Consider the following 143,346-nt stretch of genomic DNA (forward strand, 5'->3'; position numbering starts at 1 on the left):
GCTGAATTACAGGACAATGCTGCAAGAGTTAACATCGCAATGCAGAGTCCAAACCAAAATTGTATTCCTGGGAAATGCTTACTTTGGCTAGCTTATTTTCAAATTTGAACCTTAAGAGACCAATAAATTAAACCAAATTTTATTTTAAACAACATTACCAGGTTTTACTGCTGGTCTTCATCACTGTCCTCCCATCTTTTGCACTCTGTACAACCCCACAGTATTTTTTTTCACATACTTTTCCAAGATTCCTTCCCCTGATTATACAATTAATATTTAAATCAGTGTTCTAGTTTTCTGTAAGATCAACACATACCTCTCTTCAGAAAGATCTTGCAAGCGATTACAGGTACACTGAAGAAAGTACACAACTTTCTCCCATTGCTCAGTCCTGGCTCTTGAAATGCTTTGTGATTGTGCTCATTTTGCTCCTGACCTTATTGTGGATTCTGGTGCATGGGAAATTTTAGTTCATCTGCTTCCATGATCCTTGGCAGGGATTTGGCTCCATCCTGTAATCAGTTTTTGTTTGCAGAATTCCCCATTGAAAACAAGTTATCCCTAAAGTATTTAGTTGCTAAATCCTTATCCAAATTCAGAATTAACAATTTTTTGTTTGTTTTTTTTTTTTTTAATGAAGTCATTATATAATTTGTCTTTCACAACCATTATAAGTATTCCACTGGAGTAGAGCAGCTCAGGTGTGAGATTTTGACGTAAAACTTGTTTGTCTTTACCTATGACTTCAACCATTTCCATAGTTTGCAAGCATTTGTGTTTCCATGATACTTTCCTCCAGACTCTCATACTATTTCTGATTCAAGCAGGGTAAAAACAGAGGGAACTTAGTGTATCTGAAACTGAAGTTTCTTGGTTGCAACTGTTCAGTCACAGCCGTGGCTGCAGCGTTGGGGGAGGCACATGAAAGAGGCACAGCTGCACTTCCCCAGCAGCCAGTGCTGCTCCTCTCAGCTTCCACAGGCTGGGCATTTCCATCTAGGGCAAAACTTTGCAGGAATTAAACTATCTTATGCATTAGATAAATCCCTGAACTTCTTTCTCTTCTTCTGTAATTCTCCCCAGTAATTTCTCCCCTGATTTATAACTTTCTATTCTCCTCTCCAACTTTATGTGGTTTTTTCCCCCAGTGACTCTATACTGGCTTCCTTTGGGATGGAACTGCTTTTACTTCTGTGTAGTCCAAAACCACTTGGGAAGATGAGCCTTTAATTAGAGATGTTACTGAGGTGGCACCTCCTATGATCCCAAAAGCTTATCAGATGGGGAAACCACATACAATGGTCAACAAAAACTATAGGACGGGGTGGGAGAGAGGAGTGAGTGATCATGTCTGAGACAGGGCAGGTGGTAGCTCTAATCAATCTCACTCAGTATTCAACCAGAGTCTTCTTTCGTTTTATACCCGAGAGTAAAGCCCTGGCAGGGATCCAGTTTATAATTCAAATCTTGGTAAACAAAGACCTAAATTTCCCTCATGACAAGGTTCGATAGTAATTGTCTAGCACTTTAAATATCTAATTACAAACATGCTACCACATGGTAAAGTGGTCCGTGTCTGTTCACTCAACTGTGTGTCTTCAGGAAGGGCCATCTGTTTCCAACAAAACAGTGAGACACGAATGTAAGCAGGTTTCTAAATTAAAAAGAAAAAAAAATCGTAGAGGGGAAGAAAACAAGCTAAAGAGAGACAAAGCTGTCTTTGCAAGCTGAAATAGGTGCAATTAGAATGAACCTCAGGAGACTTTTCACATAGGGAACCCGTGGATGGCATGGCTTCTCTAAGATGTCCTTCTGAGCATTATTTTATGCACCTGAACTGCTGCATTAAGAATATTGAAGTCTTCACTACCAGATGAGTTTGGTCCATCTTGACCTCCATGTTCCCTAAAGAAATAGCAGCTCCTCTAACCTCCTGTCTCCACATCCAGGTGATGGATCCAGATATTCAAGGGAATGTTTTCCTCTCCTTAGAGCATGGCAGATAGACATGAGTGATACTCTGGCGTTGCCTCTTGGGCAAAAACAACAGACAGACCTGAACACTACGAGGTGTGTGTCACAACTAAGCCTATCTAGGCAAATTACCACCTAAGATTAGGAAGGGAAGCAGAGGAGACTGTGCAACTCAGTTCTTTTTTTATTATTTTCATACTGTTTGTAGACAAGGAGCCCAGCAGCTATTTGATGTAAGGTCGTGAAGTGCAGAAGTAGTTCAGACACTATGTAACGTGCACAACTGCTCATAAAGGTCAGCTGAGCATTTCCAACACTATTTCAAATTGATTGCAAAGTGTTTTGCTGTGGACACTGATTAGGTCAACATTAGTACCCCAAAACTTAGTGTATTTACTGCATACAGTGTTCTTTTAACAGTGAATTACAGAAACAAGACGAGCAGGTTGGGATTGCAGGTCTCAGTTGGGATAGCAAGTCTCAGGTAAATTTACCCCAAATCATGCTACTTCACTTTTTGTAGCAACCACTGTTGGCCATTCAGCTGCTTCCCCATAAAATACATATAGTGGCAGAGGAGCCTCTGTTTTAAAAGACACATTTATGAAGGCCTGTCAGAAAGAGTCCAGATCCAAAAAAATCCTTCACTGATCCTGTTTCCCTCAGGGTCACTTTGCACTCCCCCTGAGGATCAAGAGGGCAATGTGGATTCCATCTCCCAGCCCAGGGAATCCCCACACAGGGAGTGAAGAAAGACACTGGACTGACTCTGGAGTCTGGCACAGAGCAGGTACAGGAGACACTGCTTGGGGATTGAGTTCACTGTGATGTTCTTCCTGTTTTGAGGGGATGTTTGAGCATGGCTGAGCCCATCCAAGCTGCTTGTCACACTTCTCTCTTCTCTCTGTAGAGTGGTTTCATAGCTTCTGGGCACAAGAGGAAGTTCTGCCACTGATTATATGTATCAGTTGGTGGGTTTAATGTAGACTGCTCAAATAGATGAAGTTATTGTGTAAGGTACTTTTCCTTACTCACATTCACAAGCTTGCTGTAAATGAGATGAAGCAATAAGAATGCTAAATAAATAAGCTCGAATTGAGAAGCAGAGCAGTGTTCAGCATCAAAATCTGAAACAAGCAAAGGGCTGACATCCAGGGATATTAGAGTCAAGGGTCTCTCACATACCACTACGAGCTGGCTAGATATTATGTTCCTTGTTAACTCTTAAAAGGATTTTGAAAATATTGAGTTAATTATGACCAGATCAGTTTTCATTTGATTTCATGGAAGGGTGGCTCCGTCCCGTGCCCCCTGCACACAGCTGACTTCCTACACCTAGCCTTTCACCTCCATTACCTGTTATTCTAGATACACACTTGCCTGTTTCTTCTTACATTGAGCCAACTGGCCAGGATATACTTCCTTTTTCAGAGTATGAATTAACCACTGGATTTCAAAAAGGGCCAGTCAAGCTCCACATGCTGAGCCAATACAGCATTGTTCAGCTTCTCACTGCAGTCCCTGAGCAACAGCCCCACTCCTGAGAACTCTAAACGATTTAGAGTTCAGCCAAAGCATCTTCTGCTTACTCAAGTTTCTAGTCCTTCCCACATACATTTCCAAGTGCCTTGTTCTTTTTGCTGGATGCAGCACTTCCTTCCTAGACTTTCCAACACTTGTCTGCTTTTCCAAATGGCTTGTTCATTTCTTGACTGAGCTTTTCCCCCAGTTTGTTTCTCCTTGAAAAAGCCAGGGGCAGCACAGGTGCATCAGGTATGTGCATCCTGCTGCTGGAGTTCTCAGGTTTGCAGTTTTTCTGCCAGGATAGGGCTTGCAGGGCTCCTGCAAACTCCTCTACTGGTTTCCAATACAAGGCATAGGGAAGGCATATAACTAACAAATAAATTTGATTAATAAGCCCTGTTACTTAAAGCCCACTCTGCACAACACATCACAGTTATTATGGTTCACCATCCTTAATATAGAATTTCTGTATGAGCCATTTCATCAGCTTCTTATTTTTTATGAGTTGAGGTTGGGGCTTTTTTGTTTGGTTTGGGCTGTTTTTGGTTGGTTTTGCTTTGTATTGGGGTTTGGGTTTTTTGGTTGTTGTTTTTTGATTGTTTGTTTGGGGTTTTTTTGTTCTTTTTTGTTTTTTTGGGGGGGATGTGTGGGGTTTTTTTGTTGTGCAGTTTTTTTGTTTGTTTTGTTTAATTTTGGTTTTTGTTTGTTTTGTTTCGTTTTGGTTTTTATTTCAAAGAGATGGTGGTTAGCACTGTTCTGGTACTTTTCTACCAGAGCTTATCCAGGAATCTGAAAGAACAATTAGCAAATTAATTTTCCTGTGGAAACACATTGGATAAATATTTTGTTAGTGTTAGAATTGTTTATACCTGCATAGATATTATTTTCTGTTATTCTGCCTCAAACTTGACTGTGAAGTGGTCAATGTGCAGTGGGCAGTGTCACAGTGTCAGGCCTTAATATCTCTTACCATCTCTTAGGAAACAAAGATCTTTCAAATGTGTAACTTCACTGAAGAACAAAGTGATTGCAAGCCAATAATATCTGTATGTCACTTCATTTCATTCCTAAATTGACTGTGGTTAGATAAAGCAGGGACTATTTTAATCCTCAAATCAAAACAGGAATATAGGGATGAATTTTCCTTGTGTTTCAGCCAAGCAGAGTGACATGTACCCAAGATTTTAACCATGAATTCTTCACATAGATTTGTGCATACTAATTGTGAGGAATATTCAAGTATTGTAGAGTTTTCTCTTACATCTTATATTTCTGGATAATTTTCCATGCAGAAAGCAGTTCAAACACCATGTTTTTTCATGCTCCCAGACCTGCCTGCTCTGCTCCAGCTGAAATCACAGCCTGTCAGAAAACCTGTCCCTGACACATAAGTGAGAGCTCGAGCCCACTGTGACTCAAACAGAACTTTTCTTTTTCTCTCGGTTTTCTCCTCAACAAGCACAATCCCATCCAGACCCCCTCACTGCTGCTGCAGTGGCTGTCTAGCCATGTCCTTTAGCCACACAAGCCTCCTCCTCCTCCTAACTCTGGTGGCTCTGTTTTTTGTGCTCTATTTTAGTTGTATCAGCCACAAAGTCCCCATCTTTTCATTCAAAGCCCTTCACAGCCCCTTGTGCCTCTGTGTACCTTTCACTAAAGCAAAGGCTGTTCTGCCTCTCGAGTCCCCCAGACACTCTGAACTGCACCACTGTGACCTCTGCTTACCTCAGGCCTTTACATTTAACAAAGGTGCTCATATATTAAGCCCAAAGGTTTCAATTAAACTAAAGCATTTTCATTCTCAGGAGAGTAACCTGTTTCACAAGCAGAAAACAAGAGTGATCACCATGGCCTGAGGCTTTTTTATGATGACCTGAATGATTCAGGGGGTCAGCCAGGCCACTGGCTGTAGAGGAAAGGGATAAAAAAAAAAAGACAAATGAATCTTCATGTCCCTTCTTCCCTGACTGGGAGGGAAATGTCTTCCTGACCCCCAATCAACCCTGTCCGAAGGAGCAAGAGCCATCCATCAGTCCTATAGAAAAAGGGGTTTCCTCATCACCTCCAAGCACTCATATAAACTGTTCTGTGTTTTGGGCTATGAGACATCCAGGATGTTTCTGAAGAAGGGAGGAGATAATATTGGAACTAGTAGATTTTAAAATCTGTTTTAATTAAACTTGGTGTCTTTTGAATGTATTTCAAGGCCGACTAAGATTCAAGTCCTGGCTGAAACTTATTCTGCACTTGGGTGGGAGAAAGCCTCACAAATTTGTTTTTTTTCCTGTGTTCTCTGTTTTCTGAGACCACAGGAGCTGATTAAGAGGCCTTGTCTTCAGCAGAAATACTTGTAGGTTGTTTTCTATTCAGTTGGGTACTTCCATGAATTTTGTGCAATCTCCAAAAGGTCTGTAAACCTCGACCAAATTCTGTTGAAGTTGCCCAACTGGTTTTAAATCTGTTACATCGTGTACAGATATGCACAGACAGGCACAGATGACACGCAACAGTGGCTGGGTGTTATCACAGAAGCACAGAATGGCTTGGGTTGGAAAGGACCTTTAAAGGCCATCTAGTTCAACCCCCCTGCAATGATCAGGGGCATCTTCAACTTGGTCAGGTTGCTCAGAGCTCCAACCTACCTGGCCTTTAATGTGTCCAGGGAAGGGGCATCCCTCTCTGGGTAGCCCTTCTTCAGCAGCCTCATAATAAAAAATTTCTTCCTTACATATATAGTATAAATCTATTCTTTTTTCTTCCCTCATCTCTGATACTGTTGGTTAAAGCCAGAAAATGTAATTATAGCTGTTATTTGAATAGCAAACAGGAGTTGTTACAAATCCAGCAAAGGCTGCCCACAAAGACTTACACCCAGAAAGGAGGAACTGAGCAGGAAGAGTGTGAAACAGGTACTGGGCTCAGAAAGCAGCAGTGAAACCCTCCAGCTCCAAACCTGTGACCCACAGGGCAAGGCTCCATGGTTTCCTCTTGAAGCTAATGAAGCATCTCATGGCTTCATTTAAATCAAAGGCAAGTGCAGTGCATTGCTGTGTGAACAGCAATAATTATTTAAAATCACAAGAAAATGTCTGATTTCAAACTGCAATAGATCACCACAATGAGGACCACCAGTATTATAATAAAGATCAGCCATGGTACCGCTGCCTTATTTTTAAACTACAAAAAGACATCTCTTGGTTTCTGTGGACCTCTTGGCAAGGATTATATGCTTATTCTGTGTTGGTGCACTGCCCAGCACAACAGGGACCTGGACCATCACAAGAGTTCCTAGGTACTTTAGGTAGATAAATAATAATGGTAATCTGCAAACAGGAAATTGTTTTGAGGGTTCAGGGCAGTGGAGTGTTTTCTGTGAAGCAAAGAATATAACTTGTCCTACCAGAAAAATCGCTTTAAATACTCTACACACACATCTGTGGATCCCAAATGCAGGGAGGCACTATTAACAGCTAAAATAATTCCTCTCTCCCCACCCCAAGAGCTGTCATCAAATTTGTGTTTTGAGGAAGAAGTGTAATCTTCGAGTGTATTTTTTCTGTTTCAGTTCTTTTTAATGTTCTAAAGACAGCGTGTACTTATTTAAAATAAACATCTCAAACTTTGTCATTAAAATAGCTGTTCTGATTTTTTTACACTTTTAAACTAATTATGTGTATCTGTATGCTGAGGCCTTCTGTGAAAAAAATTAAAGGCAAGGTTCATGAGAGCAATGTATTTTTTTTCCTGGTTACCAACCTTGTACAAATTAAAAGCACATTAGCCACTTTGAAAATAAATCCAACTGCAGTTCAACCTCTTTGGAGTTTTAGTTTGAAGATAGCAGTGGCATTCCACTGACTAAGCCACTTGAGTGAATTTCCTGATTTTGCTTAGTTGCTTAATTTCCTGTTGGGCTCACATTTTGCCTAATTCAAGACAAAAAGACCCCTATAAATGGGATAAATGATTGAAATTGCAGAGCTGGACATAGTAATTTGATTGCAGTTCAGCATGTGCCTCTCTGAACAGAGGTAGAATTTCTGAGACATGCATATAAGTAACTCTAAAAATGTCCTTAATTCAGCATTTTCTCCCCTTATTGAATTACCCATCTATGTATCTGAATATCTGTTATCAAAGGTCTTCTCCTTGTGTCCAAGGTTTAATGTGTGTCCATGACAAGTTTCCCCCTGTTATGACATCACTCTTGAGGCTCTAAAACAGGACAAAATGTAAAACAATAGGAAGTGCTGTGGTCTGTTCTTCATAAAAGCTCTCTAGCAGTAATTAGGAAAACATTTAAAGCAGATCTTCTCTGCCTTATTTTTGCAGTGATAGGCTTTTACTTTTAAATACTCAGGATTGTGAATGGGACTAAATAATGCCTTAGCCATAGCTTATAAATCATGGCTATATAATACATAGAATTTAACTCTCTATCCTGATGGTTCCACACACCTTTCCTTTATGTATTGCCTACCATGCTGTACAAAATTACTGAGTTATAAATACTTCAAGTAAAACTGTTGGCTTTTTTCCTTGCTTCCTTCCTCAGTGAAGAGAACTGCCAGTGTGGGTTTATGCATTGGTTAGGTCAGAGGAAGACTTTATGAATTTAAAAATGCACTTTGCAGCTTTCTTCAATGCCATCAGCCTGGTCTAAACCAGATCTTTTCTGGGAAGGCTTTCCAGGCAGCTCTCCCTGAAAACACAGTTTTTCCACAGCACTAACTGTGGTCCAGGAGCTCCCAGCATGTCACCTGTGTGGGGCTGGAAGCTTCATGGATTTGAACCCTGTGTCAACTGAGGCTAAACTAAAATAATTCCATCACCCCATTACAAGGTCAGTTTCTGTAATAGCTGTTCTTCAAGTATCTTTTTGGTCAAGAACTTGGTGGTGGATTGAGTATCAATTTAATATAGTTGAACTGAACTCTAATATTTGTTCAACTAAAATATTAGGTTGGCTTTGGATGCTTGAGCCTGATGATTCTGAAAGGGATGATTCTGCAATGTGAACCAAATTTCCAGCATCCTGATTTGCTTCAAAGGTGACAGACAGATCCTTCAGGAAATGAAAATGCTGTGTCTTCTCTCCTGACTACTATTATTATTATTATCATCATCATCATCATTACTGTTATTAATTGCTCTTGTATCTGTCTTCTTGGTCAGATGGTCTGTTAGAGGCAGGGATCTTCTCACTGTGTTAAACCTCTGGTTAATGGCCTAGGACTTCATCCCTGTTTACAGATATTTCTAACAGGAACTGAGATCAAAGATGAAGTTAATGGAAGAAATAACAATGAAAGATGAGAACTAGTGCTCTTTTAGGAGGGACCAGATTCTGCCCTTGTAGAGCTTTGTCTGATAGGTATTTTTCCATCTCTGGTGACTGTAAACCAGATCCAATGATCTTTATATTGACCAGCTTTGTGTTTAAAATTATGTCAATAAGACTGCGTTTAATTTGGGCACATTTTTAACACACTGCTCTTTCACTTCTGAAAAGTCCATTTTACCTAGCAAGAGCCATGTAATACTGCCTCTTAAAATACTGTGCCTGGGCATCCTTACTGCCATGAACCAAGGGTACTGGCTTTTTTGTGGTTGTGGAATTAGTCTGAACGTTGCATTACCTTCTGGGTTCTTGCAAATAGAAGAATGTAGGTCGAGACAGGAAAATAATTTCTCAGAAGAACCAACTACACATGGCTCCAAAAGCCTCTTGAAACTTTACAAACTAGGCAGCTCCAAGAGTGGGCTTCAGCTTTCCATTTATACAGGAGCAAATTTAACAATATATATATATAACATAAACATGACCAAGATACTATAACTGATTTGGGTGGTTCTGTTTTTATGTTGTTTTATTTTTAAGCTCAGTGGGAGCTGCCATGGTTTAAATTAAACCAAACACTTCCACATAATTGAAGAGGAATTTACAGAAGATGAAGACACTTTTCATGCCAAATGTTGTGCACGTACAGAATGAGAACCAACAATTACATTTAATTTCTCAGCCCTTGTTCTGTACCTGAGAAGCAGCAATGTGCCTCCTTAGCACAACAAATGCATGGGGGAAGGGGTTTTGTAGGGGGGGAGTTACACTTTTTTTTCAATGCTGTCAGAACCTGAAGGTTGTGAAATGCTCCGGATTTCTTTTACATGCGTTTGTCCAGGCTGGCAGGAAAGTCTGCAGGCTGGGACAGCAAAGGGCCCGGCAGCATCCGAGAGCTTGAAGTGCAAGTTGTGGCAGACAAAAGCAGCGCCTGTTGCATTCCACCTGTTATCTCCGCAGTCAGCAGCGCTGCCTGCCCCCTCCAGCTGCCGGCAAGTCCTGGCAGCGCCGAGATAGCATTTGGTTCAGGATCTGCTCCTGCCAGGTTATCGACAGAGCGAGGAAAACGAATACCTGGAGGGAGCAAGGCTAGGCTTTCTTTAGTTTGCTTATTTTATGGGCCAAGTCTCGCCTGGTACGATGGAAGTCCCGCCGTCAGTGCTTTCAGCAGCTTTTACAGGATGTCATTTTGGGACGCGAAAGGAGGTTTGAGGAACACTTTGCAGTGATGGTGGCTGACCTACTGCATTTCTGGTTACGATTAACAGCACATTCTCACCCACTCTCTCTGATTCTCCTTGTTCACAGGCCCGGGGGCAACCGGAATATCTTTTGTCCCACACTCCTTCATCACCACGGCAACAAATGGGCAAATATTACAGTGTTTTCGGTTTTTTAATTTGCAAGTAGAACGGTGAGTTTTCAAGACCACACACACAGACACACAGCACGTGTAGCTCAAACTCGGGGATTAGCACATTAAAACCATGGGTTTAACCAGTAACTTGGGCTGTGGCCTGGCTCCTGGCCAATGCCCACTGGAAAAGGTCCGCAGAAAGTCACGCCGCAGTGGTGACAACACAGGAACGTGGGCCATGTCCGACGCCGGCCTGTGGTTGTTGTCCCCGGCAATTACAGGGAGGCTGAGGTCCTCCCCAGGACCACCCTGAGCCCATCCTAATTGTGCCACTAGTGGAAACAAAAGTCAGCTCTTGTGCAGGGGTTTAAAAGCTGAACTTGCACCTCAAGGGGACACTGCAGCCCAGAGCCTGCGGGGACACCAGTCACTGATCCCTGTGGCCTGGGAATCAAAACCACCATCCGCTTTAATAATAATTGTCCCCAAATGAAGGGGCAAAAGGAGTAACACCAGGAGTTCATCCCCCACTGGGAATCTAAAGGGGGGGGGGGGGGGTTCACCTCTTCCTCTGTGCCCACTGAAACCCCTGTGTCACCAGAACCCCAGTGGGCAATGCTCATCCAGGCAGCAGCTAATTACAGCACTGGGGCTGAAGGCACACGCGGAGTTCCAGTTTCTGGTTTGGAGTCTGGGAAGAGATTCCTGCCAGCTACAGCTGCTGGAAGGCACCATGTCTTGGCATGGCCATTGGGCTGATGGATCATCTGGCACCCGACCCCAGGGAGCTCCAAGGCTCTCATACGCAGCCTCTGGATCCAGAAGCTTGCCCGAAGCACCGAGTCTTTCCCTAAACCGCGGTTCCTTAAGCACCCTGCAACATCTGTATCACTTGGGTATTTCATGGGAAAGTTTTCTTTTTTTTTTTGGTTACGTGTAGCTGCTTGCACACGGCTTTTTTTTCCCCATGTATCTAGACCATCTATTCTTTTCAAGTGACAGATACTAAAAGTAGTAAGCTGTAAAAACATGTACCACCAGAGCTATAAAGAAAATCTCTTGGGAGATGGTAAAACAAACCCAGTCCCAAACACCCTCCCCTGGCCCACGTTGCCAAACCACCTCCTTTTCTACCGCCCTGCCAACAACTCAATTCTTCCACAATACCTACAGGGAGGGAGGTGGTAGCAGATTAAAAAGCCAGGTTCCTCCCTCGCTGAGGTTTCCCAGCACGTATTGCCGGCCTGGGGAATACGGGGGAAGGGCAGAGGAAAGGCTGGCTCTGCCCTGCGTAGGGCCGAGCAAGTTTCCAGCTGTATAAAATATATTAAGTCCCAATGGCGCTAGAGCCGGTGTTGAAAGATTTCAGCAAGGCCAGCCCTTGACCTTTCGCAGACAATAGCCCCGGCCCTAATTGGCAAGTGCTCATTGTGCGGCTTCAGCTGTGCTGAGCAGGCGGGCTTCATGCTCATTCCCCCGTGCGCCCAGGTCTGCGGCTGGGGCGGGAAGCGGCCAAGGTTTGGGCATTCCTGATTGTTCTATAATGCCACCTGCTGACTCGAGGGCGACGGCAACCAGTGTATCAAAAGTCCTTTCACGGAGCCCTGCTTTTAACTTTAGTGCTATTTATATTAATGGGATCATTCAATGCACTTCACTCATGTCCTGATTTAGAGTCCGAGGACAGCCCCGAGTTGCAAATCCTGAGTGAGCACCGTAAGATATATTGGACACTAACTATACTGGCTTTTTGTGCTTCAGCTGGCTCGCAACTACGAAGTATAATGAGGAGGTGGTTGAAAAGGTCCTGAAACTCAAAATATTAACATGTCTGTTTATACCACACTGTGCTTGTTTGTGACTGAAGCAAGCACAAGCATCTGTGTGCCAGCGCTATAATGTGTCTTCACCAAGTGGCCAAGGTGGTAGGAGGGGGCAGACACAAGGGGCTCTTTTGTCTGGGAAGCACAGACCTTGCTCCAGCTACAGGCACCCACAGCAATTCATGCAAGGATACGTAGATTAAGGAGGCTCCCAACCAGAGAAAGGCTCTGTACCATCTACTTTTGCAAAGCCTGGGAAAGTGCAAACAGACCTGGGAGTGGATGATACACTGCTAATTTAATCCTTTAGCAAATTGAAAAATCATGGCCCTTTTATCTGACAAAATTTGCACTTCCTGAACTCATCCAATTATGCCAATGAGTCCTTGTTCTTCACTTCCCTGTCTAGACCAAAACTGAGTTTTCACCTCCATCTCTGGGTGAACCCTTTTACTGAAAGATCATCTCCATTGTAAGGCATTCCCAGCCCACTTCAGCTACTCGTACTGCTCTGCTTGTGCTCTGCTTGTCCCCTCACATCCATTCTGGTTCTCTTTCCCTAAGGTCTGGCTCTGCTTTTGCTCCTGGCACCAGTAACTGTTCATCCAGGTCTCTACCAGCACCTGCAGCAAATCTTTGTGTCTTTCTTATGAGCTCCCAGCTGATGCTCAGGGTACAATTTTTGGAGGGCTCCTGACATGGGCAGCTTGGTGCTCTCCAGCACAGCAAAACGGGCACTGCAAGGCCTTTGCACCGCTCTCCTTCTTCTGGCACCTTTATGGGGTCTAATTTTTTGTGCTGGCCTCCCACACACTTCATAAGAGACACACATTCAAGCAGGCTTTGTGCCCAGAACGTAATTAAGCATCCAACTGTCCGATCTGTGTGGCCAAATCCTCTGTTCCCGGGGCTTCTCAGGTGCAGGTTCACACTGGTTCATCAGGTTTCCATAGGAGGGAGGAAATGTAATTTAGCTCTTTCAGTCTTAGTCATTGAAAATAAAAGGCGAATAAGTGAAGCTTGTCTCTGGCTATAGGAATGGCAAACAAACCAGCCATGATTCTTTATCTTAAAGTGAAATTTGCAAGTGAACAAGGCATTATAATTGATGCAGATTTAAAGATTTAAAGTGAGGCTATTCTGTGTTTCTTTTGAATGACAAACCTTATCTCACTTTTCCCATCCCCTCCCTTTTTCTTCCCTTGCACAGCAAAATGCTTAACAATAATTTCTTCAGGCCCAGTTCTCAGAACTGCCATTCCCTACAACTTCAGCAGTTTTTTTGAGCAGCTGAAGGTGTTTAACAAGCCTGAAAAAATCCCTCCATCAAACCTCTCTTTCATCACAAGCCGACCACAGAAATGTCACACTACCTGTGATGAGCAGTTTCGATGTGTGCTCTGGGTCAGTCTGTACTACTGGCAAAAACATTACATGTGATGAAAACAACTCAAAATCACAACACAGAAAATTACTATCATCTCTACTGGAGAGAGATCAGGTGTGTTTAATTCCAGAACCAAATCAAACTTAAGCTCTGGACTATTAACTGTGCAGCCTGCTAAACTGGCAGTGCCTTTCATCATAAAGCTATGGCCTATGCCCATCAGTACATTCCCAGAGAATGTCTGGCTTGGCTTGGGGAATAGCAGGCATTCCTAAAAGGCAGTATGGATAGTACAGAGCCAGCTCTGGCTCCCCCCATGCTCCTTCAGCACTATCTGAGCTGGCTTTGCATCCTCAGGAATCTCTGGCCCCTCCTTTTGCTGCACACCAGGGCTCACCAAACACACACACCTGCAGTTTCATACTGTGAAGAGCCATCTGGATGGGATACAGTGCAGCACAGGTAATGATTTTTGGACACCTTTTGTCTTAGGCCTAAAGGTCACACATGAGCCCAGAGGAAACCACAGCTCCATAGACCTTCTGTACATAACTGGCTCTGCCACTTTTCTTTGGGGCTGAAAATAACATCTGCTCTGTTGTATTTGGCAACACAGCTGTCACCACAGAAAGGAACATTTTCACGTCCTAAGGCTTACCAGGGGGCAAAGTCTTAAACTATAAGCTCTGTTATGATTTTGAATCTGAAACACTAAAAAGCAGTGTAGGACTTGTCTCTTCTGTTTGTTGAGACAGAGAGAAGAGGGAGGTTAAAAGATGGATAGGAATGGCTGATGGCACAAAAGTAGTCTTGGATGAACAGAAAAGTAAAAAAAAAAAAATTATAACTGCTACTTTATAGCTGCTGCTAAATGACAGAGCCATTAGCATACTGATGTGTGATTACTGTGTGAGGGATGTTCCTCATGCATCCAGAGATGGATCCATGTAGAAATGGATTGTAACTTTTATCTCTGTCACCCCAGTTCCTTTGCATACATTTGGGCACTGCATTGCCTTTGCCCCTCAGCTGTAACCAAGCAAGGAAAAACAAAGTGTGTAAACAAATAAAACTGCTAAAACACTCGGACTTCAGTCAAAGCAAGAGACCACAGGAACTCTAGGTCTTCCCGTTTTGATTTACATTTTCCAGTAACTGCAGAGGAAAATGAGATCTCATGTGACTGAAAGCAGCACTGGCCACTGGAATGTTTGACTGCACAGAGAGACAGATGAGCCTTTGATTAGCTCAGGTTTGAAGGAGGTGCACAAAGAGGGAAACAACAAATTGGAGAACAAATGGAAGCTAACTACACCTTGGCAAACTGAGCTCTAGAGGGGTTTTCTTGTAACTTGGAATTACTGAAGTTTCTCTGAAAATGCTCTGTTGTGTATAATAAACGGACAATTTCACTAACTGAGAGGGTCAACCTTACTAGGTTATATACCTTAAGAGTAAGAGAAAGGCCCAAATCACAAGATTTAGAACAATCCATCTAGGAAAAGTCTTCGGTTTTGGTCAGTGCATTCAGTGAAAAACAATTCCTATTGCACAAGAGCAGGAGGAGGTGGAAGTGAAAAAGAGTCAAGGAGGAAAGCATGTTTCCCATTTTTAAAAAGGCTGTCAGCCTCTGCAAGGATACCCAGGAGCTGCATCCAGCACCTCACTGTTTGTCCAGCTTGCAGTTTTCCAAATGACTGTCATCTTCCTCTTTGCTCTGCCCTCCATGGCTGTTGGAAGCCCATTCTGTCTCATTTTTTCTGCCCTCTTAAATGTCCATACTGCCCTGCCCTCTCCTTTACCCAGAATTATCACCAACAGGTCTTTTCTCCACTCTACATCCTCAATACTGGCAAGTAAACCAAATAAACCAAGTGCAGCATCCTTACTGTCAGAAGCTCTGAAACACCAGGCCTGGGAGACTGAAGTGTATTGGACAGTTATACAACAGAAACAAAGAAAATAAATACCAGACTGTAAAGATTTTAAGTAATTCCTACATAAAAACTTAATTTTTTAACACTTCTCTACAGACACTTCTGCACAGCTGTTTAGTATTAGTTGTTAAACTGTGTGATACAAAAATGCAAAGATAAATTTGCTTTAGTGAGCAGATCTCTTCTGAGTAAATCAGAAGGTTGTAGGTTTAATAGTCAGTTTTTAATTAAATTTTCTATTTTATTTGTTATATATTTATTATGTTTTCAGTGCTTGAAATGAGAGCGAGAGAGAACATGAAAAAAATCTGGTTTGGGTCTTTATCTGAAGAACCAAAAGTCTGAAAACACACTTTGAACTAACATTTGTAAAAGTTCTGCCCAATCTTTCAGCTGCTAAGATTAGTAATACAGATGAAAGCAATACTGATGTTTTTATTCCAGTTTGAAAATAAAGGCTGGATGAGGACTCCCATTAGAGACCACAACTAGGCATGTATTATTTGCAGCAAACACTAGATGAGACATTTTCCTGATAAAAGGGGAAGAACCAGTACAGGACAGCCTGCTCACTGGTCAGGTTTAGAGCACTCTCAAGCCTTTGCACTCTGGTAATCTTCCCAACTCGACTCCAGATGTTAAGGCTGGCTGGCTGGAGGGCGGAAGGGAAGATATGGAGAAGAAAACGCACAAGATATCCAAGATTAGAAGTTATGCAGTCTCAGGCATTCATAAAAGATGGGAGCTTGCCAGCTCCTCCACATACGGGATGGAGTTTGGAAGTGGGATACAGCTGCTCCTCCTGTGCTGCCTCCCAGGCCATGGAATTTGTGCCAGTGGCCCACCACAGCCAGAGATGGAGAAAGACCCTCAATGCAGAAACCCAGCTAGATGATGGAATTAGAGAACAGATAGAGGATAATGTCATCCAAGAGAATCATCCCTGACCACCAGACTACATCTGACCCCTGACTATGACAGCTGGGCTCCTGTTACACCCACTGGGATGATGTCAACCATCTTCTTGGGGAAGCACTGATGTGTAAAACCCACGTGTGACTGTCACACTGTCACATTCATTGCAGCAAGAGTTTCCTGAATCCCCCTGTGTGACTGGTCGGGTTTTACATTTCCCCAGACACCTCCAGAAGGACCATGGACCTTTGTCCAGCTGCAGTCCTGTATCCCAGCTCATTTCACAGGCAGCTCAGGCTGTTACTGTCTGCAACCCCGGGATGCTGAAATCCTGCACCACACACTGCCCTTTGATGTGGCATTGGCAAAGGGAGGATGTTCCCCTCCAGCAATGTGCCCAGTGAAATCATGCAGTGAAATGCCGAGTCCAGGCAGGGTCAGGACCGATTCCAGGGCTTTTGTGCTGCCTCCTCTTCACTTTTCCCTTCCTGTAGCAATTATTGCTCATCAGCACAGATTAACAATTGCACAAGCAAACCCTCAGAACAAATGAAATCAGGGCTGAGGGCCAATCTTAGTGGAGCTCTGCCACTGACTTTAAATGGGATTGGGATTTAGCCCTGCAGCCTTTCCCCGTGTTTCCTCTTTTTACCCATTCATGTGCTGCACATGTTTAGCTCTCTGGCAGCTCCTCTGGCTTTGTTTGGGATGAGGCACTCACAGGTACAAGCTCCAAAAGTTGCACCCATAACCTTCTGGCATTCTTCTCCACCCACTCCCTGGCCCTGGCTTTTTGCTAAGAGTTGTTCCAGCCATTTTATGATATCTTTTAAAAGGAAGGAGAATAAACGCAAAAATAGCTCTCAATCCATTCATACAGATTTCTGCTGGGCTGTGAATAATTTAAAGGTCTTCTCACCTCATCTCTTGTTTATCTCGTAGCCTCAGGCCTCATCTACATGAAAGAGTTGCACCCATTCAAGTAGATGTTAATTTAAACCAATTCATTAAACTAACACAAACCCCGGAGGAGCAGAGGGAGGGATGCTCCCGTGTTAAACCCAGGCTTCTATCGGTTTGCTTTAATCTGGTGAGAAACGAAACCAAAGTAAGGAGTGCCCATGGACAGGTTTGCTCCGGTTTTACAGAACACATGGAACAGAGCAATGCAAATCATGCCAGGGAGTTCTCACTGGCCAGGCTCTGCTGCTCACTCCCTGCAGGGACAAGCTCAGACATTCAGCAGAGATTGGAACCACCAAAAAAATCGTCATGAGCCTCTAGAATATACCCAGGGCCATGAGCCTTGAGCTGAGCTGTGTTATGGAGTGTCACACCTCTCACCCACCCTATAGGTTCTTTTGCAGGTCTACATATTTTGGCCAGTGTCCATGCAGGTGGTAATAAAACCACACCAGTGTTTTCATTCCATGTTTTACAGGGGCTATATAAGAAGCCAGGTAAAGTGTAGGTCACCTGAAAAAACTGCAATGTCAGTGGGAGCCAAAGAATGAAAGAATTGCAAGGAACACCATCCCAAAATCACACAGAAAATCACTGTTCAATGGAAACAAGCCCAAAAATAAAAGAGGGGAGGGATGGGACTGGAACATTTTTGCTTCACAGTTCTGCCCTCTTTTCAGCGAGTGGAAAGGACTAAATCACCTGTTGTCAGTGTTGAATGAGGACTACAAAGAGCATGAAGCCAGACTCTGTTGTCAGTGTTGAATGAGGACTACAAAGAACACACGAAGCCAGACTCCTCTCACATGTGCCTAGGGGGAGGATGGGAGACAGCAGATCCAATCTCCATTAGCAAAATTTCAATCAATATTAAGTTAATGATGAGAGCAATTAAACCAGAGGAGGCCAGAGAGATGGTGGTATCTCCATCCATGGAGATAATCAAAGCTAAACCATACAGAGACACTGAACAATCTGATCTAACGTAGAAGCTACCTGTCTTCTCAGTAGAGTGAAGGTTTGATCTGGTGGCTTTAAGTCCCTGTCAATTTATTCCAATTTATTCAAGTAAAATACAGCAGAAATTTCTTTTCCAAAGCCTGATGTTCCAAAGTCACACAGCTGGTAAATTCACTTGGCTATTACCCAGTTGTTCACTCTTCCTGAAGAGAGAAGGCAAAAAGAAAATATTAAGAGACCTGTGTGTCTGTAAAATGGTGCCAGTTGGTGCAGTACAGTTCCATGAGGCAACACAGAAGATTTTCCATCAGGAAAATGCAAGTGGAACACTGGAAACCTACAGAAAGCTTCTTAGCATCCACCTCCTTGCTGAGTGGACACTCCTAGGCTTGGGAAGTTACTGGAAGTTGCTGGGGATGCTTATGTCATTTGGCTTTCCCCTGCATTGGTAAGCACTGGGTGTAGGTGGCTGCTGGCTGGTTCTGGCACTTCAAAGCTGCACCTGTAGCACCACACCATGGTACCTACACTTCTAGTAGCAGCCACAGCTCCTAAATCTCCATCACTGCGAGTGCTCAAGGCAGGAAGAGGCAGTCACTGTTAATATGGGCAAAACCCCTTAGACCTTGTAGGGGCAGCACAAATACAACAAAATCCTCATTATTTCAGTGAAAAGAAATGATTTTTGCAAAAGGTATATAGATTTTACCAATACATGAATATTTTTTGATTTGTTTTGGTATATATATACATATTCTAGGAAAAACATTTGTGTTGTGTTACATGAATTTTTCATCATACTGGAGAAATCCTACAAGATCTGTTTTTATATTACTATGGCTCTTTTCATCCAAGGATCTTTTATCAATTATCATGCCTCAGCTTTCATGGGTTCAAAGATATGAAAAATAAATTTCCAGGAGGAAGGCACGCCAAGGGCCACAAAACACAAAAGCATGATGTCTAACTCAGGAAGCCTTTAAGCCGTGGAGAGCCGCAAAGTGGGTTGGTGTACCAGAGAAATCTCAGCACGTAGTGCTGTCCTTGTTTTCTGTTCCAGCACCCAGCACAGACAGGACACTGGCTATGTGCTTCCTTCATGTTCTCAGCCTGATCCTCACATCTCTGGTCCACGTGATGGTGTGTGCTCCCTTGGTCTCACTCATCTGCTTCCCCTAGGAATTGACTCCTGGGCTTTGCCCGTGCTACAGGACCTTGCCCTGGCACAGACTGAGGGTGCAGCTCCCTTTGTCCCCACCCCTCCCTCATACCGACCCTTTGTGTGCTCATTCAGATCCCTTCGACATGCAAACGCCTCTTTTATTCCCTGTGCGCTTTTCTGCCTGCTCAGCCAGGTGATTCCCTGTGTGCCAGAGCTGGCCCGCAGGACAGGGAGGGAGAGCACAGCTGGAAGCAGACAGAAGAGGAGTGAGACTTTCCCTCCCCATGCCCTGCTGTTCTCTCTGCTTCTGCAATAACACAACTGCCTTTGGGCACAGCTCCACCAGTCCCAGAGATCTCTGGTACCTCTCCAGTGCAGTCTCTCAGCCTCCTGCTCCCCCGTTTTTGCTCTGGATCTTTTTGTGACCTTCACTGAGCTGAACCAACTGGCTGATGCACCAGTTATTTGGCCTAAAGAGGAGTCTGACAACTACAAGTGATGGTGCAAAAACAGCAGGCCCATGTGGTTGTCTTGAGGTCTCTCCCAGCCTTAAATGATGTTGGGCATTACTTAGACCTTGTTGCAGCTGTTGAATTTGACTCACCTCTTCCACCCCACTCCCCAAAACAGATGCGGTTGTAAATTATAGCCAGATTAGAAGGAGCAGTGAAGACCATAAGAACGCAAAAGCAAGTAACAGGTTGTAAATTCTTTTGGGTTGACTTATGTACAATTTTCAAGTGGCTCTGGCCTTCAGCACAGCACAGTCCTGGGTGTCTGTGCAGCATGGACAGAGGAGTCTGCTCTGCTGCACTTTGACAATCCAAGATAACTGTGAAGGATGAAGGAGCAAATGCCCATAGATCTTACAGAGTTTCCCAGGAGGTGCATCACAGCCATCCTCACATTGTCCCTGGATGTTCATAGGAGATGCTAAGGTTAATCAAATGTAGATGCAAGAATTCAAATCTCAGCCTCCCCGATGGGCCAGGAGGCTGCCTGGTGAAGCCCTGTGTTCAGAAACCATGCTCAGTAAGTCCACCAGAAAAGCAGCCCAGCACAATTAACACACTGCTATAGCCTAGAATGAGAAGTCAGACAGAGGCAGAAAACCTGGCATAACACCACTTGAATTACTTCTGTGTCACAGGTGGAGTTTGTGGCCTTTCCAAACACCTAATCCATCTGAAGCCAGCAGAAGGTTTCCATTTACTGCAGATCTCATGTCAGAGCCGTCATCTAAAAAACATTGGGATGCAAGTGTCTTTCAGTTCTTGAAGTCTGTAGAACTTGCTGCCTTGGTCAATTTGTATGGATGTTAAGCTGATTTCTAGTCTATGATGTCTAGGCATAGTTAAGGAGAGAGAGTGCTTAGAGAAGGAATCCTAATAAAAATAATTTTTAAAATATAAAAGTTATTCTCCTATTGCCAGGAAAATCATAGTTTTTCGTAGTCCATTGGTCTGAAGAGCAGTTTTTATTTTCTGAGAAAGTACTGCAGGGAGTTGACAGAGGCTTTAAGAAATGATACTGAAACAGGTAGTGTAGTTGTCACTGAGCTTGTCTTTTGTTTGATTAAAGATCAGAACTCAGGCGGTGGTAAGCTTTGCATGGCAAAGAGACATTTCAGATTTTTAGTCACAAGAGACCCCTCTGTAATTCATGTCTGCTCCATTAAATATACCTACCCCAATACAATTTATTAAATCCTTGGACACAGAGGATAAAATATATTTCATTTGTATTTAATATATGGCGCAGCTATTGCATACTCACAGCTGTAAAATAAAGAAAATAAGCGAGAATATAAAAAGTTTCTTCTAGTCACATGCTGACAAAACAAGAACCTGTATCTCATCTTGTTTGGACAGCAGGGGAAAGATGAGAGGGGGGCAGCCAGAGCAGCTGCAAATAACTATGTCTGTTTCAAATTCAGAACCAATCATCTTCTTGGTGTAATTTCTGACAAATAATTTTCTTGTCCAACAATTTTTAGGTTGATCCTGCAGTACTGCTGGGATAGTCAGCCTGACATTGCAGATAACAGAATTGTGATCATAAACCTTAAGATTAAAGTACATTCACCATGGTTGAGTGACCACTAGCATTTTGAGGGAATAAGAATATTTTTCCCTGGAAAAGATGATGGCACAAAGGGCATATATGCAGAAACTGAAGCCTCGAAAATACAGAACAATGCATCATTTTTATTTGAATTCACCATGCACTCCTTATCATTTCACCCACATTCTGCCCACTAATCAAGGGGAAGAGGCTTGGCTGGTGCAACTGGCTCTGGCTAGATCTATTTGTGGCTGCTGCTATTGCAGCAACAGCAAAAGTGTTTTTTTTATAGAAGAATCTTGGCTGTCTCATAGAACCTAAGTGACTTATTCTGTGAAAAATTATTTTTATCTACAGAGTGAAAGAACCTTTACACCAGACTGGTGTTGTGTGGGGCTATTCCAGTCGTGCACATGTAAGTGATGAAGGGAAATACACTTCATTATTTGGCTCTGCTTCGTACAATTCTGCCTTTTCTGCACGGAAGAGGAGAAATCAGGTATTTTAGTAATATTAATATTACAGAACTATGGAGCTGAGATTTTTTGCCATTTAAAGATAATTTGTCTTCTGCAAGCAAAATTCGATAAAAGTACAAAAAACCACGAAGTTGTTTATCAGTATAAAACACTCAGCTGATGAGATACGCTAATCCACAGACAAACCCTGGGAAAAGGCCCAGCCAACTCCTATTTAAGCCACCACCTTACTCCACAGCTTTTATATGTCAAATCCCTGACAATACCTACAATTTGAGCCAATTCCACAGCTAACCACAGCCCTGCATATCCATGGTGATCAAACAAATGCTCACCTTCCAAAATGTGAGGAATTTGACATTAATAAAAGCATGTTGCTCCCTGCTAGGCAATGCATGAGCTGGCCAGATGAACACATTATATCACTTGCAAACTGGAAGCATCACAGGGCGAGTGTGTTAACTGGGATACTGCTGTAAGAAGGGGAAGGGGATGTCTGGATTTACTTTCTTCCCCAAGGACCTTTCCAGCAGCCAGCCTCTTCTCCAATGCACATAATTCTCTTTTACTAGAAACACCTGGTAGCTCTTGTAATTCCTGTCCTCATGTTGCAGAGTGCTCTCCTGTCTCGTATCACTGTCCTCAGGCCACACAAGACATCCTCTTTAAGAGAATACAGAGCTAAGAACCAGAAGAGGTGGAAGCAGATGAGTCCCCAAAAGCCAGAGCAAGGCTATAAGCTGTGCTGAAGCCTCAGCCAACAGGGGTCAAACAAGGAGTCCCGTTTGCTTCCATTTCCCCTGGACTGCAGGCTGCTGGTAAAGCAAACAGACCTCTACAAACAAAGCGCTGCTGCTGCACAGGATGCCCAAGTTTTTCTGGAAAAAGTTGGTTAAGTCAATGAGTTAACAATTCATTCTGATTGCAAGAACAGTGACCTGAAGTATAACAAAAGCTTCTTACCTTCCTCTCTGCAATTGCAAAGCTCATGCACCAGGACCCTCATACCCTTGCTGCGTGGTTTATATATTCTGTGCTCGTGGGAGTGAGTGCTCAGGGATTTGGGAGGGGAGGGGGAAAGGGGGAAGAGTCCAAACAAAACATTTAAATTTAATTCCTTTGATGGTGCAGCTGTGAGAGGGCAACTCAGATGATTTTGCTGTATTTCAGAAGCTGCATAGTTTTCCTGTCCTTTATTAATTCAAAAGCATGTTTCCATGGCCAGGCTTTTCTCAAGTCAGTCTCTCCTGCCTGCATAGCAGACCTTGGTTCTAAATCCCCACACAACAGCTGATGCTTAATTTTCCCCCTTATTATGACCCCACCTCCTACCTTCTCTCCCAAACGTGGCATACCAGAAACATTTCCTAACCCATAGAAACAGAACAGCACAAATGAACCCAATTTGCTTTGTGAGAAAACTGTGGAATAGCGCCCAGACGAGACCGATGAGCTGGGGCATTGGAATCCCTTGCAAGACAAGTGGTTTCCTGGTTCATGCCCAATTCCTTTCCGTGCTTGTACACTCCTTCACATGGTGCCATGAATCCTGGTCTGCAGGGCACAAGGAGCACGGAGCAGAGCCAGCTCAGGGTGATCCAGCAGCATCAGGAGTTGTGGCAGAGCAGATGGGTAATGCAGCCCTGCTCCCGATCCATGTGGCTCCTCCAAGAGCACAGATCCCTGATGGCTTCAACACCTCTACTCCAAGCTTCTGCATGGAGCAGGGACCTCCCCACCTGCTCTGTCAAACACCTGCCCTGTCAGAAAGGGACAATGGCACCACATGCCTTCACAGGGGATGTTTTCAGAACAGAACACACTGCAAGGCAGCTCCTACACTCCAGCATTGCCTTCCTTCAACCCTGCAGTTCCCAGCTGCAAACCATGCAGCCATTTCCCTCTAACCTTGGTTAAATCAGCAGCTAAGGTGACACAGTGCTGCAGCACTGGGCTGATGCCACTGATCAGCAGATAAATGACCACAGACAAGGAAAGGAGTCAGCACCTGCAGCATTCTGTGGTTTTACTGCAGCAGCGGCGGGGCAGGCAGGAGAGGGCTGGAATTCTGTTTTATACTCCATGTTCAAAAACATATATTGAAGGTTTTTCAATCCCTCTTCCAGAATAAATAGCACAGCTGAGCCTTTCCTAGACGTGATGCCAAGATGTTTTTTTTTCTCCTTTTCTTTTATATACCTTTTATATAACTTTTATGTGTCCTCATACATACTTGTATTTCATTAATTCTGATAACTTAGCACAGCCCTAGTCTTTTGTAGGAGGAGACTGAACATCCTAAAGGCCTCACAGTAGGAGGCTGGAAAACCCTATGCTATCTCAGGAAATTAAGGTCCTCTCTAGAACATATCCTGTAAACTAGAGATTTGGCCCATTCAGGGGGGAATTCCTCAAAAGGGGGAATATAATATCTGGGCCTCCCACTGGGGCATCATTGGTAGATATGCTAATTTAAAAGATCTATAAATTGTATACGTGATCTATCGTGTGTGTGCACTGCAGCGCATCCCACCTTGGCGAAGTGGTGCACCAGTAAAGATCCTTATTAAAACACTGAGGTAAAAACCCCTTATCCCTTAACCAGTTCTCAATTTTTCAGACCAGGAAAAGGCATCAGAAGAGCTAAATCATTCAGAAAGAGCAAAGAAAGGAGAAGACACACAAGAATCTCAACTGCAGACAGGCAGTGGCCTGACACGATTACGGAGCGCAAGCTGGATGCCCTCCCTCCCAAACCATTCATCCTCATCTTTCCAGCCCAGCACCTGGCTCCCTGGCTGAGCTCTCCACCACCTCTGTTATTTTCATCGTTACTCTCACGTCTGTGAAAATAAGAAACTTGTGTCACACTCCAAGCTGCATCTCAGAGCCATCCCGAAGCGGGGGGGCGCAGGAACGGACAGTGTTACCTAGGAGCTCTGGGATTTTCTCCGAAAGACTTGGTTCATTTTCTCTGAAGCTTCTGTGTTTTCTTTTTTCCCCTTTCGCCCCACTTCTCTCAATGGTCTGGTGCCCTCGGAGAGTCCAGGAGCAGACACCAGCTGGCCCTAGCAAAGGCCACATCCCCCACTGCCTGTGTTGTTCTCTCCAGCTCGCCTATATGGATCCCTTAATTGCATGCATGTCTTTCAGGCTATTCTCCATGCATGAGCTGTCAGCAAAACCTTGCTGGAAACACTGGAATTTCACATTTTTCATGGAGATTTTCCATATCAAATGGGCAGTTTCACATTTTCCATGAAATTCCTAATGACTACAAAAAAAATACAGCCCCAGTGTTTGGAAGGGCTTGCTCAGCTTGCCTTCGGGCACCATTTGCGTGTTAAATGCATGTGTGTGAATTTACTTAGCATATCATTTCAGGGATGGGATTGGAATATTTTTTTGTTGTTGTTGCAGATGACAGGAGAGAAGCATGCATTCATCCATTCATTCATAAACCCAACTTGTGGCACAGCATGCTGGGGAAGGGATCTTTCGCATCATTTTTAAAACAGAGAGAGTGCAAAGCCCTGTCAACTGACAATATCCATCCAAGCTGTCATTGCCAATCACTTGAATGGACTGCAGCAGAGAGTATTTTCCACAATGAGATACCAATGGGGGTGACCATTAGGTCAGGAATCTTATTTTCTCAGCTCACCAACCCCTGCAAATAAATTCTCACCAAAAGGAGAGAAAAGCCTCATTGATTTGACAAGCGATCAGACACTGCAGTTGTCATTTTCCCAGCAGTTGCTGGCATATTTTTTTTGCCTGGTGTGTGAGATATGTATTTTGTGACTTAACCTATCAAACTCTTAAAGAGATCTTCCTTTTTTCATCTACATCCTTGTGAAAAGCAGAACTCACAGCAGCAAGACTCTGAAAGAAAAATACTGTTCTCAGCTTTAATATATCATTAGTTGGCTTACAACAAAGTTCATGCAGGGGCTCTACTTTGTTGTTAATAGACATACTTATTTGACCGGCAAGAATGTGGGTTTTTTCCCCTCATCAATACCCATTTTAATTTGTAAAACACATTTTTCCAAAGTTGCTGGTATTGTTCCCTTATGAATGCATCACAGCCAAACCAAGAAAGGCTACGAAAGCAAGAAAAAACACATTCTTCAATGAAAGAAGTCACATTTTCTTGGTGTTCTTAGAGACATGAGTTTTCATAACTTTTTAAAATACTGCATTAATATAAAAAAGAGCCCAGCCAAAAACCAAGAAAAAAACCACCCAGCCAAACAACTGAATTATGCTGAATTCCAGCAAACAGCCTGAAGTCTAACTGTGGATCCAGTGAAACAGATGTGTGCTGGCAGAAAAAGTGTATCTTCTTCCACACTACCCAAATCTACTTCACCTCTTTGAATGAGAGCTTGAAAATTCACCTCAGATTTGCTGTAGAGATTTTTTTGAGGCAATCTTAGCAGAAATAATTTGCTAACTGATGTAAAAATAGATTTTGTGATGTTTTTCCAGGCTGGTTCTTTGGGACTATTTTGTGACCATGAGGAGACTGGTGCCCATGTAAGAGCCTGCAGGGAAGTTAATCTCTTGTTTAGCTGCCTTCCCACAACAGGCACATCAAGGATCTGAATCCAACTTCCCCAGTGAGAGTTTTGCTTTTTTCATTAAAAACAAAAGGTTTGTCTATAGATATTTTTTACACCGTGAGAAGGTTGCTCCTGCCCAGTTGTAGATACTTTCTGAAGAGCTCATCATCTGCTTGAACAAAACTACTTCAGCCAAACTGGATTATGATTTGCAAAACCTGCAATTCCATCCATCCAGCCCTTTAGTTCCCAACAGCAAAACCACACTAGGTCTCACCTAGTCTATGGCATTATCATAATTCAGAGAAATAATAGGATCCACTCATACTGTCAACAATTCAGAAGAATTTTTTTTAATATTGTACATACATACGTACATATGAAAACTTTTTAATTCCAATAACTGATATATCTAAATTTACTACTGGGAAGAGAACATGATCAAATCAGAATGTTTCTTTAGAAGCATTCTAAGGAAGTGTCAGAATCCACTAAAAACAGATGATCAGGTAAGGCCCTACATCTGTGCCTTACACATGGGTCTAGCATCAAGATAGCTGCTGCCAGTTTAGTTTCTCCAGCAAGAATGAGAGGAAGGAGTTTTATTCTCAAATGTCAGAAAAATAATTATTTTGGTAAATTGACAGGTCACTAGACTTAGTATCAAATTCTCCTAAGCATTATCAGGCCTTTTTTTGTTAATCAATACTGCACATTTCTTATTAGTCTTATCATTGGAGTACATTGTTCCAGAAATTCTAGCAGCATATTGAGGCATGCCTCTGCTTCCAGATAAGCCTGGCTAGCTTTTTTTTCTTATTTGTTTCAAGATAAGTGCTCTAGTGCAGGGGCCCAACAAAACAACATTTTATTCGTGATATTCCTATCAATTCTAGCTTTCCCATATCCTTGCAATTCAATATTCAGCTGCTCAGGCTATGAGCAGTCTCTAGGTGGGACTGATTCTCTCTATTCCTTTTTCTGATGTTCTTTCCTATGTGCACACATGTGGTAACCTCACCAACACATTCTTTTCAGTTGCTGCTAATTCCCTGCTACGATTTCAGATCCAACATTCCAACTAAAAGATGCAATTTTAACTCAGACAGCAATACATTCAGAGCAGTGAGGGCTTGGTAGGTGTATGAGACACTTTCTAACACATGTCAAAGAATATGGATTCAATGTCCAGGAATACTCTGAAAATAGTCAGCTGTGGATAAAATCCTGAAATTAATTTTCCCTGGGAAATCTGAACTCCTTAGGAAAAAATATTTTCTGTTCTTCACAAAACTGAAGTTCAAACAATTTAATAAGCATTTTCAGATACTTCCAGTGTAGATCACTAAGGATTTTAAATGCAAGCAGGCTCGTACTGTCTGCTAGGAAGACTTTTTCTCCCCCCTGAAGTCCATTTTTCCTCTGTCTACTGTTATTATTATCTTCCATTCTTTGTAATAATGGGCTTAAGATCAAGTGAAACTGGAAATGGAAAGAACAGTGAAAGATGACAGACTTGAAGGGACTTTATTGGGACTATGGGTTGCTCCTGAGGTCAGAATCAGTAAGTATAATTAGATTCCTGGCATTTACAACAAATGTAAAACAACTCAGAGCTCCCTTTTGTGTGCCTGTAATTAAACATGCACTTTTACTGCCCTCTGCAGTGCACCGAAGTATCTTTGATTCCAGCACATGAAAGTGGAATAAAAGAGCAGACCCAAATCTTCATCTCTATATGGCACTCATATTTCTGAAAACAAAGTATTTCTCAGCAGAAATGGAATAGCCCCTTTCTAAAGAAACACAAAAGGGAATATTGTTTTTGCTAACAATTAGAGCCACTCCTGCACCTCCCAGAAACTTTCTCAATAGACACTTGGATAGACAGAAAGGTCCCAACACAGACAGCTGGGCCCCACTTTAACCCACAAAACAAGTTCTAAATTCCCACTCCACGTGAAGTTATTTCTTCAATGTATGAATCAGCATTTTTTTGATAAATTAGTTTTCTCTTGTGCTTCAACACAATCCAAGAGATAAGTGACAAACTCAGAGTGAACAGGACTGGTAATCAAAAGATAAAGTGGTCAGCAGTGGCAGATGCTAAATCTTGGTTCCTTGCATGTTTTGTGTTTAGGTATTATCCAGATACCACAAAACTAAACACTGCACAACTGGAGTAAATTCTGTTCAGCACTACAACTTTCTCTAACTAAAGTGCATATGTTACATTTTAACTACACTGTTTTCTTTGAAAGTAAAATGGATTTTTGACACTTCACAAAGTAATTTCAATTTCTATTTCTATAATATTTTGACAAATTTATCCCTAGCTGTCGGGAACCACTCAAACTTAGTATTCAACCAATAGCTAGCAACCAATCTTCTCACATTATGAGAAACCATATAGAAGAAAACGCAGAAGAGCAAGAACTTCTAGTAAAGTCAAAATTCTTTTAAAAGGGGTCTTTTACTAGCTCAGTTTTGATAAAGAAGTGCCTAATTCCCCCAGGTTTCTAAACAGATCCATCCTCAGGCATATGTAGCTGTTTTCCATATGCTCTTAGTTATATTAGGAACACAATAAAACAGATAAACCTAAAAATAACTTCAGTAAATACTGATATGAACTGAAAGTTTTTTGAATGGTATTTTTGACTTAAAAACGGATTAAAGGAAGAAAGCTGGTTTTAGCTTGGCTTCCTTAGAGCATTAAATTGTACGGGCAAGTATTTTCCAAAATCTCTGTCCTGTCATTTCTAATTTTTGAACTGGCTGTCCAGCTACTGAACAGAAAGGTAAATATGTTCCCTTAGAGTTTATGTGACAACAACTGAGTTGTCACATAAGGAAGACCCCAACTAATGCCCAAGTGAAGGACAAGCTGGGACAGCTCAGCTCTAATGTTCTGCTTGCCACCCTACCCACACACATGCACCAACGGCCCAGCTAAAACAGATGGAGCTTTAAATTAGCCACAGCCATGACTGCTGTCAGCCAGGCATGGCAAGAGGATGCAAAAGGGGACAGGGCTTGGTGTGAAGGGAGTAAGAGAAACACAAAACAGAAGGCACTGGTCTATAAAAAGCAGGGTTGACAGGTTCTGCTGCCTACAGAACAACCTGCTCAGTTTTATTTTTAGAGGAATTTAACCTAATAAGACTAAAATTTGACAGCAGTACTTGCTTGTTCCCCATCTGAAGCAAACTCCACTGCGTGCAACCATGCACAGCTGAGCATAGGATATTGTTTTTCCACAAGATTCCTCTATTACCAGATACTGCCCTTAATGGATGGGGTTACCCCACATTTAACCACTAGAGGGCTTAATTCTATTGCAAAAAACTCCGTCTGTTTTCCAATTTGGTGTTCAGGACCTTTGGAAAAATATCCAAATAGAGTGCTCTCTTTAATACTAAATTACGTTAAGTAACTGAGACAAAGGGGAATTGTAGTGAAGACATTACTGTGAATGGCCAGCTCCTTCAGGAGAAAGTAACAAATCTGAGCCTGTTTCACAAACAGAACACAGACCAGCTACGTTTCTGGTCTGAATCATACCCACCTGGTTCCTGGGTGAGTGTGCTGCACAGAACTGAAAGATGAAAAGTACCTCGGATTGCTTTTAATGATCACACCACAAGAAAACAAGGGATAAACTAACAAAAAAACCCCAAAAACCAACCACCCAAACAAAAACACAACAAAAAACCAAAACCAAAACCCAAACAAACAAACCAACCAAAAACCAACCAAAAAACCCAGGGTGACATAGAACCTTACAGTGTGAAGCAGAAGTGACAGAGCACACTGAACGGTGACAGGATGGAGCAGAGATGGAACAGTGAGTGAGCACAGTGAGAAGCAACACCCATTTCAGCAGGGCTGGATCATGAACAGGAGGGCACAGGCAATGCAAGAGGGTCATATCCTAGGGCCTGTGCTGAGAACCTTGTCTGAGTAGCAGCAGATTAGTTGGATTAATCTCACATCATATACCAGATTATGGACTAACCACTGAGAAATTACTCCGCAGAAATTTAAAAGCATCTTAAGACATTTGCCAAAAGACAATTATTTGTTCCCTTTTAACAGAGAAGTGCATCCCAGTTGTTTTCTTGAACACTGCCCAGGGACTAGTGCTCTTCACAATGTTTTCCCCACATTCCACCCCGGAGCTGGATGCAGCACTCAAGGTGGAGTCTCACAAAAGCAGAACAGAGGGGTAGAGTCCTCTCCCTTGACCTGGTGGCCCCACTGCTCTTGGTGCAGCCCAGGGCATGGTTGGCTTTCTAAGCTGTGGGTGCACATGGCTGAGTCACTTCAAGTTTGTCATCCACCCACCAACATCCTCAAGCCCTTCCCCTCAGGGCTGCTCTCCATCTGTTCATCCCCCCCAGCCTGAATTTGTGCTTGAGAGATTGTCCCAACCCATGTGCTTCCTTATTTCAAAACGAGGTGTAAGTAACCTTACCCCTCAGAAGCCTCTAACAATCTCCTAAATATCCCACTGATCCAACCTGTTTGGGTAGCTACAGTAGGATAGAAAAACTTCTTTTAAAAGAAGAAGACCAATTCTACTGGCAGTTCTGATCCTCAGCTACAGACTAACACACCAAAAATACTTAAGAACAACCAGGAACAGCATGGCTAGAAAATGTGACATAAGAAAAGCAAACTGGGAAGGACAGAAGGTGCTCAGTCCAGGGACAAAGCAACTTCCATTTTGTTGCCTCCTCTGGAAAAAATACATGTTAGGAAGGCTGTCTCCTTAAAATCTGAGCTTAGCACCAACCTTATCCCAATGCCACTGCTTCCTCTTAGAAGTTTCCCAATCAGATCAAGCTACCTGATTTCAAATGTGCCTAACAAATTCGACAGCTGTAAGCAATATTCCTAGCTATGATACTCCCCTGAGTTGATGAGTTTAAGGGGTGTAACATCAAGACTCAGAAATTCCATTTCAAGAGATAAAACCAGGTGAGGTGACTAAAAGATGTCTTGTTAGTAAAGAAGACTGAAGTGTTCACCCAGCTCTCCTAGCCGTTTTTCTAGAGAATAGAACTTGGTAACCAGCTAGTGGACATCTACTGAATTGCCTCAAATTCACTCTGGTGGCCAAGTAAATAGATTTTAAGGTCTCCTCAAAGTCAGAGGATGATGCTAACACAGATATATCCTGGCTTAGTACCAGTATCAGATACGTGGCTTTCAGGATTTCCCTGCATTTCATCATGCACAGACCACTGCTAGCAGGAAATGAAGAGTCATATGTAAGAGTAAACGCAGTTCTGTTTATTTTCCAGCAACATCCCACACAAAAGCAACAGAAACATGAACTGCTTTCAACAGAAAATCTGTACAGTTGTTAACATTTACAACAGTTTTACATTAAAAACCAGAAAACTGAAAGAATCAAGCACTTTCCCTGGATGTTGTTTCCTTCACTGCATTAATAAATGACTGATGACTATTTACAAATTTAGAATTAAGGCTACTGCTTCTAAAAAAACCCCAAATATTATTGCATAGACTTTACCATGCTGACCTCCAGTTTCTTGAGGGTATTAAATCCAATTGTGTCCAAAACATTTTTACAAAAAAAGTGGGTTTTTTTAAGGTAGTTAATCTTAGAGTAACTGGGTTTACTAGTGGTAATCACTCACATGGTTCAGTACCACGTGCATTACTTCAGGTCAGGTATTTTACAAGAGCCAGGCATAAAAGCAAGGTAACATAAAAAATATCTCCCTACTTGGCTCTTGATCAGCAGATGGACAACTGAAATGATGTTCACAGTGGGGGAGGGAATGGGGTAATTGCTACGATCTTGCTGTGCTATTTATAATTACTAGAGGATAGCATTGCCCTTGGCTAGTTTTTCTATTAAAAAAAAATATAAAAAAGTCTGCTATACATAAATTAAAAGTTAACAAGAAGTCACAACTTAATTGCAATTTTACACAAGTCAGGTCTGGAGAGTATCAAGACCAATCACAGCTTTGAGAACAGTCTTCAGCTTTAGCAAAGCATTCTTACTATTAACAGGTTATGGTTCAAGCTAACCTCTCAAATTTATAAGAAACTTTCTCTAAAACAGTTTGCACAAGACTATTTAACTCACAGAATCAAATTCATCCAGTGGTTCACTTGAACACACTTGCAAGTCAAATTCTCCTTCTGCTTGATAGTCAGCATGTCTAACTTTGGTGGGAGTGCCAGAACAGGTACCCTGGAAGGGAAAAGCAATTAATAATTACTAGTTAAATAGAAAGTAATAGCACAGGTAATGCAATTAACTTCTGTAATCCATTTAGACCACTCTGTAACAAAGGTTTACAAATGTTTAAAGGCCATAAAAACTCAATGCTAATCTTAAGATTAAAGAGATTTAGGCTTCTGCCCATCCAACTACATTTGAAGATACCTTGCAAGTATTCTAAGGACCTATATAGGCAAATATTAAAAAAATTATACAGATTTAATATTAGAAAATCATATCCAGTAGGAAAAGTATTCCGAGATCTTTACTGCTCAGCTGTACCAAGTGCTTTCTGGACATAAAAGGAGCCTACTTCTGTGTGACAGGGAAATTCTACCCTATTTTAACATTAGGTATTGCAATCTAAAGTAGCATTTCAACTATACATTACAGTGCAAAACTGATTTGCTTTAACAGATAGATTTTCTTTTATAGGCCATGAAAAAATGGATTATTTTTAATTTGTGATGATCATTAAAGTTCTAATTCTCTAAAACCAAGACTGCAGACAGGTAACAGCTATAGCTGGAAAATACTTGAATTTCAAGATTGCTCAGCTTTATAAACAGACCCTAAAGTAGATTATGGGATCTGTGAGGTATTCAGGATACTCTGGATATAATTCTAAGAAATGAACCAATTGTCAACAAATAATTATGCAAATGACAGATATGCTTACATCATTATCTTGACAACTCGTTTGAGATTCAGTAGAATTGCTTCCAACAGATTCTGTCTCCATCTCACCAAGGTCAACAGGAAAACTGCAAAACCATTTAGAAGAATATAGCATAAAACAAATCGATTTTTTAGTGTTAATATGCACTTAGTTGTGTAGTTCTGGAAAAAAAAACCAACAAAAAAAACCAACAAAAAAACCAACCAAAAAAAAAAAAAAACAACAAAACAAAACAAAACAAAAAAAAAAAAACAGCCAGGAGAGCAAAGAGACCTACAGAGATCACAAGGACAGTGGTGGCAAACTGGGGAGAGCAAACAGAACCACAGGACAGTTCAGTACTGCCAAAATGGCAAAGGACTGAATTACAACTCTTGAGACTGAATACTGCAACTTGTCAGAGACAAAAACCCAGTGCTCAAGCAATGCCTCAATGCAAATGTTACAGGAGAGGAAGGAAGCTTTTTGTTTTCCAGACAAGGTGTTCATCCATCTGTTTTGCAAAGGTTTAATATGCACTATACAGAGACCTAGACCCCAGCATCTGAAGGCAGTATTTCAACACCAGTGCACACAGCAGAGTTCTGGCTGAAGTACCAACTCCTCTCACACTGATGGCAAGGGAAGCTAAAAGGAAGCTTTGCTTTTAGAACCTGTTGCTCTGCACTAGTTTTAAAATCAGCATTCCATTAAGGAAAAACACTTTATTAACACCAAACTGCTTGCTGAGGAATTTACAATTCTCCCTCTCTGGTCAAGAAATATTTTATATCACTGTTCTTGAACCAGTGAGAAGGGTGAGGTTCTTGTGCAATGGATTGGTCCAAGCTCAAGATTCAGGAGACCTGCCATTAGTGAGAACTCTCCAGCACTACCCCTACCAGATAATTTGAAGGCTGCTCTGAAAGAACTAGCTCATGTCAATGGTGTGGTGATTATTTTATAGACCAGTGCAGAACTGGCTCTGCTTTCACCATTAAAACAGTGAGGGACATGTATGTATGCCCTTCCAAGGACACTGGGCAAGGACCAGGAAGCTATGGGATATTTTCACTGGGAAGGAACTGGACAGCACTAAGTGTGGATATATAATTAGTGAAAACATTCAGCACTCACTGACTTGTCTCAAAAAGAACTATGCTGGGGGTGATGGTTATTTCTTAAACATGAAACTTTACATCGTAATTTCTGTGAAAGCATCTTGAATGCTCTGTACATACATTTCCTGCAGATCACATCCTTCTTCAGTCGGAGGATCCCAGGAATGCAGTGCAACTTTCCACAGTTTAATTTGCTGGTCCCATGACCTACGGCTGTACTTCTTAAATTTGTTTGGAGTTCTGGGATGGACTCCAGGTACACGATGGCATCTATTCAGAATATTAGATATGAAAAATCTATCAGTGCTTTATTCAACATAGCTTGAAATGTTTACTGATCTTCTAGTTAACTCATGAGAAAACTGACTGCAAAAAGCAGTTTCATTTCCCCTCGTTGACAAGTACATCCAAAAGAACTTTCATTTTAATTTCAGCACCATGAGGTATTTCTTATATACTGACTCATTAAAATAAAACCCCAAACCACATCTCAGTTGACTGTTACTGTGATCTAACAGTTCAAAAATTCCTCAGAAGTTTCATTTGTAGATGCCTCCTATTTGAATGTGCATTGGATACCAAGTTTAGTAAATTAATGTGCTTATAAAGAACAGGTATGATTTGTAGGTGGACATTTACTTTTCTAGAAAGTCAAGCAGCTTACCTAGGAACTTCTTTAATGTATCTATCATATGCAATCATATTTTTTCCGTAGTTTATCTGTTTCTGTCTTCTCATCAAAACCACCTCATCTGTCTCAAATTCTACTGTCGCCGTGGACTCCTTTGAATCAGAACTGAAGAAAAAAAAGCATTGTAGGCTTGGGACTACTAGAAAACCAGTGATACTCAAACAAACCCACTTGTAAAAGGCTATAAATAAACATGTTAAAACTTTTCAAACAAACACTCAGGGTATTACTAAAACATGGTGTTGGAATAGACTTCAGATGAACTATTTTAAACTGTGTATTTTAAGAAACAACATTGCACAATGAAAATTCTATTTTCAATATTTTCCTCATCTAAGCTAGAAATTTAACCTACCTTCCTGAGGAGGACTTCCTTTCTCTTGAAAATTCATTTATCAGGAGTTTTCTTCTGTGTCTGCAAGGATTCAAATCAGTTTTAAGAAATTATATACACAAAGAGGAACATGAAGACTGCACTGTCACAGCTTACAGTTGAACTAACTTCTCAGAAAAGCAGCAGCACCCCAGACACTGCAAAGACCTTTTTGCTATGAAATGGATGTTTCAGTTTTCACTTAAAAACAATAAAAACACAAGGACATTCTTTTCCTGACTATCTTCCCTAAAGCAACTTCTTCTAGCAATGATACAAAAAAACAGTCATCAGTGACAGGATATTTTAAGTATTTCAATCTAAAGAGATTCAGGAAAAGCTTCTTCCAAAAGGGAGATATTTAGGGATACACATCTAATCTCCAGAGAGCATCCCATGACATTCCTGCAGGACTTAACCCAAAGCTGATCTAAAAGCAGCAGACAAGAGGCTAAGGTTGGCCTGATTTTACTACAGTGGTGAAGTAAAAATACAAGTTGAAACAGATTCTACAAGACAACTTCCATTTTCCTTCCTTTCACCACTTCATATTAAACACCCAGAGGTACCTTGCAATTTCTTTGTTAATGTTGGTCCTCATTTCATCTTCTTCCACTGCAGTTCCCCAGTCCGAACACCGGGAAACGGGTCCAGGACCTTCTGGTGTTGTAAAACTAGAAAGAAAAATAAATTAAGGCTGTGTTAAAAGTCTGGGTTACTGTATTTACCTCCCCTACTCACAGCCTGATCCCTTAAACATAATCATTTACAGTACTCAAAATGGCTGTGAAAACCTCGTATTCTATTAAAATTTAAATAACTGTAAAATTAAGCATCACTTGTGAGTTCCACCTTGAGGTTGTGTGGTTTGTGTTGTGTTTTCTTAAAATTTATGTAGGTGTCTATTGAAACATACCACTGTAGCTTGATAACCCAGCCCATGCTTTCAATAACTTCCAGCTCACATTCTTCAGAAAATGGTACATGAAATACCAACTTTATTAATTTACTCACTTGCTTTCACTCCACTAAATGACTTAGCAGTTATTTATTCTTTGATGACTGCAGACACATTAGCTATATAAGAGATAAAAGCTGGAACACAGAATTAAGTTGCAAAGCTAATTAATTAAAATTACATGATAGCACCAGGAGTTGTTCCATGCAAATATATGCCTAGCAGAGAAGGCAAAGGCACAAAAACTTAATATTTTAGCTAGGAAACTGAGATTTGCTATGACTTTGCAAAGTGGTTTAACAACTTTACTCCAGCCCATTAGCATCACAAGCAGGTTCAGGCTTTTGCAGGGGAACAAGCTCATATCCATTCCCAAACATCTACTGCTGCCTGCATTCAGATTATTCAATGTTTCCTCTGTCTGTCTTCCTGATTACCAATCTTCCCTAAGTAAAACTCAGAACTGTATCCAAGAGAGCAGAGCTTTTTCAGTAGATCTGGAAATGCTCTGGAGACTTTCCAAGATTCTGTGCAAAAATGTTCCTTGGAGTTGGGGAATTAGATCCATCTGCACTAATACTAGCTGCAACTCCCTCCCTGATCCCAAATTGCTTTGCACAACTTTGAACATTTTGTTAAATTCAAACTGAAAGTTCTTTTTAGACAAAACCCAGTTACCAACTTGACAAAACTAAAAATCCATAGCAAACAGTACAAGTCCCTCTGCAAAGATCTGTTCAAGCTCCAAGGATTTTTAACTTTTGCTTATACCAGTTTCTAGCTTTGCAGAGAACACAGGCCACATTCAGTTATTGCTCTCCCATGATAGAAAACAACTGAATCCCAGCTGGTCCCAGCTGAACTTTTTCCTCAACACTGTGATGTACCTTTCCATATGTGTTTAATTCTGCACCTATGCTGTGATTATTGAGATGACCCAACCTCATCCTGATCTTTACTTTTGAGAATTTTGACATGGTCGGATTGGCATAAACAAAAGGTAGTTTTGGCAGAGGAAGAGAACTATTTCAGTCAGAGCTCACTCCAAACTGAAATCAGGAAGTATGCCTGCACAATACTGGAAGACACACAGAAGTGTTTCTTATTTATTGAAACTATCTGTAAAGTCTCACCCTTGTCCTGCTGTTCAACCTTGCTTCCTAGAATTAGTTTAAGCTACTCTGGATGGTGTAACTTGAGCCACTGACCTAAGTGTTCCCTGCTCATCAGCCAAGGAAAATGGGTGGGTTAACCTACCCCATTTTACATTAGAAACCTTGATTCAATCAACTGGGCTGTGGCCATAACTTCAATCCACAGATCAAAGTGACTAAAGAGACTGTGGCATGAATACCTCAGACTGTAAGTGTGATACAAAATAAGGTACTTAAGTCTAGCTGTGCTGGGAAACATGGAAGGCAGCATTATGGGGTTACCACAAACCTGGATCCCCCCAGAAATGTGCTGAAATACAACACAGCTTCGCAAGGTGGTCTGTACTCCCTTCAGAAACATAAAATAGATGATTTCTAAGAATTGGATTTTTGTAATTTCTTTTAATTTTATCACAACTCTTTGTACAGCCTGTATTAACAAACATAATGGGTCTGTACAGTATTAGCTCTTGATGAACGGCAGTAAACCTGCATGAAATAGGACATAAATTATCAAAAATGTATTTCAAGAGGTAAGAACGAAAAACTCTTAAGAACTGACTCCAAGATAAGAGCACGGCACTCGATCCTTTTTCATCCTTCAAGACCAGCTATTTGTGGCTGATGAGACATTGATAAACAGGCAGGGCTTGGAAAACTGAGTAGAAGGATCAGTTCAACAGCTCTTGGGGAACAAAAGAGCAGGAAGTCGCTGCCTCTGACACCACTGCTCACCTGTCCAGCCGGCTGTCCTCAGGCCTGGGCTTGTTTTCCTCAAACACGGAGGATTCGGGCTCGTTCTGCCTCCGCCGCTTCCCCTCGGAGCCGCGTTTCCGTGCCTGGGCCCAGCGCGGGGGGTGCTGCGGGCTGGGGACAAACACAGCGACACACGAGCACCCAGGTGGGCCTCAGCGCTCCAACCTCCTTCAGGGACCGCGGTGATTCACCGATTTCACTCCCACCAACGCAGAGAGGCCACTCGCGGTGGGCCCCTGAGGGAGCTCTCCGAGGGAGCTCTGCGCCCCCCCCACCCCCTCAGAGAACTCCGCCCGCGGGACGGCGGGAGCGAGGCCCGGGGAGCGCGGGGGGAACGAGGCGCGGCGCCGCCACCCCCCGCCTCAGCCCGGCGGCCCTACCTGCTCTTCGTGCTGCCGTGCGGGCTCCTCTGGCGGAAAGACATGGTGCGGGGAATCCTCGGGAGGGAGGGCTGGAGGCAAAGCCGGACGGTGAAGGAGAGCCGGGCGGTGAGAGACTGGCAGGGGAGGGCAGCTGAGGCGGGCGGTGAGGCACAGCCGGGCACTGAGGCAGAGCCGAGGGAGCGCTGCCGCCTTCCCGCTCAGCCCCTTCGCATCTCCCGCCGGCGCTGAGCGACACCGCCCGCTCCGCCTCCCCGCGGGGCTCCTCCACGGGGACAGGTGCGGAGGGGAGGGCGAGCGGGAAAGAGCCGCGGCCGCCTCGCGCCCTTACACGCTCACACACATCCCCCGCCCCCCCCCGCCAGGGAAATGGCTCAGCCCGCTCCGCCCGGCCCCGCCCCCCGGGCGTGTTGGCGGGAGCATCGAGCGCGGCGGCGCGCGCTTTTGGCGCGCTGTGGCGGCGGGACTCACGTGAAACAACGGGGTAAAAAAAAGCCCCAGCCCAAACAAAAATACAAATTCCCGCGATTTAAATATTAAAGATGACGGTCCCCTGCATGGTTCTACAGTCGATGAAGCGCACAGGGTATTTCAAGGGCCAGTTCAAACCGCGTTCCAGACGGTTATCACATAAATTTCACGACATGGCATTAAATTTCGTATCAATAGTAAAGAAGGTTGGGTAATGACACGAGATGGCCGTGCCTTGGTTCCTGGACCTTTCTGAAGTTTTACTTGCACGTGCATACACAGTGAGATCCCACCTGTCCTGCTATTTGGCATACACTCACATTTTAGAACAGTAATTTAGAAATAACCTGAAGTACTCCAGCAGAACACAAACAGCTTTAAACAATAATATATTTGCAGCCTGAAGATTGGTGGGACACTTCAGAGAGATGGTTTTCTTCTGGCCTTACAATCGCAGGATTACTAAGGTTGAAAAAAGCCTTACAATAACAGGTTCATTATGGTTGGAAGAGCCCTCTAACATCATCAGTACAACCATTATTAACGAGGCACTGCTACATCCATTGCTAAACCACATCTGGTAAAACAGATGGCAGAAGTAACAAACAAATTTCTTTTTTTTTTTTTTCCTAATCAGCTTAAAACACAAAAGCAACTATCAAAGTGTAGCAATGGTTTTGGAGAAACTTTCTGAGCACACATTAACAGGCAGTGTTCTGACATTTTTTTTTTTTTAAATAAAATATACACTTCAGCCTTGCTATGCATGAAGGGATTTACTTGGAAAATTCCATTCCTGTTACCTGGCCTTACTGTAATGAATTTTGTACAAACTCACACATCTCCTGTGTGGCATCTGCATGAACATCCACATTCCTGCAGGAAAGTCTGCTCTGGTGGCCTCTCCCACACACTACTATGGAAAACAGAACTGTGTTCTTGAACCAATGTCATACTTGAAGTACAGCAGAGGCTCAAAACATGCACAAACTCCCCTCCCTTCAGCCAGAACAGCATGTTTACCTGAACATACCCAAGCAAGGCAGACAGAGAACAGCTACACCTGGAAGCCACACAGTACTTTTAGCACAACACTATCTACAAATGAAAATTCAGTTTATCCAGCAGAACTATCTGCTGGGACACAGCTCAGGGATTACAGCTGCACTCCATTTCTCTGTCCTAGTGAGCAACAAAAATCATATAGAAAAGCAGTTTCACACCATGGTGGGAATTTAAGGGGAGGAGATATCCTCAGCTGTGACCTCTAAGGAGTTTTACAAACAAAACTAAGTACACACAACCCGTGGCACTTCAGAACTGGCAGTGAAGGATGGCTTCCACAAGCACAGATAATGTATCATCTGTAAGGAGATTCTCCCAGTGGAAGCACACCAACAGAAGATAGTTGTCATTTCTAGGGAGAAATGGAAACCTGTCTGATGAAGTTCAGGTTATATTTTAGCTTAATTACAAACTGGGCACAGATTTATGCAGAGGAGGTTTAATTAAGTTGGGTAAAATTAAAGGAAAAACTGGGGTCTGAGTGCCAGACTTCTGCTTCACTTACCCTAGTTGTAAACTCTGTGTCAGACAGCCTTGGGTAGGTAAACAAGTGCATGGACAGGCTGCATTCCAGTTTTGACTGCTCTGTTTAGACTAATGAAGTGACTAATTAGAACACAGCATGATTCTACTTCCAGTGGCAGCACTGTATGCAAAGACTTTAGCAGACCTCAATCTTCATCTGCTGTTTCATTCCTTCCCTTGTGCTACCATAGCTTGTTGAAGCACACAGAATCTGGATTAGGGAATAAATCTGCCCAAAATATAACTGCCATAGGCAGATTGGTTATGCTATGTCCAGTCTAGTATCTTCAACCAAAAAGATCTTTATACAAAACACACAAAGGTCTTTTAAGGACTGCTGAACTGCAAATCCTATGGATGTGTCTCTAAACCCATTGCAGGCCCTGTCCATTATAGGCAAAAATTTAAGAGCTCTTAATACTTATAAAATACTTAAATGAGTTTAAGTATTTCTTGACAGCCTATTAGTCTCATATAGTTCCATCTTCTCCAGCAGGACACCTTTCCATGGCAGAAGGGCTGCTGGGACTTCAGCTGCTCCCTTACACTAAGTTACAGTGCCCTAAACAAACTGAGGGGCTGGACAAAACCAGAATTGTAAACTCCCTTCAAAAGTCCAATTTTAATCTCTTGCCCCTTTTAGCAAGGGCTAAAAATCCAAAATCACTACTTAAACCAAACAAAACACCCTAAAACAAACAAGGACTACTGAACCCACATATTCATTTTATCATCAAACTGACAACACAACTGTAAAAGCAGACCAACAACTTGTTAAAGTCTTTAATTCTTCTGCATAAAGGCAAATTGCCAAAAATGTAACACATTCCATTATTTACAATCACCATAAATTATAATGAAACATGCACACTGGACAAAGTTCTAAATATTACCTCTTAGAAAAGTGCTGTACAGAAGTGTCCCTTGTACACACACTCCGTGCTCTGTGGTGTGTGACTGATACACTCTTGTGTTGGGAAAAATACATGAGTGTGCCTGGAAATAACATTTTGGGAGTGAGAGCAGTTTCTGGGGAAGCAGCTTACTTCCAAATCAGCAGCCCAATGGGCTCTTGACCCTGGGTATTGCTAGCCCCATAGCATGGGAAAGCAGCCTCCTGCAGAGAGAACTCCCAGCTCTAGCAGACATTGGTATCCCAGCACATGCTACACAAAGACTGTAAAATTCTTTTAACTGGCACCTGAATTTAGTCTAAATCACCATAGCCACAGCTCTCACTTAAAACTTCTGCACATAGTGCTAGCAGAGCAAAAAAAAACAACAAAGGAGAGCCTATCCCAACACCACCACAATCCTTAGCCTGGACAAGAGCAGCTCCACACCTGCAAATACTGCTATTCATCCCCAATAGTTGTAGGAATAACAGGCACTGAATGCATCTTCTCCTACTCTTTAATTGTACACTGGCTCTTTGGGTCAGGCTGCAACACACAAAAGCAAAATCCAAGTAATCAAACTGTGCTGCTGCTCTAACAGTCACTCAGCCCCTTCAAGAAAAGGATCCGATTTTGATAAACTATCTACCTTTCCTTTCTCTTCTCTCACCTGGCTTAGGCAAATGCCAGCTTAATACATCTCAGAGAACAGTAAATAGGCAAAATGGGTGATCACCCAATCCCAAAGTTATGAACAGCCTGTCTTTAAGGACTGGAGGAAAGCTAAAATCATCTACATTCTTTTGAAGCAGTTCTTCAGGCTGAATATCCAATTCTGGTCCAGTGGAGCAGAGGGGGTTCCTTGGTTGGACAGGTTGCATTTTTCAGTCTGACTTGACATTGGACCAATTCAATGGTGCACCATCACACTCTGAGGAACAAGTTCTCCAGAGGGAATGGCAGGATCCATCACCTGAAGCAGCCTTTGAAATATAATGCACATGTCACCTGCCAACACAGGCACACAGGCACAGCAGAAATGTCCTCACAAAAGCTTTAAGGAACATCCACTGCCATTGCAGCGCAGGCTTCACGAAATCTGAAGTTTTTTACTTGAGGCACAGCTTGCAGGAAACAATCTATCCTTACAAAGATCTGGAGAAATCTAAACAAAAAAACAAGTAACAGCATTTTATAAATGCTATATCTAGGCAATAACAACAAAACATTTCCTCTTTTAAGATCTAGTGCTACAGTAGCAGTAAATGGAAGAGAGCACTGCATATGGTGAGCTTATAGCACAGTATAAAGGAGAAACCCATAGTGTCCACACTAAAAAAAGTGTTACAGCTAGTATGAACATTTTGAGAACATAAATTGCTGATACAATACAGTACTAGATACACTACATTCCTAAAGTATTTGTGAGAGGGAAAAGGAAGCAGCTGAGCCTCTTTTCCCCAACCCTTTGCATAATTTTAATCTAAAAGTCATTATTAATTAATAAATTATATTAATTAATATGACAGGCTTTTATCTCAATTCTAATTAACAGGTTTCCACCATACTTTAAGTATCCTATTGACTAAATTTTTTTCCCTAGAAAGCAACCAGATATATTCACATTTATTCTTTCTTAGGAGAGAAATTTTCTTTTATCAAAAAGGAATTCCACCATGTAAACCACTATCTGGTTTTCAAGCAAGATTAAACTTCCACAGATAAAGTTCCTGACCCTTGAGTTACAGCTCATCACATCTAAAGGCCAAGGTTAAAGGCCATGTTGCTCTAAATACTGATCTTTCCATCCCAGAAAACCAATGTGTTGCTCCACAGAGAAGGTATTTAATTCACTTTAAACATTCTGAATCTAACAGAGCTTCTTTTCTTTCCCCCAATTAGAACAAGTGATTATCAACCCACTGAATATACACACTCCTTAATACAGCCTTATTTACAACAAAGACCACTGCAAAAAAAGCTAAATATCAGCTATGTGGAAACCAGAAAGGCTCTTAACTGTGACATAAGGGATGCTTCTTTTACCTGAATAATTTCACCTTATGTTGATTGCACATATGCTGACTGTAAATCTCTTCCTCTTTCAGTGCAGATCTTACATGACAGCACCAGTTTTCCAAGACTTGATCTGCTGATCTCAGACTACATCCCTATTCTTCAAGTCTGTCACAGGAGAAATTCCTTCAATACTTCTATATACAAAGAGAGACTAGATATTTTCAAATATTGAATTAGCACTTGGGAAAAGTCAATGCATGTTAAATCTTATTCATGCTCAAAGAATTTAAATTAAAAATCAAAAAAATCAAAATAAAAATGTCACCAGCGTAATTTTTTAAAAGCTCTAGCTGCCTTTTCCTCACATTGCTATAATCCAAAATCTAAGTGTAAAAATAATTTTGGCCATATTCTTTAAGAGTTTTATAGGGCAAAATATTCAAAGATCACTGTTTAACATTTATATCCTAGTCCATGTTTCAGAGCCTGCATCAAATGTAGTAGATCAAAGACAATCAAATTACACAAAAGACTAACTGCTAATAAAATTTGTTTGACCCAGATTACCACCCATCCTATTAATGCACCACAGGAATCTACAGTCCAAGAGAAAATTTTCACTAAAACCTAGTGCTGCAAATGCCAAGTTGTGACTTCATCACAAAAATATTAAGAGGCAGAAAAAGTGCTACTGAAGTATTTAAAAAAACTGGCAGTTTTCACCTGAGAGATAAAAACACATTTTCTGGCTGACAGGTAACAATTTCAGTTTAGTAAGTCTGAAGCATTAGATCTTTTAATTAAGGTGCTGTATTAAGTCCAAGAGGATGGGATAAAAGACTAATAAAACAAAAGAGAATCTGATCTGCCTGAACTGAACAGTTGGACTCTGTAGAGCAGTCCTGTGGATGGGCTACTGAAACAGAACAGATCAAGTAAATATTCAGCACAAGCTCACCTTGGTACTTAAAATTTTTTCCTAAATATCGTATCTTCAGCATTTGCACTTTCCCATCCTCTGTCAGGGTATTCTGACTGATGTCCTTCCCATAAATTGCTACAAAGTTTAAGCCTACAATTAAAGAAATCAAAAACAAAAACCAAAGACTAAGTGGCTTTATTATGCTAACTTTTAAATACTAAATACAGCTACAATCTATTTACATTAACAGACTATAACATGAAAACATAAGGACAGAATTTTACCACACAATGTATAAATATTGATCAGTAATGTAAAAAAAAAAAGCTAAAAAATGAAAATCAAATGTTTCTAATAAATGCTTGGATTGAATTACAGCAAGAAAGCAACTAAGCTTCTAAAATAATATGCAAAAATACCCCTCAATCCCAAGCAGATGAGCTGCATTTGATACCTCTCCAGCCTGCAGTCTGCATCTCTGCAACTCTTGCTGTCAGGCAAAAAGAAGCTGGATTTCTTCTGTTTTGGACTGTCCCATCCTGAAGAACAGCTGGCTGGAATCATGTCACTGCATAGAAACAAACAACTATAATTGCTGTTATTACAAAACAACTTAATCTCTCGGGAGACAGAGAGGAAGCTTCCAGCTCTTAGGCTGAGGAAGTGATAGGCAAACTTCCAATTTTTTTGTGCAAGGCAGTGTGAAAGGGGCTCATCATTTTCCAGCATACCTGGGTTAGCAGAAAGCAACAGATCGAGAGCTGGACTGGAAAAGCTGAGTAACTCAACGTCTTGGGTTGCAATGCAGGATGTAACCTAAAGTATGTATTCTATCACCACCTGTTGAAACCAGGTGGGAAAGTGTTCTTTATCTCCAGGGAGGTATGTTCTGTTAATGGGCCATTGAGTCCCACTGCATGACTGATAAAATTGCATCATCCCATTGGGAGAGGAGCCAAGCATTTCCAATCTAGATAAAATCTGATATTTGGAACATCAGAACAGCCTTTTCCCACTGGATTCCCAGAGGATAAACTTCTACATCATCACTGGACCTTTGGCAGAAAACTGCCCCCTTCAACAGAACCACATCTGTCACTGAAGGACTACAGCCACCATTTAAACAGACTGCTACCAATACCCTGACTGACAGGGTGTCAGGTTGTATTCTGACACTGTCAGTGTTTTGGTTTTTTGCATTACTGTATTTTTATTTTAATTTTCCTAGTAAAGAACTGTTATTCCTATTCCCATATCTTTGTCTGAGAGCTCCAAAATTTCAAAATTATAATAATTTGGAGGGAGGGGGTTTACATTTTCCACTTCAAGAGAGGCTCCTGCCTCCCTTAGCAGACACCTGTCTTTCAAGCCAAGACACTCAAAGAACAGAAATAACAACTGAACTTACCATGTGCTGGAGGAAATGTAAGAAGGCAAAGGAAAGGAATACAAACAAACAAAAAACCCCAAGAAGTAACCAGTGAAAGGTTAAAAAGAAACACCTTTACAGCATAAGCAATAAACAGAAATAACAACATCATCACTAGAGCATTTACCTTGTTATTCCTATACTTTGTTGTACTGTCATAACTTCATCTCTTTCACCAAAGGCTTCCCACTCTGAGCACTTTGAAAAAGCCTCCTGATGTCCTGAGTCAGTAAGGCTGGGAAGAAAATGAAAATGTCTGAATCCATGCACTGTGGCAACACAATTCCTATTAAATTTTCAGAAGGGGGCTAAGTAGAGAAAAGAAACCCTATCTGTATGAACATTTTTACTAAGGTTAGTGTGAAATGTCTTCTAAACTGCCAAAACACTTAGTGTTGCCTAAATCTACACATGAAATACAACCTGTGCAGTGTCTTCTGACACTTCACAATGGAACACTAAATATTTGCTATCTGACATGATTTCCCTTCTTCATTAAACTGCATGCATTTACGTAAAATTAAAGCTGTTAACAAAGGGAGGGGAAAATACCAGTCATATTCTAAAAGTCAGCTCATATCATCAATGAATTCCCACATGGAGAATCATTTCATACCTTTCCAGTGTGTGGTACATCTGCAGATAATGGTTTTTGCTCTCTGAAACCACAGAGGAGTCAGAATTGTTTCTTTTTCTGCGTTTCCATACTGGAGAAGAATCAGGAGAACGGGAACTACAAAAATCGATTTTACACACGTAACATTTTTTATCTGTGTTTTAACATTTATCAATGTTCTGCTAAATAACAACATATGCTACAGAGAAAGTTTTCTTTTGAGGTATGATTCTTCAGTCACACTGAGAAACACTAAGCAAATCACTCACATTTTGGAAGCAAAACCATTTTGAGCTCCACACACATCACCCCAGGACAAGTATTTCAGTAAACAGGGACGTGCATGTCACAGTCAGTCTCCCTGCTGTTCTGCAGACAGGCACAATACTATTAGGGATGGGGATTCCTGCTTCTGAAAAAGCTCACCTTACTTTCAGAACATTCCAGTGGCAGTTAAAGAAACTTCAGTACTCCGCTATATAAACTGAGAAGCTGAAAAACCACTGCATCTCCTTCTTTTAAATCATGTAATTCTGCAGTACTGGTAATTTTTCCATATTCAGTGCTCTGCACCACTGATGGATTACATTCAAACAGCAAAAGTGTCAAACTCCAAAGCTGAGTATTAACTGCCCTTCCACACTAAACATCTCCTACAAAAACCTGACAACACTGACATGTGCTGATTATTTCCCTAAATTAAGCACAGAAGTTTTCTCTCATACCTGTCAGGTGCGTAGGCAGTCTGTGTGCATTCATCTTCACATTCATTTCTCTTCTGCTTTTCGTCAAACACAAAAGAAACATCCTCATCTTTGCAAAACCATTCCTGGGAACTACCTGAAGGTTCTGTACTACTAAACACAGGAGGGAAAAAAAAAAAAAAAAAGCTTTAAGAAACTACCCATCCAGCTTACTGCTCCAGAGAACAGTTAAGCTGCAGTAATAACTAACAGTTCATCTCATATGACACCCAAATGGTGTAAAAACTGCAACTTTTACTACAGGTCAATTACAACAACAATAAAACTATTTACACAGTACAATAACACAGCTAAGAGAATTCCATTCACTCTTCTCCTCTCAATTTACTACTCCAAATCTTGTAAAGTATGAGGTGGCATTAAGTAGCAGAGCTAGCCTTGTTACAGAAATTCAAAGCTGTGAAAAGATAAAAATATTCCCTTCTTGAACACAGTTGCCACCATCCTGCACAGAACAAAGAAATCTCTCTCCCATCTACTTAAACATCTCAAATCCTCTAACATATTGTCACTATAGGAGAAATGTGGCTCCACTGACATCAGGAAAAGGAAAAATGGAAAGTTATCAAAGTCAAGGAACCATCATCTCTGCTTATGTCTCTCTTACCAGAGAAGTAATGTTACTTTGTGCCCACTAGTGTGAATACAAAGGGGAAGAGAATGTAATACTGCAGGCAGACCAAATGTCATTCTTCCCATAACACCTGATTGCAGATTAACTTCAATTAAATAACTGGAGTATCTTGAAGACTAATAGAATTCAAATGGCAAAAAAAAATACTCACAATTTTAAGTCTGATCTTTTATCCCCCAGTCAAGAATGCTCTAAAGGGAATACAGAGCCCTCCTTTAATTCCTTAAACCCTAACTTAATTCACCCATATAGCATACACAGGCTGCAGATCCCAGTTTTCTTCAGCAGGAGGATCCCAGGCATGCAGTGCTATCTTCCACAGCCTGATCTGCTTGTCCCAGGACCTACGGCTGTACTTCTTAAACTTGTTGGGAGTTCTGGGGTGAACTCCCGGGATTCGCTCTTTCCTGTAAATACACAGTAACATTTATTATTTCTGAACATAAGGAATTTTTTCCTTAAAAAGAATCCTTAGTCCACCAGGTCTCACAAATATTAGCAGTCTAATAAATGAAATGTTCATATTTTTAAATAATTAACTGAAATGTGTCTATTATAATGATATCATCAAAAATAGATCACAAAAGCAACAACTAACCATAATGTGCTGAGTCAGACTGGAGGCTCATCCAGTCCAGCACTCTGACAGCTGCCAAAAACAGATCCCTACTGCCTGCGAACAAGGATGAAAGCGAAGCATAACTCATGCTGCTTCAATATTATCCTAAAAAATCCAGCTCCTTCTACTTTACTTTTCGAGAGTCACGTGCGGCTTCTTTTATTTAGTACTGTACCGAGTCTGTAGAGGATGGAGCTACCTTCCCTCACAGCAGTCCCTGCAGTGCTGTGTGTTGCACTGAGTGCTAAAACAATGCTGATAAACACGCTGATTTTTGGGCATTACTGAAGTGCTTGCACAGATTCAAGGCCTTCTCCTTTGCCCACCCCACAGACCCTAAGGTGAGAGTGAACACTAAGTTGAGAGGGAAAAGTGCTGGAACAGCTGACTCAAATTACCCAGAGATAGCACACATCATATAATGTCACTCAGCAACAAAAAACCCTGGAAGAGTTTGAAAAGAACTAAGACTGTATGCTATTCTATACACACACAGCAGTAACAAATAAGAGTTAATTTGGAAATCTGCAACACAGTGCAACTTACTTTGGAACTTCTTTAATGTATCTGTCATATGCGAGGGTATTCTTTCCAAAATTGATCTGTTTTTGTCTTCTCCTCAGGACCACTTCATCAGTTTCCCACACAGCTGCATTAGCAGAATCGCTTGAAACAGAACTTGAAAATAAAAAAAAGAATTAAGTTGAAAAGAAACTTAATAGCTTTATAAGAAGTTACATAAACATGTATTCTAGAACTGTCCTATACTCTTAATTATAGACAGTGAGCACAACTCTTATGTCACTAGTTCACAGAAGTGAAAGCTGTGCTAATCAAATCTGAATCTCAAATAATCATGCAAGTAGTTTTTGAGATAACACTTGTCAGTGCTACTCCCTCCTGGCTTGATATGAAAGAGTCTGTCTGTGGTTTCAAATCTTCATTAATGCATGTGAAGTACTCGGAGATCATCACATGGTTATTGCTAAAACCAATGCAACAATAAGCAGTAATAGTTCAATACCTACTTTGTCATTTTTTTATTTGATGTCCTCATTGTTTTGCCTTCTTCAATGCTACCTTTCCAGCTGGGGCAACTGGAAAGAGGCCTAGAATGTTCTGATGCTGTAGAGCTACAAAATAATGGGAATTCAACTTGAATGTTTGCTGCTTGTAACACATTTAATCAACAGAAAAATCAATAATAGACAAAACCAGCTCCACAACTGTAAAACCATGGGCATGTTCCCTCTCCATTTCATTTCCAAGTCACCTTCAGCCTGCCCTCTTCTGCCAATTTTAATGCATCAACATTTAAAAAGTCATGTAACTAGTACAGAAGCAGATTTAACTGACAGCCTTGCGTTCACTAAATGGTTTCACATCAAAAGATGAAATTACCATCCAAGCTGTTAATGTCATTTTAACACAGGACAAAGATTCCACACTGAAAAGGAAGATATCCACTCAGCAAAAGAGAAACACAAAACACTGCTGGCACATCTACTCAAGTCTCACACTCATGCCATACTGTTAGTATTTTTTATGATCTCATCAAAGACATAGAAAACACTCCTGAATACAAAGCCTTTCCCAAGCTCTTCAAAAGATTTTCATTAACAAAGCAGGATTAAACATGCCATTAAAAATTAAAATCACCTTCATACAGTGGAATACTCAGGAATGTACGAATTACATTAAAAATATTTTCATGTAGCCTTAGTAAAACATTTTCTTACATTACATTCTGTTCAGTTTTCTGCACTTATCTCAGCACTCACCACTTTTCACCTTTGCTATCAGACTGTAAGATACTAGTCTCAGCGAATTCTTCCAATTTGTCTTTAGTCTAGATTATCCAAAAGCCAAAGAAAACATTCATATAATTACCTAAGTATAAAATTTTATCTCATCTCAAATTGTCCTCAGTAATGGGATGTGTCAAAAAAAAAAAGGTGCTCACTAAAAACTGCAGTACAGCTAAATATACCAAGTGGACTGTGAGATGGTCTGCCCCCATTTACACATAAAGATGCATAGGCAAAGTATGAAAACGACAGCAAACAGCTTCACTGGGAGTTTTATACTAATACTGAAGACATCAGCAATAAAGGGCTTAAACTACTGCTTCAGTACATAGCATTTCTCCCTTTAATTTTGAATACTTGCCAAAATATGGTATGTATTGCAATGAGACAAACTGGATGGTGTTCTTTAGGCATGATGCAGCTATCATCTCCCAACTCTGTGCTACTCTACTGTAAGAAAACACTCAACCTAAACATGTCCAAACTTTTCTTGGAGTCCTAAAAAGAGTGCAGTGAAGTGGAGATTTAAAAAAAAATTTACACTTATTCCTCACCTCTCCAGCCAGCGGTCTGAATGGTCACACTGATATTTCTCAAACACCGGAGAATCTGAATCATTGCAGCTTCTACATTCCTGTTCTTGATGCCAGCAGTGTGGATGTTGCACAGAACTAGAAAACAAGAAATTTCATCTGAAATCAAGTCACTGGTAGCCACTGAACATGGCCTATAAAAATCAAATATGGACAATCTGATTTGGCATACAGACATGTGATTCATACCAACTTATTCAGGCAACACATACCTCACAAATATGTTAGTGCAATTACTGAGAAAATATCTTTGAGTAATGCAGCTAAGATATCAAAATTTTCAAGTGAACAGTTAATATTCAGATGACCAAAAACATACTCTTTCTGCAAGAAAAATGGTGGGGTACAAAAACCTGAGGACAGCCACCGGTGTTCATGGACTTGTGGACACATTGCAACATCCACAGACCATCCTCTGTCAGCAGTACATTATTTGACATTTATTTACTGCCCCATCCAGTAGTAAACTCATAGAAAAGGCAAGTCCAAAAACTACACTTCAGTGCAATGGTTAAGGAGAAGTAGGTCAAATGTTTATGTGGAAACACTTTTACACAGGGAATTCTTGACCAGATGGGGCTGCAGAGCCCTCACAAGGTAGCCTGGGACAAGAGCTGACTGTAGTGCTTACGACACACTGGTGGCTCAGCCAGGGATTGCTTAAGGGTTGAGTTCTCTACATGCTTGTCCTCGGTTCTGGTGGCTCTGACAACTTAAATATCAGGTTACTAAACAAAACACAATTGTAGCATCTACTAACACCAGACCTGGTGTCTGTGCTAAGGACCACACCTGCAGATCCACCGCCACACCTGCCCGACAGAATGATATGGTACTGCAGCCTCTGCAGTGTAAATACACCGTGTTTCTGTACGTGTGAGTAACAGCAAACTCGCTGCCCTATACGTGACAGGTCTCTGCCCTTAACAAGGGAGAAGGAAGGCCTTTTGATATTTTAGTCTGTGTCAACCACCCATGTTTTCTGTTTTCGTTCCCTTCCTCCTCCACCCTGCCCGGCTTTGGGAGTTTCCTGCTCCCAGAGGGCTCCAAGTGACCAACGACACAGCGCACAAACAGCTTCCTCAGAATCACAGACCCAGGCAAAAAGGTCCCTTCCAAACCCGGTCAGTTTTCGCTAAGGCAATAAACCAACAAAACCCTTCTCTAACCACCTTAAACAACTCCTCGGTTTAACGATTTGAAAGAAAAATTAAACCAGCTTAGGTGCACTGTAAGACATGCCGTAACTACGATACTGCCTGAAAATACACGGGAAAATTACAACCTAAAATTACGTCTTTTAGACACATTCCAGTATTTGCTTCGCACCGCCCGCTCCAGCCTCATACCAAGCCCCAGTGCTCCCAGCCGGGCTCGGGCGTCTCGCCGAGCCCGCACGTCCTGCCCGGGGCTGCCGGTCCCTCACTCGCCACCGACAGAGGAGGCCGAAGGAGCCCCTGCACGGGGCCGAGGCCGCAGGAGAAGGGGCCGTTTGCCGGAGGTAGCAGGAGCTGCAGCAGGAGCTGCAGCGCCGAGGTGGGCCCGCCCCGTTCCCCGTCCCCCCGCGGCCGCTCCCACCTGCGCGGCCCGCCCGGCCCCGCTGCGCCCGGGCGGCGCGGCCCGCCGGACATGGCTGAGGCGGGCGACGGCCCGGCCGAACATGGCCCCGGCCCGGCCCCGGCTGCAGCGCAGGCGCGGCCCGTCCTCCCGCGGGGAGCGCAGGCGCGGCCCGGGCGGTGCCGGGGCGGGAGAGCCCCGGGCGGGCCGGGCTGTTCCTGCGGGGCGGCTCGGGCATCTCACTGCGGGAGGGGAAAGCGGTCTGCGCCCCTCTGAGGGCCTGGGCGCAGTTCCCTCACAGCGAGTGCAGCGCTGCCCTCTCACCTCCGGCTGCACCACGGCCCACTCTGCTCGCAAATGCAGGGAAAACCCTTTAAAGTTTTACCTGATAAATCAAAATCAGCTCCCGCATCACGGTGTTGCCTCACACAATAGCCAACATTCGTTTTGAGACAAGTTACTTTTCTCCTAGATGTCGTGCGGGGTTGGTGGCCACCATGTTCAAGCTACAGGAATGTGTCCCACATTTCATACCATTAATGGAATCATAGAACAGTTTGGCTTGAAAAGGACCTGAAAGATATCTTGCTCCAGTATTTATATCTCAACTCCTTAAATAGCTTGAAGTCAATGAACATTAGAACTCAGAACTTAAGTCTCACTGAGGTTATCCTGACTGAAATGGTACTTAGCTGCAGGCTGGCCAGTTTGTTAAACTCACAGAATGATTGGGGTTGGAAGGGACCCTGAAGACCAACTGCTCACAACTCCCGTGTCATGGGCAGGGGTGCCTTCCCCTAGAGCAGGACGCTCAGAGCCCCATCCAGCCTGGCCTTGAACAGCATCCCTTACAGGGATGGAGTGTCCACAGCTTCTCTGGTCAGCCTCTTCCACAGCAAAGAATTTATCCCCTGTATCTAATCTAAACCCCCTCCCTTTCAGTTTAAAGCCGTTCCCCCTTGTCCTGTCATGCCATGAACTTGTCAAAAGTCCCTTTCCAGTTCTTCTGGAGACCCTTTAGGTAGTGGAAGGTGCTCCAAGGTCTCCCTGGAAGCTTCTGTTCTCCAGGCAGGACACCACCATTCTGAGCCTGTCTCCATAGCAGAGGTGCTCCAGCCCTCCAAATATCTTCATGGTTCTCCTCTGGACACACTCCAATAGGTCCTCTACCCCAGGAATGTGATATAGAAATGTGATAGATTCTTTATTGCTGGTGCTCGGTGATAAATCTGAGTGAGGTCATGATTAAATAAATGCTTTATATACAACACACCATTGCTACATGCCAGCGCTTCCTTGAAAAGACAAATTTTTAGTCATTGCCCCTGCTGTCATTTCATGACATCCAATGTCACTCCTTCTCATCTGGTAGTTGTGAAAAGTATTCAGAGGCTTTTTGTCCCCTGAGGTTCTTACAGAGATTTCATACATACCTTCTTCCATTTATGCAACCATCTGCATTCAGGCTGTAGTTGGAGAATACATCCAAGGACTTACCATGTACACCTTCAGGAGAATTTAAATCCTATTTGTATTTATTCCCATGTTCTCAGGTAAGACACTGCATACAGATAAGCCAGACTGATTTCCACCCATATAAAATTTTACATGGTAACTATAACTTTAAAATTAAAACCAGAAGTCTTACAAAGAAAGGACTATATTTTTATTAAGCTCTTCAGAGAGTTTTAAGATTAACTGCATGTGCTCATTTAGCCTTTTCCTTAAGGGCTATCCAATACTGTTCATTTTAAACAGGCAAGCTATCTAGCAAAAAATCCCACCAATCCCAAAAACCACAAATAAGAAATCCTGCAGTATGTCTTTGGAAGAAAATGTCTTGTAATCCATGTAAGAGGTTGAGTACTTATATCTCAACTCCTTTAACAGCTAAAAGTCGACAAACATTTCTTTAAAATGGCACTGAGAACCTCAGTCTTACATCCAGTCCTGACTGGATGGTGCTTAGCTGCAGTCTAGCAAGTTTTACAACATCAGAGAAAGGTTTGAGTTGGAAGGCACCTTCAAGATCATCCAGTTCCAACCCTCTGCCATGGACAGGGACACCTTCCACTAGACCAGGCTGCTCAAAGTCTTGTTCAATCCCTTTAGCACTTCCAAGAATAGGGCAGCCACAACTTCTCTGGGCAACTTGGTCCAGTTTCAACACAATAAAAATACTCATACTGAAGAGATCACATGATAACTTGGTATTTTGATTTCAAGCTATGCCAAAGCTCATGGTAGAAAAACTGTTTTAATCCACATAATGGATTAAAAATATCTCCTGCTTGGAAAAAAAAGTCTTTTTTTGGGTTGACCAATTATGTTAACTTAAAAAAAACAGATAACACATTTTCCCAAAGTGCTCTGGAATACTACAATTACAGAAGTAATACAACTGTGGAAATAAATAATACAGCCATGACCCATGTTTTGAGAAAGACCTGTTAAGCTGCAGCATGCCAGGAAATTTGGGCCACACATGATACACTCATATGGGGTATTTGTACTGACACAGTCCACCAACAGGCTGTCTTTAGTTTAATGACATCACATTTATATAATATACTTCAGATTACTAACACTGCCCACCCACAAATCAGTGATGTGGAAAAGCATATATAGCTGGAAATGCAAAACTAAATCACTATTGGTAATTTACACACAGTAATAAAAAAGAAAATTCTATCAGTAAATATTTTAGCCACTTGCATTACTGAGGGGTTTTAAATTTTTTGTTGGTTTGGGGGTTTTTTTGTTTGTTCTGTTTTTTACAAAATGCTGTAAAAAAACTGATTCTAAATCCTACTCTCCTATTTAAATGTATCAAGATTGTGTGGGGGGCAGTGGTGTGTTCTTTACTTCAGAGAGGATCTTCTCTAGAAATGGCCCTGTATGAACACGGGGCTCTTAGGATGATAACCTGAAGCTATCACAAAGACAAATGCCTATTTTTATACTCTATTATTTTCATGTTCATATGGATTTTTAACAAGTTGTTTCTCTAATACAGCCTTTAGTAAGCTCATAAATGTTGGAGGCTTGTCAGATTACTTTGAGAATTTAAACTTGGGGAAAATAACTTGTTTTAAGGAATATAAGTCAGGTACTATCATTAACATAAATGGTAGTTTTGTTTTGGTAATTATTACTAAGTTTTCTAAGAGGCACTTCTGTGGATAGAGCATTAAAAGATGCAAGGGTATAAAACATTTATGACTGTTATGTTACTCTGTTGTAGTTTTATACTGACAAAAGAGGTAGGATGAACAAAAAGTTCCACTGAAGTGAAAACTTCCCATTAACTCAGATTCTGCTGCAAGAGCAATTAGGAACTTAAAGCTTTTAGTATATTAGATAGTATTGGCAACTGACCTGGTTTTAGTCTGTAAATCATCTGCAACTACATGCATCTAAGACTCTCAAGACCTTTATGAATTTAGCTTCACGTTCTTTACAATCAATATTTTTACTCCAAACAGGCAAAGTGCTGTAGGAAGTGAATGACTGGCACTGGCAGAAACACTGCTCCCAAATTCTATACTCTCTTCTGCAAGTATTTCAAGGGCCACATCCCTTGTATCCATGCCACATTATGTAAACTTTTCAGAAGCAAATGTTAAAGAATGCTTATTTGTAAAGGCTGCTGGGTAGTGATAGGTGCATGCCAGACACCACCACCCCGCCCTGTAAGAACCTTCCAAAGGTTAAAAAATCCTGCAGAGACCATTTTAAATGTGGAAATAACTTTCCCACAGAAGTACTAGAAAATATTTTAAATTCAATTGCTGATCTGCTCCTAGATTTTTTATTAGTTTTCAGACTTGCCAACAAATCTGTTTGAAGCTCCGGAATTCAATTTAATTCTATTCAGATGAAGAGTGACATGACACTGAAGATCTCTTTGGGAAAGGGAGATAAATCCACACAACCTCAGTGTCAAATTTTCTGTACAATCCAGAACAGCAGGTAGTGGAAAACAGAGAAATCACTGTTATTAACAGGCAGTTTACTTAACTGCATAATAGATGTTGTATATAAAGCAACTGAGATATACTGAAGCAATAAATGTTCTTTAACTCAACCACTTTGAACTTTTACAAATTAGTATTATTTTAAAATTCCAAAGTTAAAATCCAACATCAACAGTTAAATGTTAATTTTTAAGCAATGCTGTCAGATCTGTCATCAGTTCCTTACCCCTTTATGAATTCTTGCTTGCAGCCACACTTATAACCATTTCCTGGCTGGCTGCAATTGCAGATGGGTGCATTCACCCACTCACACCCATTCACTGTAGGTTAGCTGAGACTCATTAAATGTTTCATGGTTGTGCTTCCAAAATTGTACCATTTTTACATCCTGCCACCAGTTCCTGTTCAAACCAGTTGCCTGTCATGGTAATCAAGGGGTTGTCATATAATCATTGGCATGCCACCTCTGCCCATAATTTACTGGTAAGATCCTTCTGATTATTTAGGTGCAGGTATTAAAGAGCTTTTATTCTTGTAGACAAAATCTTTAAAGTATCTCTTTCTTTATTTGACCCACCTGTGATTTTGATTTACAAATTAAAGCTCAGATGTTTGCTGCACTCCCTTCAAATGTATGTAAAAAAAAGTCCATCACCTAAAGAACATTGAAACACTAAGCAATGTAGTTCCTAGAAACCAACAGTATTTAACTGTGTAGGTAAATGGGTTCATAAATCCTTCTGTTGGTTGAAATAAAGACATCCATCAAAAAGTATGCTAGAGGCAAATTAATGAAATAGAAGGTCCATACAGGACTTGTAAATCTTCAGGGATTACATTTCTTAGCCTACTGCAACCCTTTGTGAGTAGCTGTAGTGGAAGTAGTTTCTTCCAGCTGAAGGAACACAACTGGTGCACTTGTTTGAAGAACAACCGCAAAGATTAATAGTAACTTTATAACTGGATTAAAGAATAACAGAAGTATCAATGAAGTCTAACCAAAACAATTTTCTCAGTTAGCCCTTTATTAAATAATCAAAAACCAAGTTAAATTTAAAAAGGCAAAGAATTTAACCTACGTTAAAACCTGAAAAAACAACGGTATTTCAAATACAGAAGGATAACCTTATTCCATCCAAAATGTAAGAAAGGAAAACAGGGGTTTAAACAAAATTAAAATCCAGAAGCTGACATCAGGTGAGTAAACTCCAGATACAGGTAGAAGTGGAAAGGAACTGAAAATATTTACACCTGTTTTCAACACTGTAAAAGAAACCTTTAGAGTCTGTACCCAGGTAGAACATGAAGTCTCAGAAACAGCTCTAGCAGGCCTTTAACCAAACCCACTATGAAACACAGTCAAATTAAAAAAGTTAAAACATACCCAAGTTACCACTCATCGTATTAGGCAAACATCTAGAATGCAAAATTTGGCTCGGCAGGTTGGGCAAGGCACTTGGCTCGACAGCCAGGTCTCTGGGTGCTGCTGGTCCTGTCTGCTGGCAAACCACTTGCCCATACAGGTGAGGCACCACATGGGCCGACAGTAGCACTGCTGGCATTCCCCCTCGTTGGGCTCCTGGCAGTTCTTGATGAGCTTGATGTTGGCAATAGTCTGCATACACCCTATGCATGGCTCCAGCTCCTGAGGGAGGAGAAAAAACATCAAAATTGTGAACTTCACAGAATTGTTATTGCTCTTCAAAGGCTTTTAGAAAATCATCCGTGGCAGAATAATCAAGGCAGAACTGCCCCACCAAAGGATTATCAAATGGTTTTATTAGAACACTCTCTAACAAATGACAGCAAAGCTTCTCTTTGAACAGAAAACCCAGAACTTCTGCATGAGACTAATGATTAAACAAAAATGACTGAAAAATAAATGTTCTTTCACTCTTTGAAGAGCTTCCAGCAGCCACAGCAAGGTAAGCAAGCAGCCAGCTTTTTCATTCAAACTGTTTTTCAAAAAACATTCCAGTATAGAGTAAGGAAAATAAACCAAGCAAACAGTTCTTACCACTTAAAATAGCAAATAGCTGTTGTGATGTTCTATCTTTCTAAGTAAGAGGCATAAATGAGGAAACCAGGGCTGTACTGAACACAAGGACACTGATCCTGAAGGTCCAGAAACGTACTTAATTTTTTTTGGATAAAATTAGAATAACTGATTTTGCCCAAAGTTAATTATGTCACATGAACTTGTAGTTGCATATGGGCACATCTCGCTATGAAGTATTTTACAATTAATAAACAATAATGAGCATTTCCCACATGTCCTCCAGCTGTCCAAGAACTTGACAAAGCTCAAAATACAGCACACTGAATAGGTATAGAGACCTGAAACTGTTCAAAATGCACCTGGTGGAAAAAAACCCAGCTCCCTCTGTGGTCTCTAATTCCCTAATTCCCATCTCCAGTGACTCTTCCCTTATCAGCTCAAGTGTCTGCTCAGCTGCACTGTCAGCTGGGCTGCGGAGCAGATCCAGATGACCAAAAGCCACTCAGCTTTAACTTGTGAAATTAGGTCTTATCTCAGCTTTTAAGCAGGAAAAATTCTAGCATAGAAAGATTAACTAACTTTTTCAACATATTAATGGAGCTTCAGAATAGGGGAAAAATTCAGTGTTGTATTTTTATCATCTATGATGTAATTTATCACTCCATGTCAAACCCAAGTTCAGTAGCTCAGTTGCCACTTAAATGTGTCACAAATTAAATGCTCTGCAAGAAAGCAGCTTTAATATTTTCTCTTTATCGTGACCATCTCTTTTCACTAGCAGCACAATCAGAACACAAAATAATGTGCAGATGCACCTGATCCAGTTTCATTTTAGCTCATTCATAAACCATATAAGCTGCACAACACTACCAAAGATACCAATTGCTCACTCCATTAGCTGAACCATTGGACACTGACTCTCTGCAGGGTCACAAGAACTCATTTAATTGGTTCCCTGAGGACAGAGCTCCAGTCACACTTCCAACTGCTGCACAAGTATAATAATGATCAAGTCTTTGTGAGTATTACTGGAGGTAGGACTCTGTGTTGTTATAATTAACACCATACAATAATAGCCATAATCATTATAACTAAAGCAAACCCAATCAAGAATCATTAGTTTATTTTAGCAGGAGATCCAGCAAAACCTGGCTGTCTAGAAAAGCAAGATGTATTGAAATAAACTGCCTAAAGAACAGCAACAGCAGCTGTGGCTCTGGCTCCCCGTAAACTTTCTTCAAGTGCAACATCATCAATTCTGAATGTGTCCATGTAACATTTTAGCAGCAATTATTACAGGGGACTTTATTTCACTATGCTGTTTCTCATGTCTCAGCACAGTAATGCTCTCAATACAGTTTGTTCCCCGTAGCAGGAACAGAAGCAGCAGCCACAGTTGTGTTTATGCCAAGTTTACTGACACAGCAGGTGAGTATTTGTGAGGGAAGCTTCACCCTGACTGAGCTAGGAGAACTTGGGTTTCTGGCATCACTGACCAGGAGGCCTGACTGGAGTCACTCTTGGCTATGCAGACCCTAAGAAATTGTGCTTGGCTGTATCTTCTCAGGAAGTTAAGGAATCTAGGCCATGTCTTATCAGGGGCCAACAAGATGAAACTGTAAGTCCTACAGCTGTACACCCACACCAAGGGGCACTTTAACCACCAGTCACTCTCTAAGTAAGTGACTGCAGCCCCAAAGCCCATGGAACTCTCCTGAAGGGCAGCCTCAGGTAGGTAGGAGATCTCTCAAAGGATCTCTTGAGATCAAGAGATCCCTTATTTGGTATCTGTTATCTACAGCAAGATAAGTAACAGCTTATATTAGATCTAAAACATACTGCATGCAAGCTAGCTGAATTATTAGAAGTGTAGCGAGTAGTAGGGTATTTAACTGCTGTTCAGTTACCATTTAATTACTGACTGAATACTGCTTAATTATTAAATGAGGATTATTAAGCAGTAATCACATGATGGTTATAATTTAATCACGATTTGTCATTAATCCATATTTTTTATAAAACCTTTTTGTTAACCTCACAACAATGAATTCTCTTCATAATTCCCCAGAGATAGCCCTAGGTGAACATTTATCATTTACACAGTAATCACAGTATCATCTACATTGAAAGTATAAATGTTACAATTTCACATTGATAGAAAGTTTCACCTGAGTGCTTGGAACATGGTATGTCTGGTTTATTTCCACCAGAGATGTAAAGGTTTCTAAAAATAAATCACTAAGGCTTTGATGGATCACAACATTAGCTGCATTGCTGATAGGAGCACGGAGTTTCTCCCGCAGCTCCCCATACTCTGTGGAGTTCAACCTGAAAAAAAAAAGATGGAGCAAAATGTTACCATGATTATCCACCCAAACACCTTGATAGCACCTTGCAGAGGTTAACATCAAGGAAGTGAATTCACAAAAAAACTGGTATTTATTAGTTAGAATAAATAAACAGCATTGTGTTTTCTTGTTTTCTTCTGCAGTTTAGTTACCGGTTTTGGCACAACTTAGTCAACAGAACATGCTGCCCTCATTCATATCTGTGTAAGACTGCCAGCAGGGTTATGTCAGAGATCAGCTAAAACATGGTACAAAAATAAAGGCTTTTGAAGTAATCAGCATGAACAAAAGCAATATAGGTATTTAAATCATGCATTATCTGCAAAGTGCTGCTGTCACCTTTTTAATGTGTATTTACCTAGATGATATCTAAATTCTCAATTACAAACTCCTGAGGAGTTTAGTTAGGAGAAATTAGTTATGCAGCAGGCATCACAAGGTGATATAGTACTACAGAAGTAGCAGAAGAATGTCAATCTATCAGGTTCTGTGATTTTATGACACAATTTTAGATTTTATCATAACATAATCCCAGAAATTTCACCAAGGTCACAAATCACTGCTGATTTAAGGCTGCAGCAAGCTGTGTTTCACACCAGCTGCTTCTGTAAATTAAGTGATGCCCACAGCACTCAAGTGGCACCTGAGACTTCACACAGATCCTACAGTGACATATCCCTGTTGTCATCCCTTTTTACTGTAAGAGTTCTGAACTGTAGGGTCAGAACTGTCTAGCTCAATGTTTCCACTCATTAAACAGCTTTCACGGAGAAGTCCTGGGTAGACTGCCCTCGTTTTTCTACGGCTCACTGAGCTCCAAGAGCCCAGCACAATGCAAGGCTGGCTCAGCTCTAGCTCTCGGTGGTCTCCAATGTTTTCACTGCTACAGTATAATGTAACTTAACAGATGCTGTCCATGCAAATCACAGAGACATTTATATTCAGAGGAACAATACACAATGAACACGCAGGGAAATATGGCCCACCTGCACAAAAGCATTTTTCCTCCAGAAACATCTCACTGTACTTGATTCTGATTCTGGATATATACAATGATCCTGTATGATTCTGCTACATTATAGCAGACATTACTGACAGACAGAAGACATCTATTACTGACATCTTATTAGAACAGCTTTTAAACACACTTCTTCAAGATATTCTGTTTAGTCACTAAACACAGTTTGGGCTTAGGAGTTTTATCCCTAAAAGGAATTGTCAAACAAGTGATTATTTTCTCAGCTGGGAATGTAGTTTTACCACTCTGGCACTGAAGTGCTTGCAGAAGAAAATTTTTTGTTGCTTAATACTAATTTGGTCACCACTGTCACAGGTCTATAAAAGTCTATTTCTTTAGCACTGTCATGCTTACCTTAACTAACCTCTTGTTCTGAGTTCTGTTCACCTGGTTCTCTACCATAATCACCTCTTTGTCCTTCTCATGCTTGCCCCACTGCACACCTATAAGTCTGGTGATCTGCCTGCTTTCAGTTACCTAATTACCTAATAAATGCTCCTGATATACAAATTTACACCAAGAAGACACTCAAATACCTTTCCAAGTATAGTTTTAGGAGTGCTAACATGCTGTTAATAACACAAGAACTAAGACTTCAGCACCCTTCTAGTCAGAGGTTTCTGCTGAACTTGTACTTTAGCCTGGTTACACAGAGACTGATGAGATAAACAACATGGGCCCTTGCAAAACAAACCCTAACAGTTCACAGTTGATATGATTTACTGCTATGAGAACACATAAATCAGAAAGGGCCCAAAATTTATTCCTTATTTTAGAGGCAGTTGACTTGCAGTAGCTCAGTGAGAACTCTTCTGATCAGTGACGAAATTATGAGTCTTAAGCACATGGAAAAAGCCAAAGTTGTGGATGAACAACAGATAATTTTAGACAAATAGCTATATCTCCTCACCCAAAATTTAGAAGACCAAAAATTCTACCTTTCATTCCTGTATCTCTCACCTAGTTCTATCCAGTTCTTTCTGCATCCAGCACAATCCTCTCCCTAAGAATGGATCAGAGAGGCAAATCCCTTTGTTTATCCGTTGTGCATTCAGTGTTGCACGTGTATGAAGCTTTCTAAACAACCTTCCCTGCACTGCATGGCAGAACTGCACACACAGCAGCTCTGAACACCAGGCAGGGAACAGAAGGGAAGGGATGAGACCAGGGATGGGGCACAGACGTGCTCCCTCAGCACCATCAAACAGCACACATGTAACATAACAGGTTTAGCAGTTGCTTTACCGGATATCGAATGCCTTGACGTAGGGATTAACACTGGCAACTCGGATGGTGAGGAACTGCACAGGCACGTTGGAGTCTGGTGTGAGTTCGTGCTGTCTGGAGTCTGTCACCGTCAAGTGAATGTCCTGCTGCTGGGCAACGTGTAAGCAGTAGGTGGTCACTTTAATCACCCACGTGTCCGTAACGATCACCCTGGCTCCTGGTGCTCCAGTAGCGAATTTGTCAATTCTCCTAAATTCTGTGTTGATGGAAGAAGCTACTGCCCTCCAACCTGACTGTGGGAGAGCATGAACAGAGAGTGTCCGGGCTAGCGGGTGATTATTCCAACCTTTCCGTGACCAGTAATATGCCAGGGCACTGGTGATTGCTGGGAGGAGAACGGCGAAGAAGAAGAAAGTTTTCCACTCTTTTGAAGCCAGGTAGAAAAAACAAAGATGTTTTTCAGGTGCAGCAAAGCACATACCAAGGTAATAACCTGCAAGTAAATAAAAACGTACTTTTAGAAAACAAGTACCTGCAAAAACAGATATCCCTGAATCATATGGTTAACTAACCAGTGAGTTCACCTCCAAGAGAGGTACTGTACTTCTGGATGACTTCACATTCAAGCCTCTTGTCACAAACAAGCTGAAGTAAATTCTTAGGCATCTGATTTTTACCAGAATTATAGACCTAAAGGAAAGTGATCTCAATTTGGTTGTTGAATAAAATTTCTTGTGAGATGCCATTTAGTTTTAGGAGAATTATATGGCTAAAGGAAGCCAATTTGCATTCCTTGGTTAAATCACAGAAGATGATGAGCTGGATTGGACTCAAAAGTATCATCAAGTCCAATGCTTAGCCCTGCACAGGACACCCCAAGAGTCCCACCCTGTGCCCAGAGCATTGTCCAAACACTCCTGGAGCTCTGTCAGGCTGGGGCTGTGACCCCTGCCCTGGGGAGCCTGTTCAGTGCCCAGACACCTCTGGGGGAAGAACCTTTTCCTGATATCCAGCCTGAACCTCCCCTGCCACAGCTTCGGGCCATTCCCTCAGTCCTGTCGCTGTCCCCAGGCACAGGGCAGAGATCAGTGTGTGTCCCTCCTCTTCCCCTCGGCAGGGATTTGTACCTGCACGGAGCTCTCCCCTCAGTCTCCTCCAGGCTGAACAGACCAAGTGCCCTCAGCCTCTCCTCACACAGCTTCTCCTCAAGGCCCTTCTCCACCTTTGTGGCCCTCCTCTGGACACTCTCTAATAGTTTAATGTCATTTTTATTGTGTGGTGGCCAAAGCTGCCCCCAGCACTCGAGGTGAGGCCGCCCCAGCCCAGAGCAGAGCGGGACAATCCCCTCCCGTGCCCGGCTGGCGATGCTGTCCCTGATGTCCCCAGGACAGGGATGTCCCTCCTGGCTGCCAGGGCACTGCTGCCTCACGTTCACCTTGCCGCTGACCAGGACCCCCAGGTCCCTTTCCCTGGCACTGCTCTCCAGCCCCTCATTTCCCAGCCTGTACTTAAACTGCAGCTCCTCTGTGAGTGCATGTGCCGCGGTGCAGCCCGCTGGTTACACAGCTCGGGGAAGCCGGAGCTCTACTCACCCAGGGGCAGCAGGGAGTGCGCCAGCAGCGTGCCGGTGCTGCGCCGCAGGTGGTACTGCACGAAGGCCGCGTCCTCGCTGCCCAGCCAGGCGGACAGCAGGCTCTGCACCGTCAGCCCCGCCGAGCGCACCTCGTCGGGCGGGAACACGAAACACACGGCGAACACCAGGTAGGCCAGCGTGAAGGTGACCGCGGGGCTCTCCATGCTGCGCCCCGCGGGGCGCCGGGGTCCCCGGGAGCGGTAGTTCCCGCCGCAACCCCGGATGCTCCAGCGGGGAGCGGCGCTTCCCGCCGCTCCAGCGACAGCTCCCCCCGCAACCCCGGATACTCCAGGGGTAGTTCTCGCCGCAGTCCCGGATGTTCCAGCAGCAATTTCCCCCGCTCCAGCGGTAGTTCCCGCCGCACCCCCGGATGCGCGGCACGGGCGCTGCCGGGTTGGCGGGGCGGCTGGGGCGGGACCCGCCCCTCCATCCATCTCCTCCCTCCCTCCCCTCCCTCTACCCACCCATCCATCCGCGCCAGCCCGGCCCCGAGCCGCGGGCCGGGTCTCCGTTCCGGAGGGAGCCGGACCCCGCCCGCCCGGTCGGGACGCGCAGCCCCTGCCCGTGGCCTCCGGCGTTGTCCGCGCTCCCGGTCACGCTCCACAGGCCTGGGAGAGGGAACCGATTCCAGTTCTTCGTGAACGTGAAAGAGCTCTGTTGGATGAGGGCAGCGTCTTTCTGAGCCAGTGAAATGGCCTGTTTTTCTTAAGCGTCGGAAAAAGCTTCTCTTTGTTTCTCTTTGTGCATTTTATGTTATGTTATATTTTCCAAGACAGGGGTGTAGGATCTTAACATGCGTTAAAAGGAAGCGTATTTCAAGATAGCTTCGTACACCCCCAAACACAGTAAGGGAGAGGCCTGACTGGAATATCTTGTTACTATTGAAGTACAAATTATAGCTAATAGCCGCAAGATTTGCTGTTTCTTACAGAATGTAGGAAACCCCCTGCGCTCATCCTGTTGTAACCACAGACTTCCATATTTATCTCTTTGAGAGGAAGGAGAGATTGTATAACTGGAAAAGCACGGCAGAGAAAGTTGCGTGTGATGTTATAATTGTATCAATGGAAAACCAAGTCAGTAGTAAATGCCGCCCATGGAATGTGACATCCTAACGCTGGCAGATGGCTGATGTGTTACTCCTGTGATGGAGACGGAATTCATGGTTGTTGAGTGACTATTGAGGATGGTTAGATCAGTACAATCATGTTTGGATTCTGTGCATCTTCATTGTAAAAGACATCCTTGTTAACGAGTTTATTGTTTTAACAATAATTTCGTTGTTGCTGTCTGGTGACTCAACACTAAGGATTTTTTAGTGTGCTGAACGGACCGTGAAGTTCGGTAATAAAGAACGGGTTGTGAAGCAGCAAGTTTTCTTTCTGTGATTTCATGCAGAAAGCGTGTTGAAGCAGAACAGCTGGGACTATAGAATCATAGAAACGTTTGGGTTGGAAGGAACCTTAAAGCCCCTCTCATTCCACCTCCTCGTCATGGGCAGGGACACCTTCCACTAGCCCAGGTTGCTCAGAACCCCATCCAGCCTGGCTCTGAACGCTGCCAGAGGTGGGGCAGCCACCACTGACGCGGCTGTGCTTGGGGACACGGGGACATTGTTGGGGACACGGGGACGTTGTTGGGGACACAGTGACACTTGTGCAGGCAGGGGAGTTCGTCCCGGGCGGAGCCGCGCCTGCACTGCCCGCTCTGCCCCGCGAGGAGGCGCACTCGGGGTGGGGGGCGCAACGGTCATGCGTGGCGTTGTCCCCGCCCCCCCTCGCAGGACGCTCTTCTGATTGGCGGGCGCGCCTCGAATGCCGCTCCCTCATTGGCGGGCCGGGGCTTCCGTTGAGTTTGAAATCGTGTGGCGGCGGAGGAGGGGCTGCGGCCGGTGCTGGGTGCAGCGCGCGCCGCCTCAGCTGAGCGCCCTCAGGGCTTGTCCGGCAGGTACGGGGGGCTGGGGCCCCGCTGTAAGGAGCTGTGGGGCTGGGGCGGAGTGTTCAGGTATCCCTTCGTGAGGTTGGGTGCTGCGGCGGGCTCGGTGACCCCTATTGGAGCGGGGGGGAGGGGAAGCAGAATCGGGTAAGTTCGGCCTCTGTAAGATTGAGGCAGTGTGGGGTTGGGAGGAGCCTTGGCGGGACCTCTTTGTGAGATTGGAGGGCTCGGGGACCGCTCTGGGAGCTTGGGGTGCTGTGGGGGTGAGCTGAGGGTCCCCTTTGGGAGCTGGGGTTTGGGGGTCTTTCTGTAGCTCTCGAGTACTGGGGTAGGGGAGCTCTGGGGTTTCTCTGTGAGTTTGTGTGGGGGGGGGGCTTGGTGACCCCTATGAGTTTGAGATGGTTTGTGTTTGATGGGGGGACTGATTGGGACAGCTTGGGCATTTTAGCGACCCCTTTGTGCGATTTGTGCTTATGGTGCTGTGGGACCGGGGGTACCTCCTTGTCTAGGGATGTCAGGGGCACTTCTGTGAGCTTCAGATGAATTCATTTGGGGTTTATTTCTGTCAGTTTAAGGATGAAGAGAAGGCAGGAACTTGGGGGTAATGGCAGGAGCCCAGGGGTGGAGCTGAGGTGCTCGGCCCCACTGAAGTTGGGGGTGAGGTGAGGCTCTTGGGAGCATCTGTGTGTGTTTTGAGGATCATATAGGGTTGATAGGGACCCCGGGGTGAGTCAGGAATAAAGAGAGACTGAGATAGGCCTGGATTTTTTTTTTTTTTTGGGGGGTGGGGGGGGGCGGTTTGACTTAAAACGCATCTTGGTTCTATGATGGGCAAGGATGGAGCTTCTAAAACGCCTTCCCTGGCCTTGCTGTTCCTTCCCTGCAGTCAGGAGGAGGCGATTATGAGAGAGTTGCTTTTCTGGAGAGTGTTTATTTGTTCTGAAGTGAGATATTTACGCTGAAATAAATAAATAAATGTCAGTCAGCTATGTCTCAGTTTGTATGGAAATATTCACAGCATGGACCAGTTTGCTTTGCCATGAACTAGTGCTCTGCTTCTGGAGTTCAGAAGGATAATTAAGTAGAAAAATAGAAGGGTAATTAAGTAGAAAAATTCCATCTCTGCCCTACATGTTCAGTGGCTTTTCAGGAATTTGAGACCACGTTGGTGTTTGGGATAGCGTGTCCTAGTAGTTAAGCAACAAGTTACCTGAAGCACTTTACAGATGATAGATAACTGAGGATTAATTATCTGATGTCATGTCATTGGATTTATGTTGATTCTTAACTGTAGAATGGCAGGTTCCTCCATGTGCCCAGGTAAATACTTTTCTAAAACAAGGAGCATTTTCATTTTTGTGAACTTTGATAGATCCATGGAAAAGTTTGGGTTAAAAGGGACCTTGAATATCATGTAGATCCCAGCTCCCTCACAGGGAGGGGCCCTCCCAAGGATATGGACACCTTCCAATAGACCAGGTTGCTCTAAGCCACATCCAGCCTGGCCTTGAGTTTTGTTTTGCTTTCTTTTGGGAAAACCTGCTGCCTTTCATAATACCTGTGTGCCTTGGATGGTGACCACTTTAAACAAAGATACGAATAAGGTCACCCTTTATCACAGCTGCTACCTAAATGAACTTGTAGAATATAATTTTGATCAAATCTTGACTGAAAATTTTTAAAATATAATGTATTGCTTTTAATACTTTAATAGTAGAAAGACATTTTATTTTTAAATTTAATATATAAAGTGGTGTATGTATATGGTGTCAATTTATTTGGTTTAGCAATAGTGTACAGTGACAAAGCTGACAATGTCTCCAAATAAACCTCCCCTGCTTATGGAGCTTGTTTTAGAGGGTGTTGACAACTTTACCATGTCTTAGGCTGTTTCTAAAGTAATTACAGTAAAAAGTACAGTTTATAAAGATTAACTTCATCTGTTGTCTCAGTTTTAGTTTGGAATAAAGGAAAGCAGTGAAGTTAACTTCAAGTTCTACAAGTGGTTAATGTAAAAATAGCTAATACAAAAAATAACATGAATTGAAGCATTAATGTGATGAATAAAGAAGGAATGAAGAAATAGCTAATACTGGCGTGCTTTGCATACCATTGCTTCTGCAGCTATTGTTTGCATTCCATTGCTGATTAAAAGTGCTGCTGTCAGGTTGCAGAAAAAGGAGCTGAGTTCTGTGGAGAGTAGGAAGAAAATTTTCCCATAAGGATTAATGTAAGAGTGGAGAAATGTTTGGAGGCTTATGTACAGAAATATAAGTACATAGGGGCAAGGAGGTTGAAAATACAACTTAAAATTTTTAGTCCAAATGTTCTTGTTAACTCTTTATATATGATAGTTTTCAGTGTCATAGTCTTCCTTAGCTGATTTTTCTAGATAAATCCTGAAAATATGATGTAATCCTTAGCCTGTTTTTCCATGTTTGGTCAAATCAAGCATTTGTGATCACTTAGAATGGTTACACATGCAGAAAGTCAGTGTCTCCTACTTGATAACTGTTTATCTTGCACAGGTGATAAAAGATAATACATCAGCTCTTATGAAATAAATCGCTTTGATAGCAGTTTTTCAGATAAATAACTGCATTTCCCAGGTGTCATCCTTCATGGACAGTGGTTATGCTTAGATCTTCCTTGCCTTACCTTCTGTTTCTTTTTTTCAAAAGCAGCCGTGCATCACTGAGTGTTACTCTTACACCTTTAAGAACAGCAGAGGCTCCAGTGGGAATAAAAAGCAGGCAGAGCTCAAATACCTGCAGCATGGTGGCTTGCCTGGTGTATTTTAAATGTGATTTTTCTCTATTTCTAATTTATTTTTATCCTTGATCTTAGTTGCAGCCCAGGATTTAGTTCCAAGTCCTTCACACTAGTACAATTAAATCAGTATTTAACAATCTACTTGTCTTGTGTGTATCCAGTGTAAGAACAATATTTCAGAAATACCTTTCTAATGATGGTTTTTCTCAGATTTGCATACCAATAATGTCTATGCTGCAAAGGATTCCTAAGTACTATGTGCTTTACAAGAGCAGTATATGGTCAGACAGTGCAGGAAAAGGCTCATTTGATCCAGGACTCTGATCCCAAACGCATCTAACTAACCAAATTTGCTTCTGCTGTTTACTGGTGTACAGTGTAGTAATGAGACCATGTGAGTAAACAGAGAGGTGATTGTCTTCTGTCTCATCTGTCCCTTGCAGAAGCAGTTGTGTTGCTTAGCTGGATGTCCTGCTACAAAAGACACGGCTCTAGGTCACTGGCTGAAGGGGTCGGGAATGAGGAAACTTTGCAGGTGATAGAGCTCCCTTTAAAGGACAGGCAGCTTGTTTAGTGAGGCTAGAATGTGAACTGTGGAAGGCATAATATCAGCAATTAGCTGCTCAAGCCCCTACCCAAAGCAGAGGGGCTGCGCAGTGCTGCTTTTAGGTACTTCTGAGATAGACCTTTCCCTGTGGAGACTTTCCGTGCTTCCAACTTTCCTTTTGAAGCTGTTAGTCTTGGCTAGTCAGTGCCAGGCTGCCAACTTCTTCCATTATCTCAAAGTGCATCTGGCTGACCACACCCTCTCATTCATGCTGTGGTGCTGTGTGTTGATGTTCTAGAATGAGTCTGCAGATTTTAAATGCAGAAAATGGAGAAAATGGAGGAAGCATTAAGGATGATTTAACAGCCGAAGACTCTGGCTTTTTCTTTGTGCCGCCGGAACCTACAGGGAGACCTTCTATTCTTCGCCTGTCCCAGAAAGAAAACTTGCCACCAAAAAGTGTGGGAAAAGCGATGAAGGTAAGCTTCTGGTTTTGTATTATTTTTATTCTTTCTCCTTTACTGTCTCTGCTACTGAATGCATGTGCTGTTTGGTGTTTAAAAAATACTGTGCTCATGTTCCTCCTTTTTCTCCTCCCCCCTTCTTAAAGGTAACCTTTCAAACTCCTCAAAGAGATCCTCACACTCGAAAAATCTTGAGTCCTGCAATGACAGACAAACTTCAGACTGCTTTTGCACTTGAAGGTTGCCGTGAAGATGTGGTAGATGATGTTTTATTTGCACCCTCTGATGCTGAGTGAGTAGTGAATCCACTGTTTGCTGTGGTGCTTATGTGGGATGTGCTCAAGTTAACTTTCCCTATTTTAAACCTGTGTAGTTAAAATATAATTTTCTGTTCTATAACAAGTTGTAAACTGTGCAAGGGGACCAAAATTGATACTGACTGATGCATGAACTTTTTCAAAGATGAGTGTCATTACTTTTAAGAAAACTTTATCTTGATTGTAATATATATTATTGGACTTTAACTCCTCTATAACTGATTTCATTAAGGTAACTTATGGTATGCATAAATAGCTTGAGAAGAAGTACTGTGTAAGACAATTTTGTATTCTGTCCTTGATGTTGCTATTCTGAAGCTAAGCCTTAAAATACCTTATCTTGTTTAAGTACTGTTGTATCTTGAGGAATAAATCTGAAGAACTAAATCTTCTGAAGGCTTAGCTTGAATTGACACCTTGAGTCAAGAGGTATAAGATTTTCTTTAATCTAACAACACAAAGTGACTATGACATCAGTCACTAATGTAAACATGTTTATGTGCCTTTATAGTCTAGCAGCCTGAGTCTCAAAGTGTCTCATAGTAACTGTTTGAAGAAGAGTATAAAATCTGTAATGTTTCAATTTGGGGGTGTTGTGACAACTTTAAATGCAAATTTTTGTTACTGACTTTTAGCCCCCCCATTAAACTAGTACAGACATCTGACACCTGTAATTGCCACCAGCAGGAGGTCTCAGGTCTTAGTTTTGCCCTCTGCAAGCAAATGTGCCCTTTTGTTTGTTTTTTAACTACCCAGTACTTCCATTTGATATGATTTCGTTGTTGGAGGGGAAGAAAAGGAAAAAGGTGGCAACGCTTAAATGTTGTTTAAATGTATAAATTTACTTCAACTGTTTATTTCCATGTAGAGTCTAGTTTTGAAAACTGTTTCTGAACTAACAACCACAATTTAATAATGGAATGGTATTTATGCCCCAAACTCATTGTTTGCACAAATAAACAAAGATTTAGTACTTAAAGTTCAAGTGAGCTTAAAGGATCAGCACTGGATTGATACAATCAATCATGCCCTAACTAAAACAATGCACTGCTTGTGCTGAACATCTCCTCTCTAGTTTTAAAATGTGAGGATTTGTTTGTAGCAAATAAGTGAAAGGGTTCCGTGTCCCTGAACAGGGTCACTTTTGACTCCTCACAAGTGATTGAGGCTCCAAGCAGGTGTCTCGCTCCTGACTGGCATTTATTAGGTTAACCATTGAAGGAGAGTGGGAGGGACCTGAGTAGTCGCAGCCTGGGGCTGAGCTATTGCCGGGAAGAGGCGCTCAAACCGGGTGAGAAGAACTTCTTCAGCTCTTATCTCCCGCCTCTGCTTTCGAGTCTATCAGAGTGGAGTTTTTAGTGAGTGGCTTTTGATCATGTTCTGTTCTGCAGCAGATAAGGAGGGCATATAGAAATAATAACTTTATGGAGGGACAAAACAATGGGAGGAAATCCTCTTTCAGGAAGTAATGGCTTAACTCTCTGTAGTCTGAGGCTAAGCTTTCAGAAGTTGTGTAGAGTTTGGGGAAATAAAGTGGAGAGCAATAACTTGTAGAATACTCTGCAATTGTGACTACACGAACACTTTAACCTGTGTCTTTTGCTAGAAAATCTTACATTTCTCTTACTGGGGAAGTGTGTTATTGTGTATCACTCTGCTCCTCGGATCTGCTCTTATACAGAATTTAGAGTGTCTGAAGTCCAGGTTCTGTTTTTGTATAGGCCCTCAAAAATAAAATGCTGGTGCATACTTTCAGGGGGAAATATTTTCCAGCATGCCTAGACGAAGTAATGACTAGTGTGGGAGAGCCTGAATCATGACTTGGTTTGGTCTCAGACTTGAGTCTGTCATGACTCAGATGAATCTACATGAGGATGGTACCACAAGTTGTGCTTGTGTTTGAGCTGCTGACTGTCAGTAACTTCTCCTAAGCAATGTGTGTTTCAGTGCCTAGTGAAAAGGTAGTGTTCAAATGGCCACGTCCAAATGATGTGGTGAGTAGAAGTCCCCAGGGATGACTGGCATAAGGTAGCAAGGCTGTGTAGAACAGGTAGCTCTCAAGCTGATTAACTTCAAGGGTTGATTTCCTATGTTTCATGTGTACCAGAGCTCATAAGCATTGACTGTTTAGGTGACAACTGAATTTGTGCTGTTATATTTTGTTGTCATTTGTCTTATTGCAAAAAAAAAAAACCCAAAAAATCAGATTACTCTAATCATGCCAAGCTACTTGTTCAAATCTTTCTGTAGATGGTTTAAAACTATGCCTGCAAAGTAACTGTCATCTTTTTTCTTTTTTTTTTTTGAATACAGCACATGTCAACAAAAGACTGAAGCTGAAACAAACAATACACAAATGCCAGAGAAGGTCAGCGTGGCTCCTTACCCAGATGATGAGATGCCAGTGAAGAGTCGAGGTTCCTACAATCTTGATTTTGATAACTTAAATGACATCAATCCTTTTCAAAGTTCAGTACAGTTGCCTCATTCTCCTGAAAATGTGCAAAAGTCTCCCATAAAAGTATCCAGCAGCCCTGAGAAAACTACTGAAAAAAGTAATGCTTCTCTTCTGTGGGACAATGCAGTTCCTTTTGCTTTAACCACAGCAAGTACAGAGTGTTTAAGTGAAGACAAGGCTCTCATCTCTGAAAAAGAATCTGCACTGAGCGAGCTGGAGTCTAACAAATCCAAGCTGTCTCCTAAGCAAGCAATTGGTGACTCTGAGCAGGGTGTGAAGTCTGCTTCCACAGATGCAAGCCAAACTGGTAATTTGCTGGTATTAGCAGAGGTACCTACACCTGTAGAGTCACCTGGCAGCTTAGGTCCCAGGAGTTCTGATATAAGTAACTCTCTTAAAACTGAGGAATCGAAGCTTCAGAATGTTTCAGTAGCAGAAGAAGTCTCTGCACAAGAGTCAAAACCTGATGAAGAGCTGGATGTCTCCAAAGGCAAACCTGCAGAAAAGCCTGATGTCACCAAGTCTGGACCAATAAAACTGGAATTTGATTTTGATAATACCACTGCTAGAAAACCACCTCCTAAGAAGCTAGGTAAAAGACCTGGAATTAAGCCACCTTCCAAAAAAATTCCTATTACCAAAACAAAACCGGAGAATACTGAAGTGCAAAATAAAAGTAATGTGGAAGATGAAATCCCTCTTCCTAAAGCATCTTATAAGTTTGACTGGGACAAACTTGATGATCCAAACTTTAATCCATTTGGAGGAGGCTCCAAAATTTCCACCTCGCCCAAGCGTTCTAAACCCAGCCCTCAGAAAGTTCACCTGCCAGAGGCACAGGAGAGTACCTCACCAAGAAGGGAACCTCTTCTAGTGGAGCAGGATAACAGGCCAAGTACCTGTGAAGCTCTGGACAAAGAAGAACCCAAAAATCTGTAAGTGAATGTGTAGCTGAATGCAGAAACACCTTGAATTCATGTGAGGAAAGTTAGTGTCTCAAAGTAGTCCATTCCTACTGCTTAGACTGCATCCGTCACAGGCTGGCAGAGTCTGTTGTAATCTATAACACAATTATGTTGTAACAGCAAAGATCTTAACTGGGGGAACTCCTGAGATGACTAACTTTAGGCAAAGGTGTTCTGAAGTCTGGTGGAATACGGGCTTAGATGGAAAGCGCATTGTTCAAGTGGTGCTTTCCCCACTCCTCCAAGATGAAAGTGGGAAGAACGAGGTGACTGCTGATGTCTTTAAATAAAACAGGGAAGTAGGCAGCAGTGTTGCACATGGTGCAGCATGTGAAGGGATCAGGCGGTTTTGTTCTCTGCTGATCTCTGAGGTGCTGTTTCTTCCCTGTGTTCTTGGTGTCTAAATGCTATCTCTAATAAAAAGACCTGGCTCTGAAGCCGCATTTTTTTGGCAGCATGCGGACTTTTTATTTGAGGATGGAATATGTTATCTTTCCTAGAAAGTCTAGTTATTAATGTTACTATAGACAGTCAGGTGCTTGCCAGATCTAGGCTGGCACAAATTGTTAATTTGACAGAAGTGTTTGTGCTCTTGCTCTCTGTGCAGCATGATCAGTTACTGTGATACCAAGGTGGAAAGTTTACTTACTGCTGACAGCACAAGTGGAGTGCTGGACTTTTCTAATGAAGTTCACACCAATAATCACAGCATTACCTTGCATAGAGGAGCAGGCTGCTTGTAATTCTGTTCTTAGTTAAAGAGCCTATCTTTAACTTTAAAAAAACAATGAACCTAACAAATAGAAATAAGAGAGCAGTGTTAAGTGATTGGAAAGAAGTGATGCTGCTGTGACTTTCTGCTTCCCAGGAAACACTACTTCTGGTGGAGGGTGAGCTTTGTCACATACATTGTCACCAGGCGAGACAGTAAATTTACATCCCCACCCTCTGTGAAGCTTCCTGTGCTGTGGCTCTAGAATCTCGCAGAGAAGCTACCTTTGTTCAGTTCATCTGATAACACAGAGTTCCAACTGTGTGATGTAAATACTTATTTCTTTAATTTTCCTTTTTTTTCTGCTTGTTTGTTTTCTTTAGGGAAATTGTTGAACAGAGTGTGGTAGAAGGCATGCCAAAAGCTCAAGAGGAGAAGCCAGGAGTTCAAGCAGAAGCTGAACTTCCAGTAAAAAAAGACGTGGTAAGGTATAGGAGAGATAGCCAGTTCTTACCAAGTTGTTCCATGAAACAGCTCTCTGACTTAATGACTTAATCTTGTGAAACCTATTTTTGATATTTTTTTCTAAGTATTAGTGGATTTATGCATCTTCAGCAGCTCTAGAAGAAATTTAAACTGTGCAGACCTGTGTTTTGAAGGTAGCATCAGAGACAGCCAATTTGTACCTTGGTATTTAGTATCATTTTGATCAGCAGTTGCATATAAGGACAAACATAAGGGTGTGGACTAAAAATCAGAGTAGCTCTTGAGCTATGCTCAGTGTTGGTAGTTTAATTTTTATGTCTTTGAATTCTTGTTTTATTATATTGGCCTGCCCAGTTAATGAAAAACCAATCTGATAATTAAAATTATTTTAATTGCAATTTTAAATAGTTATTTTAACAATTAAAAGAATTTTGTTTTTCTCATTAGGAGAAACGAATGAGCCCACCTAAAATGTCTCCAGTGAATGTTGCTTCTTCTCAAGACAATTTGATTTCTACTGGCAGTGGAAAAATGTCAATGTCTGCAGAAGAAATTAAACCTGATTCCCCCAGAATTGAAGTAACAGCAGATGAGACAGCTAGTGCTGAACCTGAAGAGTTCTTCAGACCATCATCAGAAGGTGAAGGCATTTCTTTTAAACAGACCGAAAGTGTATTGTTTCAATTACTTGTATATATAATTTTTCTACTTAAGTTTTATTATGAATTCTAGCTTTTTCTCATTCTGCCCTTCTGAAAGGACTCCAGAACCTGCAATGACTAGCAGTGCTGGGAAATGTATCTAAACATCTTTCTAACTTCCTCTGGTTCAAGCTAAGTTCAAAAAGCTGGCTATTAGAATTCAGCAGCCTATGGTGATGGAATTTAGGCTGGTATAGAGACTTTATAGAGTTTCTGTGGCAGTTTGTGCTGAAAAATTGCCCCCTTAAAATTTCTGGTGTTAAAGATTTTGTAAATTGAGAGCTGTACAGCTGTGTTTGTGCATCTTGTAGGTACTGCAGACCTTAGCATTACTGATTTAATATTGCAGTGTGAATGATCTTCCTGACAAGCATGCTTGTTGTGAGAGCTTCCTTACATAGCTGTGAATTAAGCACTTTGAAGGATTGTTCCTGTTTAGAGCTTTGTGTGGAAGGACGAGCGAGTGGTTTGACTGCTGTGCGGTCTGTCACCTTCGTACTGGAATGAAATCACTTGTATTGGGAAGTGGTTATAACTTCATTCCTCAAATCCGAGCTGTGTGCTAGTTCTGATGGTTAGACTGACAATCTTGCTCTTTCATGGGGCACTGTGTGTAACAGAATATCTGAGTGTGCTTGTCACTTGAACCAAAGAACAGCAGAAGTTCTGCAATTGTGTGTTGAATCCTACACATTCTTACAAGTATTTAGGGCCAAATGGAAGTTGTAAGTTTGTGTAGCTTAGGAGTCTTTGCTTTTTTCAGGTCTGGATAGAAAGATAGTATTTTGAATAAAAGAGCTAGAAGTCATGAGAATGAGAGCAGGGATTTATTTGCTTTATACACGTTTGTTTCTGTCTGTGGTAGGACAATTTGGCAGTATTGCATTTTCATTGTGTTTCCTCTTTTCCCAGTTTTTGGAATGGGCATAGACTATCTGGAACAGTTTGGGTCTTCATCTGTAAGTAGAACATTAATTATTTCATTTGCCTTCCTAGCAGTGTGGAGAGGAAAGCAAAGATTAGTGTCAAGCCTTAAATGTTTTTGTGAATTCACTTCACTTTGAATTGTCCACAGAAATTGTCATCTATTCCAAAGGAATGTGATGATAAGGCTGGGTAGGGGGTGATGGTAGGAAATGTAAAATAAGCAGCTCAACTGAAAATCAAAGGTCTCTGGCTGTCAGTGTGCAGAGGTGCTGTTTTCCTTTAATAGCAGTAAAACTCAGGTGAATGATATTTCACTTCTGGCCAGAACTGCTAGAACATGATGCTTTAAAAGCACAGGATCATCATTTCAAAAACACTTTTTTCTAAGCTCTTTTGCTTTTATGGCCAGTTTCAGGAAATCTGTCTCTAAGTAGGGCTTGTCATGTTTTAATCGTTTCAGCTTAGTTATTCTTTCTCCTGCTTAGGTCTGGAGTAAAAGTATCTCTGAACAGTGAATGTGCTGTATTGAAATTGTTTTGGTCATGCTGTGTTTGTCCTTGTTATTTTATGACCAAAGAAAATTGCGTACACTGCTTTTTCTGGTTATAATGCTATCCTTCCTTCTCAGTGTCTTCTGGTTTGGAATAGTTCATTAATGTTTTCCCTTTTGATTCTGTCTGTGAGCAGATTGAGTCCTCTTGATGTTACATAAGGACATAAGCATGTGGGCACAGAGTTCTCTTATGTAATTTTCCTCCTGAGAACAGTGCTCTGGCCACTGAAGAATAGGCTCACCCACTCTTCAGAGGATTATTTGTGTGTGGGTGGGATGTGTGTTGTGCTCTGAAGCAGCAGATCTGCCAGTTTATGCCTCTTTCCCTTCAGTTCAAAGAATCAGCCTTGAGAAAGCAGTCACTGTATTTGAAGTTTGACCCTCTGTTGAGAGACAGTCCAAGAAAGCCAATTTGTGGTACTATTGAATCAAGTGAAAGTATCATGACAGCTCCATCTCAGCCTGGGTAGGTATTGACTTGGTACATAAAATGAGAGTTGTTTAGTTTGGAAAAGACCTTTCAGACTGTCAAGTCCAACTGTTAACCCAGCACTGGGGAGTCGACCACTAAACTATGTCCCCAAGTGCCACATCCACACTTTTTTTTAGATACCATCAGGTCTGGTGACTTCCCTGTTCCAATGCTTGACCATCCTTTCAGTGAAGAAATTTCCTCTAATATCCAGCCTAAACCTCCCTGGTGCAATTTGAGGCTATGTCATCCAGATGTGTTTCCTGGGAGACCGACTCCCATGTTACTGTGAACTCCCCTCAGGTAGTTATAGAGAGTGAGAAGATCCCTGAGCCTCCTTTTTTTCCAGGCTGAGCCCCTCAGTTGTCCCTCATCAGGTTTGTGCTCCAGACCCTTCCCCAGCTCTGTGCCCTTCTCTGGCCATGCTCTAGCACCTCAGTGTTCTTATAGTGAGGTGCCTAAAACTGAGCACAGGATTCAAGGTGTGGCATCACCAGTGTTGGGTACAGGGGGACAATCGCTGCCCTGGCCCTGCTGGACAGACTATTGCTGGTACAAGAGCTTTGCAGAGAAAGACTGCACTTGAACTTAATGGTGTTATGTTTGTTCATTTTTAGTCCCGTTGCTGATTTAAGTAACTTGCTTGAGGAAGCTGGGAAGCCTCTAGTGAGTCTTGAAAGTGAAGAAAAACCAAAAGGACTAGATCTTCTGGGGACATTTACAACTTCTGTAAGGGTGTCTGGAATGCTGTCAGGTTTCATGTTGATAGTTTGGCAAGGGGATAGCCTAGGTTCTGGATTTAAGATACAGTAGGGATTGCAGAATGTGATAAATGTTTATTTAAACAGTTGTTTTAAACCAGGTTGGATACTCATTTATATCAAAGTTGTACTTTGTGATGAACACTTTAAGTATTAAAAGTATTTTTTGTGGAAACTGATGCCATGGCACGTGGTCTAAGGGAATTTTGAGCTGTTTTTAAGAATGCTCTAGTCAAGCAATGTTTTTTTTATGCAAGTCAAGCAACAAAAGACAAGCTTTGTATTGTAATTGCATTGGTGGGATGAAAAGTACTCAGGTTGAACTGGATGCTCTTGCAGCTGTGGTTTATAGTTTGAACAGATCTGCCTGCAGTAGTTCATCCTGAAATGGTCTCTTGGTCTCTCTCTCACTTGTGAGGAGCAGCATGGTGTCATCTGCTTTACTGCTGATAGCTGTAGTTGGTGGATAGCAGTTCTGGTTCCACCTTGTAGGTATGAAAGTAAGAAAGTAAGTTAGCAAGTCTTATGCTAACAAAGTTCTGGAGGTATCTTGTGTGTTTGAGATGCTTGACTTGGCACTGAATAATGTACGCACGCCTAATCAATGGCATGACAATAGGAAACTGTGGAAACTTTGCATTTTTCTTTTCTTTACAGGATGCTGGTCCCCTGATTCCAAACTCCCTGAGTAGTGATGTTCCTCCAGTCCATTTTGACACTTCTAATGTGTCAAACACTGCAGTGGATGCTATTATAGATGTGCTAAAATATAGCCAAAAAGACATGGATGCAGCTGTTGAACTGGTGAAGAGAGAGGTATGGTGCAACCACTTCCAAAGTGGAACTTGGCATAGGCTTGGAAGGTCCTTTTGTTTGGATTATCTGGGATAAATTCCTACTTTGCAGTTTTTTTTCATGACACTTGATATAAGTGTCTCATTTTGTAAAGCTTGCTGTGGACTTGATAGGTGCTGTAGGTGTAGAAGAGCTAATACTTTAGAGCTAACACTTAAGGGAATAGGACACTTCACTATTGTCAGGTTCTGCCTTACATCTGGTCACTATTAAAAGGCACATGTTATCAGATGGGATCATTTAGCTTAATATCAGTGATCTTGATAGTTATTCAACAGGCAGGAAATACATTTTCATGTCAATGGAAGAGAGTGACTTGTGTAATTTCTCTAAAACAAGATAAAGCTGTAGTGCCAGTTCAGTGCTAGGATCAATTCTTTTCTTGTGGGATGTGGATGCACAGCAGTGTGTCCAGCTAATAAAGTGAAGGTGAGATCTGGCCCTCACTCCAGAGGGGAAGGACATTAGTGAAGGAGGGAAGAAGTAGTTGTCAAGGTTTTAAGCTTGTTCTGTAACTGCAGAAATTGCCTTTAAAAGCCCATCTTCTGACTGATGCAAGAAGACTTGTATATCCACTAATTTAAAAAACTGGAGTGCTTGATTCATTATGAAGTCTAACCTTACAAATACTAAATAATGTAAGAGAACTATTTAAGCATAAATGTCCTTAAAGCTAAATGCATCACTTCGACAAAAAATGGAGCTTTCAGAGTTGCAGAATGGTGTACTGCAGGCAGTGGCACTAGGGACACGAAACAAAGATGACCTATGATTATTTGCTGCCCAATTTGTTTTTTTTTTTTTTTTTGTTCTAGAGTACAGAGATAGTGGCTTGTCTAGGAATAACTTTTACTTTGTCATTTAGGATGTGACTTTCACCCAGCATATTGTCTAGTACAAGAAAACAAATGTGGCTTTAACAGGGGGCAGCTCTTAGTGCATTGATCTAAAACTAAGAATCTATATAATAGCAGGGGGTAAAGCTTTTAATATCTTAAAAGTGCTCCTCTTTCATGTTGGAAAGGACTGCTTTAAACCTGCAAACACTGTTGTAGGTGTGACTGGATGACTCCAGCTGTGTCACTTAAATAAAAAGGCCTGGAATTGCAATATCAACCTGAGAGGAAGACAGATATAATTTTTGTTTTGTCTGTGATACAACTCAGGAGTAGGAGAAAAGTGAAAACCTGTCTTCCTTCTGAGCAAATACAGCACTTAGGAATGCTTGCTTTTTTTTGGGTTTACTGAACCCTTTTTTGAGCTTTCAAGTGCAAGTTTCTAACTTGTTTCCATTTTCACATACTTTTGCTTTCATAACATTTTTTTTAGTTTGTACATCTTTTTCACTAGTGACCTGCTTCCTGTCACCTGAAATACTGCATTATATTTAAAATCAGATGGCTCTAAAATAAATACTGAAAAATCACTGTACTACAGTTTATGATGTTGTTTTGTGACAAAACTAGCAGTAATTATGTACTTTCACTTTTTTAATTCCAGGTTATTTTATGTCTCTTAAGCCTCTTGTCTTTGAAGGCTTCCCACAGTGCAGCCAGGTGTTACAGTTCTTAAATATAACTTTGACCTGAGGTCTTTGTTGTGGGGTTTGCACAAGGTGTTTAGCGAAGAGTATTTGTGCTGCTTAATTATGTTACTGTGAGCTCTGCTTTAATTTAGCTGATGTGAAATAGGTATCATTATTCTCAAATAAATTGAAGTATCTTTTAATCTGCTCCCTTTCACATTCCCTAATTTAATGTTGAATATAAGTTACTGCAGACAGCAATTTGATCTTGAACAGGCTTCTGGTATTTGTTCTCTCATATGTTAATATTAACAGGTTTGTGGAGTGCCTTTTTTTTTTTTTTTTGTCTGCCCTGTAAATACAAGGGAAATGTGTGTCACTTGAGAGAATGTTCCTTGGCCCATTGTGTTCTCTCAGAAGTTAGTTGCCTACACAGACACTGAGTTGAGAGCAGCTGGGAGGTTGGTTGGCTGAGTTAGCTCTCATCTTGACACTTGAAGAGATACTGCCAATGTGCTGGCAATTGTATGCAAAATCTATGCATTATTCTAAATTTTGATTGAAGATTGTAACTAAGCATTTTGATTCTGTTAGGCAATTAGAGCTTATTTCTCTCTCTGTTAAATTAAAAGTATTACCCAGCCCTTCAGACTGTTTTTAGTATCAAGTCTTCTATCTCTTTTTGTGCAAAAAGTAAATGTTTACCTTTTCACCCTCAAAGGTTCAAGAGAAAGAGCTGGAGATTCAGAAGTGGAGTAAGAAGTACAATAAGCTTCATATGGAATACAAGGAAATGGGGTATGAATATGTCCTGATTTTTATATCTACTTAGTTATTCCAGATGCTTTTTCTAACTTATGTTCAACTTTTCTTTTTCATGGTTTTTAGGAAAATAATTGCTGAATTTGAACAGACAATAGCACAAATTATGGGTAAGTTCCATATTTACCCTTTGAGTGCCTTAGAGGGCTGGGGCACGCTTAGCCCAGAGTTACTAAATGAGGTTAGTAGTCTTTCACCTCTGACATTAATATTTCAAGTGCTTCCAGGAAAAGTGTAAGGTTTAAGACAGGGTAGACTAAAAATTTAATGCATATTCATATAGACATGATATCACTTGATAGGTAACTGATGACTTTTTGAATCGGACATGAACACAACTGTTCCTTATTCTCAACTGGAGTGTGAGCTGCTGGTTTATTAAAACTGGCAGATCTAGTTGTCAGTGCTTTATGTTTAATTGTTTATTATCTGGCATCATTTACATGGCAAGGTATCTCCAGAAGTTCTTGCTGGACAGACCTGGCCTTTTGCTTTAGTCAAATTTGTGGCTTCAAAACTAGGAAAGGCATCCAGTGAAGCTCTTGTTGCATAGTCACACTTTCTTAGCTCAAAGCTGAATCAGACACATCTATGCCAGCTCTTGTCCTCTGAGGCTATGGGAAACACAGTTTTGGTGTGGTAACCCAAACCTCTTCTGAAAGTCTGCTGTGCTAGTCTGACTTGTTATCCCAGTCTTCTCCAGGTCTTCCAGGTGTTGTGTATGTTTAATGAAAAGTATTTTGATTCCTTGCTTCTATCACAACTTTCAAGGCTTCTGTTACAGTAAACTTGAGAGGAGCATTTTGACTCCAGTGAAGGAGAAAAAATGCTCCTGGCAAGCACATTGTCGTGGTGTTTAATGGCCTTAAGTTTGGTCTGAGGTAATCTGTAACAAAAATACAAAGACTTAAAAAGCACAGACATGGTGTCTTTACAGGTGAGAGGCTATGTTATGGAACTTGTGTAAGGGGAAGAATTGAAGGTGAGGGGGTTATCTGTCTGTATTATGGAACTGGTTTTATGCTAAAATAACTATCATGGGTTAACGCCACTTTTTCTAGAGGATGCTCAGAAGCAGAAGGAAATCTCAAAGAAAGAAATACACAAGCTGATGGAAGAGAAGCAGCAAGCTCTTTCAGATCTGAACTCTATGGAGAAGTCCTTCTCTGATCTCTTCAAACGACTTGAAAAACAGAAAGAGGTGTTAGAGGGTTACCACAGAGTAAGATGATTTCTTGCAAATAATATCCTTACAAAATAAATTAGTTTTAGTGGAGAGGAAATGGTGAAATTTCTAGAGCCATTAATTAGGTCGAATAGGGACTACCTGTAAAACCAGGTGCTAAGCTGTTTATTTAAAGAGTATAAGCTACTAATTTGTTGTATTTAGTGACTGACTTAAAGTAAGATAGTATCTTAGAAGGCAAAGTTTCTTCAAACAGAAGTGAGCTGCTTCTTGCTGCAACACATCGTTTTTTGGTTCATCATACAAACATTCATGTGGCAACTGCTGCATAAGAACAGCTTGTTCCCCTGTGTCATATTGACTGGATGCTGAAGAGGATGTACAATTACAAGTCAGAATAATTGGTTATTGGGTGCTCCCTACAAAGATGTTTGTGGGTTTTCTCTAAAGCGAAAGTCAAGCCTTTGTTCTGCAGCTTCTTCAGAGGCTGGAGGAAGTAAGCTAATGAGGAATATAAGATATGGGTTCTTACTCCATGAAATTGATAAAAATTTACTCAGTTGGTGCTTAAAAAAGTGCCTTTAGATTGTTTTCCTTCAGTTGTCTTTTAATATCCCTGTTTACTAAAACTCAGAAACTAGCCTGTTAAAAGTTCCATGGTAGTCTAGCTTTTAGAAATAGGCATATAGTGTCTGTTACAACTTCAGTTTGTTTTTGCTAATGTGTCAGGCTTCCTTTATCATGTGTCCCTTCCATCTCCACCCTAAATTCAGAAGCCTGACTGCTTAGTGCAGAGATAAACATTGCTTGGAAACACAGTTACTAAATTCAAGACCTACAATTAGCAGAGTTTTAGCAATTGTTTCAAACTATTCCAACTTCTATCATACTGTCATATGTAATAAAATCTGTTGGTAGTGTGTCTACCAAGGTAATTTTCTTGCTGCTAGTGTTGGATTTGTTTACATCAGGGTCCAAAGCCTGAATCTTTGCATGGGCTCTTTAGAGAAGTTGGATTTCGACCTATTCTTGTGACAATTGCAACTTAATACAAGGCTGACTTTAAAAAAATCAGAGCAAAACAAAATAATCCAATTAGTGACTGTCATGTTAGTGACTTTCTTTCTAGTGTTTGCTACTAAATAATGTACTGGGGGGAAACATAGGGAATAAATGTTTGGAAAGTTAAGACAATTGAAATTAGTCCGTATAGGCCTATGGGATTTCATAGTTGTTCCTGTTATTCCAGTGAGCAAATACTGCCACTGAGCAGTAGTCAAATAACCCATTTATGAAGTGAGGAGACTCTTCCATCTGCTAACTTAAACGGCTAACTGAACTTCTTTGGGTTTTGGGACAGAATGAGGAAGTTCTGAAGAAATGTGCAGAAGATTACTTGGCTAGAATTAAAAAAGAGGAGCAGAGATACCAGGCACTCAAAGCACACGCTGAAGAAAAGCTGCAGCAGTAAGTACCATGTCAAGAAGCCAGGTTCCAGGAGTGGCATACATTTTCACATTTGCTGCAGACTGTGGTTCAATAGTGCCAAAACTTGGCTTAAACATATTTCGTTTGGTGATGAATCTGAAGTACAAACATCCAGTGTGACTCTGAGTTCTGCTGTGCCGAGGGGGATGTAAACACCATCTTGCACTTGTTTCAGAGCCAATGAAGAAATTGCCCAAGTTCGCAGTAAAGCAAAATCAGAGACTGCAGCACTTCAAGCTACTCTGCGCAAAGAACAGATGAGGATCCAGTCTTTGGAGAGGAGCCTTGAGCAAAAGGTCAGTCACAATGCTGTGGGTGAGTCTCTTCAAACTATTGCCTAAGACTAGATCAAGAGCTCCCTTGTATCAGGGTTAGAAGGAGCCTTGCTAACTGCACTGGTTGTGATGGCTGCTGTCCTGGCAGGCTTTAGCAAATTTGCATTGAGACCTGAGACACTGATGTCATGTCAGGATTTGTCTGTATATTTAGATTTTTTTTTTTTTTTTTGAGCAGTCTGGGCTCCTGTGTCAGTAGGTTACCAGAACTACTGAAGGAGGTGGTGATTAACAGATACACATGATGTAGAGCAAAATCTGGGAGTAAATTTTGAGTAACTGTCTGGCTCAGCTTGTTCATGAACATAACTCGTAAGCTGTTAGCACAAATACATATTTAACTGCATGTGACTGAAGTTTTAAATGTTGTTCAGGCCATTAATCCTTGTACTTTATATTGTTTCATATTGTCTAGGTAAAGTCTTAGAATGCTTTGTAAAGGCATATCCTTTGTTGGAACCCTTCAAAGGAATAAGCTTTGTGAGGATTAAAAGTCACTGCTGGTAGTGTATGCTGTTAGTTTTACTGTGTCATTGTTGCCACTGCCAATATTGAAGACTCAAAAAATCAATAATGTTGACAGATTCCTTTTATGGAAGAAACCTCTCTACTTGTGAGTCTTCAGGTTTATGGCTGAACCTTGCATAGCGGAGGTACCAGTAGGCCTGTACCTGTACAGAGGAAACAAGCCATTTAACATAGAACTAGGTTTGGTCTTGTCATAAATACAGTAACACTTTCAGAGTTTTTTTGGAATGGTTTAACTGTTCCATAAGGAATTCTACAAACTGGAAATTGTCACGTCAGTAAAAGTATCAAGGCATCATTTTACAGAGTCTGTCTTGTGAAGATTAAAATCTAAACTGTCCATGCCTTGAATTTTGGTGTACTTAACAAAGGCTGAGTCCCAGAAGTCTTATTTCCCTGTATCAGTTGGTCTCCATATATTATGGCAGTGTCTGTGGGAGAAGCAGAAACAGTGTAGTGGATTCTGGCTCATTTCCTGAGGCTCTTAAGGATGCCGTGTGACCTTTGGCGTAGTAGACTGTCCTTTACATTAAATTTGCACGAGCCACTATCATGTAAATGCACTTTCTATTGCACATGCTGGCAAACAGGACTTACTGCAACTCAGGTCACTACAAGGTTGTAACACAGTTTGAACATAGCTGAAATTCACTTTTTTCTTTCTTCCACAGACTAAAGAAAATGATGAATTAACAAAAATCTGTGATGACTTGATCTTGAAGATGGAAAAAAATTGATATCTTAACTGTCTTGTAAATATGTTTATTTTCCGACTTTGTCTTGTGTGTTCACTCACTTTTTTTTATGTATGTGGGGAAAAAATAAAATTCTTGATTCACACTTGTCTTCCATATTAGTGGCTGTATCTTTTGTCAGAAACATCTATTAACTTAAGTTTAATTGCTGTTTCTAGTGAGTAACAATGTCTTTCCTAGCATTTTCATGCAGTGCTCAAAGAAAGACTTAATCAGTGTACCTTCAGTCTGTAGCCTGGGTAAGAACTTCTAAGTTCTAATGTCTTGACCTGGCTTTTCTGGGGAGGGTTGCCATGGTCATTGTCTCTAGTTTGCACTTACTGCTCTCACTTAAATCAAGGCATTCCAGAGTTACAAGACTGAAGTAAAACTGAACATGCACAAGTGCTATGAAGTATTTAGTAATGCAAAAAGATTTGGAGATGAACTTTGGCTTTGCTTTGTGGGTTTGGATGATTTATGAGCTGGAGTGATTTTGCTTTTGAAGATAAGCTAAAGAGAGGATTTAATGGTAGGACTGATTGCTGCTGTCCTTCTCTGGGGTTTTCCATGTCATTAGTCTGTCTGACACTATTGACTATAACATCTTCAGTCAATCTCTTTGGCCCTTCCTGTAATGGAGGGCATTGAGAGCTGTGGGCTGCAGGTCACAGATTATGATGAAGTCAGCCTTAGGCAATAGCAAACTTCTTGGGTAAGCTGTTATTACCTGACAGACAGCAGCAGGATTGTCTCAGTGTAAGCTACAGCTTTTGATTTCTAAAATCACTTGAGAGGTTATTCCCTCACTTCCTGGACTTGTCGATGCATCTTCCTCAGAAGGGCTGTTGCTGCTGACTGTGCTGAGCCCTTCCCTTAAATCAGGGCAGTCTGCCTGGGCAGGTGGAAAAATGAGCAGCCATGCCTTGAAGTCCAGTCAGCTCCTCTGTGAGGCAGCTGCTGCTCAGTGTGGGTAGCAGGAACACCCAATAGGTCAAGGCTAGTTAATCAACATGCTTCAGGTTTGTGATTTGTGGAGTTTTCTTTGTGATTGCTGCACTAATGTCAGAGGGCGACAGCAGTGGCAATGATAGTAAGTGACATAGAAGTTGTGTTGTACTGTACAAGATAGGAAAAGAAACAGTCATAGAGTGTACAAAACTAAAGGTCACCATTCCCTGCCTCAACTTCAGATTGTAGGATTCCCTTGGGCTGTTCATTTGTAAATAGATAACCATACTGATGAGAAGTCTTGTACTTGGTCTAATTTGAGAAGTGTCTTAGTTACGGAAATAAACTTTCACTAGATTTGCAATAAAATGGTTTGAAAGGGATGTAAAAGATCATCTCATTCCAATGCCTGGACCTGGTCAGATGTTCCATGAGACCAGGTTGGCCTTCCATGGGTGGGTTACCCAAAAATTCTCTGGGTAGCACAGGAGACTGGGGCCGAAGTTGCTGCTACTATTAGTTTACAATTAGCAAGGGTTCAGCATTCAGTCCTAGAGGCCAGACCTGTGCTTTGCTCCCTGGTGTTGGATCATAGCTGTGGTGTCTTCACAGCCAGACTGGTCTGGGGGAAGGGACAGTGGGTGGTTGAAGCTGCTGTTCTGCAGTAGATCAATGTGTTGTGCAGGTTGACTTTGTACATTGTGCATAAAAAGAGGGGTAGCAAAGGACAGTGCATTTCAAGGATAAAGGGGTGTTTATTAGGGATAAGCCTGCAATCCTAAATATTGCCACAAGATGTAGCTGCTGCCCTTTGAAATAGGGGCTTTATGAGGTGGTGCTTCAGGGATGGAGGTTGTCCCTCTTCTCCAGTTGTGCTTAATGTTAAAAGACTATTGTTTTTATGGATTTCTGTTGGAATGGATAAGGAGCTGCACAGTGATGTATGATAAACAGTAAACTAAATAGTGGCAATGCTGTCTGGAGTTTTTGTGCTACAGGTGCCAAAACATTCCATCTTTTGTGTGCACCTTTAGGAAACTGCTGCATCAGGGACCAGTGGGCTCCTCCTTATCTTCCTGCATTCTTTCAGGATAAAATTACTTTCTACTCTTCCCCCTGATTTTCAGTTATTTATGCTGAATATCTCTGGTCCAGTTTGCTGGGTGAAGTGAGGAGAGACTTCAACCATATTTTGTTGTTGAACATAGCAGCTGTACAGACACCAACACCCCCAGTGTGTTGATGGAGGTGAATATGGAAGGCCAGTAGAGACCAGCATGCCAGATACAGGTGCAAGGGTTGCGTTGGTGCCTGAAAATTACTGTCTGATATCAGAAGTTTAAATAAGAATTACACCTTATGTGTCTAGTTACTGCCTGTTGATATTAAATACTGGAAATTGTCACATTCCTACTGGAGTCTGTGGCTCCTGCCTGGGAAATCTGCCTGGGGCTCTCTTCATTGCTTGTGTCAGTACCTACAAGAAAACTGACAGTACATGGAAACCAATGCTTGAATGGAGATGGCTGTAAAATGCTAGGGCACTGAGCAGGATGAGTGAGCAGCTTTTGTAGGTATGTGAGGCTGAGGCTTAACTTCAAGGCATTGCCTTGGATAACTATTTTCCTTGCCAAAGGATGGGGGCAGGGACAGCCTCTGCATTTTAAACTGCTCAGAAAGGATGGTTGATTTTTCTCTGAAGGTGCAATGTGCACCTTCAACTTAACACTCACACCATCTGCAAGAATTTGGTATTTTGTAATTCCTACTTGATATCATTTAAGTGTTGCTTTCCTTATTTAAAGAATTGTTCTTGTTACTATCCTAATGCTGGGCAGTCCCCTCAGAACTCACCTCTACAGTAGCCTATGGTGATGCCTGAATACATATTAGTCAATTTGTATGAAGTGTTGTGTGGAAAACACCCATGGGTTTCAGTAGGATTAGTTAGTGTTTGTTTACTAAGATAAGAATTAAGCTATCTTGTTTTTTTGCATTGTTGCTATTTACTTACTGATGTGAGCTGCCTGCTCGGCAAGCAGGTTATAGGACAGAAAAGTGACACTACTTCGTGCTCTGCCCACTTAGTTTTATTTGTTACTTGTATGAAAAATTGTCAGGTGCTGTACAAACAGAGGATGGCAGTTATTGTTCCAGAAAGCCTGTTTCCAATTGGAGTACTTGGGAGGATGCATTTTTAAATGGGACAAAGGTACTGAGTTTCTTCCCAGCCACTTCCACTCCTGTTCCATCAATACTAATTTTCAGCAGAACATTCACCATGGTCCAAGCACAGACTTTAGTCTCTTGCACAGTTAAAGACTGCTGTTGAGAAATTGTGGCTTAAACATCTTTAGAGTCGGGGAATCTCTCCAGATTGATTCTAGAGTCAGTGGGTTTTATGTTGACCAATTTTCCAGTCCTATCATGGTGCTTTGGCAGCACACAGTATGTAAAGAAACATCACAGTTTCACATGAGGAAATATCAGGAGTCACCTTGGTGTGAAATTGAAACCAGGCAAAGGCTGAATAAAACTCTGAGTTCAGCTGGACTTCTAAATGTACAACTTTTACTTCTTAGGTTGCAATATACACCTCCAAAGCAAGTATTTTTCTCTTCCTTGTTGTAAAAATTAAAATACAGAAGAATATCAGAGAAATAATGAACAGTCTCCTTTTTTTACTCAGTTTGGAGGATGGGTTTATTACCTGAGCAAAACCCAACAGAATATCTTAAAGCAGAAAAGGGAAATCAGTGCTAGTTTTCAATTAGAAAACAAACAGTAAAAGCATTTAATTTCAGCATGCTGTCTTTGGTTGTAGGAGGAGCTCTCAATCTCTTTAGAAGTCTTTAGATCATGACATAACTAATCCTTTTATGGTTTTGAAAGATCTGTGTGGTTTGACTTTGACAAAGGGATCAGTCACATCATCTACTTTCTTACAGATTTCTTCTCCTCTCCAGCACATCTAATACAGACAAACTAAATCCTCTGTATTGGTCAAGGGGAAGGAAGTTCCTTATGAATTTTGTCCTGGTTTTGATGATAGTGCATGTAAAATTAACAGCAATTTTCATTAGCTATTTTGTTTGTTTGTTTGTTTTTTGGTTTTTTTTTGTTTTGTCTTCTCCTTGTGACAGGGTTTCGCAATGAAGTTCTGCTGCCCTCAAGAGGTTTGTGGTGTAACTTTATTAATCTCCCCAGAGCCTCTTCTGGCTCTGGGTGTGTAAGGGGACAGTCCCTTGGGTAGTGCCCCATGTCAGACCACTGCAGGAGCTGCTGAAGCTGGGACCAGCTTGTCTGTGTGTGATAGGTCCCAGTGGCCCAGAAGCAGCTGTGGCTGTTCAGTGGGGCTGGCACCTGTTGTGGCACCAAGTGTGCACCAGTGCTGTTTGGCTTGAGGAAAGAGCCACTAGGGACACAAATGTGGTGAATCTTCCTCCCTCTTTCTCTTTAAATCCACTAAGACTTGCAGCACAAGACTACATGGGGATGATCTTCAAGCCCTTCCAGTACTAACTCCTGCATCATCTCAGCCCCAATCTTGATGACTTTTGTTCAATGCCAGGGTCACCTTCAGATTCTTCTGGAGGAAACGGTGCAGGATGGCACTGAATTAGCTAATGAATAATTTAATTTTTTTCTTTTATCTGTTTTCCATTGCTAAGCAACATTGCATCCTGGAGCCCAATTAATTACTTTACTTTTTACTTTTTCATTCTTTCTAATACCTTCTCTCCAGTGCCATATAATTGATTTTCTCTAAAGCAAGAACCTATATCACCCCCTCCCAACACAAGTAAATGTGTGTGTCAAATTGAGTGAACCCATTTCCTTTTGAATAAGTTCTTCAGACTGGTTACCCATTATTTCCTCTGGGGAATGCAGTAGCTAAAAAGAGAACAAAGCTAACTGAAAGCTTTGGGGATCAAGCAGCCCATATTAGTCAGTGTAAACAGGCTGTGCTTCCTGGAGTTCAGGAAGCTGTCAGTAAAGCCCAGGTAGAGAGCAAATCCAAATGTTTCCCATGAATTTTGTGTTTGGGGTTTGTCTACAATTTAATGGACAGGTAGCATTAAAGAAACAAAAATAATGAAACAAACCATCAATGGTTGGTAGATCCAGGAACTGAGCATTTCTGGGAAAGTTAGTTATGCAGCATTTCAAAATGCAGGAAGTTCCATTGGTTGCCTTCTCTTGGCATTTTAAGCACCATTCCCTGTCTGTCTTTCCATTGGCAAAGCCAACTGGCCTGTGCTTGGGAGGCAAGTGACAAGTGTTACCCTGGCTTACACTGAGGAGTTTTGTGAGAGCCTGTGCCTGCCAGTTGATAGTTATATTTATGATCGTGGCATCACATTTCACTGTTCTGCTTGAAGGCATTGTTGGTGTTACGGGGGAGAGAACTGTGTTTGGGTTGGAAGAGAGGTCTAAAAATACATCCAGCCTGGCTCCTAAACTGAGGCAACTCGGGTGCAATGACTGCTTTGTTTTCCCAATCACAGCATCGTCTGCTGCTACTTTGATTTTTTTTTTTTTTTTTTTCCCCTGGTATTCACCCTGGCCTCCAGAGTTTAGATGCAGAAAGTCACAGGATATCATCCATAATACCAGTAAATAATGTTGTTTATTGGATATTGCAGTAAAGATAGGGTTTAGTTCATTTCAGGGTGCAATGACCTCAGTGTTATGAGGTGAATTTGAGCACAGAGATCTGAAGGCTGAGACGTAACATGCTCTTGGAGAAACCACTTTGGTGCTCTGCACCTCTATTTCCCATTGAGGTGTCTGGAGATTAACAATGTCTGCTGCTTTTACAATGCACACCTGAGGTTTTCAGTTCCAAAAGCTCAGTGTGTTCCTAATATTTTCCATCTGAGGGGCAGCTTGGAGCTAGCACTTCAAATTTTAGCTGCCCAGATCTCGAGATAGGAAAGCTGTTGTTCCAATAGATGAACTAATTAACGATGAAACATCACATCTGGTTGAAAAATCTCTGCTGTAGTTTCTATGGAGATTTCTGTAAAGAAATAAAATCCTTTCCAAAACAGTGTTTTGATCAGCAGTTGGTTTCCAAACACTAGAACTCATATCTGGGCCCCAAATCTGAAGTCTCCAGACCAGATCTGGTATCACTGGAATCTGGGATAGCAGGGCTGGTAGATTTGCTGTGGATTTAACTCTCTAATATAGGTGGTACCCAGAACTCCCCCTTCCAAAGAGAAACCTAATCTAAATTTTTTGGGTGCTTTTTGCATTATTTGTGACATGCAGTGTAGGAACTGTGTCTGTTCTTAGAGCATGAGGTAAAATATTACATACTTATAATGAGCGAAATATGATGTTTCAAAATGAAAGTGGAAACAGCTCCATGTTTGCTGTAATATGATTGCTTTTAAGGAGTTTGTAAGGTGTGGCTGCTATTAGGACCCCAAGCTAGGCAGAAGTATCTCATGGGCATCCCGTTGCAGAGCCCAGAGCAGCTGGTACTGACAAATGCACACTCCAGCTCAAGATATTTTAGTGCTTGGAGTGACTCTTCACAAGCAGTGAGAGTTATTAACCTCCTTCTGGACATCCCTGAGGTCCCTGCAGTCACAATTATGCAAAGTGCAGCCTCGAGTCTGTTTGTCTGGCAGGGATCTGTAATTCATTCTTCCAAGTGTTGTTCTGTTTTACCACAAAACCCATTCAAGGAGCCCTGGGAAAGCACTTGGATAATGACAGAACTCAGAGGTGGAAGGAGGATGCTGGTGGTGCCACCAGCTGGTGATGTGGAATGTGTGTGGCTGAAAAGTAGCTGGTATCAGGTGTGAACATACCATGAGCTGTCCTTGGTATGGACTGAGAAGATTATGCCCATTCAGACCACACACAAACAAAAAATAAATTAGTATGTGTCTGTGTACACTTGAGCATAAACATTGGTAGTGTTTGGCTGGCGCCTGAGAGAGGAAGAGTCCCATCTGGAAAGAACTGAGTTTCCCAAAACTTTGGAGTTAGGAGTACTTAATACTAATTTCCAGGATTAGATCTAATCTGAGCATCTATGATAACATGGTCAGGAAAAGAACTGCATCTGGAAATATTGGCAGCATATTTGCCTTTTTTTCCACGCATCTATGTACGTATACAGATGTACATGTGCCCATATGTATATGCACATATCTGTAGGTTTTGCTCCTTGCTCTTTCACCAAAGCTTCCTAGGACATCAGAAGCAGATGATGTGTGCATCTGTCTGCTAGGAAGTTAAGCATGTTTTTAAAATTCATCTTTTCTTTTTTTTTCCCAGCACTGGCTGGGCAAGATGCCACTCATGGCAAGTGTAATCAGAGTTGGAGCTGCTGCTCTCTGGTGTTGTTGTTGGGGGATCTCTGAGGAAGAGCCTGGCTGCAGAGAATTCACCCCTCCCTGCTTCCACAAGAGGAGATTTCAAAGTCTTCTGTGAAAAATAGGTGTGCAACTTTTAGTCAGGGTCCAACTGTCTCCTGAGTACAAGTAGCCAAGGTTCTTGACCCTACAAATGATATTCCAAAATCTTCATGTGCTGTGGAGGAGAGAAGTTCACAGGCAGGTGATGGTAAGTTTATCTCAGAAGTCCCACTACAAAACAGCAGTGGTCTTGTCAGGCAGCCTGGTCTCAGCCCCCATGCCCTGTGCTGCCAGGGATGTGAAGTGCCCCTCACAGCCCTACTGGGGCTCACCAGCTCCCAGAAATCCTGCTGTGGTGTTTAACCCCAGGTGGCTACTCAGCCCTATGCAGCTGTTTCCTCACCCTTCTGGTGGGTTTGGGGGAGAAGCAGAAGAGTGAAAGTGAGACAGTTCATGGGCTGGGATGCTGTCAGTTTAATGGGCAAAGCAAAAGCCCCATACAGAAGTAAAGCAGAACAAGGAATAAATTCAGCACTTCCCCAGGCAGGTGCTCAGCCATCCCCAGGACAGCCAGGTTCTGTGACACTAACAGTGACTTGGGAAGACAAGTGCCACCACTCCAAACAACCCCCCTTCCTCCTTCCCCCAGCTTTATATACTGAGCATGATGTCATACGTGTGGTATGGAATATCCTTGGGTCCTTTGGGGTCAGCTGCCCCAGCTGTGTCCCCTCCCAGCTCCTTGTGCACCCCCAGGCTCCTCGCTGCTGGGGTGGGGTGAGGAGCAGAAAAGGCCTTGGCTGTGTGTGAGTGCTGCTCAGCAATAACAAAAACACCCCTGGCTTATCAACACTCTTCCCAGCACCAATCACTGCCCCATAGGTTCTATGAAGAAAATTAACTCTATCCCAGCCAAAACCAGCATACACAGCTAACCAGAACTCCTGATCCACTGACAGGAAAGCACTTTGCATGCGTGCCAGGTGTTTTTCAGGTGATTTGCATGGATGGACAGGGAGCAAAGCAGGTTGATTGCTCTAGACAAGGCTGACTGTACTGCCTGTCCAAGTGTGACATTATTGTGTGCTTAATTACTTTCTGTGCTCACAGTAATGTTCAGTTTCTCAGCATTGTAAAGAATATTATTTATAGGAACTTTGTCCTTCTGGCAACCAACAAAGTAATTACTTCAGACTGCATCTTTCAATTGGATTTTGCTGGGATTTGTGGCTGTGAAATCCAGAAGATGTTAAAGAAATGGATAAAAGGGATTTACAATTGCAATCTTAAAAGTAAAACTAACTGCAGCTTGTGTTTTGGTTTGATTAATAATCACTAGAATATAAGGGTAAGGGCTTTAAAGATTATAAAGACTGTAGGAGAAATTAACTGGATGGGCCAATTTGAGTTCCAGGTCCTCTGCTGGGGCTCAGGCAGGGCTGTGGTTCCCTGGATTAGCAGCGAGTGTGTCTCCACACAAGAGTGCTGAGAGGCATCTGAACTGGGAATTTGTGACAATGAAGACAAGACAGAGCAAAGTACAAGGCAGCATTTCCACACCATCTGCAGCTGGCTCTGTGAAGGAGTTAGGGGTTCTTGCCTTGACTATCAAACTGTGCACTGCCAACTTGCTATATTCCCACTGCAAAACTTGGGGATCTGGATTAGCACCAATGGAAACCAACATCCTATCAATAATAATGAGCTCAGTGAGGTGAAGTCTTAATTCTTCCCCTCCACCCCAATCTGTGTCATATCCGTCCTGACAAAAGCAACAAAGAGCCAACATCTCCTTGCACAGAAATAAAGGGAATTAAACCACCTTGCTGGAATAACACAGCAGCATCTTTATGAGGCACAGCACAAGTCCATGTGTGTTCTGGCACAGACACTGCAGGTGCTGGGATGTCTCTGTCTCAGGAGTGGAGGAAGGAATTGCAGCAGGAAGGGTTTCCAGCCCTTGTGCCCATGTCCCTGGGACTGCCCGAAGTGCAGTGTGTCCATGGGCAAAGGCAGTTTCTGATGTCCACAGGTAACACAAGCCCTGGTGCAGCTGCACCTGTTGAGCCAGGGTGGAGTCAAGGTGGAGAAGATGGTCTAGCACAGAAGGCAGGCACCTCAGCTCCTTCTTTCTAATACAGGTGGGAATTCAGATGTTTCCAGGGACCTAGAAATTCTAGCAAATAACCTGAATTTTACTTACTTAGACTTGGAATTTTCAAGCATGGAACTTCTTAAATGAGTTCTAAGAGGCTCTCTCAGCAAACTTGCTGAGTGAGAGGGAGAAGAAAACAGGGATTTTATTTGCTCCCTAATCTTCTTTTTGAAGCCACTGGTGAGGAAACAAGAAGCTTGTTTTTTAAGCCCTCTATTGCTGTCAGACTTTTCTGCTGGGAGAGAGGGTAGTTTTTTTTTCCTTATTCTTTATTGTGACTGAGGGCTGTGCACACTAGTAAGTGACTGCCTCTGCATAATAAATTGGAGGTGACCTGGAAAAAAAAAATGGAAAAGCTGAAGTTTCTAGGGAGTTCAAAAACATATGCTCCAAAATCTGTTTGTCTGTATATTGACTATTATTTCCAATTGCCAAGGAACTACATGTACATTTCTGTTTTTCCAAAAGCACATTGTGTGTGTTGTTGACAGGAGGCACTTTGGCTCCAAAATACTGCCAAATAGCCTTGTCAAGTGGAAATATATTTTTTTCTCTCTTTTCTCCTTCTCTCCTCTGTCTCTCTGTTCCTCTCCCTACTTCTCCCTCTCTCCTGTTCTCTCTTCACATCTTCCTCTTGTAGAGGTTATGGGGTGAGGGGCTGTGCTGTGCAAAGGGTTGAATTTCAGGCTGTGGATTCAGCAGTGCCTTTGTGTTTCTGGCATTTTAACTGAAGGAGCCGTGGCAGTGACCTTAACAAGGTGACGGAGCCCACAGTGTCACTCACACAGGAGTGATCATTACCTGCAAAAGGACGTGGGAAGATAGCAGCCCTAGTACAGAAATGCCAAAGGTGGGGAGATCAACCCATGCTCCTAAAGGCATGTGTTGTTGTCAGGGGACTTAGTATTTAATTACTATTAAATTCTGAATTAATACAATTATGCTTGAATAATTTAAATACAAAGTTGCAAAGTTTTTTGAGTTATGTTTAGAATGTTACTGGGAAAGGCAAGGAGCTAAAGTTAGTATTTTGGCTCAGGAAGTGTAATATGAAAGGAAAAGTAGATGGCCTTTTCCCCCTGGATTTTGTGCCTCTGGTTGTAATATTCTCGTTCAGGAATGTCTATTAATATTAAATAATTCACTTGGGTGACTTTAGTAGGTGGAAACCAGAACTGATTTCAAAGGACTCTGAAGGAGGCCCTTCATAAAGGAAACAAATAGTTACACATTGTTTTTTATTTTTATTTTACCTTATTTGTGTCCAAGAAACTTTTAAATAGGCCTTCTTTGTTTGTCCACACTGGAGCAATATGACCAGGGAATTTGGCAGAGTCCCAGATCCTGGCAGCAGCTGCCAATAAAAGCTCGCTGAGCAAGTACAAAAAATAAAATCACACAATATCATTTTTAACTTTGATTAAGTCGTGCTGAATTGCTCCAAGGGAGGTAATTGCAAGCTCCAAGGGGTTAGGACCAGCCTGGGATGTGAAGGATGTTTATCTTGCAAGTGTTTGCTTTGGGCTGTGTATGTAGTTCCCACTGCTGGGGAAACATTTTGTCAAAAGTCACTATTAAAAGAGTTTGGGGAATAAACATTGCAACAATGGGAACAAATAAAATCCTTTATACTGTAACGTGCATAGCAAGCCACTGTCAAGTATAAAAGCTCAATATGCTTTAAAATACTCCATCCAACAAGGGGGATGCCCTAGGTTTGCAGAGAGTGGCTGAGCAATGCCAGGGCTGTGGTGCTGGGGCTGACGTGTGCCATGAGGAGCAAATGGTGAGGGCATGGCCACGCTCCTGCTGCAGGGTGAGCACAGCAGGGCTGGGGAACCTGGGAAATTGGCACCCGCTGTTCTGGGCTTATGTACAGTGAAATTGGGGTCTGGGAGGTCTCCTGGAGAAGACACCTCTGGGAAGGGGAGAAGGGGACCTGAGGAGCAGCCCCTGGGACATTGGGCTACTTGTGTTGGACAGGCTCACGACTGGAGTTTGGCATGGTGAGGAGTTCTGGTGGATCCACATCCACGAAGACAAAGGACTGGGTCCATTCATGGGTTTGTCCCTTACCTGAGTCCACTGAGGGCTGCTGGCTGTGCTGTCCTTGTGCCTTTTCCTTGGTGCTGTTTCAGTAGTTTAGGGTTGGCCTCCTGCTTTCACATCCTTAGCTGGATCTGGACTGTCTCTGTGACACCTCTTTGAGATTTACGTCTGGTGATATGTCCAGAGAGCTGTCAGCCTTCAGCTGCTTCACATTTTCTTCTTCTTTAGGGTGCAGGCTCTTGTCTAGTGCCTGGGATGCCAGGGACATCAGCTCAGCCTGTCCTCTTCTGCTCTGCTCCATGAGGGAGGCAGCACATCTTCAGAGCCACAGTTCAGGACAGCCTCTCCCTTGACTTATCCTGTCCTGGAGTAAAAGCATTTTTGCATGGAGGGGAGAGGACTGGAGGGGAAAATCCTCTAATCCTGTCTAATTCCACCCAGCCTTGAGACCTGCTCAAACAGCTGCCATTATACTGGAGGGTTCCAAGGACTCATAAAATCTGCTTTTTCTTTGCCTGACTTCTGGCAAGTAGGACTAGCTGGGGACACAAAGTACAACTCTTTCCCCCTGCTCTGGTGTCCAAAATGTAAGTACATTTTTACTTGTCTACATCTCTGCACTGCCCGGCAATAGATGATTTCCCCATTCCCAGCCTCCCTTCACTTGAAGCTGTGTCCTTGCTCAGCTCCAGTGTTTGTTGATCCCATCCTCTCCCTGGATATTTCTGATGGCCTTCCTGTCTGCAGGTCTAGCTTTCTGCCTGCAGTAATTCCTCCTGAAAATCCTGGGTCCCACAGAGAGCTCTCTCTCAAGTCGGGAAACATTTGTATTTCCTGGTTTGTATGCAGATGCCAAAGTCCTCAGCTGTGGAGCAGAAATCTTTATTCTATCCTCCATTCCTTGGTTTCAAGTGGAAAAAAAAAACCAAAAAAAACCAAAACACAAAAACCCAAGCCCCAACAATAAAAAGCAAACTCCAAAGAATTGCATTTTTGTTTTCATTCTTCCCATTGATGGAGTCTCAGTGTTCATCAAATGACTGTAGCTTTTGCATTCCTGGGGACATCATTCTCCAATACCTCAATTCACATGCTATTTATCATGTGAGGCAGTAGAATTCATTGCATTTTTGTTTGCTTCCCTTTATCTCATCATCAACCCATTACATGGTACTTGCTTCCACATTGGCCTGAAAGTTGTTTGGTTTAGTTTTCCTCTAGAAATCCATCACTCCAAGAAGATCTGGCATAGGTTTGATTTGTTGCCAACAATTGCCAACAATTTGCCAAAAAAAATTAGTTTGATTTGTGGACAACACTCCAGAGCAGCTCACATCATCATATCTGACAGACACATAGGCTGATGCACCTGGGAGAGCTCAGGGAATGCCCAATGTCCACAGGAGTGGAGTGAGAGCTGCCAGCAAGGCCATCAGTGGATACACAGCTCCAGGACAGCCCAGGAGAGCAGAGGAGCTGGGGTGAGTAGCTGGTGGCTCAGTAGAGGCCCTGTGCCCAGCAGCAGCTTCTTTGACACCTTCACCCAGGAACTGTTGAGACATGACCTGGCCTGAGGGTCTGGCCAGTTCTTGTGGGCAGCCTGGCTGGACATCTGCCAGCCAAAGGGTGAAGAACACACCTGATGTGAAAAATTTATCCCAAGGCATTGAATGTGAAATTCTTATTGTGTGAGAGCATCAAGGAGAGACATTTACTCTCATTGGTTTTCTTTATGAAAACCCACAGGTTTTCTTTGGCTGCTTCTTTAGCACGTTTGAAAACACAAGAAACCATTTCTTAGGGAGCAGCCAATGAGCCCTCCAAGTCCCAGTGTGTTTCCATTGACTATTTTGTCATATTTCTCTTGGCCTATGCTATAATTTAGGCACTTGCTTCCATGCATCTTTTGTAAAGGTTTATATGGAACTAAAATCCATTGGTGCTTTGCTGTGTAGGCTTGGGCCTGACTAAATTTTTTTAGGATATTCAGCCCTTTTGAGGCTTTTTTTTAATGCTGCATAGTACCATTGGTTAAATGCTTTCCTTTTACAGTAAATTAAATGGAAGCCTGTTTGTACTGAGAATGTGTTTTCTCTTGCAGAAATGCCAACAGTCATGAGGAAAGCTTCAGAAGCAAAGGTTTATGTGATAATATTTTTGAATCTTGGTGTTTGAAATGGCTTCCAGTTGTGCTAGGGGAGGTTTAGACTGGATATTAAGAAGTTCTTCGGTGAAAGGGTGGTCAAGCATTGAAATGGGTTGCCTAGGGAAGTGTTTGAGTCATCATCCCTGGAAATGTCCAAAAAAGAAGTGCCAAAAAAATGTGTGGATGTGGCACTTGGGGACACGGTTTAGTGCTGGACTTGGCAGTGTCAAATTACTGGTTTGACTTGATGGTCTTCAAGGCTTTTTTTAACTTAATGGTCTTCCTCACTGTGTTTTGTGGGGTTTTATTATAATTTTTATTTTATTTAATTTATTTATTTATTTATTTATATTTTAGTATTTCTGCCCTATTATGATGTCTTATGACAGAGGGATAGCTTATGCTCTTTGTCAGGAGCTGAGAACCTCACCTATGCACTTGACTGCAGGGCGTGCAGCTTGAGGAGCAAAGCCCCACACCAAGGGCATGTTGATCTAGAGAGAGCTGGAATCAGTGTGTGGCTGTGAAACTGAACATAAATATGCAAGACTGAAGAGCTGGTGTGTTTACCCACCCTGCCATCCCCTTTTATAGCAGTGGCTGACAAAGCTTGAAAGGATATTTATACTGGAGCCAGTTCCCATTAAGTGCATTGGACTTCTACCCTCTTCCCTCTGAATCTGGTATCAAGACACCCCAGCAGAATAACTATAACAACTATAAAACATACTATTTACTTTTGACCCTTTTTGTATTTACTTTGCAGCACGTTTGCCCAGTTAAACCACTGGCCACTCATTCCAGCTGTGCCTGTGGCAGGGCGAGCTCATGATGACATGTTTAGAGGTGAAGTCTTTCTATTTATTTTATTTTTTAGCAGCTGAAGTTTTTATTTAGTGAGAAATCCAGAACTAGATGCTGTTCAGCCCGTGGTGAAGCTGAAGCATGGAGAAACCTACTAACCTCCAACAGTGATGTCTGCATCTTCCCACAGCCATGTGGGGACTGCTGGGCCTGGGGCTTACAGCTGGAGACCTTTCCTGGGGCTGAAAACCCTCTGTGTGCTTGTGTCCTCACCCAGAATTTGGCATATTCCCCCTCCTCTGACATCTCTCCTAGAGGGTCTTTTCACACTCACAGAGTGAGATGAAAGAGATGAGAGGATGATGGATGTAGCTTTTTAAAAGTGGGGATATGTGCTTGACGTGAGTTTGTTGTCCTGCCTTTTGCCTGGTCACTGGGGAGGGAAGGGCATTTCCAGAGGGGGATTCAACATTCTCAGCATCCTTCTTTAGGATGGGATGGGTCAAATCCCCAGAAGGGCTGAGGGGCACTCAAAGCTGGTTTTTGCATTCCCATGCTGTAAGGCAGAGCTGACTTCCCTAATTATCTGAAATATCCTCACAAGGAGTTCCTGAAGGAGGTTAGACTGGTGATGGTAAATCCAGAGCCATACCAGCACCACTTATCCTTTGGTCTTTTCCTTCTTACATCCTCGTGGGGCTCTGTGCCATTTCCCTGCTCCAGTGTCACTGAGGACCACTGTCCCTAGGGCACTGGAGACTCTCTGGTCCCACCTGGATGTTTCAGCCAGCCACAAGGCTTCTGCAAGAGAAACAAAGCCAGTCTCTGCCTATACCTGTATAACATGAAATTGTAGAGCAAATTTTCATATGCCTGTGTAGATAATCAGAAATATCAGGATATTCGGAATAATCAGAAATCAATATATTTTCATAAACTGACATCAGCAGTTCTATAATTTCCCTGGCTCTCTTGCAGGGCAGAAGGTATGCAGAGATCTGACATAGCTGGCTCGTGTGCAGCAGCCTCTTCATATCCCAGTGTTATTACAGCTCACCCTTAAAGAAGAAGATTAGCACTCCACTTAAGAGCTCCTTATATGACAACACACCATAAGTCAAATTCAGTATAGAAGGAAGTGTATGCATTCCTGGACCCAGACTCTGAGCTCTTCTGTTAGGAGTAGAACTGTACTCCAGATTAAGATGCTGTAATAGCTCTGGGCTTTGCCACAATTAAATCATCTTCAGGTTTGAGCTGTCACTTAAGACAGATTCACTTTCTCCTGAACAAAGACACAGAAAGAAATGAGAATAGACTATAATGGGGAAATTGGCCAAATGTCTTAATTTCCAGCAAAACATTTTGGGGTGGATGGAGGTATGAAGTGTCTGTGACAAATAGAGAAAACCATGAAGGGGCTGCCATGTGTGAGTGGAATAAAGAGGGATTTGGAGGAGCCTCTTAGCAGCAGCATTCTGGAGAAGTCATAGAGAGCAGCTTTGGGTGCTGTTCTTGTGCTGGTGAGGTCAGCATCTGATCTTGGGACTGAGATCTCAGGCAGCCAAAGGCTGAAGATGACCTGAGTGAGGTGCTTTTGGGACCTACAGAAGGTTTAATGGCAAGACAATTGAAAAATAGGAAATAGTGTTTAATTAAATTTTTTTTTCCAAGGGCTATCACAGCTTCTCTGTCACTGGAAATATCTCCAGCTCAACAACTACTCAGCTAAGGGAGATTCTGATATCATGCATTGACAATACAGATGAGGCTTGGATGGCTTGAGTTGTCTCCAGTGGGGTACACCCTCACTCTGGAGAATGGTGACCATAGCCATAAATAAAACTAAAGGGGAGGAAAAACCTCCTGGCAGGAGGATGGCCTGACAAGAGAAGGCAGAGGGAACAACTAGACTACATTTGATAACCAAAGCCTGGGAATAATTAATACAAAACAGTGGACTGACAGATGCTGGTTTGGTGTTAGGAACTCACTGCTGCAGGACACCGTGAGGACTGGGAGCTTATTGAGGCAGAAAACGACCAGACCTTGGAATCAGGTGGGGAAGATCCAGAACCTGGTTTCTCACCTCTCCTCCTGCCCTCAAGAGAATCCTGTAAGACATATTAACCATCATAAGTGTGCCTGTAGATCATCCCCTCCTGAGACAGGCTCCCAAGAGGGCTTTGGCACTGGTTTACTCATGCTGCCTTCAGTGGGGGCAGATGCAAAGCAAGGCTGAGGGCCATGTGTAACTGTGGGTGTGAGGGAATGCTTCAGCCCTTTTAAACTTCATTAAGTCATATAAAAAAAACAAGAGCCAAAGATGTTTAAACCCCATTGTGAAGGCATCCTGGGCTGATTAAATTGAAATGGGATAACAGGTGACTCCTCTGCACAGGGAGGAGTGGTAGCAAATCAGCATAAATACACACACAAACACACACATATATATATATGTCTATGTCTGTGTCTATATGTATCTGTATATCTATCACTTATATCTATCATCTATCTCTATATCTATACACTGATATTTAGGGCTTGTAGTTACAGACACTTCAAGAATGTGGTCACTGCACATGGGCATTGAAATGCCAATTACACATCCCCGTTGTTCAGCCAAGGAGAAATGGGAACAGAAGTGTATTTCTGCCTCTTGTTGAAAAGGCACACTTTCAAATACTGGGCCCTGTCCTGACCTCAATTACTTTGAATGGCCTTTACACTGCTAAGTGAGGTTTATGCTGTGATGTTGAAATGTTGAAATGGGAATCTGTCCCATTAGGTGACTTTTTATTTTCATCTAAATATCAAAACCACTGAAAGGATGGTTGATCTTTAAAATAGTAGTTGTTCTCATTTATTGTTCCAAGGGCAGTTCAAACTGGATTGTCGAATTCATAATTTCAAGGAACATGTATATTTTAGTCCATCCCAGATTCATCTGCAATTAGCATTCCCATTAATATGCTGATTTATTCTTATACAGTCCCTCGTTACTCAGGGCGAGGCAGTGAACAAGATCAAAGACACGTGGTCCTGGCACTTCAGCATCTCTTGGGAAATCTCTGCTCCCTCCTGCCAGGAAATTTTCCAATTGTGGCTTTTGGACTTGTGTGTTGCTGCTCCTGGGAACCCAAAACTGGGTGTCCTACTACATATAACCACTTTCCCTAAAGTGATTAAAACAATTCCTCAGAAGGGGCAAAGGTTTCCATCCACATTATCTATTGGAAAACCAGCTCCTGGCCCATGCTGCTTTGTTGCACTCCAGCATCTTGTGGAAGGCCAAGGGCACCCATGGGACTGTAGACAGAGTATTTTCCCACCTAGGATTCTAGTATGGATGTAGTCACAAGGTGCAATCTGTTCTCCAGGACCTCTGTCTAATGAATTCTGCTGGGGCCTGGCTCAGCTGCTGCCAGGTCCTGCTCTCTGCAGAGGAGAGGCAGAAATCTGTCTGTTCCCTTGTGTTCACTACTCAATGGCTCCTGTAGTAGCAAAACAAAACACAGATTTATTGCAAAAACAGAGAGGCTAGGTTAGGACAGTTTGTTCCATTTTTAATTTTTGTGCGCTCAGCTCTTCCTCCCACATTTCTGTGTGTACCGCAGTGCAGATGTGCACAGCTGCTGTAACCTTCTCAGTGGTGGCATTAGCACTGGGGCCATTCAGGACTGTCCTTTCCTGTACAAACCTCGGTGTCTGGTGAACCCAGATCTGAGAAAATGATATTTCCAGATCATTTTGGGGAAGGCACACACTATCCCACACTCTTGTCCATCTAAGTTCTTCAGATGCCAGCCCAGGGAATTTGAAGTGATGGGTCATGAGGCAGGGTTTTCCCCCAGGGCAGAAGATAGAGGTAAGAAGGGTTTTTTCCACTTTTGCTCTCCTCTGTGGGCATGGGGCATGCTCTGCTTGCCAGCATTATCTCAGAGCTTTGTCTTAGAAATCCTTTCCTACTGAATTTCACAGAAACACAGAATGTTCTGAGTTGGAAGGCACCCACAAATATCATCGAGCCCAACTCTGAAGTGAATGGCCCAGAGACCTGGGTTTCTCTGGCTGTCTCCCACTGGCACGTCAGTGATTTCCCAAGGTGTTTTGCTGCAGGATATAATTTGGTCCCTCAAGTGGCACTGGAAGCACTGCAGAGCACCACTGCATGCCCAGGTGCCCAGAGGAGCTGTGCCATCTGAACTGGGTGGGTGTTTTTGGGACACTGGAGGCAGTGACCCTCTTTGTTTACTTTTGGAAAAGTATCAGTTACCCCTCTGTTGGCTGAGAAACTGTGAGCAGTGGCCACAGGCTGCAGCCCTGGCTCTGTCATCAGCTGCTTTTGCAACTCTGCCCAAGTTGTTTCCCCCCTTTTACATCATGGAAGCAGTATACAAGGATCATACACCCCTGAAGAGCTTTTTTCTCCAACTACATAACAGTGCTACCTGAGAATGAGATTACAGTTACAAATCACACCCCTTTTGCCTCCAACAGTACAAAGCCTACCTCCCTGCTTTTAGTGCAACACACCAGCTGTATATGACCGTACATTAGCTTTACTAGCCCCGGAGGTGCTGTTCAGTCTGCCACATTCTCCTTTCCACCCTAACACCTGCATATTATTTTTGTCTCTTGCTTTTCTCAGCTGTGGCTGGAAGGTGTTCCGGCAGGCAGATGGGAGCTGCACATGTCGGAGGAGGCTCTAGATGGTGCTGCAGTCCCGGGAAAGCAGAGCTGGCATCTTTATTCACTGATCATACAGGCTCCAATAAAAACAGTGTAAAATGAGCAAGTCAAAGGGACTGAGAAAACCAGGACGGCTCAGAGCTGCGGGAGCACCTTGCCGGATAAATCCTGAGCTCCAGGGCCAAACACTGGTCAGTCAAAAATGGGATGCAGAGAGACTGTGGAGCAATCACAGGGCACTGTGGAATTCATCAGGGCATTCTCCTTTGGATGTCCCCTGCAGACCCTGCCTGCCTGAGGTGAAGCAGGATAGTGCTTTGCCCATGCCAGTACTTCCCAGGCTGCAGGAGGAGATGTAGCACACATCAGGAGTTCAGGTACAGCTGAAGTTCAGAGAAACATCTTCCTAATCCCTATTCACTGGTTTAAACTCTGAGGAACTTTCATTTTGTCCAAACATCTTATTTTTTGTTTGTTTAATACTGGCTCTCGTGACTAGCTGATCTTGTTAGCTATAAGTGCAAGCCATTCTCTTTTGGATTCCTCCTAGGTTTGTTGTGTATGGGAAGAAAATCACAAGGAGTTGAAGTATCATGTCATAATGAATTATCACTTCCCCACTGAGCTGTGGCCACGGGACATTTGTGAGCCCTCTGCACAGCAAAGCTCAGCAGCTGTTTTAGCCAAGATCTAACCTGCATTTACAGAGGGGTAGGATGTCTCCAGCACCAGACTGTTCCAGGGCCATCCAGTGTGCTGAGGAGCAAGCCATGATCTGTTTATTCCCAGAGTCCTGGTAATGTCCTGTAGCAATGAGTTTCACAGGTCAGCTGGACAGTATTTGAAGTATTTCCTGATGCTGCTAACGTGTCTGTGGCTGGCCAGGTGCCTTCAGCTTTCCTGTAACCTTCCAGCCCATGGAAGAGAGAGCCAAGTTGGCCACATAGAAGCTTGGATTTGACTGCTGTGACTTGCTAGGAGGTTTTCAGCCCCAAAATGTATGCCTAGCACTGCAACCCCCACCCTTTTCTGTGTGGACATGCTTGAGGAACAAGTTTCTGAGCCCTCCATCTGTCCTGTGCACAGTGCTGGGATTTGTACCACTACAGCAATGGTTTGGGATGGTTCAGATTGGGCATTTTTTATCACATGGCTCAAGGAATGCTAGGTAATGCTTCAGCTTTAGAGCTGAGTCTTTACTTCAGGGCTGGCAGCACTGCACAAGTCCTGAATAACACCTTCATTAGACCCTTCAAGTAAATTGAGAAAGCCAGCCTGCCTCAACTCCTTTTCAGCCTTGCAGACTTTTTCTTCTTTGCCTTCTCTCTTTCAGAGGAAGTTTATATCAGAATACTGCTGAAATTCAAGATCCCTCATCTGCCTTCCCCCCAAAAAAACAGAAGCACAAAAGAGGCATTAAAGACACTGAACATGCAAATAATTGAATGTTTTCATATGTGGAAGAATGGTTGCTTTTAGTAACTCATCCCAGAACACGATGGCATTAGAGGTTTTGGAATGAGCACCTCCCAACAGCATCAATAAGGGGAAAAGGTCCAAAAAGTAAGCTAAATAGAGCTGCTGCCTGAATATGGCCTTTCATTCAGCTCTCCCCACACCGTTTCAGGCCCATTTTGGAGTTTTTTTTGATAAATGATGGAATTTGTATTTTTTGGCTCCTGTTCAAGAGTTTGTATTTTCATTCTATAATTTCCTTAAACATTTAATTTCCTACATTAGTTGACAGTCTCTTGCATCTGTTGGAAAATTAGTTCTGGTGCTTCTGTGCCTGTGCTGGGAATTTATTTTTTTAAATTTTTGTTATTGAAGACACAGAGAGAGAGAGTGAACCCACCTGCAAGTAGATGCTGTTGTGTACTGACCTCCAGTTTTGCAGATGATATAGGGAGCTATAAAGGATAAAGAGATATTTGAGTCAAAGGGCTCCACTTTTAAAGTTATTAGAGAATGTTCTGTTCTGCCTGGCTGTAATAATGAGGCCATCTCCTACAGATCTGGACCCAGAGGTGATAAAGGCACAGGAAACAGAGTTTTCTTACAGATGCTGCCATTGACCTGTGCAAGTTGCTTTTGAGTATTGGTGCCACCTTCAACCCCCAGGCAGAATTTCTGTGAGGTCTCCCCATTCCTCCTCAATCTATGCTGCTCTTCCTTCCCAGTTCTGCCTCTGCAAAAAAGGTGCTCCTCATTCCAGACTCACCTTTCCTACCACGGTGGAGACACATATGAAAAGCAACAATCCCAAAAAAAACAGTATAAGGAAATATTTTTTTTCTAGTGTCCTTTAGGTCTCCAGGGCAAGAATTCATTTAGCATGGAGTATCAAAGAAGGTGCTCAGCATTCCTGGAGAAGAGGCAGTGGCAAGGTCTAGGAGCAGACATAGGAAACATCTGCATAGAAAACAAATTAGATATGCATAGAGTTAAAAATGTGAGAGGTAGAATTGCCCTGAAAAAGTGTATCTGTGGAGCAGATACACCACAAGAGTGATTTTACTTGATCAACATTGTACCCTTCTCTGCATGACCGAGGGGCATCCCCCTGAAGCTGGGGCTAGCAGTCAGCAGAGAGGGTAGCTCAGAATGCAGTTGTCCCTGTCTGTAAGTGTGTTTGGACATTTTTTGGAGTTTGTGATGGTATTTTTCATCTGGAAATTCCTACAGTCCTGAGGAATCATATACTTTGAGAAGCATCATTTGACTCTCTGGTGTCTTCTTCAAATAAACTGAGATGAGTTTCTTTTGAGACAAACCCCTGAACGTGATGCCACAAGTATATATTTTGTGCTCCTGCAGGAGTCAGAAGTAGCCAATTTGATTTCTCTGTCACCAGCAAATTATTCCCTGTGTGGAGTGACTCCTCATCAGTTCCTACTGGGCAGCTGTCAGATGGATTTGAAGATGCAAAATGTCAGGATCTGTCCCAGCTTATCTAAGTTGTGCATTATTAAGGTTACTGGAAATTTGTAAATTTGTGATTTCCTTAATGCTTGGCTAGAAAGAAAGCCATGTGCTTCAGCTTTTTCCAGCACACAGAACTCAGGGTTCTGGGCACTGAGGCAAGCAAAAGGGTTGAAGTCTTGGACTGAAGTGGGATCAGACATCTGAATGGAGATGATACACCAGTGGGACTATCAATAAATTACTCATCAATAATTCAGGTGCTTTCTGACCAGGTTGCATTATTTCTAGGATTTAGGTCTGGTCAGATGAGTCTGGTCTTACGAACACTGCTGGTTCTTGTAGCAGCCTCAGCTTGCCACCAGCTTGTCTCTGAGGAAATCTGAACTGGTTTGAATTGGCATAGTATTATGAGAGATAAAGGCCTCCTCCCAGTCAATATCAGCTGATACTTGCTCCAACAGACATCTTGCTCAGTCTTTTCATGAGTAAAATCTTCCACTGTCTGGACCTTAAAATTTGTCATACCTTAGTGGAAATGATCTAATGGAACACATAACAACTTCTCTTTGTTCATTAAGCCCACAACATGCACAGTGTGCTTGTGCTCACCTTTGTCCCTGACTGTCCACAAGTCTCTGGCTCATGGAGAGACCTGCAAGGGATCTGTGAGAAAACAATGGGCAAAACAGGGCTCATGCCTGGAGAGATCTCTCATGCACAGTTCTAGGATGCAGATCATGTCCCTCTGTCGTACACCATCAAAAGATTCACTAAATGCTCACAGGTTTTTTGATCTGAGCAAAAGCTTCACAGTCCATTCCTTTTGATGGCTGATTTAATCTCCTTCCTTTCTGCACAGTGGGCTGGTTGTCTCCTCCATCTCCTTCTTGTTCATCAGGCTGGGATATTAGAAGAGCTGTGTGTGGTCCTGGCCAGCTACTGATCCATGCTTGCTCCAGGAGAAGTTGAGGTTTGAAAGAAAAAGTGTGTGTGGAGTGGGACTTATTTTTCTTGATACCAAAAATGTCTGGAAAAATGAAGTTAGGCAACAAAATGCCTGCAAAAGCCACACATCACCTGAATTCCCAGAAAGGCAATGGTTGCAGAACTCAAAACAATATGTGAGAAAGTATCAGAAGTGGAAAATGTACAATAGCAGTTTTTAGGCCAGACATGTTTGAAAAATTAAAGCTCGCAATCAGTCCTGCCATCTTTTTCTGCCAGGTGAGGTAAAACCTGATGCCGAGACTGGCTAGCAGAAAAAGCCACAAGGGCTCTTGTACTGCTGGGATTTTTTGTTACAGCTCTGTGTTGAGAAGGAGGTTCCCCCCCCTTTCCTCCAAAGATGCCTTTCTTCCTGATGGTCCTACCTGCTGCTCTGCTCCCTGACCTTGATTTCCTCTAGAAAACTTTATGGGGTAGGGCTGGGACAAATTCCCACAGATTCAGAGGGAGAGCCTGATGTCTTGAAGGTGGTGATGGAGGGAATAGATGGACAGATCCAGCCTCCAGGATGGATCCAGGCCAAGGACATGTTTATGTGGACAGACATTCCCAATGCTGGCCACCACAGCCCCACTCTCCTGCCCATCTGTGTCACAGGGAAGACAACAGGCGTGCAGTGCTGCTGTGCAGTTTGAGGTGGGGATGTCCCTGGAGTGCTGACAGACCAACAAACTGATACAGCTGGCTAAGAATTGTCCATAATTTATGCTAAAAGATAAACAAGACCAACAAAGCTGAAATGGAACATTTGGGCTCAGCTGTGTTGAGCATTTATGTATGCTCAGCTCGCACAGGATGGAGATTGGATGACCCCTTCCCCTACACAGACCAAGCCATTGGCTGGATTAGGATTTCTGTGCTCTGCCTTCTTGGATTTCTGTGTGGTGCTGTGGGACCTGGTGATGAATGTTGGGTAGGAAGTTCTGGATGTTCTGAACTGGTCAAAAAAGGAGCCTGGTACCACAAGGCACTTGCATGGACATGGCTGGGCAGCTCAGCCAGGTGCAAGTTCAAGTCTGAAACATGTCAAAATGACGTAAAAAACACTGCTTCCCAGAACACTTCATCCTATGAAAATGCTTTGATATTTCAACATTTTGTCCCCAGTCATAACGGAAACAAACACTAAAATATTGGAAATTCCTGTGGGATGAAATTCCTGTGAAGTTCTTTTTTGCACTTAGTGAAAGTAAGTACAAAAATGCCCTTGTGGGTGGTTTTTTGGTTTTGCTCCCTTAATTAAAGTTTCCTGATTTTTCCACAGTGTCAGGGATGGTTTACAGAGCTTTCTTCCTTCAAGAGTCATTGCACACAAATAGGCCTTGAGAATTCCCCATGGTGAAGAGGGAGATGTACATGGAAATCCAGATTATTAGTAAGCACAGTCCAAGGGTGGGGAACAAAACCTCCTCCTTGTGTGGTTACGAGCACCTCTTTTGAAGAGTGCTGATTGTTGCTCACTGCTTTGCTCACGGCTTTGAATCAATGTGATACAGTCAGGAAGAAACAAAGATATGCATTTTTAATTCATTTTCTTCCTGGCATATATAAAATGTGGTGCTTTGTTGGAAACCTTTTTGGTTTATTTTTAATAAGAGCGTGGGACGTCAGGAAACATTCAGATTTCAAGCCTTGCACAGTGGCAGAATTCACATTCAGTGAGGTCTGAGGGAATGCTGCCTTTGGCCAGCAAGGTGCTCGCCAGCCCTGGCTTTCACTGTGGGCCTCTTCCTTCTCCCTGATGCCCAGCTCCAGTGACATGGCTGGTAAGTTTATTGCTGCCTTGTTTGGCAAGAGATTAACACCAGCCTGGGGTTTAACAAGCAACTGGCATTTTTGGCAGGTTTAGTCCTTCTGCCTCCTGAGATTCCCAATTTGAGGTCCAAACTTTAATTTTTGTTCTGCCTCAATGTCCACAACAATTAGTAAGTGAAGATGTGACCTTTTGCTCCAGCTTATGCCTTTCCCATCAGCCAAGGACCCATAACCTCTCTGAAACTCAGCAGGGTTAACCTAACCCTAACCCTAACCCTGTGTAACAGGGCCATGCTATCTCCAGCTCTCAATATCCCACTCAAACTTCTGCATCTTTGCTGTGTTTGGAGTGTGCAGGTGTTCCTCTGAAGGGGGTAAGTCTGGGGGTGTCTGTGGTCTTAGGGTGGGTTGATGCTACCTAGTTTCCCTGCTTTTGCCACCAGGATTAGAGCTATCCAGTGCCAGTGAGTGTTTCCCAGCTCAGAGCCAAAGAAGCAATTTAGGATGGCTGGCACTCAACACAACAGGACTGTTATCTTGAGCACAGACTACTCCCTAGCATTTCCAGCACATTAGAAACCTTTTATTATGTTTGTCCTTGGAAAGGAAAATGTTACGTATAAGAGCAAAGTCCCAGGTTCATAACAGTGGTAAGGTATAAGCACAGTGTTTACAATGTGGTGACCATGGGGAGACACAGAGGGACATGAACTTGAGGATCTTTGTATCTTTGGTAGGGCTGTGGCTCCACACCACCACAAATCCAGAGAGGTGACATTTCCAAGGGACTTCAAATCCACTTGCACATGCAGATTCTCTTGAAAATTGCCGTGCTTCCTGTGTATCTAATTTGGGGTTCGTGGGTCAATACAGTGGTAATCTGAGCAAGTGGTTTTGGGTGCAGGCCCTCTGAAGGGACTGGGGTGGCTCCAGAAGCACAGCTGCTTGTGGCCCTCCTCTGCAGGCTGATAGGGAACAGCCTCTCCTCAGGTGTTGCTGCTGATGAACTGAGCAGTGCAACGATGAATTATTCAGGGCAAAAGCTGGGAAAGTGATGCGTCCAAGCCAAAGAGACAAGCCAGAGGATCTCTTTTGGAGGGGCAATACCTGCTGCAAGCCTGGGTCTCTGTGGGCAGCACAGGGCTGGTGGCTCTGCACAGTGATGCCTTCCATACAGGTCTCCACAGCATCCTCTGTCTCCAGCAAACTGCAGTCTGCTTTCCTGAAGTGGTCAGACCAGTGTCCACTCAGGACCATCATGCCAGCAGGTGACAAAGCTGTTTGGCTGCAGACAAGCCATTTGTCTTGTCTCTGTAGAAGAGCAGGCAAACACGGTTTTCACAAATGCCATCGTGTGCAGGGGAGGTCCTGGCTTGGGAACTGCACATCACACAGGACCAGTGCAGGTTTGACAACAACTGACATGAGGCCTCAGCCCTTTTATTAACCAGGACAGCAAATTCAGTAGAAATGCCACCTCCCTTCAGCCACTTCAGCTTACTGGAATAATTCTTTCCATCTACACCAGGGATGAGCTTATACCTACCTGTCTGTTTGAATCCCTTTGGTTCTCAGGACCATTTAACTCTAGGCAATGTCAGATGGGAAAAATAGAGTCATGTGGGATTATTTCACTTCATGGCAAAATAGCACAGACTTACCAAACTGTTAAGACCTTTTTCAGCCTTGATCCCCATTAAAATGCACCATGTGTTATCATTTTAATACAACACATGCTACAGTGCCTAAGTAGCCACTCTATCAATATTATGGTACAAAAGTACTTTAATGCTAGAATGAGCACAAAATAACTAAAACTTCTAAACAGAATAATTAAAAATTCTCCAAAACTCCCTGTGCATGGGGAGATTTCATCTTCGGCTCAGGTGTGGTAGGGCCAGGGGGGTGGATCTGATAAATGAGTGATCCTGAGGAACTTGTGTCTGCTTACAGCAGCTTCACACACATCCTAAGCCCATTGCTGCCATGATGCAGCCAGTGAGAGAAGTGGTTGTGCCAAGTCCCTTTCAAGTCACTTCTTTTTTTTCCCTACATTTTTTATTCAGCACCCAAGAACTAATTGCTGTTTTGTGCAAAAATCAATATCTAAGATGATAAGACTCTAATCTTGATTGACTTCTGGGCAATTAATATTAGTCAATGGTTTGGAGAAGGGAGACATTTCAGAGATTATTAGTAGTCGCACAGATATGCCACTAGAGTTTTGTTTTCTTGTTTGTCTTGAGGCTGCTACAATTTGAGTTTCAGTGTGCTTTGCAGACACAAAAATAGTAAAGAGTTCAAGCATCAGAACAACATCCACATGACAAGAATAAGAGGATGAAGAGGTGGCTCCTCAGCTGGATGCAGGCGGTGAGATATTGGTATGCTGAGCATGAAAAATTTGTCAACAAATTCAAAGAGCCCAGGGGTGGGAGATGACTGACATGTCCAACATAGCCTTGGAAACATACTTCAAAAGGTGAATGCGTGGGATGCTGCCAGGCACGGTGAGAGGAGACAAGTAGTAGCAGCTATTGCTGTTTGTGAGATTTTCCTAAGGGAACCAGGTGGTTGGGAGATGAATGGTGAGCCCCCAATGTCTTGCTCACACAAGCCTTCTCCAGGACAGCCCCTCTGCTTCCCCCACTCTCACAGGCACTGGGTGTGCATGTCAAAGGTTGTGTTCTAATGCTTTGCCCTGTTTTCCTCCCCTGTGTATGGACAAGCACAGCTGAACAGTGTTTGGAGCTGTATAAATTCACTGAAAAAAAAAAAGTGGGGAAAGCAAAGCTGATGCTGATGGCTGTGAAAGAAACTTTAAAAAAAGTCTTTTAATATATCTGTTCCTCAGGCATTGAGGAATTAACTCCCTGTTTCTTTAGCTTGCCAGGTGTGCTCTGCTGTGTGAATTCAGAGCAGACCTGTTCCTCCTTATACACCTCACCCTACTCCAGCCTGACACACTGAGCAGTCCACAGGGTGATGGAAACAGCTCCAGAAGAGACTGTCCCACCTGGGGAGCTGCTCCTGCTGCACTCTGCATCATACCCTGCATTAGATTTGCCTTTGAGAAGTCACCCACTGCCTCTTGAAGGTTTCACTGACTATCCACATGCATCCTTCAGCTGGAGACTTCCCAAGTATCTCACAGATCCCCCTGTGAGAAACCTTCATGTGAATCCACACCTAGAGTATGCCTGCCCCAACAGCCAGTGCACAGCCCTGTTTCTGCCTCATCTTCTCCTGCTGGTGGGCTTTAAGCTGTTGGGACCCATCCTGTAGGAGCTGAAGTGAAGTTTTTCACAGTGCAAGGAGCTTTGCAAATGCAAACACATCAGGGAACGAGCAGAGGTCAGCTGGCACCGAGCAGGGTGAATCAGTCATCATGCACATTTTTATTTGTGGTTTGTGTTTCTTTTTATCACAGAGAAGGTGGCTTTTGTTCCAGAAGTAGGGGGGACTGTCTATAGTACTGCTGGTATTTGCTTAACTACCTTCCTGCAAATGTAAATCTTCCCTCTTTCTTTCTTTCTCTCTATGGGGGTAAAGCATTCAGCAAATCCCCTTTTTCAAGGCAGGGATCAGGTATATCAGCAGGCACAAAATGAATTTCTCATTGTGCTTGGATCTCCTCCTCTGCAGGGGTCTCTGGGACTGCTAAACTTTCACACTTGATAGTCAAAGTCTGCTTGTGATTAAAGGGGAAAATGGAAAGCAGACTGCTGAGGTGAAAGGTGCAGATTGCTGCTCTGTTTTACTGCCCTGGGAGTGTAGTGGGTTGGTATGCAGGCCACTATAGAGAGCCTCAGAATTTTCTTTCTTATTTCAAAGAATGAAGGGAGCATCACATCTTCCAGACAGTGCTGGTGGAGGGCCATGTTCACACTGCCCAGCTCAGGATGCAGCTTTAGCAGCACAGCAGCTTCTTTGTAGAGGGATCTGAGGCAGAAAAGCTGGGTAATAAGTGCCCCAAATTCCCCATCACACTCTCTGTATTGGCCAGGGGACAAAGAGGCACCTGCTGGGGCAGTAAACCCAATCTGTACCCTGTCCAAACTCCTTTCATGGGTGGAAGTATCAAAGGAAGAGCAAAGCAGAGGAATCAATAAAATAGTGAGTGATGCCTGCCAAGGGTCCTGTCACTTCTTCCAGGGGATATTTCTGAGACACTATGGAGAGGTGTGGCTTCTTGCTGATTTTAGCAGTCCTGGCAGGAGCTGGAGGGAGAAACTGGCTAATGCAGCTGTCCAGGGTGATGGAGCAGGAGGAGCAAACACCAGAGAGAGACTCTGATACCCAGTAAATCAACTGAAGAGGCAACATCTGTAAACAGAGGTGAAGAACTGGTTCCATCCTTCACTTGCTCCTTTCCAAACCCTCCTAGTTCACTTCTCCCAGCCTGGCTGTGTGCTGAGGTCGAGCTGGGACTTGTGCTCCATCTGGACTCAGTGACTGCTGACATCAACCCAAGAACTGAGTGAACCCACCCCATCTGACCAACACAGCCACAGCCTCACAGCCCGTGGGCCATAGTCACCATTTGAAGTCTTACTGCATTCCTGAAGGAGCATTCCCAGCTTGGAGGATGAAGTCGAGGCCAAAATACAAGGGGGAAGGTTAAGTTTGGATTACACAAGCAAAGCAAACTTTGCCTTGACTTTTGTGCAGGGCAGCACTCACCAAAACAGAGGAATGTTTTTGTGAGCTAGAAATCATCACCAAGCCTTCCTGGACAGGCACACTACTTTTGCCTCTCTCAGTGTAGATGATGACATGGGGTGCCTCTCTGTCTCTCTTCAGCTTGGGAGTGGGTTTTAAGCAGGTTAAACCACTGTGTTTTCACAGGCTCTCTGAAGAGCGCAGCCTGAGAGATCCAGCTCTGGTGATCAGACAGGCACTCTGCTCACAACAGTAAATGAAGTGGTGAGAAATTATTAAAAAGATTAGCTGCTGGTCCAAAAGCTCTCTGCTGGGGCAGCCAAAATACCTCTGCTGGTTCCTCAGCCTCCTCTTGTACTGTCTGCAATCTCATAATTTGGGGGTTCAGAGGGGAGTTGGGCCAGTGAAGCAGCAAAAGGGCAAATCTCTGAATGAGACCTCTGAAAGAAGATAAAATTAGGAATGCTATCAAAATGCTATTTACTGTCATTATGCATGGAGCCAATTCACAGAACAGATGGAGAAGGGCCAGGCCAGGACTCTGCCAGGTAACTGCAAGAGGCACAGCTGGAGGAGCAGCCTCTCTTCACACCCCTTGCTCCACTCTATTTATACAGGGCTAAGCAGGTATCTGACCTTTTCTGAGGCCCTGAGATATTTGCCAAAAGGGTATTCTGGTTGAGTTGGGAAAAGTCCCAGGCCTCACAGAGGAGGCTTCAGCATCTCTCCTGCCCACCTCTCCTCCTTGCTAATCTCTTGTTTGAGGTCCTGGGGTATATTTGCTCAGGACTTTGCCCCATAAGTCAGCAATATTCCTCTGAAGCCTTTTAAATCTAAGCTAGCCTATATTTCTTGTTCTCTTAGGCAATATAAACCCAAGGGCTCAATTTACTCGCATTTCCACAGTAGCTTCTGCCAGAATAAAGAGAAGTAAAATTTGCCCTGTTGCTTGACTGCTTGCTCCCAGGCTGAGATCCTGGATCTGCCTTCCCTTGAGGACAAGTGGAGACATTTGCATCCCATGTTTAACTTAACTTGTGGCTACAAAACAAAAAAAATATACAATGATAATAATAAAAAAATCAGATCTAGGCTGGCTGACACTCCAGAATTCAGGACTATGATGACCTCAGGATTTGGCTTCCTAATTATATATTGTCTATATATGAAGCTAAGACAGGAAGCGATGAGCATAAATCAGAGGAGAAATGTAATTTGGACATTAGAAATGGTAGAAAGGCAGTGAAACATCAGTGGCATTAGCTGTGGGATCTGCCATGGAGACCTGTGGGAACAGATTAAATCTTGTCTTCATACAACTGTGGAATGCTTTGGGTTGGTAGGAACCTTTAAAGGTCATCTGGTCCAAAGCCCCTGCAATGAGCAGGGATACCTTCAACAGGATCATATTGCCCAGAACCCTGTTCCACCTGATGTGGGATATTTTCAGGGATGGGTCATCAACCAGCTTGGTGGGCAGCACGTTCCAGTGTGTCACCATCCTCATTGTAAAAAATTTCATCCCTGTGTCTAGTCTAAATCTGCCCTCTGTCAGATTAACACCACAACTCTTGTGCTACTGCAACAAGTAATGCTAAAACTTCTGTCCCCACCTTGCTTACAAGCTTGTTTCAAGTACTGGAAGGTGACAATAAGGGCTCCTTGGAGCCTTCTTTGCTCCAGGCTGAACAACCCCAGCACTTTCAGCTTTTCCTTATAGGAGAGGTACTCCAGCACTCTGATATTTTCCTAGAATTCCTGTGGACCTGTTCCAGCAGGTACCTCTGATGTTAGGGAGGCCAGAGCTGGATGCAGCTCTGCAGGTGGGGTCTCACCAGAGAAGAGGGGCAGAATTCCCTCCCTCACCTGCTGCCCACGGGGCTCTGGATGATCCCAGGACATGTTTGGCTTTCTGGGCTCCCAGTGCACATTGCTGGGCCATGTCCAGCACCTCCTCTACCAGCACCCCAAGTCCTTCTCCCCAGGACTGCTGTATTGAGACAGCAGAAGGTGGTACATGACTCCTGGGATTGTTTTCAGCTCTTTTCAATTATTTTGTATCAAGGTTTCTCCTAGTTTAAGATGGGTGCAATTTTTTTTTCTCTACTTCTGATCTCTGTTTCTTATTCTCTCTTGTCATAATGTAGGCTGAGGAAGGTGGAAATATCTCCATATGTAATCTGTAATCCTGAGTTCATTTGGGATTACCAAAATTGTGTAAATACAGCTATGATTTATTATTTTCTGTGCCTAACACCTAAACGTTTCTCTGTATCCTTTGGAATTTATTCATGCCGTGCATCTCTTGTTCCCAACAGACTTCTTGACTCTTGATTTTGATTTGCAGTGCTCAAGATCTGCTGCCTTCTCAGACTTTTACAGCTTTCTTCATCAGCCATTTGCCTTCCTCTGGATTTATGGGCATAAACAAAGGTTATTCTGCAGTTCTTTTAAGTGTGCTAACCAAAAGTAGGGAGAACAACACGCACAGAAGCAATAGAGAGTAGAATGGAAAACCTCTCACTGAATTGTCAGGGCTCCAATAGCTTTTTATACCAAAGCTCTGCTTGTCTGAACTTACAGCCATTACCCAGATGAAGATGTGAGGAGAAGGCACATCTTCCATGTTGATCAGAATTAATGAACATCTGCTGGCTGGACAATATTTCTGAGTCTTCACCTGGCTGGTGCAACACTTTGTTGCAGCTTGAGAGAGGTTTTTATGAGTATGTGAGTAACTTGGTGTCTACCAGAATGATTTATGTTAGTGTTACTAATTGTAGCTACCCAAATGCCATTTCAAGTGCTGAGATAATGTGAGATCCTCGAAGAGATATTGACAAGTATGGAAGACTGAAGGAGAAAAGCTCTCTACTCTCAGGAAAAAGCCCCTGTAGGATTATTCCTGATATGCCTGAAGTCCACTTATTACTGATTTCAAATGATCTCATGTCCATACAAGCCTTTCTTTAGGCCCATAGGACTTTTCTACAAACCTACACTTGTTCTACAAACGAGTCTACAAACATTCATTAGTTGGTATAGAGCTATAACAAATCCTCAAGTGTCCAGGAATAGACTTTGCATGACAATAATTACTTGACAATTCCCAAGTAATGGCATTTGGGATTTCCTCTTTGTGCTGGAAAATAAACTGTTTAATTAAAAGGAAGAGTGGAATTAAAATGATAGAGATGAAAAGATTCTTCAGTAGATCAGACTGTAATTAGTTCCTCAGCTCAGTGTGGTTCAATGAACTCCCCTGCACTCAGTGGCTCAATTATCTCTGAATATCTAGGGCAGATTTGCAGCATTTCCTAGCTTGTGTAGTGAAAACATTTAAAATAGAAATATCTAAAATATCAGAGACATTCTGTTTAACTTTTCCTACTCAGAATCAGGGAGGGGGTATAAAGAAGAAGAAGACAAACTCTGGAATTTTGGTATATCTCTTGGAATTATGATGTTTAGACATTTGTTTAATCTTATCAGGCCAGCCAGAATGTCTGTTGTGTCTGTTTGTGCTCCCTCACACGATTACAGAAAACAGCCAGAGCAATGGAAATTCTAAGATGATCCTACCAGGGCAGTCACAGGCAGAGCTGGCTGTCAAAAACCATCCTACACTTCCCTTCTGCCTGGCTTCTGGTTTTCACCTCCAAATTTAGGTGGGATTTGAGGGCAATCCTCATTCTCTAGAAACCCACAAAGGAGAAGATTTTGGCTTGTGGAACCAGTATCAGGAGCACAACTTTGGTGCTCCACTCACATCCAGGACCCTCTCACAAAATGGGGCAATTCTGTGTTTCCCTGAATTGCATCTCCATCAAAGTATGAAAAGCAAAACAAGAAATCCTCGGGTATTTCTAGATGTGCCAGTTCTTTCTAGCTGCACTGTAGATCTGTCAGCAGATAGAAAAATCCATGCCTGCATGCAGTAGAGTGTCCTGACCTACAGTGCCTCAACAGCTTTAATCAAAGTCCCTCGTGCTGGAAGTTTGAGAGGTGATAGTCGAGGTGTCAAAAGAAGAGACAAGTTCACAGAGTGAAAATAAACTTTCTTTTATCTAGATAGCAATATTTCTACAACTATTTGGATGCATAGAGTAAATCTGAAGGACTTAAATTCCCCCAAAGCATGGTAGGTCAGCTGCACAAGAAGGGCAGTGTGCCCTGCCAGCTGATGTTTAATTCCAGCTTTACCTGTCAGAAGTTTGCCCATGGCAGACCAGGGAGGGGCCCGTGCTCACAGCAGGGAATTAAAGCAGGCAGAGACCTTGGGGAAAGCTGCTGTGGGACAGGAAGAATAGCAGCATTCATTGCTTTGAGGGAACCTGGCAGGATGGGCAGCTCCCCCTATATCTTGGCACTCCTTCTGATCCAGGGACCCTGAAGAACTGAAGGGAAAAGAAAGACAGGAGAAGAAAAAAACCCCAAACCTCTATTATTCAGACTTTTAAAAACCTCCACCAAAGGGTTGGTTTGTGTTTTGGACATGTCTCAATGTAGGTTGTCATTAGTGACTGGCTAGCTATATTTGAATAGATGCAAGTGACAATTCAGAGCCTTTTCCCAGCCTTTTTTTTCACTCTGGTATGTAGGAAAAAAAAAGGTTTGTTGCAGTCTGAAATACATCTGCAGATGGTGTGTGCTCTCCTTGGCTCCAGTTGGGGCTCAGAGTGAAACACCACAAAATGCCTATTGTTACCAGCACTTTCTGCCCTGCTATGGTAAGAAACCCTGTTTGGTCTCAGCAGATTTGGATTGCAGTTCCTGGCCCTAATGTTTCATGTGAACTTTTTGGATGGCACACTATCCTCTCTGAGGTTTGCCAGTTTCTGATTATAGGCTGGTTCTTGGGAACAAGAAACAGACCAATTGCCATCCTGCCCCAAATGTGGGCTGCATCCCAGGACCCCTGAGGTCAGCAGATCAGCAGCATGTTGCATGGATGATGCATCTAGCATGGATGTTAGAAGGGGTATGAAACAACAACAACCCTGTTGAAACCCTTGAAGGTGAGTAAAGTTCATTGCCCTTCCACTTCCAGTAAGTCTGGATTTTGGATCTTGATCCACAGAGGCATTTCTGTCCCAGACTCCCAGTGGTTTCCTTGCCATGGTGCAGGTTAGGAGTCGAGTCCCAAAATAGCTGGTGGCTGTGAGCCCAGCCTCTCCGTGTGTTCAGATGTATCTAACATTACTTGTGTAATTGTTGTATATTGAGATCCTGACTGGAATCTGGGCTCCTTGAAATAGAGACAGGGACACACAAGCTGGGATTTAGGTGGCCAAGTGTTGAAGTTTATGGTGTGGGTGCCACATCAGAGCTGTAGACAATGGAAACACTACAGAAAACAGAGTTTCTGTAGAGTGGGACATCATGAAGTAGTCACCTAAAGATGATCTTCGGAGAGTCTTTTTCTCTTCATCACCTGTGAAGGAAGTTGGATTTACATCTGTGTTATTGGTATCTAAATTTAGATAGGAGGTGTCCCATTCATAATGGAAGGCAATTCCTTCTCCAAAGAGATCATGATGCTGTGTAATTGAGGCAGCTTGAGCTGGGCTGTGAAAAGCAGAAGCAGTGAATTCAGGCACAGCCAGTAGAGCCAGGAGTTGGTACAAGCTGGGAGAGTCAAAGGCATTAGCCACTCCTGAAATCTTGGTCTGTCTGGTTTTCTCTCTGAACCTCTTCCCCTCTCTCCTCTTGCTCTCTGGCTCAATTGTTTTGATTACATGAAGTGAAAACTCTTCTTTCTTGCAGCCTTTACCCAAAACTCTATCAAGACACTTTATTTCTGGTTTCCAACATCTTTGGAGCAGATCAAGAAGTGTTAGAAACCTAATTCTCCAGTGGTAGCAAATAGAAACATTTCACCTGACCTCAAAAAGTTTCTAGATCAGCTGGGGCTGAAGCATTTTCTCTTCTGTGATGTACTTCAGATAAAGATGGCAAAACATGAAAATGTTTGCTGAGTTTTGTTTTATGGATTATAGGAGGCTTTTTGTTAATTTCTGAGTTGTCTGGGGTAAACCCTAAACCATCAGTCTTTACATGTTCTTCTTAGATGATGTCAGAGCAGATGGTGAGAGAGTATTTTCACTTCAGCCTCTCCATGTGAGCTCAGGCAGTTCAGCTCCATAGACCTCAATCCCAGCCCAGGCCTGGGGCCATTCCTGCAGTACACATGTTAGATAATAGCACATTTTCCTTCCTCACATCAAATGCTGGGTGTGTTTCCATCCCTTAGATAAACTTTATAGTGTTTCTATTTCCCTTTCCCCCATGGTACTGATTATCCCAGAAAAGCTGGAAAAGCTATGTTCTGGATCTGAACTATTTCTGCATTGCATTTGGCATTGTGACTGGATCCATTTTTGGGAATGTGATAATTCTGTGTTTGCCTTTGTGCCAAATTTTCTGTCTTTAAGTCTTGTTTTTTTCCCTACAGGCATGGACTAATTTTTTTGTCATTTCAAGTGCTTCTTGTTTGTTTTGTTTTCATCTTCATCTTTCCACTAGTGCATCTTTCTGCTTCTCTTTTTTGTTAACTTCTGTTGTGTCACCCACCCTGGTCTCACAACAGGGACTAAGATCTGAACCTTCTGCAATTAAAACACAGCAACAGTGGGACACCGTGTTCTAAAGAGAAAAAGAAAAAAAAAGACAGAGGCTACCTTTAAGCTTAGCCCTGACTGAAGAGAAGCTCAAACCTTGGGTGAGATGCTCATCTGTTGATCAGACTGAGATTTCAGCACTCCGCAGTTATTCTGGAAGGATGTGAAACTTCCCCAGGAGGAATTTGATGCAGAAAACTTTGGTGTGCTTTTGGGAAAAGCTACGTTTCAGTGTTGGGTTTTCTACCCACATGAGTGTGGGATGGGGTTAGCTAATGCCTGTGGAGATGATGGCATAGATGTTTCACTTTTATTGTTTGTTTCAGGGAAGATGTGTGTGTGGTTAGGACAGAGCCAAACACCAGACAAGAGAAAACACAACCAAAATGAGTGCCCAGTGGCCAGGATGGGCTGGAAATGGAGTGATCACAAAGGGGCCACCACAAAGTGCCACCAGAATCCTGGACTGCAGGGGTTTGCTGTCCCTTCCCTGCACAGCACACAGCCATCACCAGAGCACCACACTGCCTGCACTGCTCACCTGGACTCAGCCTAACAGTTCTACAGATTTATTTTGGAATTGTTTTCCCCAGTTTGGCATTTCTCAGGGTTTCAAGCAAACTGGGGAAGAAAAATAATGTTCCAAGATGCAAAAGATGTGACATGGTCCATGGGGAGGGGAGCTGAGTCTCCTTGCTCCCCTCCAGTTGCTGCACAAAAGGGATATCAAGGAGAAAAGAGCTCCTGCCTGAGGCAGGGAGAGTGACCTTTCTGAACAGGTAACACCATCATGAATACATGACTTGCAGTCTTTGGAACAGGCCAGGCTGTTCCAGATTTTCCTATTGAGATGTTTTCCTTCCCTAGAACATAAAGCAAAAAAGGAAGACAACTCTTTGCCATATTGCCAAGTGATCTACCAAAGTTCAGGAAATTGGATCAAGGGGTGAACAATGCTAAGCTGTGTTTGCCACTGCCCTGGCACCATAAATGACCTGGAACCACAGTCTGCAAGTGTTTGCTGTGGGGCAGGGAATTCCACAGGACAGGGAAATGACACTAATAGGAGTGAAAAAGTAATGATTTGCTTCTTCAGGATGGAGGTCCAGGGATTTCTGGTGTATCTTGTCACCTACAAGCTGATACTGACTTTTAAGTTTACTTACCATGGACAGGCAACTTGAGTCCCCAGGAACACAGCAGCTTTGGAGGCTCCAGTATGATCTTGGGGCACCTCCTGACAAGGGAGACAGGATCTTGTCCATGATTTGCAAAGCTCTTTCAGATCCTTGAGACAAAACTATTATTTCAACACTATTGAGAAATCTCAAGGGTCGTGACTGAAAAAATAGTTGGCTGTATGGAAATAAGGATGAGATATTTCAGCAGATGACAGAACTATCCAGCACTATAATAACATTTTGAAGACTAGATAAACAACAGCTATGGGAAAGACATAAACTCTTATGTTTCAGGGCATAGCTATTGTGTGTCAGAAAGTAATTCTCCTTTTAGGCCATTTTTTCTGTTACTCGTGGCTGCAACTGGAGCTGGACACCGTCAGAATCAATAACCCATGGCAGAGGCACCTCTGATTGTTTGTTATTTCCATGTTTTGCAATTAATTCATTGGGATAAACAAGCTTTTGTTTTCCTCTTGCCAATTTGACCACCTCCCCACTCCTTGTATTCCCATACTTTATATTCTTCTTGGCACTAATTGCATGCTTTCAGTCAGCATGTTTTAGCTTTCCAAGACCGTAAGCCATGACTTGGGGGCACAGTCACATTTACATCCCTTTGCAGATGGCCTGTTCCTAGCACTGTCAGTCCTTGCATTTTATTTTTTGTTGTCTTTATGCTGAGGGACAGACACTGTTCAGTGGGTCTTTGTGATTCTAATCATTTTCATACAGTTTGAGGAGCAATGAACTTGAAAAACAAGATCCCTTTTTCCTGGGAGAGAAGGCACCTGAATTTAGGCCTGTCTTTACCACCCACTAAGGATGTGTGTGACAGTTCAGAGTGGGCTGAAAGCAGCGTGTTAGTGGTGGCTGTAATGCCCTTTGTTGTTTCCATGTCACTCCCATTTCTGTGGGCACCATCTGTTTGTTGGGAACTTTTTTTTTGCCTGGTCATTGCAGGCTTCAGGAAATGCCATCTTGCCAGGTGGCACCTCTATTTGCTCCTGATACAGCAGCTCCAGAAGCAGGTGCAGCTTGTGGGATAATGTAGCTTTGTGCCAGCCCATTACAAGCCATGGCCCATTCAGAGACTTGGATGGGGTTATTGCTTTAGCTCAGCTCCATTTGAGCTGTGGGCATTGCTTCTAAAGTGCCTCTGGCAGCTGACTTCTCACTTTGATTTATGCTAACCTTAGAACTGCTGGTAATTACATGCATGTTCTTGTATTCAGGAAGTTTTTGCGGTCACCAAGGAGCGGGGACTTCTTCATGCAACACCAGGAGAATGAATTGTTCATTTTGATGGGCATCTCAAACACTTTGGGGCACGTGAAAAGGCCTGCCTGTGTGCTCCTTCTTGTCATGGAGCAAGGGCTGGTGGAAGAAGAATTGATAATAACACTGCAGCTCTGATTTCTCAGAGTTCCAGTACTAATTTGCTGGTATTTCGTCAGCCAAAATGCATTGTGCAGAACAATGGGTTTGCATAGTGTGATTCTGTGGCTCATTAGCCTAGTTGGTCGACTAGCTGGGATTTGTTGTCTTCTTGATCCCTTACAAATAGTGCAAGGGGAAAAGTGGCCGATACACATTTTTTCATGGCACATTATTTACCTGAACAGAATCCAAAGGGTCACATCAGAGAAATGGTCAAAAATTCTTCTCATATTGGCTCCTCCTCTGTGAGTGGCCTGAAGAACCATTAGCTGGTGTTTTACACAGGAAGACTTGTTCTGATCTCGGCAGTGGCCACGAACATTTCTCTCCTAAGCTACCAGACACTTAATATTCTAGATAACATTTCTTCAAGAAGACTCTCATTGGCTTTTTTTCATCTCCATGCACTGCTGAAAAAGATCAGGTGCAGACAGATGACTGAAAGAGAAGAATAAAGAAGAAGAAAGAAGAAGAAAGAAGAAGAAAGAAGAAGAAGAAAGAAGAAGAAGAAGAAGATGAAGAAAAAGATGAAGAAGATGAAGAAGAAGAAGAAGATGAAGCAGAAGAAGAAGATGAAGAAGATGAAAAAGAAGATAGGAAGCGTTTTTCTGGCCTTAGCAGCACAGGGAAGCCTGGAAAGTGTTGGGTTAGGTCCTTTATGAATTTTCATTTCTCCACAGTGTTTAGGGACACATTAATACTCAGAATATATATTAAAAGGGTTGTAGGCAGAGTTGGTAGTGCACTAATAAAGTTCCAGTAAAGATATTAACCCATGTGAAAAACAGGATAATTCTTTCACTGTGAAAAGATGCGATCATTCCCTCTGCCCATCTGTGCTGATTTTTTAATCACTTGGCTTATTGCAAGCCAATTTTGAGAGAAGAGAGGAAAACTCCAATACAATAAAGGTCTGCAAGTTCTATGAACCTTCATGGCAGAGTATAGAACTTAGATGCATGTAAATGTTCTAAAAATGGTTAGAAGAGGCAAAATTTTGTCATGTCCAGTCTATCCATAGACAGGTGGCTCAGGACAGTCATGGTGTGTTTTGCTGATTGTCCAGGGGGGCAGGTCAGAGGGCATGGAGGGAACAAGGGGCGCTGCAAGGGAGTTGAGTTACCAGCCCAGCCTGTGTGTTGAAGTGAAACCACATTTCCTCAGTCTCACTGTTGGTGAAGCAGCTTCCTGAACGTGGGCAAAGGAATGTATTTTTCCCTTGTTGTATGCACGAAATCTCCTGAAATGTTTTGTCTCAAATTGGCTCAGAACTTTTAGTGTGCAGCAGATATTCAGAGCATAACATTTCAGCCCACATAATTAAATCTGGCAAAATAGGAAGCGATTGAAAGTAGGGTCTGCCCAGGATCACTCAGGAGGAGACTGAGCTGAAAAGGACAAGCTCTGCCACTTGTTTCACCCATGCCTGGCTACTTCTGCAAAATGTCGCTGAATTTCTGGCTATTATGGCCATCCTCCACTCCAGACAGATAGATCTGGATTTAAGTAATAAAAGTTGTTTACCAAAGCAGAAGCTGTACCAAGGCCCTTCAGAAACCCAGACATACTGCCTGTGGTGTTTCACTGGCAGCAGAAGGCAAACCTGGGGTCAGGATATTATTTTGTTTGAATTCTGAGTGTGTAAAAGCAAATGTTCCAGAAACACCAGAGAAGGAGGGAGAAGATAGTTACAGAAAGGCCCAAGCTGCCAGAATCAGCTGTGCATGTAACCCCAACTGACCACAAAGAGGATGTTTTGGGGGTAGATGTGACCAGAAGAAGAGACCAAGAAGACAGGGAGAGGCTCTTCTTTACTTTTTGATTCCCCATTATGCCCAGAGAAAAATAAGAATACTGCGGAGGAGTTTGGCAAGGGAAGAATGCAATCAGTCAATATGATTGGTAGATAACAATTATTATGACCTTACTCTGCTGATAAACAGAACTGAGTCAAAACCACTTAACTTTATTCTCAACTTCATTGCCATCTTTCATAATGGAAACATTTCCCATGATCAGAGCTATCAGCTCTCCACTGTGGCCAAATATTGCAGTACAAATTGCACTGCATTTATATACACATGAAATACATATGTATATCAAATAAAGCCACTTTGGACTAAGCATCACTTCACTGGTTTTTGAAAGAATTCTACTTCAATTGTAGTTTATTCCCATTTGTCATATTGGGCAAGATACCTGTAATCAAAAGTAGATGCATGGACACAGATATTTTCATCTAAACCAGACTCTGTTATCTAGGGTATAATTCTACTTATCTTAAAATAAAGCTTTAGAGTAGGTAAGACAAGTGTCTCCTTAAAGATCATTTATTGAAGAACCTGAGAGTGGCCAGCTCTACCTTGTAGATATTTGCATTAGGGGAAATTAATTCCTTCCCCACTGATCACCAGGTAGATGACGCATAACTCCTGTGCTGGAGTGGGTGGTCTGATCTTTCAGGGCCTGAGCTGAATGGTGGGACTGTTTACAAGTGATTTCCATGAGCTCCCTGTAGTTTTCTTTGCAGCCAAATGTTAGCTTTTTATGCCTTAGATGGTGGTGGGACACTCCAGCTGTGACCATGTGCTTGTCTTTCTGCAGGAGATGTGTGTGATGTGTTTCACTTCTGCATTTCAGCAATGCAGACGCTGACCTGGGCACTGTTTTTCTCTCTGTGGGATGGCTGGTGCCACTGGGTTTGGAGAGTTGTCCCTTAACCCAGCTCTAGCAGGCTTGCAAAGGAAGGAGGGTAGTGTGGTGGTGAAAGTACCCTCACTGCATGGCAGGAGATCTGAGCTTGACTCTTTCACTCTGCCACAAAAAAATATCCCTGTTGATTTTGGGTATGTTTCTTACACACTCTGCTGCACCACAGTTCCCCCAACTGTAAAAATGGGAAAGATTTTTACCTACCTGGCTGAAAACTGCGGACCTCATAACTGGAACTCGAGGAACCTAGGGAGAAACTCTGGTCTGGATTTGCTCATGACAAAGCATCTACTAACATATTTTCAGCCAGCGCTTGGCAGAACAGCAACGTTCAGATTTCTGTTTAAATAAGCTCTTTCATCAGATGAAAGAACATACCAGGAACTGGTCAGCAATATTCTCTGCAGAGTGGCCCCTGGAAGGGGAGCACAGACAGGGAGTTAATGGCTTCCAGGTAAGGAGAAGGTACAGAGCTGCCATGAGATGGAGCTGGTAACAGAGGACTGAGCCAGGGAGCTCCTCACTCCTGAGCAATCCCAGTTACCAGCTGCTGGTCACCTCTGCAGGGGAGAACAAGGTGAATGCAGCCATTGCTCTTCACTCTGCTGGTGAATATTGAACAATAACCAGTGCCATAAAGCTTTTGACTTTAACTGGCATGAATCAAAGGCTTTGGTCAGGTTGGCCTTGGAATTGTTTAGGATGAAATGGATTCCTTTTAGCCTTTGAGAGGGTCCAATTTAAGCTGTTTAGCTGAGCAGTGTGGAAAATACAGCAGTTTTGCTATTATGTGGTCAAACTGGAGAGCAGACGCAATTTACCGATACTGCTGGATCCATAACTTCACATCCTCTTGGAAACACCGTTCTTATTACACTTCCTATGGCTGTTGTTGTGGCCACCAGCGATGAAAATCCAGCCTGTTTTATCCATCACGTTTCTTGGCTTCCATATTTCTTATATGTCTTGTACACCCCTCAATGCATTTGGTGCACTTGTTCATTGCAGGGTTTCCACTGCAAGCAGAAATGTGTGATTTTTGAGACAGCAGGGCAGGAAATGCTTTTGGAAGTGGTCAATGGCCTTATAGTTTGTAAAGATAAATGTGGCCACAAAAGCTGTCATGAAAAAAAAATTCTGTGAGAGACTGACTGCTTGTGCTTTTAACCCTAGAGATTTCTAGCCTAGATACAGTAAGCATCTTGTTTTACTGCAGATGTGTAAAAATTATATGAATATATACTATGACCTGTTTTCTGCACTGGACAGTCTATTTGCCCATCCTGCATGAGGGATGGTTTCCTCCAGCAATAATGGAAATGACTGGTTTGTGAAGCCAGAGCCGTCTGAAAACAGGGGCTCATCTTTTTTCCTCAGATGCATTTTACATCAATTCTCAGCTGCCATAAAATTATAGAAAGTATGAATTTGTGAACTTTATACTGGCTGAGAATCTGACCTAAATTTTTGACAATGGATTATGTAGACAAAGGAAAATGTTAATTTAGGCGGCTTTCTGTGAGGGAGAGAACGTTTCTCTCTTTACAGCTTCCCTTGGGAGCTGTGGAGGTACATGGAAGAGCAATGAGATAAAACTGAGAAAGGAAAATTTGGGGCCACTGCTAGAAAATTGAGGTGTTAATCTTTCTCCATGAGGACATGATGATGATGATTTCTTGGCAACATGCAGAGAGAATAGAAAAGAGATGTAAATAATGAAGCAATAGAAAAGACATCTTGGTTCAATGGGCACTGGTTTTACTTGGGTATAAAATGAAGAACAGGAGAAGACAAGTAAAACATGAGTCCTGATACAGAAGAAAACAGCCACGTGATGTGATTCTGAGACTGGACTGCCAGCACTAATTGTTTCCTCAAAGGCATAAAACCCCTGCTTTGAGCAACTGCCCTCCTTGACAGGATGAGGACTTCTCCTGCCTTACCAAAATGAGCAGATTAGCTCCTTGGCAAGGAATTTTATGCCAGGACTGGACAGAGTGGAGAAGAAGCATAACTCTATCCTGGCAGACAAATGAACCTGGGTGATCTTAGAAGCAGTTTCCACCCTTGTTTTCCCCATTTTACTCCAGAGTGGTTAAACCTCAAAGCAGTCAGTATTTATCCAATAAACAATTCCATTCTGAAAAACTGGGCTTCTGGCATGTTTTCCTGCCCTCCCTTGTGCTGATGGTTGGAAGTGCTGTGAGGGCACCATTGTGTGTAATGACTCCTTACTCCCACTTCTGGCACAACTCTTCGGTAGTGCACAACCATGCAAAGAAATAAAAATAAAAGACCCTGTGGCTAGATACATCAGGTAAAGTCAGTCTGAGATTCTACAGGAGGACCTAACTGAAGCTTTTTATCCTTGACATTGAAGCCAGACCCTGTCTCTGGTATGGATGTTGTTGGTACAGTGCCCATGACCCTTACTCCTGGGGCAGGCCATGCCCCTGGCTAAATATGAGTGGCACGAGTGACATTGTCTTCTCCATGCCTTCTGCCCCTACTGATGGAGGTGGGCTTTCCTCCACAGACCAATAAACTGTCCCTAATGTCACAAGAAACACAAATGAATGTAGAATTTTCAAAACGATCATCTAATTTCTTGAATATATATATATGGTGTTTTCTATTTGGGCTGCTAGAGAATCTGGAAAAAAACCAAAACAAACATGTTTGACTATTAATATGGATGGGTTTAAAATTAGCAGTATCTCCTTTAATATAAACTTGGTTAAAATCATCAACATGATCAAGTACTCCCAACACTCATATCTGTCTTTATTACAGGGTTGGGAAACATCAACTTAATCTCTGGCTGTGCCAAAGCAGGTCTCCACTAGAGATTGATACTGCTACACTTCACGGTGCTTTGAATAAGCTGGGTGTGCCCATACCAAAGTCATCTCCAACCTGGCAAACACAACTTGTCTGTCCTGGTCACGAATAGCTCTTTTTTCCAAGAATGATGGTTTGGTGCCGTGGGGAATTGTCTCCTCCTGCCCAAAAGATGATGACTCGTGTGAACAGTAATCTCTCATCCACAGCCCAGGACATTCTGTACCTAAATCTGGTTATGTGTCAACTGTATAAGAAGAGTTTTCACTTTATGAAATGGTTTATTTTGTCAAAATGTAATTTAGGTGATGTTTAAAACAGCCAAGCCTCCATCTTAGTTGGGACCTTTGATCTCAGTGGAGCACCATGACAATGACATGGTGCTCTGAGGGATGGAGCTGCAAACAAACGATGGCCATGTTGGTTGGGCAGGTGCCAAGGAATGGCTGACAGGGATGATTTACCATGGAAAAAGAGCAGGGATAGCCTAAACATGTGTATTTGTTCAGATGAAAAATTCTATGGAGGGAAGAATGGGTATTATGGATAAAACATTGGCTGGGGACAAAGAGCTGGGTTAAATACCATTGCTGGCACAGGCTTTGGGTGTGCGCCCAAGAATAAGTCATGGGACCTCCTGCCCTGGTTCTCAGCCCACAAAATGGGGATGTGGCAGAGGACAATAACAGCCCCTTTCCTTTATCCTGGCTTTATGTGTCAAACCAGCAATCCTGGGGGAAGGGGCTGCATCAAGCACAATAGCGGCTTGTTCCCTTTTCATCATGGCTGTGCAGCAGACACAGGTTGTGCTATACCAAGGCCTCTTTAAAGGTTGTTTTGTTGAGACCAGTATTTAATTCTAGGCTTTAGAAAAATAAAATTAAAAGACACAACTGTTTAAAAGGTCAAATTGTCCACCTGTTCTGGGCAGGCTGGTTTTGTGGTGTGCACTGTATGGCCGTGACTATTTTGTCTGAGGTCTGAGATGTGAGTTCAATGGCAATCTGCAAAACAAAGCAGTAGCTTGATTGGCAAATCTCTAAAAGTTTGAGCTCAGAAAAACCTAACCTTCCTTCTGGGACAGCATTTAATTTTAAGGTTGTCATTTTTGTCTGGGACTTACTTTCATGAGAAATTCTCTCCCAGTTGGGAAGACAACTTCTACCTTGTGACATAATGAAAATGGAGAGGATGAGTTCTGATTTTTAATTTTGTATTTAATTTTGGTTTTGTGTAACAGGACCACTAAGATAGAGACAAATAATGAGTTCACTCTTTCCTTCCCCAAACTTTTTTCAACAGGAAAAATATTTATTTTCTTTAGTCCTCAAATGGAAGCAGCTTCCACAGTAAGAAAGAATATTGTCTTTAAATGTTGAAAGGGAAAATTTCCCAAAGAGGGTTTTCTTCTTATTATTTTTCATCTTTTCCATAAAGGATGTAAAGAATGTTACATTTTCTGAAATAAAGAGACATAAAGAAATTTTAGCAGTTTGTTGCAGTACCTTTATTTCCTGCATTTGTGGGTTGGTCTGCTGCATAGATTACAGAATCATAAAGAGCATGAGGTGTTCTAAACTGCCTCTGTGGAATGACTGTCCTGGTGTTTGGAAGAAAACCTGTGAAAATATAAAATAATTTACTAACACTTATTTTAGAAATATTGATAATAGACAAGACAAATGTTGCACTCTGTTGACAATCTGATGTAACCTTTCTAAAAACTTGTAAGAGGATAAAAAGATCATATAGAAGAAGAGTGACACAAGTAAAAAAAATTAGGAAAACTCCAGAAAAACTTATTTTCAGTTAACCAAGATCAGTTCACAAAGTCTAAAAAAGCACTGCATACGGCTGATAAATTTCAATGTTATTTTGTTTCCATTTTGAAATAATATGGAGTTGTGCTAAGAAGAATTCCTGAGGCTGAAGGAAAACTCAGGTACTTCAAACAAATACCATTTGAAGTGAATGTTTTTTTGGCAAGGTGTTTCACAGTATGCATTGAAAAATTCCATCCAAGATATTTTGATACCTTGTTTTAGGAAAAGAAAATGCTGAGGATTCAAAGTAAAATAAGACTGCGGGGGAAAGAAAATTAATCTGTTTTCTTGGAACATCTCTCAGAATGTTACAAATCCTGCAGAAATTTATGGGTAGCCAGAAGCATCAACTGAAGCCCTCACCATTCACCAGCCTTTTACCGAAAGTGAACATGAGAGAACATTTCCATCTCATGGCATGTATATGATGATTTTATGATCGAGAGAGGTCAAGCTCAGACTAGCTCCTTAGGAATGTTGCTCTCCAAACTTCCCCAAAAATCCTCAGCATCTGGCAACGATCCGTGTTTTGTAATATCTACTCATTAATCACCACCTTACCCAATTAACTAATCCAGGCAACACCTTTGTCAGATGAGGAAAGTTAATGCAAGGTGAAGTTAAATTCCAAATCACAAAGGGATTCCTAGCTAGCTGTGAAGAAAACAACACAGAAATCACAGGCATTTCTAAACAATAGGTGAAGCTGGAATTCGAGATATTTAGACACATACCACTAAAACCAGGAGATGATGAGGAGATGTTTCTATTTCTGCTGCAGTCAGTATTTTGAGAACTTTCTTCGGTACCACAGAAAAGATTTATGTGTTCGTGGCATATATTACAGAGCTGTAGGAAACACTGAAGCCCATTCAACACTTGGAATGAGCACACTGAAAGTTGTCACACATTATCTGGGATTAGAGCTGAGTACTCCTAGCCAGACCCTCCACTACTGAAAGTTAATTGGTGAAACTTGATTTTATAGGCTGGCAAGATGCCAGTGTAACTCAGCTGGAGGTCAGGAGTCCCAGCCTGCTCCCTGGCTAGGCTCAGGTAAGATGGGAGAATTTCAAGGCTGCTTCCATACTTCATTCTGGGTGACAAGCTGTGATGGGTCTTTAGAGTTAAGGGGAAAAAAACTGAGAAAAAGCATGTTATTTCTTCCAATTGCCTGATTTAGAGGAGTTTATGGAAGGAGCTGTAGAAGCTGTCGATAATCAAAAGGACTGGCATGGCCAGGAGAATCTCCTCCCCTCCTCCAGACTTGGGCTGGATGTGAGGTTTGGCTGTGGACACATAAGAGGTACACAGTCATGTTTTCATGCTTGTAGGATGTTTTAAATTTTATTTTAAAAAGAAACTCAAATTAGTACAAATTAATAGTTCCCAAAGGCACCTATTTTGCTCTGCTGGCCAAAACAAGACTAAAAGCTGACAAGTTCAATGGGATGAAACCCAGCCCAGCTGCTTCATCAGGTTCTGCTTCAGGGGCTTGTTCCTCTGTGAGTTATTGACCTTCAACCAGCTCAGATGGTCCAGCCTTTGGGTGGCTTTGCCTGAATCAGCAGCAAAAGCAGAAATCCAAGGTTTATTTCCCAGCTGTAGACAACTTCCTCCTCACCTTGTCCACAAATAGGAAGCGACAGGTCATAGGGCCCCTTCCTGGGATCTAGTGAGAAAACCAGGTGTTGGGGCTGCCATCAGCACTGTGCCACCCTGTACCTGCAGGGATGGCATCAAACATGATGAAGATGCAGCTGCAGCTAAGGTATTTCTTGCCCAGGTGCCAGCTCCACACAAATCCTTCCATTTCTGTGTCACACTGGGACCAGGAGAAGGCCTTGAAAAATGAAACTGCCAGCATAAGAGCAGCAGGAGAAGGCTCATGAGGACCTTTCTGGAAAGCTCAAAACAGGAAACGTTTAATCAAGCTCTGAGGGGAAAAAATACTTAAAAAAAAAAAGAAGAAGAAGAAAAGTCAGTCTTTCTGAGCAGCCAGGATGTTTGTGAAATCCCTGCTCCGTTTATTATGATGCTGAGTTTCAGCTGGCTGTTTTATTAAAGGCAGCTGGGACACATTACTTGTGCATTAACACTGAGCCAGCTTTCATTTTAAAACTTAGCCGTTGCTGGGAGCTTTCCTTAATGCATTCCTGCTGCTGCCAGCTCCATAATCCACACCAGCAGCCGCAGGGGAAGATCACTTCACCTCACCATACTTCTTATTTCCAGAGAAAGGCCTAATAAAAATCAGCCTGGCTGCTCAGGAGCAGCACTGTCCCTCTCTGAGGTAGAGCGAAGAGAGAGAGCCAGAGTGAGAGGATGGTGGTGCCTCTGCCAAGAGGACATCTGCTTGTGGAGCAAACCCCTGAACACTCATGGGCAGCTCTCTCATTATTGCTTTCCAGGGACGTATTCGAACTTTTTGCAATGTAAACTGCATTTCAGTACATCACAAATCACTGAGTGATGGCTCCAGTAGACTGGGTGGAGGGTGGGAGGGTGATGGGGAAGGAGCTTCAGAAGTTTGTCTGTGCAGAATGGCAAGAGAGGTGCTGGGGTTTGGCAACCACAGTCTCTGTCCTCCAGCACATGTCCCCCAAGCACACAGGGCCAAAATGTTTTTATCAGTGATCTGAGAAGTCACTGAAGTCCCTCGCTCTCAAATTGTTCTGTTTAAAGAAACAGTCATATGGAAAAGGAGAGAGGGAACGTGTCTCTCCCAGCCCTGTAGCTTGGGTCATCAGAAGCTGTCTGGGCCCTGCCTACCATCCTGGTCCTGGGAACGGCCCCAAGTGCCCTCTGAGAACCCAAGTGTAAAATGCTGCTGTGAATTTGGGTCACGGTTTTGGGAAGAGGTCAAAGCACTGATGTTGCTATGCCCACACCCCTGGTTATCTTGGTGTCAGAACAAGACTGGTGCCATCACACAGCATGTTGGGTGGCGCACAGGTGTGGTTTCTAGCAGGTTTGTTCCCTAACTAGTGTGGAACTCACAAGCTGACTTCAACTAAACATAACTGAAAGGCAGAAATTTCAAAAGTATTGAGCCCTTACAAGTGTGAATAAGCTGTGGGCTGGAGAAAAGCAGTTCTGTTAACGCTCTTGCAGATGGGCTGCACTGGGACCTCAGGCTTTATCAGACACTTGAGAACCCATGCAAGCATGCTCCATTAGGTGGTTTAAGTGCAGAGGACAGTTCCATTGCTTCTGCCTTATTAGTGTTCACCCTTCTCCCACGTCCAAGAAGAATCCTTTTTCTTTTACATGGGACCAGTCTATGGAACAAATTGCCCTGAGGATGTGTTTCTTCCTGACATATCTTAACTGATACCATTTCATTTCTCAGCAATGCTAGATGCTTCCTCATGCCATAAAAATGTCAGAATCCTTTCCCCCCACCTCAAATATCTTTGTGCTCTTATTTGTAAAATCACACAACAGGTTTCCTCAGATTAGTAACATCCATACAGAAAAAGAAGGGGTTTCTTCCTGTAAAGGCGTTTGTTTTGCCTTATTCTCATGCATTTTTACTTCTAGAGAGAATAAGTGTCTGTACTATTCATTATTTTGTACCATATTTCTTTATGCTTTGTCTCCACAGAAAAAGGGCTTTAAGTTTAGTGTAAGAACACTCTACAGAGAGGCTAGATGCCTGGAAAAGCCAGAGATACTAATCAGAGATCTCCACAAGTTCTTCTTGGAAGGGATACCACTGAACTACTGCAAAATGTTTATTAGGTTCACTAAATATTAGCCTTAGCAGTGTAGAGCTGTAAGCCAAAATGTGGCTGATATGCATACAGAGACTCAGACGGAGATGTTTTTCTGTGTAGCTGCCTAATATTTCTATAAACCTTCCTTACCAGGTCAAAAATCATGGAATTAAAATCCTTAAGAACAATTTTGATTTCATTGGATCAGCACTGCTCAAAGGGAAACTAGCTCTTTGGAAAATTTTTGAGGGTGCCCAAAGACTTGGACATGGAACAAGATGGAAGAGAAAGGAGGTATGCTCCCAGTCCTCCCAGGGAGGCAGCTAAGGATGTACGTGTTCCCTCTCAGAGGCCTCTGGGGAGTTGACCTGAGCTTTAATGAAATATCTCACCAGCTCTGGGAAATGCAGAGAGGTGAAGGAGCTACCCAGTAGAATTTCTTTTGTGGTCAAATTTCCCTTTGCTTTGAGTGCTTCTCAAGGAAAGAAGTAGGTTGTTCTATGAACTTCAGCTTTCATACAGAGGGCTCTCTTTTGCTATAGTCCTTCAGTTCCACTGCCTTGAAACACCTTGTCTTCCTCAGCTCCTCCATTACAATGTCATAATACTCATCTGAATAAATGTGAACTTTCTGTTTTATACCATGTCCCCCATGTTAGCGGGGAATTAATTACTGGAGTTCAGTATAGGAAGGAGCTCTGCACTTCATTCATTGCAGTTTGCTGTAATGAATTCAAGAGCAATTGTGTCAGGCCTTGGGCTTGAGTAAATCTATATAACTGCACTAGACCAGGTGATGATCTGCCCTATTATTTTTCTTACAGTGCTGCAATTTGCCTGGGACACTTGGTTTAACATTTACATCCTGAGTCTTGCAAAAAGTGCCAGGGGAAATTTATAACCACGAGTTAATTAACCATGAATCAGTTAATATTTGGGTATGTGAAGTGTTATATACATGCAAGGGATTAAGCTGTCATAGGGAACTTTGGTTTTAAATCTCTTAGGAAAGTTGTCACTTCTGACAGCCTGCTGGCCTCCAAGTTAATGCTGTGCAGGGCAACTGCAGGAGCATTGATTCAGGGACAAAGCTCTTCTTGCTATTTTTTTACATTTTCTGGGTTTACTCTATGGGACTCCCAACCAAATAATTCTCCCCCTCTAACCTTGGGAACTTACCCAAGGCTTTGTTTAGAGGAGCAGCTGGTGCACAATGGCTGGGTGAGATTCATACTCCTGTGCTGTACAGATCACAGTGTGTCCTGTCAGCTCTGGAAGACAGAGAGACAGACAGACACACACCTGTAAGGTCTGCACAGCCCCCGGTGTCTGCAGGGATCTTGGCAGCAACTGGGATGAGCTCTGCATAGCAGCCAGGATTCAGTGGTGAATTTAAGGACCCATCTGCTATTGCTCCCCTTTCTGGCCAGTTTTGCTGGAAGATTTATACTCTAATCAATCCCATATTCCATTTCTATTCTGAGCAATGCTATAAGGAGTTAATGCAGTAACCCTCTGACACTGCCTCTGTCCCTGCTGGCATGCTTTGCCCTGGCCCAGAGATGCTCCATAGATACAGGCAGAGGCGGGCATCTGCACATCAAAGCCCGTTCCTCACACCCCCTTGGCTGCTGGGATCTTTGTGTTTCCACATGGGCTTTAAAACAGCTGCTGAAGCAGTTGGGCAGCTGGGTGGATGGAGAGGGACAGAGACATTAGTTTTATGTCTGGCTGGCAAACCTGACTTATATTTGGGCAGCACTAGCTATTAGGATAATATCGGTATGCCTTATCATCAGGGCAAAGAAGATAAAGGCTAGGAATGAATTAGGAGGATTTATTAAAAATCTTGTCCCTGGTCATAAAGTCTGGTTTAATGGTGCTCTTTGCAGAGCACTGACAGTGGTCAATGAGCAGGAGAGGCATATCAGAATGAGTTGGCATCAATAACAGAATAATGGAAATATTTGGCTTGGGGGGGGTGGGGGGGGGCTTCAAGATCATCTAATTCCACCCCCCCTGCCATGGGCAGGGACACCTTTCACTAGACCAGGTTGCTCAAAGCCCTGTTCAGCCTGTCCTTGAGTCTTTGCAGGGACAGGGCATCCACAGCCCCTTTAGGTAAATGCACACAGCAAACTCCAGCAGTCTCCCACCCTCTCTCTGCAGGGAAAGCCTGTCCTGTGAAACCCACTGAAGCAGCCTCTGCTGCTGCCAGGCTCCTCGCTGGGACAGGGTCAGGCCCGCTGGCCCAGGGGCTGCAGGTGACCTGCTGGGGCCAGGAAAGGATTAGGAGCTGTGGAGAGCAGTGGGGCTGAGCAGCTGGCGTGGGCTCACCGTGGGCAGGAACACCACTGGCACTGCAGGACCTGAGCACACTGCTGTCCCCAGGCTTTGGCAGGCTTGGCTGAGCTTTAGGATGTTGACGTGGCTGCTCCAAGCTCCCCAAGGTGCCAACAACAGCGTTTCACACAGCTTCAAAGAGCCAGGTTTGATATAACAAACTCATTTTTTTTCTGCCTATTTGAACCTGATGAAGGTCCTGTAAGAACTGCAGTTTCTGACAAATAGTGACAGTTTGCATGAAGAAAACGAGCATGAGTGGAGCACTAATAAAGCTCTGCTAGACCCATTTAAAGCAGGCACTTTCCCAGAGCTGAGAGCTGACTAAGTCACTGGAGTTGTGTAACCAAAGGAAGGGATGGAGCTGAGCGTCTCTGTCTGTGATAACCCTCTCTAAAATACTTGGAAGAAATAAAGTCTGCATAATGTTGTGCCATTATCCAGGGGCTCTTGCTACAAGTTTTCTCTGCTCTGCAGGTCAAATGCAAAGGCCTTGTAACATCTTTATGGGCAGAGAAGCAGAATAATATTAAGAAGGGTATTTTTTGCTAGGGGATGGTTTTACAGTTATATATAGGGAAGGCAAATGCCTTGGGTAATGTCATGACACCCACCATGTCCATTCACCAGTACAACTATTGACTATACTTCCTGTGTTACTCAGTCTTTTGGGGCCCAGACTGGCTGATTTTACCACAGGGACTAGCAATTAATGTTTCCTCACAAGCTAAAGAGTAGGTTTATCCCTGTTCTCCTCCAAGTAACCACATGAAGCATTAACACCTCAGAGACTACTTGAGAATGATCAAGTGTTATTTATAATGCAGCCATTTTAAACAAAACTGCAGTTTTGGTGGTAGGAGGATGATTTCTCAGTACTTCTGCTGTCTGAAAGCTTGAGCAATGCAAAAAACACACAACTTGTAAAACATAAGACCAGATGTTGCCCAGTTCCTCTGCATGACTATTGCCACTGACATCTGGGGACTGCTCCCAGAGCAAGAGGCTGCTCAGGCCCAGCTCTTGACATGTGAATTGTGAAAGAAACACAGAGGTGGCAACTTCCTGCATCTTTTCCAGTTGCTCTCCAGTATGTGTCTGCAAATCCAGACAGATTTCCTTGTGGGGAGACCAGGCTGCCATTTACTTTATTTTTCAAAACATTTACGCTACTCCAGCACCTACCAGACCATCTTATCCTCCACTAGATGGGAATGGATGAGCTGAGCTCTTGACATGACCACAACGTGAATGTTTTCATGCAAGCATAAGAGCAGCACACAGCTAGGGAGCTGGGTAGATTTTCCCCAAAACAAAACAGTTATTAATGATTCTGTAAACTTCCCTCAACACTGATTTCCTGTTTCATTAAATAGGTGAAGAATGTCAGTACTTTGTGGACTTCAGGGCTCACTTTTTGTCCTTGATTCCAATCCCCTGATGGACCAGATATCTATAAATCTTTGTGATCAAATACAATCCAAAAATATTTAGTTCTTGTTCCAACACGTAGTTTCTAACATTTTGCTTCCCTTGATTCTAAATCTCTCAGGTGCCAAGAACTTGGAATTTCACCCAACCCATGTAGGAGTTGGTTTGGCATTCCCTCACCCTACACCCATCAGGAGCAACCTTACTGGAAGAAAGAAAATGGTATCATTATGAAATTAAGATCAGATCAGCTCAAGGCAATTTCCCTGGGAAAAACCCCAAACAAACAAGCAAATGACAAAAAGAAAGCATTATGAAGTTAACTCTTGGATGAGCATAACACTTGATTGGCAGAAATCTCTAGCTACAGAAAGGTTTGGGATATGGTGCCTTCATTATTGTGACTGATGGAATTGCAGAGAATTCCCATACAGAACCACGAGGCCCAGGCAGGCCATTAACATAATTCCACTGCATTTTTCTTAAACCCTTTAGGCTGTACTGTTGCAGAGACCCATTTTTTTCCTCCAAATTGTAGATTCATTTCACAGGGAGAGATTTTGCAGGGGCACCTTCTGATTCAGTTCAGTGTAACCCAAAGTCAGACTGTGGTCTCCTGAAGGAACACTTTGGTTTCTCTTACATCTGTCCCCTCATGCTCAGTCTGTTGGCAGCTCAGAGCATGCACATGTACTTTTTTTTTTGAGATCCCTGATGGCCACAAGGAAAAGGTCCTGGGAGATGCTGGAAATAAATGTGCTGTATGGAAATTGTATCTTACCCAGGTGCACAGCTCTTGAGAAGCCTAAGTCTCTAAGGAGCTGAAAAGCTCTCTTTCCTGTGTGGGAGGAAAAGGTTTTATAAAGGTTGTCAAGTGGGAACAGAAATTCTTAAAACATAGACAAGAAATCGGTATCATTTGCCTGTCATTCCTTAGGCTGTGGGGTTTTACAGGCACATTCATACAAAAATCAATTAAAATTCATCTGCCACAATAAAATGAAAATGGCAAACAAAAACCACCCAAATAAACCCCAGTCAAGGGATACTATCTACACAGGAAATTTGCTTTATTATTGCAGCAGTGGCAAACCATGCCAAATAAAGTTTAACCCCTGCTGTGCTAGGCACTGCTCAGAGAGATGGACAGTCAAAGCTCAGTACAAGGAACAGGCAACCTTCATAGCCAGAACACCACACCACATATTTTCCAACTGATTTTCTCACATGAAAATAGTAGCGTCAAAATATTAAGTAACTCAGCGACACAAAACCAAAAGGCCGTGCTAAAATCAGAAATTAAACACTGCTATGTTGAATTCTGATCCAGTGAGGGTATTCAGTGGCTCAGGCACTCCACAGTGACCAACAGCTCCTGTAGATGTGTTTCCAAACAAAAACACGATCCATGCACAAAGGCCTCCCCTTTCCTTGTAATAACACCTCCATTAAACCATACCTTCATCACAGGAAGGGTGGGTGGGTTGTTTAGTTTTAACAATCAGGACCTGCTCCAGCTTCTCCCATGCACACACCTGCCTGCAATTCCTTTCTGAATGGACAGCTCAGCTGTGTCTTCGCTCAGGTGCACTCTGTCAGCAACAGCAGCTCCTCTGTCTGCCGCTGGCATCATCTTGCTAGTTCCCTCCAGAGCAGCAACAGCTGTTTCCTTTGCATGTGTGAAAGCCTTTACACTACTCAAGAACTGCTAAATACCTCTAATTGCCCGTGTAATAATCTCGGAGTGAAGGACGTGAGCTGGATAATTCCCATCTGTAGATGCAAACTCTCATCCCCCCACTCTGAGGAAACATAGAGTGGCTCCTGGTGAAAAAAGAGTTTGTAAGTTTTTTGGAGGAGATGGTCCTCTCAGGTTGGGAGCCTGTGTCTTACTGATCTGGGAAAGAGCATATGAAAATGATAAATATAGTGTTGCTTGTCAAAAAATAATTCCCTTCCAATTGCTGATTTGCAGCATAGCTACAAATAACCTTTTGTATTTCTTATCTCTGCATTGCTTCCTCTTCTGTGAACTTGCCTAATGGCTTCTTTGAACCCATGCAAATGTCTGATATCCAGAACACCCAGTGTCAAGGAGTTTCAACGTTTATCAAAGAAACCTTTCTTTGTATTAGAATCTGGTATTTTTGTGTGGTCATTAATTGCTCTTCTATCAGGAGGGGATCTACTTATTGTGGACCCTCTATATATCACTCTTGAGCTCAGAAGTTTCCAGCACCTTCTGATTTGTCTCTTGTAACTCAGTAGCTGTGGAAAACAGCTTCTGATAAACTCAGTTGCCCCACTTCTCTGACCTGCAGGAGGTCAGAACTATTACTGCTTCTTTTTCTTGTTTTTTTTTTTTCCCTATAGTTATTATTATTTTTTTAATGTTTAACATGCTAATACTCAATTAAATACTTAAAAATTTGAATAAGCTGCTGGGTTATAACTCTCTTAATCCTTTTCTATACTTTGCCTCCCTTTTCCAGCCTCCTGAGGGTCTTAACTTGCAGTTTGAGAAACTACTGCTCAGCGATTGAGACAGTAGGCAGTATCCTTAAATTGCCTTTTATTAGAGTGAAACGTTTATTTATGATCAGTTTGTGGTTTGAAAAGGAACTGTACATCTCTTCAGCAGCTCTTTCACAGCTCATAGAGCAGCGTATCAGTGAGCTGAATTTTAGCAAGACTTAAGAGATCAGCGAGTCTTAGATGTGATTCAAGCCTTGCCATCTCACTGAAATGTTGATATTTCTGTATTGGAAAGAGCCAGGAAAAGCTCAGTTTCATGTTTTCCTTGTCTTTGATCTTGATCTAATACTTATCCAGGTTTTAGAGATTTGGAAACAGGTACAGAGACTTGGGCTGCATCAGAGGACAAACCTTGGGCAGAAACTGAGCTGAGTTCTGCTTTCCTTTTCCTTATGCTTTAAATCTAAGCTTGGACCTACTGAAGGTTAAGAAACAATTTGCAAATTGTTAACTGAGGAGTGTTGATTAATGTTTCATTTCACAGAGGAACTGGAAACAAGGTTGTTTCCATGTACATCTTAACAAGGAGGTGAAGGCGACAGAAAACTGTACACCATCCCTCTCGGATCCTAAAGGTCTTAAATGCTAAGGAAAGCTGAGGAATTTTGCAGCATCACAAGCTGCATTAGGATTTCTATTTTATGCCTCATAACATGGCATTTCATTTCAGGAGTAATGACATACCTAATACACAGCAGAAGAAATCA

General features: G+C 42.6%; 4 protein-coding genes across 7 annotated transcripts; 1 reads left to right on the forward strand and 3 right to left on the reverse strand.

Annotated features, from left to right (window-relative positions):
• Positions 1 to 31,756: 31,756 nt before the first annotated feature.
• On the reverse strand, positions 31,757 to 38,927 carry LOC134044203 (histone RNA hairpin-binding protein-like). The gene is made up of 8 exons (XM_062493319.1): positions 38,811 to 38,927; positions 38,410 to 38,541; positions 36,132 to 36,236; positions 35,545 to 35,604; positions 35,163 to 35,294; positions 34,619 to 34,768; positions 33,399 to 33,483; positions 31,757 to 32,689 (listed from the first exon to the last, which is right to left on the reverse strand). Exons 1-8 carry the CDS (start codon positions 38,852 to 38,854, stop codon positions 32,573 to 32,575), a joined length of 825 nt encoding a protein of 274 aa, XP_062349303.1. The 5' UTR covers positions 38,855 to 38,927; the 3' UTR covers positions 31,757 to 32,572.
• A 2,713-nt stretch (positions 38,928 to 41,640) lies between these two features.
• Positions 41,641 to 52,837, reverse strand: LOC134044749 (histone RNA hairpin-binding protein-like). 4 transcript variants are annotated; one of them, XM_062494125.1, is made up of 12 exons: positions 52,750 to 52,837; positions 51,133 to 51,249; positions 49,799 to 49,903; positions 49,317 to 49,448; positions 48,409 to 48,558; positions 47,479 to 47,607; positions 46,754 to 46,870; positions 46,265 to 46,372; positions 45,163 to 45,276; positions 44,745 to 44,858; positions 43,814 to 43,997; positions 41,641 to 42,932 (listed from the first exon to the last, which is right to left on the reverse strand). In XM_062494125.1, exons 1-10 carry the CDS (start codon positions 52,800 to 52,802, stop codon positions 44,753 to 44,755), a joined length of 1,131 nt encoding a protein of 376 aa, XP_062350109.1. In that variant the 5' UTR covers positions 52,803 to 52,837; the 3' UTR covers positions 41,641 to 42,932; positions 43,814 to 43,997; positions 44,745 to 44,752. The 4 variants fall into 4 exon arrangements, with proteins under 4 accessions (XP_062350109.1, XP_062350108.1, XP_062350107.1 ...); XM_062494124.1 differs by having other exon boundaries at positions 43,814 to 43,951; positions 47,479 to 47,610; XM_062494123.1 differs by having other exon boundaries at positions 43,814 to 43,980; positions 47,479 to 47,610.
• Positions 52,838 to 58,101: 5,264 nt separating this feature from the next.
• On the reverse strand, positions 58,102 to 65,094 carry TMEM129 (transmembrane protein 129, E3 ubiquitin ligase). Its single transcript, XM_062493717.1, has 4 exons — positions 64,890 to 65,094; positions 63,316 to 63,790; positions 60,873 to 61,032; positions 58,102 to 58,350 (listed from the first exon to the last, which is right to left on the reverse strand). The coding sequence occupies exons 1-4, from the start codon at positions 65,092 to 65,094 to the stop codon at positions 58,102 to 58,104; spliced, it is 1,089 nt and encodes a 362-aa protein (XP_062349701.1).
• Positions 65,095 to 66,818: 1,724 nt separating this feature from the next.
• On the forward strand, positions 66,819 to 86,579 carry TACC3 (transforming acidic coiled-coil containing protein 3). The gene is made up of 16 exons (XM_062494126.1): positions 66,819 to 66,877; positions 70,483 to 70,663; positions 70,795 to 70,940; positions 73,279 to 74,358; positions 75,484 to 75,583; positions 76,034 to 76,226; positions 77,200 to 77,246; positions 78,100 to 78,233; positions 78,857 to 78,968; positions 79,658 to 79,816; positions 82,102 to 82,178; positions 82,269 to 82,312; positions 83,264 to 83,424; positions 84,749 to 84,855; positions 85,052 to 85,172; positions 86,411 to 86,579. Exons 2-16 carry the CDS (start codon positions 70,484 to 70,486, stop codon positions 86,474 to 86,476), a joined length of 2,727 nt encoding a protein of 908 aa, XP_062350110.1. The 5' UTR covers positions 66,819 to 66,877; position 70,483; the 3' UTR covers positions 86,477 to 86,579.
• Positions 86,580 to 143,346: the final 56,767 nt, after the last annotated feature.

This window comes from Cinclus cinclus, chromosome 5 (assembly GCF_963662255.1).
Source record: "Cinclus cinclus chromosome 5, bCinCin1.1, whole genome shotgun sequence".
Lineage (NCBI taxonomy): Eukaryota > Metazoa > Chordata > Aves > Passeriformes > Cinclidae > Cinclus > Cinclus cinclus.

What these genes read in the sequence shown, in the direction of transcription:
- LOC134044203 (XM_062493319.1), bottom strand. Translation starts at nt 38,854, where the DNA reads ATGTCTTTCCGCCAGAGGAGCCCGCACGGCAGCACGAAGAGCAG. An exon ending in CACGGCAGCACGAAGAGCAG is followed by an intron (nt 38,542 to 38,810) that starts GTAGGGCCGCCG and finishes GTTTGTCCCCAG; the next exon opens with CCCGCAGCACCCCCCGCGCT. An exon ending in CGAGTTGTCAAGATAATGAT is followed by an intron (nt 32,690 to 33,398) that starts GTAAGCATATCT and finishes TTTCCCTTCCAG; the next exon opens with GGTACCTGTTCTGGCACTCC.
- LOC134044749 (XM_062494124.1), bottom strand. Translation starts at nt 52,802, where the DNA reads ATGTCCGGCGGGCCGCGCCGCCCGGGCGCAGCGGGGCCGGGCGGGCCG. An exon ending in GGGCCGGGCGGGCCGCGCAG is followed by an intron (nt 51,250 to 52,749) that starts GTGGGAGCGGCC and finishes CTTGTTTTCTAG; the next exon opens with TTCTGTGCAACATCCACACT. An exon ending in TCAGACCGCTGGCTGGAGAG is followed by an intron (nt 49,904 to 51,132) that starts GTGAGGAATAAG and finishes ATTATTTTGTAG; the next exon opens with CTCTACAGCATCAGAACATT.
- TMEM129 (XM_062493717.1), bottom strand. Translation starts at nt 65,094, where the DNA reads ATGGAGAGCCCCGCGGTCACCTTCACGCTGGCCTACCTGGTGTTCGCC. An exon ending in GTCAAGGCATTCGATATCCG is followed by an intron (nt 61,033 to 63,315) that starts GTAAAGCAACTG and finishes TTTTTTTTTCAG; the next exon opens with GTTGAACTCCACAGAGTATG. An exon ending in ACCATGTTCCAAGCACTCAG is followed by an intron (nt 58,351 to 60,872) that starts GTGAAACTTTCT and finishes CTCCTCCCTCAG; the next exon opens with GAGCTGGAGCCATGCATAGG.
- TACC3 (XM_062494126.1), top strand. Translation starts at nt 70,484, where the DNA reads ATGAGTCTGCAGATTTTAAATGCAGAAAATGGAGAAAATGGAGGAAGC. An exon ending in AAAGAAGAACCCAAAAATCT is followed by an intron (nt 74,359 to 75,483) that starts GTAAGTGAATGT and finishes TGTTTTCTTTAG; the next exon opens with GGAAATTGTTGAACAGAGTG. An exon ending in TGGGGACATTTACAACTTCT is followed by an intron (nt 78,969 to 79,657) that starts GTAAGGGTGTCT and finishes TTTTCTTTACAG; the next exon opens with GATGCTGGTCCCCTGATTCC.